Source organism: Mustela nigripes, chromosome 7 (genome assembly GCF_022355385.1).
Source record: "Mustela nigripes isolate SB6536 chromosome 7, MUSNIG.SB6536, whole genome shotgun sequence".
In the NCBI taxonomy this organism is placed as follows: domain Eukaryota; kingdom Metazoa; phylum Chordata; class Mammalia; order Carnivora; family Mustelidae; genus Mustela; species Mustela nigripes.
The window spans coordinates 82,885,743-83,029,921 of NC_081563.1; the positions used below are offsets into that span (position 1 = coordinate 82,885,743).

Sequence of the window (144,179 nt, forward strand, 5' to 3'; positions counted from 1 at the left end):
TGGCCTCTGGCCGCGCTCCAAGCTCACCCAGGCTGTGACCGGTTCAAGGTAACCCCCAGCTGAGAGCTCATTCCTCGGCTCTGTCTCTGTTGCCGGCTTCCCTGTTGTAATACCTGCAAGCTCTGCTACACTCAGACACCCCCGATCCTTCTGTGACCCTGCGGGACCTGGGGTCATGCTGACCCCGAGTGGGCTTCACCCCAGTTTAGCCTCTGGAGCAATGTGCCTCAGCAGAACAGACTTTTAAAAGTCCTGATTTTGTGCTCCGTTGCTCTGCCGCTTGCCAGGAGCCAGCCCCTTCCCCTACCATCTATCTTCCTGTCCCTTTGGATTCACTTCTCTGCCAGTCCTACCTTTCAGAAAGTGGTTGATTTTCTGTTTTTAGAATTGCTGTTCTTCTTCTCTTTGATCTCCCATTGGATTTGTAGGTGTTTGCAATGTTTAGGTAAGCTATCTAGCTGATCTCCTGCTACCTGATGTAGTCTCATCCTGCTACTTCTCCGCCATCTTGACTCCTCTCTGGAAGAGCAGGTTTTGGTGGAACAGGTGATGTTTAGAGCCAGGACTCTTGGGGGAGGTCATGGAAAGGATGTGACTGTTGGTTTCCCCTCAAGCTGGAAGTCAGAAGCTCCTCCCTGCCTCCCCTATCCTTGGAATGTGTGTCCTGCTTGCTTCCTCCACTCCCAGAGGCTGCTCCAAAGACATACACTTGAGAGAGCAATGTGGTGTTAAGACCATCTGGATGGTCTACACTACTGAACCCAGTAAAATCCTCTGTACAAACATTTAAGATTCAGCAGGCAAATGCAGAGATCTATTTGTCTTGCTGTTACCTCGCAAGTAAGTTCCCTTGCCCAGTAAGACCTACCTACCTGGGGTGGCTGCCTTTTTCTTCAGCCTCTTCCTGCCCCCAACATATGGGGGCCAGTTTCAGATAATGCCTGGGAAGCGACTGAGGAGATTGGGAACCCACAGAAACTGGATGACATCACATGAGGAATGAGTGCCCATCGAGAAGAAAAGAGGTCCAAGGAGTAAATCATGAAGTGGTGGGGAGAGGCGAGGCATGAAGGAACAGCCAGTGGGGGTTTTACAGGAAGATGAAGGAGAAGTCTCTCACCTGTGACCGAGACACCTTCAAGGGAAGGTGAAGGTGGATGACTGACACTGGCTTTAGCAAGACATGGGGGTGATCAGTGACATCGACAATAGCATAATGCCATTAGGATCTTACCTATTTATTAACAAATTGAAAGTTAAAGAAATAAGTAATGCAGTGTTCCCAACGTGGGTTCCAAGTCGATGAAGTTATTTACAAAACAACCAAGCAAACACACAAAATGAGAAAAAGAAACAGAAATGATTCTAAGTTAACTTATTTTAACTAATGCTGAATTCTCAACAGTTCTCCAGTATTTTATGAGAGAGATCCAAATTTGTCTTTTAGGGAGAGGTAAATACTTTTCTGCAGGGACATTTTATGGTGAAAATAAAACTTTTGTGCCCTGATGGCCTGTCTTCTTTCAGTCTTAGTCTCCTGGGCTTAATTTCATCTATGTTCACTGACATCTCTCAAGTTTGTTTCCTTAGCCTGAATGTGTTTGTTGAACATCAGGAGCAAGGACGTTGACTTGCTCCAGGAGCACTCTGTTGACTTGCCATCTTCAGTGTATGTCTAATAGATTTGTCAAGCTGACTATGTCCCCCACCGAGCCAGTCTTACTCCAAAATCTATTTCACCTGCAGTCTCCCCATCTCAGGGACTACTAACCCCTTCATCCAGTTGCTTGGGTCCAATATTGGAGTCACCTTTGGCCACTCTCTTTCTCTCACATCCTGATCCTAACCATCAAGAAATCTTGCCTGCAGTGCATCAACATATATCCAAATTCCAGTCCTCTCTCGCCATCTACATTGCCATCTCCCTCTCGCCTGGAGGACCACAGAGCCTCCTGAATCATTCTCCTCCTTCAGTCCTCATCCTCCTTAAGGGCATTTTCATGCCATTCCTTGGCTTGAAGTCCTCCACCAGTTTTCTTCTCACCAAGTAAGAGTCCCAAGTGCTCAAGATGACTCATGAAGCTTGATAGGCTTGGATTGCCAGACCCTTCCAACTTCCTCTTACTTTTTGGCCATTTCTATATTCTACTCAAGCACCTGGTTCCCTGTGGCTCCTCTGCTCCAGGCCGTTCTGCTCTGCTCCAGGCCGTCCACACTGCCTTGCCCCTTCTGTCTGGGCCCTCCTTCAGCTGTGTATCCAAATGTGTATCCTTCCCAGGCCCCCCTCCTGAAAATTCCATTTCTCACCCTCTCTTTCCCTCCCTAGTCTGCTTTCTTTTTCTAATTGTAACACCATCTAACATTGGTTAGATGTATCTTTTACTTCTTTCTATTGTTTATGATCTTTCTTCTCTGCCAGGAGGTAAATTCCACATGGGTGGGTATTTTCACCTGTCTTTGCTCTGTATGGTGCACTGCTGGTCCTCCGTATCTGAAGCAGTGATGGACATCTAACAGAGGCCCTCACAGTGGCAGGGTGGGTGTGGGTTCAGCATTTTGTGCTTCCAAGTCCTGTTGAGGCTGAGTTGGTAGGCAGGACCATGCTAATTATTAAAACACTGAAATAATTCCTTACTGATGAGTCTGTAACCCCTACATCAGCCCCTTCCCCCCACAGTACCCTCCACTGTACTTCCCTGGCACCCCCTTCCTCCATAATCCAGAAAACACAGGGTTAAGCCCAGCTCCTTTGTAGTAGCTGGTATCCTTGTCACTGGTCAGTGCTCATGTGATGTTGCTTCTGTCAGAAATTTCAAGCATCGCCTTCACTCTCATCTGAGAAATGACCAATAAGCTTAGCTGATTGCTTGTAATCTTGGATAGAAAAACTGAGATAAATTCAGAGAGGAAATTTACCTAAAAAGTTTTTTGGGAAAAGGACAGACCACACATTTGTTTTGGACAGCTTGTTCCTGGAATCATTCCCCACCCTGACTCTCCCTCCCACCCCCCGACTCAAAATTAACAGTACTCTCTACAGATCATTTATTTGGGGAAGTTTGGTGACAAAACACTGGCAAGACCTCCTGTGAAGATTTCTCATGGTATCCCAGAAATGAACTTAGGTCTTTTACTTCAGTACAGTGTTGCTCCTATTATATACGTGGGAAAATAAGACTTGATTTTATTTTACTATTTTACAGGAATAAATAACACTCAGTTGAAACCATAGATCTTAAATGTTGAATGAGATTTAATGATTGCATTCACTCATGTAATCACCATCCCAAACACCGTGGAAAATACTTCTTCCCAGAAAGTTGCTACCCACACTTTTCCCACCAAATTCCCACAATTTCAAACACATGCTTTCTGTTTCCCAGTAAAAGTTAATTAGGCTGTCATTGAGCTTCATAGACATGTAATATGTACTTTTCCATATTTAGGCATAATTGGGGGGGATGGGCAGTGCTTTTTTGTTTTTTATTTTGCAAGAAACTCAAAATTACTGGATGTGATCTTTTCAAGATTCATCATAGTATTATATCAGTAGTTCTTTTTTTAATGCCTTTTCTTAATCCATTCTGCTGATAGATGTTTGAATTGTTTTCTGTTTCTGGTATATGAATACAGCATTCATAAACATCCTTTTGTTAAGTGTTTCATGGACATGTGCTTTTAATTCTCTTGGGTAAATACTTAAAGTGGAATTGTGAGGTTGCAGAGCAGATGTTCCTTAACTTTTGGCTTCATTTATTGACTCCTTGAGATGTACATGCAATAAAATACACACATTTTAGGTGTAAAGTCAGCTGTGACAAATGTATACCGTATGAAACCATCATCTCAAATTCAGGTATCATCCCATCAAATTCTCTTACTCTCCTTTATAGTTAATTGACTCCCACAACCCCCTCCCATTACCTTTGCAGTTTATAAACATTATAGAATGTTAGGATTATAGAATAAACAATATAGAATGGAATCATACAGTGTTTGCTCTTTTACACCTGGCTTTTTCCACACAGCCCAGGGTTTCTGAAATCCATCTGTATTGTGTTCTTCCTTTTGTTTTTTAATTGCTGAACAGCTTTCCATCATGAGGGGAAAATAGTTGATCCATTCATGTTGTTGTTGGCCATCAAGATTCTGTGAACATTTGGGTGTGAGTCTTTTTGTGGGTATAAGTTTTGATTTTCTTTGAGTAAATCCTTAGGAGAAGAATTTCTAGCCATTACCAGAAGCTTCCAAACTGTGTTATAAAGTCATTTATGATTTTACACTCCCACCAGGGTTGTATAAGGGTTCTAGCTACACCACAGCCTTTTGTCAACATTTTGGGATTGTCAGTCTTTGTGACTGACAATAGAATCTATCAAATAGAATCTCATCCCATCAATAGAGTCTCATCAGACTATTTACATTTCTCTAAAGACTAGCAATTGTGAGCACCTTTTTTATGTGTTTGCTGGCCATCAGTATAGTTTGTGAAATCACAGTTTGAGTCTTTATGATTTTTTTAAAAATCAGGCTGTTTTGTCTTCTTCATATTGATTTGTATGAGCCATTTATAAATTATAGATACAGGTCTTCCATCAGATGTATAAATTGTATTTTGTCTGCCTGCAGTTTGGCCTATTCAAATATTAATGATGTCCTATGAAGAATAAAAGTTCTTCATTTTGGTATAGTCTAAGTTATTCAGTTTTCTTTCATGATTACTGATTTTTGTATCTAGTCTAAGAAATATTTGTCCTTGTTCAATATGAAAAATACGAAGATTTTTCACTATGTAATTTTTTACAAATATGATCCATTTTGATTTTTATTTCTGTGTATAATGTGAATGAAAGAGATGTCTTTCATCCATAAAGATAGCCTGTTTTTCTATCATCATTTGTTGAAAACTATGCTTTCCCCATAGGCTTATGTTAGTGCCTTTTTTTTTTTTTAAAGATTATTTATTTATTTATTTATTTGACAGACAGAGATCACAAGTAGGCAGAGAGGCAGGCAGAGAGAGAGGGGGAAGCAGGCTCCCTGCTGAGCAGAGAGCCTGATGTGGGACTCGATCCCAGGACCCCGAGATCATGACCTGAGCCAAAGGCAGCGGCTTAACCCACTGAGCCACCCAGGCACCCCTATGTTGGTGCTTTTATCAAAAATCAATTTTCTGTGTGGTTGAGTTTATTTCTGGACTCTTTCTTTTATGGTCCTTTGATCTCTATGTCCATCTTTATGCCAATAACACACTATTTCCATTGTTCTACCTTTATATTAAATCTTAAAGTTGTGTTATGTAAGTCCTCCAACTTCGTTCTTATTTTTGAACAATCTTTTGGTTATCCTATGCACTTGAACTCCCAGATATATTTTAGAATTCTCATAGAAATTATAGGTGCTGATTCTAATGTTGGGAAAATAAAGGCCAGACTGAGCCCAAGAGAAAGGAAGATATACATGAAGTAAATGAAGAATGACACATGTGGACTGCAGGTTATAAAATCATCATATGGAATTAGTCTTGAGGGGATATTGGTTATAATTTAGTCATTGCACATATGCAAACACTTAAGAATGCTGGCTGGTTTTCATATAGCCAGCAACTCTGTTTCTCCCTCTTCTCTGTCCTCAGTCCACAGAGTTCCTTCCGGTTTGCACAAAACCCTCTTCTCAGCCTCAGGAGTTCCCATGGGACATTCCAAGACTGACTTGGGCCTCACCTTACCATAAGAGAGAACAGTAAAGCCAGAGTTTCAAGGAAGAGATAGAAAAACATAGCTCAAAGTACATTGCTCTTGCTCAGGTTTGATACAGACCTTTCCTTTCCAAACCAAACATTTCAATCCCTAGCTGGTTGTACCAGTTCATTCAACAAACATTTCCAAGCATCTGCTTTGTCCTATGGCCCTCTGCCGGGCAAAACACTAAAATTACCTCCTCTTCTGGAGCTCATAATCTAATGGTGGAAAACAGAATACAAGCAAGAAATACAATTCATAAGTAGAAAAGATGATGGGTGCCCCAGTAAAAAGCCAGAGCTGGGTAAGAAAATAGGGAGGAAACATTGCCATTAAAATTCAGTTGATCAGATACTCAAATGAATGCTTTGACCCCAGTGTCCATGACTGCAGTATTCACAATAGTTCAAGTTAGAAGCAACCCCAATATCCATGAATGGATGGATGGATAAAGAAATTGTGATATATTCATAGGATGGATATTATTCAACCACTAAAGGAATGAAGTACTGATACATTCTTCAACATAGAAGAACCTTGAATATACTGTGCTAAATGAAAGGGGCCATACATAAAGGTACTTATTGGATGATTCCAAATATATGAAATATTCAGAAGAGGCAGATCCATAGAGGCAGAAAGCAGACTGGTGGTTTCTAGGGGCTTGGGAATGAAAGGAAGGGGGAGTAATTACTATTGGGAATGGGATTTTATTTGGAGTGATAAAAATGTTTGGAAAGTAGAAAGAGGCAGTAGATTCACAGTATTGTGAGTATACTAAATGATACTGAATTGTCACTTTCAACTGATTAATTTTATGTTATGTGAATTTAAGCTCAATAAGAAAAAAGTTACTCAGAAGCAAAAAAGGAAAGAAAGAGAAAGGGAGGGAAGAAGAAAGGGAAAGAAGAAAACAAAAGAGAGAAAGGAAGAAAGGAAGGGAAAAAAAGAAGAGAGAAAGAAAGAAAGAAAGAAAGAAAATTACATAGTCAGGGTAAGTCTTTTTGAGAAGGTACTACAGGAGCCCTGACTTCCAGGAAGTGAGGGAGTTAACCTATTGGGTAACTGGAAGAAACTGTCCAGACAGAAGGAAGAGCAAGTGTACAGTAGAAACTGCCCTTGTGTGTTCAGGGTTGGAAAGGAGGAGTCAGAAGAGTGATGGGTAGCCTCAGATTACATGGGCCCTCAGAGCTGCTCTAAGGGGGTTAGATGTGGGTGATGTGGGAAGACATTGGAGGCCTATATGATCTGACAGGTTTTAATAGGATTTCTGGAGCCTCTTTATTAGGAGCAGTCTGAACAGGGGGACTGGTGGAAGCACGGATAACTATTATAAGCTACTGTTGCAGTCGAGGTGAGAGATGATGGTGGCTAGGGAGAGGAAGATGGAGGTGGAGGTCGGTGGAAGTGTTTGCAAATAGGATTGAAGGTGAAACCTACAGGATGTCCTGGTGGATTGCAGGTCAGATGTGTGAGGAAAAGAAGAGCCAATGACTGATGGTGAATTTTGTCTTGAGCAACTTGAGGAATGGAGTTGCCCCCACTGAGTTTGAAGAAGACTATCAGAGAAGTTGCTTTTCATAGGGGTGAGGCAGGGAAGGAGCGTCGAGAGCTCCTAGAGTTTGAAGTGTGGCAAAGAAGAATCCAAAGATAAGCACTCTTCCCAAGGAACACAGTGGGTTGTGCTGTCCCTAGAGCCTTCTCCCAAGACCATCTACCACCACATGGGATCTGCCCCCCTGTCCATTGCAGGCTGCCCCCATCCATTGCAGGCTCTACAAATAACCCATCATGAGAAATGGGAGAAAAGTGACATTCAATATGCTCTCTAATGAAATGGGGAAAAGATTTCCCCTTTGCTTATTCTTGTGAGAATTACTAAGAACCTGACCCACTTGGATTCCTATATGTGCAACATGACAAAAATGTCCTTGCTTTTGACATGGCTTACAGTAAGACTAGGCCATACATGGACAGCTTTGGACTATGAGAGTACATCTTGATTTAGTTATGATACCAGGCAAGACAAATGGGAGAAGTCTTGCATGATATCTTATTAGTTATGAAATACTTGAGTGCCACAGTCCAAATGCAAATTGCTTGCTGTTACTCTGAAAATCAGGGCTTTTGGTTTTTGTTTATTTTTTGGCAGAAGTGTTAGTAAATTATAAATAGGGACATGCCAGATTTCAAAACTCTCATCCAAAATCAGAAGGAAATTATGGCTAAACTCAAAAATCAGAACAAATTTATAGCCAAATTAGGTTAGGTTAATTTTTAAAATGAAGAGTAGGTCTGAAAAATCCTTAAAAGAAGGTGTCTGCTAGAGAAATAAGCAGACATTGAAAGCTTTCTGCTTAACTCAAGAAATTTCACAAGTGCTCAAAATCACTGTTGTATTTATTAGTTTTTTGCCTTTCACATTTTGTCTCAGTTATTATGAACCATTATATGTTTATATTGGATGGTGTCATAGTAGTGAGAAACAAAAGTGGTTTAATTATTTATAAAAAGAAGCTTTTGGGAAATTAGACTAGCTTATTTTGTTTAATAACCCAGCCCACAATTTTAAGAAAGCAATCTTGACTGCTCTGTTTGTTGTTGTTGTTGTTGTTGTTTTTCTCTCCTTTTTAGTTGGTATTCAAGAGAAAAAAAAAAAAGAGCTTTGGCTTTGAGGTTCATCAAGTTTGGTTTCAACCCTAGCCACAAGTGGATGAGCTTGGTCTGATGATTTAACCATCATCTATGGGTTTTTTTTTAATCTGTAAAAGTTGAGTGATATTGATGATAAGTACTTCATTTCTTTGAGTGAAAGGACTTAATTGCTGAATAGATTATTGGATTATCTACTGTAATCATTAGATTTTATGAAATGCTTCTTCCAGGTTTCAGGATCATGTTAACATTCTAATTGAAATCTGATTTTTAACTGAGAAATCTTATATTTGAAACTAGGAAACCCATGGAAACATGGTCTAGTCTTATGAAGAAATGCCTACATTATTTTTTAAAGATTTTATTTATTTATTTGAAAGAGAAAGATATCACATGCCAGCAGAGAGGCAGGCAGAGAGAGAAAAGGGGAAGCAGGCTCCCTATTGAGCAGAGAGCCCAATGTGGGGCTCGATCCCATGACCCTGAGATCATGACCTGAGCCTAAGGCAGAGGCTTAACCCACTGAGCCACCCAGGCACCCAGAAATGCCTACATTTAATCAACCCTTTTGAAAGATAGTTTAGTGTGTAAAATAAAAGTTCATATTCAGGTATAAGAACATTCAGGTTCATATTACTTTATTTAACAAAATGTTATCCAGAGTTTAACCATGTCCTGGGCACTGTTTCTAGCTCACTTGCTCCTGATTCTGTGGTCTCAATGTGAAACTCATATGCTCTTGATAATAAGAGCTTAGACAACTAACTCAAGACTAGAGATAAGCAGACCTGGTTCCTCGAATTGACACTGAACATCTTATGGTAAATCTGTGCTGTGACAGAATTTTGTATTTCTCCCTCCCAGAGCACATGACTGATGTCTAAACTATGACTAAATTCCCAAGCAGATGAGCATGCCTGCTCAAGAACACTGCCCACTACAGTGGGGGGAATGAAAAACCTATTAGAAGAATCCTTTGTTAGCAGGAACCTCCTCTCTCTACCTTGGTCACCCAGTGGCAGTGTGACTTCATGATTAGATACTTAGCCTTTGAGACCAGCCTGTTTGGGTTCTGTCTCTTAGCAGTATGTGACTTGGCCAAGTTGTTTAACTTTTCTGGGCCTTCCTGTCCTTCTCTGTAAAATGGGTATTATAACAAGAATGCCTGCCTCCGTGGGTGTTGTGGCAATGAAGGAGTTAACACATGTAAGCCACTAGGAACTGGACCTTGGCATAGAGTGAGTTCTAGAGAAAGCTTAACTATTATCATTATATTATTGCACCAGTCTGCAATTAGTCCCTGAATTCTCTGGAGATGTGTTAAGTTTTAAAAGTGATTTGAATTTACTCATGATAGAGTTATTATAGCTATGTATAGCTCAAATCTAATTTTGCAATTTACATTCATTTTACATGGGGTCCAAGAGTTGAAGTTTATGGTCTTCCTATCAGTCCCCTTGAGGTAGCTTTCTTACTCATAGTTTCTCTCTATGCTCCTGAACTCCTTAGAAAACCTGTCCTTTTCCAGCAAAACTGATCTGAGTCTCTACAGGGACTTATATCTGAGGAGTTGAGATGCTGGGGGAATCTGGTTTTGGAAAGACTGTGTCACATTCTGGACCATAAGAAGAGTGCTTACAAACTCCGTAAAGTCTGGCTTACTCCTCATTACTTGTCTCCTCATTCGTTTTTGGAACTCTTTGTAGTTTGTCCAGCCCAAACTGGATGAGCATGCTGAGCTATAATTTGCCAAATGAAGTGTCGAAGAATATCTAGAAAGGCAGATTCAAGGCCCCAGGACTTCAAGATCACTGAGAACCTGGGGCATCTGGGTGGCTCAGTGGGTTAAGTCACTGCCTTCAGCTCAGGTCATGGTCTCTCTGCTCAGCAGGGAGCCTGCTTCCCCCTATCTCTCTGCCTGCCTCTCTGCCTACTTGTGATCTCTCTCTGCCTTTCTCAAGTAAATAAATAAAATATTTTTTAAAAAGATCACTGAGAGCTAAATGAGTAATAATATCAGGGCAATAAACAGCAAACATTATTTAGCTTAAGAAACCGCTAAAATAAGGGGAGGTGGTTTGATGACTTCACCTAGAGGGATTACTCAGTGTTGTCCTTATGTTGAAGTATTTATGTACCAAGGTCAAGAATTCTTGGTACATGACGCACCTCTATTTTTGAACCAGTCATGAACTGTGACTAAAAATCAAATTTCAGTGTGGGTGGAGTAATGAATTCCAGGATGTCTTTGAGTGTCTCCCCTTCAAAATAAAAGAGAGAGTGCGTGCACCTGAGGAGACTTTGGAGCGGGAGTCACAAGAGCTGGAAACTCTTCTTAGCTCAGCCATCGACTTGGAGATTGCTCCCTTCCATCCTTCAGGTTGGGTAAGCATCACTTACTTATCTGAAGCTTATACTAAAAACTTTTCCATACACATAATAAGAAAAGTACCAGCAGATGATGTTTAGAGGAAATGTGCTTTCTTGAAGTCTATTTAGGGTTGCTGTGTCTATTGTTCTATTAGCTAGTTTCTGTATTCATTCAATCCCTTCCCTGACTTTTTAAGGAAAAAAAAATCGAGTTAAATGATTCTCTTGGTGAAAGGAAAAAGAAAAGCATGTAAATATTTTTCACAGACCTCCGACTATTCTTAGAAAAACTGGTGAATTTTGGAAACAGGTTGAGGTGGGCACACATTTTTGAGGGTTTGGCATTGTGTCTAGGACAATTTGTTTAACTTTTCTGGGCCTTCCTGTCCTTCTCTGTAAAATGCTTAATTAAGCATTATTGATTATCGATTAATGCTTGACCTGTCCCTTCCCTATAGTTTTAGTTGCTTTGTGATGACTATTTGCACGTACACCTGCATGTGAGTCACACGTGTGTGCACACAACCCCCAGCCTGTGTGGAGAGCTGTGGTTTTTACCTTGGCATTTAGAACATTGTGTTTTCTAGGGTCTGTTGAATTTTTTTATAGTTTTAATTTGTTTCGAAAATAGAAACTAGTTTTCTTTCCTCCTAATTCAGCTTCTTCCAGTACATGGTCATCATACTATGAAACAGTACAACTATTGTAAAGCCTATGGGCCCAAAGTTTCAGTAAGAATAAATGCAATGTTTCATGTCTGAAATCCTGCTGTTAAACATATTCACACCTAATAAATACCTGTTGATTGATTAATTCTCCTGGGGGGGATTGAACAAGTAAAAATCATAACAGTAAGTATTTTGCTTATGACTTTGTATGATGTATGTTTCAGTAGAGACATTGAAACTCTATCCTGCTGTAAATCTCAAAGGGTACTTTCAACCTCCTGGGGAGACCTTCACCATCGTATGTCACGGATTCACCTTGAATAATCTCAACAATCAGTTACCAACACTTGCTCTGGATTGATAAACTGAGAATGAGACTTTGGGTCTTGGCACTTCTAACAATTCTTGTACATTTCACAGCAGCTAAATTTAGTAAGTACTGCTTTTCAACTGAAATTGTAAAATTTTAAAATTAAGTAATTCCAAAGATGTTTGCCTTGTTTTTTTTTCCTTAAAGGTTTTATTTATTTATTTGAGAGAGATGGCATGATTATAAAATTTTAAAATTAAGTAATTCCAAAAATATTTAACTTTTTTTTTTTAACATTTTATTTATTTATTTGAGAGAGTGAGAGAGACAGCACAAGCCATGGGGAATGGCAGAGGGAGAGGGAGAAGCAGACTCTCTGCTAAGCAGGGAGCCTGACGCAGGGCTCGATCCCAGGACACTGAGAGCATGAACTGAGCTGAAGGAGGAGGCTTAATGGAACCGACTAAGCCACCCAGGCACCCCATCATTTGCCCTGTTTTAAACTGCTTGCTTCTGGTTGTTTCTGGAAAATTCATTTATGCTTCACAGTCATTCTTTATCAGTAATCTATCAGGACAAATTCTTCACAACAAGTATATCATAATTTTAGTTTTACATATTTAAATACATCAAAATTTATCCTGCAGCCCACATGTAGGAGGTGCTGTAAGCGTTTGTTGTCCCATAGTATACTTCTCAGAGTGACATGTGGCTGCTTTGTCACTGGAGCAGTGTAGGAAGATTGGCTGCAAGTTAATTCACTAACCTGTGGTATGCATTAGAGCATTTCATAGAAGATCTTCATCATTTACCATCATTTACTATTCTTTCACGGTGAAAGTGTCACAGAAAATGGTCCATTTCTATATTTAATACCAGAAGGATACAGTATAAGAATATAATGTTGTTATATGGTCATTTCAGGATCCTATTTATGTTTTGTTTGTTTGCTTTTTGTATCTGCAGGCAAATCATCCTGGGGCCTGGAAGATGAGGCTTTAATTGTGAGATGTCCTAGGCAAGGAAAGTCTCGATACCCTGTGGATTGGTATTACCTGAAAACCGACGAAAGTATAACCACCCAGAAAAGAAATCGTGTGTTGGCTGCCAGGGAACGGCTTAAGTTCCTCCCTGCCAAAGTCAATGATTCTGGAATTTATACTTGCATTATCAGAAGGTATTAGCAAGGCAGTCACCATAATCTTCAGCTTGTTCCTTGTATTTGCTAATTGACGGTGTGAGCTGTCCTTCCTCTCCTTTCCTTCCTAGACCTTTGTGGGACAGCTGAATTTATCAAGTGGTTTGAATAGAAGGGTATTTCTAGGAACACCATCTGGTTGGGTTTTGGGTGATTATGAACAATTTAAAGATAGAATTGCAAGAATTTGTAATTCAATTAGGAAAAGACCTAGCTTTTGTAGTAACCAAGAAAACTGAGAGCACTCACTCACTTTGGCTAGAAGTAGGAACAAACCAGCTAAAAGACCCAGTAAGCTAGATGTTGGCCATCAAGAAGGCCTATAGTGGGAGCAAAAGGGCTGTTACCAGTGCCTTAAACCTGAGGGTATTATAGAGGGCACGGATTGCATGGAGCACTGGGTGTGGTGCAAAAACAATAAATACTGTTATGCTGAAAATAAAAAATAAATGAAAACAAAAAACAAAAAACAAAAAAACCTGAGGGGCAAGCCTAAGAGGGTTGTGTAAGAGTGTGCCTGCAGATTCTTTACTCTACGTATATATTGTTAAATGTTCTGATCTTGTGCCTGTATTTGGTATATACAATATGTCAGATGAACTACATCAAAATGTGAGATGTGATTAGTTAGGCATCTGGCTTCTGAGGTCAGAACAGTCTTCGTTTCAAATTCCTGTCTTGTCACTAGTTGGCTATGTGATGGCAGCAAGTGATTTCTCCGTCCTTCTCTTTCCTTATCTGTAAAATACATACGATAATATAGCCTACTTCAACACATCCTTATGAGAAGAAAATAATGTAATGTTAGCACCATGAATGATACACAGTAAACTCTCATTAAATACCAATTATCTTTATAAAATCCTGTTCTTGGCATGATAGCAGATCTAGTGTATAAAGAAATGGTGAGGGAGTCATTTCAGGGCTAATATAAGGGCTATGTTTTTTTTTTTTTTTAAAGATTTTATTTATTTATTTGACAGAGAGAAATTACAAGTACACTGAGAGGCAGGCAGAGAGAGAGAGAAGGAAGCAGGCTCCCTGCTGAGCAGAGAGCCCAATGCGGGACTCGATCCCAGGACCCTGAGATCATGACCTGAGCCGAAGGCAGCGGCTTAACCCACTGAGCCACCCAGGCGCCCCTAAGGGATATGTTTTATCTCAAATGCAACACAAAAAATATTTAAAACTCTAAATTTTTAAAATTAACATATAATGTATTATTTGTTTCAGGGGTACAGGTCTGTACTCCTCAGTCTTACACAACTCACAGCACTCACCGTAGCACACACCCTCCCCAGTGTCAATCACCCAGGCACCCCATCCCCCCCACCCCTCTCTTCCAGCAACCCTTGTTTATTTCCTGAGATTAAGAGTCTCTTATTGTTTATCTCCCTCTCTGCTTTTGTCTTGTTTCATTAAAACTCTAGATTTTTATAGAGGTTTTTAAATAAGAAAATAATTCCTGTACATCAGTTGTTTGAAGAAAAAAAAAGCAGTATTAAGTAAAAGCTTAGAATTGAATGAAGTCATTTCATAATGCTGAGTAACTTTTTAAATCGTTTGACTTATTTTTAGTCCGACCTCCAACAAGACTGGGTATGTAAATGTCACCATCTATAGAAAACAACCAGATTGCAATGTTCCAGATCATCTGATTTATTCAACAACATCAGGATCAGAAAAAAATTCCAAAATACATTGTCCTACAATTGATCTCTACAACTGGACAGCACCTGTTGAGTGGTTTAAGGTAAAAGGACACTTGGGGGAAATGGCTGAAAAGTACACAAAACAAGGGCAAGTAAAGAGTCACTGAACATGGAATGGAATGTTTCCTTGCAGAATTGTAAAGCTCTTCACGGACCAAGGTATCACATACACAAGACCTATGTGCTGATTGACAATGCAACTAGCAAGGACACAGGTGATTATACATGCAAATTTATGCACAATGAAAATGGAGTCAGTTATGGCGTCACAACAACCAGATCATTCATTGTGAAAGGTGAGCCTACCGAATGTAACAAAACATAATATTTAAAAAAAAAATGTGGGTGGAATCGTGCCCTTCTTGTTGATTTTCCTTAACTGCAGACTCCCTTATCTGCAAGGGATACATTCCAAAACCCCCAGTGGATGCCTGAAATAGGGGATAGTACTGACCTTATATATACTATGTGTATATATATATATATACTATGTATTTATGTATATATATATATACTATGTATTATATATATACTATGTATATATATATATACTATGTATTTTCCTGTCCATACATACCTATGATAAGGTTTAATTGAAATGCTGGATTGATATGCTGGGCACGGTAAGAGATTAGCAACTATAACTAATAATAAAATAGAATGATTACAACAAAATACCATAGTAAAAGTTACTACAGGTCTTAGCAAATTCAGCATATGATGTTTTTCTCTTTTCTTATTAAAGTTGAGAGCTTTCACCTTTTCACTTTGAGGAAGTGTTTAATGGCTTCTCTGGCTTCTCTGCATTACCAGCGTCATTACTTTTGTGCTTTGGGGACACTATTAAGTAAAAGAGGGGTTACCTGAACACAAGGAGTGGGATGCCAGGAAAGTCTGCTCATAACCAAGAAAGCTACTAAGTGGCTAATGGACATGCAGTAGAAACGGGGCAGATCTGCTAGACAAAGGGACAATTCACTCCTGGATGGGACCGAGTGGAGCACTGTGAGATTTTATCATGCTACTCAGAACAGTGAGCAATTTAAAATTTATGAGTTGTTTATTTCTGGAATTTGCAATGTAATCTTTTCGGACTGAGGTTGACCATGTATCCATGTGAAAAGTAAAACAAACGACCATACTTCATGATCCTGATATGTCTTCCGGCTTCATCTCCTCTTGCAAGTTCTCAACAACAGAGCAAAGAACTTTTCTAAATGCACTCTCAAGATTTCAGGAATTTTAGAGGGAGTTTACAATACTAATCTGAAATCAAATCTGTTCTCTCCTATAGGACTTAAACTTTCCTAAGGTGGTGTGATCTGAATGCTAACTTAATAAACTTATTTGGGGATGGCAATATAAGTGTTTGTAGAGCAAGATGAACTTTCCTTCTCCCAATTTGTTGTGAGAAGTTCTGTAAACAGAAAAAAATCTATTTAATCTCTACTGTAATTAACTGGATTAGAAATTTAGTGAGAGGTTCTGTAAGGGATGGATAGATATTGTTGGGTGGTTTTTAATTGTGAACCCAAAGTTATCAGGAGGCAATAAGAAAGCAAGAGTGTTTATTGGGGATAAAAGAATTGTAATTTGGGGTACACAGATTTGAGTAGCAACCGAGCTAGTGTCCCACTAGAAAGCAAAAGTCAGGTGATTTTAAAGCACAGAGGGAATGTGTGTAGACATTGTTTACAAAGAATTCTGATTAATATTGGCAGTAGAAAGCTAAGCTTCAATTAATACAATTGGTGACTAAGGCTATCAAAAGCAAGTCTCTTATTGTACCAGGTTGTAGCTGTTTGGGCTCAGTCTTGGAATATTTGTAGTCTCACTAGTTCAAAAGTTCATGTTTCCACCAGTGAAGGTCATGGGACCCATCTCCTTAATGGCCTCCTGGCTCCGTTTCAAACCCCCTTGACATAAGTGACACCATTCCATTTCGCCTTTCACACAATCCTGGTTTGCAGTATTTTCTATGCTATCAATGACCTCACGTAGATAATTTGATTCTAAAAAGTGTTTTTTCAAATGTTAAAGTCTATAAAAATATCTCACCACCAAGGCTCTCAAATCTATAAGGAGATTTCAGGGTTTCCTTAGCTTTACACTATCCTGAAATAAACGAGAATCCAGGGGTGTAGGAATGCAGCGGTGCTCCAGAAGATCCCCTTCACTGTCCCTAGGCACCTGTGCCACAGCAATTAGAATTTCCACAGTGGTAGAAATCTGTGACCGGAAGTGTGGACTTATGTGTTTATGGATGTCATAGAGCTTTTTAATTTTTTTTCATTCAATAAGCATTTATTAAGTATCTTATATATGCTAGTGTTTCACAGAACTTTGGAAATCTTCTTTCCTATATTGCTGTGCTTGTTCTGTAGAATTGTGGTTTTCTAGCAATTGCCAAGTTATGCAATTTATTTAATGTGTTGGACTCACATTTGTTTTAACCCTGATATTTGTAATCTCTTTGTCTTTGATTTAAGAGGAAGAAAGCGTTTCTTGGTTTCCAGTAATTATAGCCCCTCCACAAAATGAAACAAAAGAAGTGGAAATTGGTAAGAAAACTTTAAGAATGCTATAAATGGTACTTGGAGAATCCTTCCATAGGACTCTTGATCTGAATTCCCTAAGCATGGGTCAGGCAGTTACATGATGGATCTTGGGAACTGAATGAAATATCATGTGTAGAAATATTCATCTGGGTACTTACTCATCTGGGTTAATATTCGGAATACCCAGCATTTACATTTGCAATGTACTTGTAACTCATGGTGCTCTCACACATACTGTTTTATTTCATTCTTACTTCTCTCCTGGAGGTGGACATCATTCCCAATTTATGTGCGTGAATACTTAGGCTCAGGTAGGATCAATGACATGCCCAGGGTTGTGGATAATCGGTGATAGAAGGATAAGAACCCAGGCTTTCCAACTCTGCCCATCTCTGCCTTCTTTGGTTCCCTACCAGAAATGAGATACAGCTCAATGTTCTTGGTCTGTAAGAGAAGTTCCTTCATGAACTGGTTCTCACTGTGTCCTGGCTTATTTGCAGCTGTTAACCCCACGTGCTCTGTGTCCCCTCCACCCCCTCACAGTTGTGACACTGAGAAGGCAGCATTTCCATATTATTTCTTGCCTTTGTCCATGATGTTCCTTCTTCTCATCTCTCAACAGTGAATTAAATACCATTCCCCGTCACCCTCCTTACCTGCAGGTGGGCACCACCAGAGCCTCCATCCAATCTGGTCCAAGGAAAACATTTTCTTATACAGGGTGGCAGTCCTGCTCCCTAGGTGACTTTTCCCTCTGTATTCACATGTAATTTGTCAGTCTTTCGATAGACTAGAGTACTTTGTATTTTAATCATTTGGGTGTGCCATTGTCGCCATCTGAGACACTCTGCATTCCTCATCCATCTGCACACTTCTTGACCCAGAACCAAGGGCTCAGGAAGGGATGGCTAAATAAATGCATGTCCCCAGGTGGGCGGCAGCCCTCATGCTTTCAGCTCAGGGCAGAGGAAGCGTCCAGTAAAAGGAGAAGTAATAAAGGAGAGTTCCCTTGAAGGATTCAGTACTGGGATTGTAGTTGGGTCCAGCAAAACACAGTTTTACCAACAAAGGGGCTTCCAGAGAGATGAAGAGAATTTGGTAGAATGAGAAAGATGTGGAAGAAGGAAGTTACAAAGAAATTCCAGTTTAGAGTAAAAAGAAGTCCCTCCTTATAAAGTGGGATTGATGAAGCCAGAGTTATTTACCTGTGGAGTTTACACAGCAGGTGAGGGGAGAGAGGGAGCTGAGCTTCCTCCCAACTGTGAATGAAGGGTGTGGAGGCAAGACGAGGGTCTGATGTAGGGAGGAGGGTGTTAATGATAAGGAAGGTGAATGGAATCAGTTCCCGGCACAACCTAAGTATTCAATGACTTTTTTCACATTGAATGAACTACTACTGGCAGAACTGATTTTTTTTTTTTTAAGATTTTATTTGTTTATTTGACAGACAGAGATCACAAGTAGGCAGAGAGGCAGGCAGAGAGAGAGAGAGGAGGAAGCAGGCTCCCTGCTGAGCAGAGAGCCCGATGTGGGACTCGATCCCAGGACCCTGAGATCATGACCTGAGCCGAAGGCAGCAGCTTAACCCACTGAGCCACCCAGGTGCCCAGAACTGATTTTTATTGTTGAATTTCTTCGCTTCTCATCCAGGAAAACCAGCAAGCATACTCTGCTCTGCTTGCTTTGGGAAAGGATCTCAGTTCATGGCTGGCGTCCGATGGAAGGTGAACAGAACCACAGTTCAGAACTTTGGTGAAGCAAGAATTCAAGAGGAACAGGAGCAAAATCAAAGGTATTTTTTAATATTGAGCCTGACACATCCCCTTTTCCTCCCACACAATTTGCAACAGCGAAGTAAGTACTGAACGTAACATGTCGCCTTTTTAGTTCTAGCAATGAGCTGACTTGTCAGAACACAACTTTGAGAATAGATGATGTGAGAGAGGAGGACCTGTCGCTGCGGTATGACTGTCTGGCTCAGAGTCTGCATGGCTGGATACGGCACACCGTGAGACTAAAGAGGAAAAGGCCAAGTAAGGAGTGTTCCTGAGACTTTGGTCACCCGAGTTCGCTGCATCAACTGTAAGCTGAAATCATTTGCTTAGAGAACAATGTGTTGGAGTGTGGTTCCAGGGCGCGTCTCTCACGACAATGGACATGGCCCACCTCATAGAATGTGCTTCTCCTATAAAGAACACTGACCTTTGTAGTATGGTTTCCCTGGTTGCTTCTCTACAGCTTTTCTCCCCCTTCCTCCTCCTTCTCCCACCCTTTCTCCTCTCCCTCCTACCTCCTGCTCCATTCTTTCCCCTCCTCCCCTCCCCTTGCCACCCTCTTCCTCCTTTGTCTCCACCCCTCCTCCCTCTCCTCCCCTTCCTCTTCCTCTTCCTTCCCCCCCCCCCCCCCCCCCTTCCCCCTTTCCTTCCCCCCCCCCCCCACCCTTACCTTCTCATTTTGGTTCCTCTTTAACATGCAGCTGCTTCCTTGGCCATCCTTCTGCTTTCATTAGCTCGCTCTGTCTCACTATATATGAAAGAACACACTAACAGCAAATGTGAATATGTTCTGTGTTACCTTTCATGACTTTTATGGCACGTTATAAACATGTTCCCTTCTATAAATTTTTTTTGGGTCCTAAAGAGTGCACATTTTGTTAGTGAGGCTGGCAAAGTAGATGAAAAGATGAAGTATGTAATTACTGCCCATTCCAGGAAGAAGATCTTAAGACACTACTTTGTAATAAGACATCATGTGCCATTATTGTTAAACTTTATAAAATAGTAAATCTATCTATTTATTTATTTATTTATTTTCTACTTGCAAAACCTAAAGTATTTACTCTCTGGTCACTTCCAGAAAAAGCGTGTGATCCCTTACATCCTTTCTCTTTTTAAAAGAAAAACATTTATGCTCTAATGCTATATTCTCTTATTTCCTGTAGCTGTACAGCCAACCTTGATTTTGGGTAGAGTAAGTCTTCCAATTTTATTCTTCATCAAGATTGTCTTGGCTGTTCTTTGACCTTTGTATTGCCACATAAATTCTCTTCAGATATATTTAGATTATAAACATGCTTTGCTACAAGTTACATAGAAAGTTTTATAGCTTATTTTATAATTACTTAATGTATAATAGAAATCGATCCATGATAGTAAATGTTCTTCTACACCATGATTTTTAATGGCTTCATAGTATCCCATTACACAGAGAAACCATCATTTACTTCACCAAATACATTTTTGAGCTAATTGTCTTTCTTTTTCTGTTTGTTTTTGTTTTGTTTTGTTTTGTTTTTTAGGGGTTCAATGTATTTAAACTAAAAAAAGAAAACACAACATGTTCACCTATTTCTCCCATCCCCACCTCTGCCCCTGGTAATTACCAATCTCGGTGTAGGTGAAACTCACGGGACGTCTGGTAGCTCAGCTCATTTCTTTACTGTATTTCTTATTCAACAAGCAATTCAGGTACCACCTTTTATGAGGAGCCTTCCTTGGCCACCAGGTTGGGGTCTATATTCCTTCCTGGTGTTCTTGTAGGGCCCTGTCTCTATGTCTACACGCCTCACACTTAACAAAAATCTGTTTGAGAGTCTGCTGAACATGACTCTAAGCTTCATGAGGGCAAGACGGCATCTTACTCATCTTCATGTCCTCCATCTGTAGTGCAACGCCTCTGGTACCTATAGCATGTACTCTACAACAATTCGTTGAATAAATAAATGAACGCATACCAAAGGTATCAAGGAAAATGATTTTTGTACATTTCCACTGCTTTAGTTATAAGGCTTAATTATTCAACAAAACAACAGCTTACATTTATGTTTGTTAGGATAGATAAATTTCCCAGTAACTTGGAAAGGCCAGATTGTTTAATAACTTCTCAATAGTTTTATCTGAATCTACTGTGCCTTTAATGACTTCATTATAATCTGATGCAATAAGATATAAGTATAACAAAAACAGGAAACTGACTTTCCTTCAGTAGATTCAGACACTATATATAATCTTTTAAAGTTAAATGGAGAGAATGATCCGTCTGGGGTATAGGTAACAAGGTACATTGTCTGTAAAGAATCTGAAACAGTTATAAGACCATCTAAGAGTCATTGTGCTTTTTTTTTTTAAGATTTTATTTATTTATTTGAAAGAGAGAGAATGAGTGAGAGAGAGCACAAGTGGGGGGAAGGGGCAGAGAGAGAGAGAGAGAGAGAGAGAGAGAGATACCCCTGCTGAGCAAGGAGTGTGACAGGGGACTTGATACAGGGCTCAACTCTAGGGCCTCTGGCTCAGCCCCAGGATCCTGGGATCAGGACCTGAGCTGAAGGCAGATGCTTAACTGACTGACAGCTGGGCACCTCAAACTCACTGTGCTTTTAATCATCACCTTACTCAGACAACGCTAACCAATGTTAGTGATGACACACTTGTCCTCTGGGGGACAGATTGCTTCTTCCTCCCCTCCCTTGGTATGTCATTGCGTGCAGTGATGTCAGCAAAAATAGTTTTACAAACATTTCCTTCCGAGCACCTGTCAACTTTCTCCCTTGTTTGCATTTCCAGGCAAAGACATCTTGTTTGTCAGAAGAAGCATTGAATCCAGTATAAATGGGGAGAAAAATATGGTATTTTTACACTTGTCACTCCATGCACAACTACATGGAAATTATTTAATGTGTTTGTCACATAGTCAAAGGGAGATTTAAGTCCTCAGTTTATACCCCTAAGTGGGACATAGCCCAGATTAATTTGAATAACCACACAGAGGCACAAAAAATTGGGGGTAATAGATAAGCAGACCACCAAGTTCATGTGGTTAAATCTCTGTCTGAGATGGTGCTTGGAAGTTTTGCTTTAATTTAGACTCAAATCACCAATTTGTAAAACAAACAGAATCATGACATTGAGTGCTGTCGAGTTCCATGGGTTGCCAGGTTTCTACCGGTAATAATGGAATCACCCCAGGACATATGGACCATGTCACCATGTAGTATCAGGGCGGTAGCTGGCACAGTGGATCTTCAAGGAGAGGGCGAGCTGTGCCCTTCCCCCCAGAACTGCCATTGTCTCGATATCCCCATGACTTGTTTACTACGTTGTCACTCTATGAATGTTCTCCGATGACCTGTGTATTGGAATTGTCTTCATGTTACATGTACTTGGTGACTTTTTCCCTTCTAGTTTATTTGTATGAGTTACCCTTCCCCTGTTTTTCTTCAAATTAACGTGGTTACACTCTGTTTCGACAACTGTGAACATTAAACAAAAACTGTTGCTATGGCAGTTTAATCGTCACAATGAATTCCTTTATTTCCCATCATAAAATAAATTACAACATTGTCTCAAATTTCAACAACAAAAACTTAAAAAGTTTATGTTCCTTGATGTGATTAAATAAATATTTGACACTCCTAATCATAGTAGTACACATTTATTCATTGTTTCCTTTGGGCCTCTCTGATTATTTCCCATCTCATTTCTTATTTATTTGATCAATAACCCAGGAGGAAGAGACTGCTACTATCACCCAGTTTTGCTGATGAGGAAACAAGAGGAGGTTAAAAAACTTGAGGAATTGAGTTAGAGCCAGGACTCAAGCTTAGGCAGTGTTTTCCTGTTTATAAACACTTTCAAAAATATTTAGTGTTTACTCACCACATACGGAGTTGTTTACACAGGTGTAAAGTCATTAACAGAAAGATACTGAACTTCAACTTTCTTTACTGTCTCAGATTAACTTCTCTCCTCCCAGTGGAAGTGGCCACACACATGCCCAGTTACTTCATCTCGATCTCCCCAAGAAATGGACGTTCCCAGAGGGTATCCAGATAGGACTTTTAGAGAGAGTGACCTGAAGGGGAATCCTGTTGAAGTGCTTTCCTTAGGGCATATTTATCGTTTAAACTGATGACAGTACAGATAGTAAGCTCTCTGCCAATTTTCAGCAACACGCCTCCTCCACCACCGTGCTCCCCTGCTTCCCCGTGTTGAATCTCTTTGCTTAGCCATTCTTGATTTCACAGTTCTGGATCCTCAGGGTGCTGATGAACAATGGGAGGAATCTGTGAATATGGATAAATGATTTTCTAGGGCAAGACTGGAGCCCCATGCTTTGAGATTTTAGACAAAAAAGGCAGGGAGGGTGTTACAAGATACAAATCTCCTTTGAGATTGTTCTAATGGTCATCTTTAAGTGACTATTTGTAAGAGGAGAGTTAATTCTAAAGAGAGAAGTAAATATAAAACAGCCAAAATATACCATTAATGAGTACAGCGCTTGTTTACAATTTGTACGTATCTCTTCCAAGTCTTTGAAATCGGGAACCATCTCATGTATACACTTTGTGCAACAGTGAGTATGAGATGCAGTGCAGTGATGAGAAAATTAAGGGTTGTGTTTAGAACCTAGCACCCCAGGAATATGACTTCCCCATCAATTATGCGTTAGAGACTTACATGGCCCCTGTCTCTTCCCTGCTTTCTTATGCAGTAAGACCCCAAGACCTTTTGATTCATCCTCCTTAATGCCCCAACCCCAGATGTATCTGTTCTTTTCTCATTATTACACAGGTCAGAACCCTCCTTATGTTTCACCACAAGTATTGCAGAAACTTCCCGTCCATTTTCTTCTAAGTAATTATGGTCTCTTCCCACAGAGACAAATCTTCCCCTACCTTCAGATTAATCCTGCTTGTCAACCGCTTACATTGTTAACACCCAACTCAACACTCATCAGTGGCTCCCATGACCTTCCCGAATAAAGGCAAAATGCCTGAACGGGAGCCCCAAGTTTGGTCAGAACCGAGCCCTGACACACATTTCTTGTTGTTTCTTCCACTACTTCCCCATGCTGGATTACTCCGGTTCCTCAGAACACACCACATCTCTGCCCTTGGGCTCACAGCAGCTCCTCTTGTCAGGAGTGCCTTTTTCTTGTTTCCTGGTTCTCCAAAACTTCTCTCCCCCTGCAGGAAGCCTCCATTACCCACTCCAGCCTGGAGGGAGCACTCCTAAAAACCTCTGCCAGCTCCAATGACACATTTACCTCCTATCTTAGTTAAGTTTACATTTGGGGCCGCATCTTGTATGCTTCGAGAAGCCCCTACCGTGCCTAGCTTGCTGTCTTGCCTAGGGGAGGCACTCAGTAAAGGTTCACTTACTGATTTGTAACACAGCCATGCAAATGCTGGGGAGGCATCTCCTGTATGAATTTCTCATCTTCCCAGTGGAGTTCTGTTTATTTTACCTTGTTCTAGGAATATTAATGATCATTTTTGTCCTCCCCTTATCTTCTGAATAGATGACAAGCAAAGCACCTACTATATCCTGGCGGGATTTAGCACCTTGTTAATGCTGATCAATGTCATGGCCATAATGCTGAAAGTGTTCTGGATTGAGGTTAATCTGCTCTGGAGAGACCTAGCTAGACCTTACAAATCAAGGAATGGTAAGTGGCAAGTTCCACATTTTTCTTCAAAGAAAAGGATGCATGCTGGCTGTTGGTGGTACATTTGTTGATCTCTTAAGAGCTATGGTACTAAACCCAGATTTTGCTGGCTAACATATTGTTAGCAGATCTCTCTCTTTTTTTCTTTTTCCTCAGTCCACTCGGAGGCCAGTCTCTGTCCTTTTTTGCTGCTCCTTATGGTTCTGAGATACATCTCAACAGCTCAAATCTCCTCCCCCAATAGGCTTGCTGTTCCTGCTAAATCAAGAACAGAAACAGCCCAAGGCCAGAAAAGTTTAATCATTTTGGAAAATGTGTATTGGAAAACTTCATGGAATTCAAAACATTAACTAAAGTGTTCCTGCTTCCCAGATGTGAACAGCTTAGACAGAGCCATCAGAAGGCAGGTGTATTTTACCAGAAAGCCCACTCCTTACAGAGCCCTACCTGGGTGCACAAGTATACACCTGAAAGAATACATTTATGCTTGCTGAATCAGACAACATTCTCTCCTTTGGAGGCAGATATACTCTATATTTTCCATATGGCCCACTCAACTAGGGCTAATTATTTGATTTGTGGGAAATATAGATCCCTTAAAAAAAATTCTCCTTTCGCATTTTCATTTCCTAGGTTAGGGGGAAACAACAGCTAAAACTGAGATCTACTCCAAAAACAGAAGATCCCTTATACATGACAGATATTTATCAATAAGTTATTAATTAAATTTGACAATATGGTGTGTGCTAAACTTGCCTCTCTACCTTTCAGTCTGAGGCAGTAAAGGGAGAAAATTTGCAGATTAAGATTGGTTTTCTGATGACACTTTGCAGTAGTGGGTTGTGGTCACCATCTCTGGATTCTAGAATATTTTGGGGGATGGGATACACGCACCGATAACAATAAAATTCAGGGGAGAATGTCTAGGAAGAGTCAAATGGGAATTTCCAGAGCCAAAAAATAAAGTTGTACTTCTTGTTCTCATTTTCAGATGGAAAGATCTACGATGCTTATGTTATCTATCCGCGGAACTATAAAAATAGTCCCGAGAGGGCCAATGCCGTGGGCCACTTTGTTCACCAGATTCTGCCTGAAGTTCTTGAAAATAAATGTGGCTATAACTTATGCATTTATGGGAGAGATCTGCTACCGGGAGAAGGTAAAGCTATCAACACACATCAGGGACAGAAAGTCACGTTTATCAGAAGGCCAAGGATAGGTGGTCTTATCCCTGTGTTGGATAAGGAAATACAATCATTATTCCAGGCCTCAAGACCAGAGTTTTTAAATATTTCTCCAGAAGAAAGAGATATTATTCTTTGCTTGTCCTTCCCCCATAGCCGACCTGATCATGAGGTCTTCATAAGAGTATCAGTGATGTGAGGATACTGCTATGTGGATTTAGCAAGACATGGCCCCTACTTGACTTCCCATGTCCACTGTTAGGATAACTGACATACATCTTAATTCTCTCTAGAAGAGCTGAAAGAAGACTCAAAAAACGAAAAACAAAAAAACAAAAACCAACCAACAACAACAAAGAAATGTGTTCTCATACCTAGAGGCATTGACTGAAATATTTGCAAGGATTCAGAAAGTCTTCGTGCTTTCCCCTGTATCGGAGAAACATTTGCAAATGTGTATTCTCACCTCATCCACTAGAGCTGTCTTCTGTTTCTTAGTCGATTCCATGTACCTTCCACAGTTTGTCACAATTCTGGCCTTTCAGTAGCTTTTCTCCCTCTATATTTATGTCAAGTACCCATGAGCCCTCCTTAAAGTTCTTCTCGAATTTCTCAGAGACCAGGAAGTGTTTGGAATGTTCCTGAGGCAGGAGCATCACTGAGGGTAAGTCCAATAAAGTGAATGCTTAGTAGACTGTGAATTTAAACTGGCATTTCCACTGCAAAAAGGGATTCAAACATCTGTAGATGTAAAGGAACACCCAGCAGGTGAATCCACTTCATCCGGAAATATTTGGGCAATGTTAATCCCTCCACAATGGTGTGGGTAACTTTGTAAAATGAATGATTCAGGAAAACGGAATCCCAGTTTTCTCTAGAAGCCTTCTTCCTCCAGCTCTCCCGCTGGCTACTCATTCCAGTAGAAAGAAATGAGCCACGGTGCTCAAATGCTCTTTTCATGCTACACATCTGCTCAAGAAGCTGTAGGAACCCCAGCTGTTTGTGACGTCACACCACCTGCCACATCTGGCTGCAAACCCTTCATTGTTTTTGTCTCAGATCCATCCACCTCCTTTCTAGTTCTACCTCTCTCCAGCCCAGTGTGAACACCAGCGCGCTGAGCCTCAAGCTTGTGTGGCCTGCATCGTGCTGTTTTTCACCTGGGAATGTTCCCACCCCCTCTCCCTCAAGCATGTCCTCTGAACCTTACTTTAACCTAAGGAAGGTCAGATATAACAAAACAACACCAAACTTCACTTGTCCCTTTGGAAAAGTTCATGACTGCATCAGTGGTATTTCTTCCCATGCTAGTTACCTTCTGGAGCTTTGCCCTGTCAAATCTACTCTGCACCCTGCTCCATCCAGTGGCCCCGGGGAGGTGGGGGAGGAGCTGGTCATTATGGAATCTATCAGGCCCCTGCCCTCTGCTCCCTGCTGGGTTCAGATGGAAGCAGAAGTACAGAGGCAGGCATCAGGTAAGGTTGCCAGGGGAGCTGGGCTCTTCTCTCCCAGAACATGGGCTCCTGTTAGCTACCTTTATACACCTTAGCTTTCATAATTGCTTTTTCCCCTTCACACCCGGAGGAGTGTAATGCCTCCCTGGCTATTTCCCGTGCTGGGGTTCCGAGGCATCTCTCATTGATTTCTCTTGGCTCTGTCCACATCTTTTATAAATTCTCCTCTCATTAATCTCTCTTAAGTCAGTCCTTTTGAGTGTGCTGAGTTTTCTGTTAGGATCCTGACCGACATGAAGTCTCTCTGGTGCTATTCAACATTTATTTCCCTAGTTCACACTACATGGGTTGGCAGTCTTTTGGCTGTCCTGCTCTAAGAAATTCTTGAGTGGTTTCGTTCATGGTTGCATTTCTTTGATTTCTCTGGTCCCTCCTTGCAGGGAGAGCTGAGTATTTTACATGTGCTTTCTAAGTCTGCCCAAAAGTTTCCTGCCATCACCATGGAGCTGATGCTGTATAAACTCTAAATTGATAAGGGGATCTGGTCTTCCTTAAGATCTTTCTAGTCTGAGTCAAATCACCTTCTCAAACAGAGACATTGGGGAGTGACGTGAATCCAGGACTCCCTTAGAGATTTTAATCAGTTCAGAGGAGCAACAGTCCCTAAGAGTGAAAGTACTAAGCCCTGGTAAAACACATAAGCTACTATTCTAAGAAGATAATACATAGCTAATGAACTTGAATTCTAATTCTCCCACTAAACATCTCTACCTGCCATGTAACTCCAAGGATTCATTTTAGTTAGAACTGACCTACCTGAGAAGGAAGAGGGGCTTGGGACTGATGTGCTCACAGTCGAACATAATAGGTTGTCCCTTCAAGCACATTCCCCCTTACCTGAATGAAGAACTGATTGGTGTCAGAATCCCATAACAGATTAAAACCATAACTTTTTTTTTTTTTTTTTTTTTTTTAAAGTCCAGAACATTCATGATCAAAGCATTAGATTTCAAAACGCAGGAGCAGGAAATGTGATCCGGGGCTTTTATTCTTAGATGCAGCCACTGCCGTGGAGAACAACATACGAAAGAGCCGGCGGCAGATTTTTATCCTGACTCCTGATCTGGTCCACAGCAGGGAGTTTGCATACGAGCAGGAGATCGCCCTACACAGCGCCCTCATCCAGAATGACTCCAAGGTGATCCTGATAGAAATGGAGGCTCTGAGCAAGCCCGGTGGACTGCAGTTTGAGGAGCTTCAGGAGTCCCTCCGGCACCTCGTGGAAGTGCAGGGTACCATCAAGTGGAGGCAAGACCACATGGCTGACAAACGGTCTCTGAATTCCAAATTCTGGAAGCACGTCAGGTACCGCATGCCTGTGCCCAACCGACCCCCAGGGAAGACACCCAGTTTGGCTTCCCTGAGTGCCCAGGAGCAATAGTGCTGGCTTTGGTGTGCTAGTAAGGCACCCAGCTTCCACTGACCTGAACTCCTCCTCCTGGATGACCACACTGGACCAGACACTGGAGCACGGGCAGGAGGAGTGGTGATGTCTAGAGGAGGCTGGTCTCTGATTTCATCTACCAACTTGACTCCCATTTTCCTGATTCTGGGGGGATGCAAAACACCCAGAAATTTCTTTTCTCGACCCCTCTCTCTTCAGCCCACTTTTCCTGCCTTTTCTCCCTTTACTGATCTTTCTTCATGTGGCCTAGTATTTTTTCATTATGCTTTTTTCCCTCTTTCTCTCTCTTTCCTGTTCTCCTTCTCCTTATTCCTTGTCAATACTCCACATTTTAAACTTCAAGCTGGACGTGTTAGAGCTAAATGTTCATGCAACCTTGAAGAACACTCAGATTTCCACAAGCAGAACAGTAACAGTCCTTCTTATTCCCAACCAGACCAGAATTTATTCTATTTTATTTGACTGGATGCTGGGTTTTTTCATTTCGATGTTGTCGATGTTATTGGAGGGGCTTACCTGGTTGCCATTATAATCAAATTTTTGCTGCTCTAAAATTTCTTTCAGAGATTTTCATTCTCTTTAGAAATATTTTTTTCAGGTTCCTGGGTGGTTCACTTGGTTGAACATCTGTCTTCGGCTCAGGTCATGATCCCAGGGTCCTGGGATCGAGTCCTGCATGGGGCTCTCTGCTCAGCTGGGAGTCTGCTTCTCCCTCTCTCTCTCTGTGATCTCTCTCACTTTCACTCTCTCTGTCAAATAAATGAATAACATCTTTAAAAGAGAGAGAGAGAGAAATTTTTTTCTCCCTCTAAAAGTTACAGAAGAACAGAAAATATGAAAGAGGAAAAGAGCAAAAATTATCCATAAATCCATTATCCTAAGATAATGACTCTTAAACATTGTGGTAAATTTGTTTTCGAAAAAAATTTGAATTTGTGCTGAAACATACCATTTATGTAGTGAGATCATACAGTGTGTAGTTTTTTGGTTTTAAGATTATTTATTTATTTATTTGACAGACAGAGATCACAAGTAGGTGGAGAGGCAGGCAGAGAGAAAGGAAGGGAAGCAGGCTCCCTGCTGAGCAGAGACCTGATGTGGGGCTTGATCCCAGGACCCTGGGATCATGACCTGAGCCGAAGGCAAAGGCTTTAACCCACTGAGCCACCCAGGTGCCTCCAGTGTGTAGTTTTTATATTTTTTCTTATTTTACATCATGAGAAAAACATTTTGACATGTCACTTAAATTTTAATATTTTAAATATTAATAGAATTCTATTTCATGGTTGTGCCATAGCTGATGTACCTCTTATTTATTGTTGTATATTTGAGTTGTGTTGAATGAAACAGCCATAATAATAAGTAATTCTGCAATGGCCATGTCAGTATATCTTATATTTCCCAGTTATGATCTTTTTTTAATTTAAGAAATTGGTTTGTTGCAACATTTCTATGAAATCTGTAGGGCATTTTGGCAAAACCATTTAGCAAAAGTGAAGATAAGAATACCACTGCCATTAATTCCCTAAAGGAGTTCACATGCCCTCAGTGCCAGCAGTGTCTTCTCAGGCTGGGAGTCTTGTGAGAGCTCAGATTTCACAAGTGGGTGGAGATCTTAGCCTTAGCTGAGCTTTTTTTTTTTTTTTTAAATAAAGAAACAGATTTATTTTTAAAAAAATATTTTATTTATTTATTTGACAAAGAGAGAGACAGTGAGAGAGAGACAGAGCATACAACCAGGGGGAGTGGCAGGGGGAGAAGCAGGCTTCCCACCAAGCAGGGAGCCAGACGTGAGTTTCGATCTCAGAACCCTGGGATCATGGCTTGAGCTGAATGCAGCTGCCTAACAACTAAGTCACCCAGGTGCCCCCCCACTGAGCTTCTTTAAAAAGTGTATATTGGGGGTATTTTTTAAAAAAGATTTTATTTATTTATTTGACAGAGAGAGAAAAAGAGAGAGAGTGAGCACAAGGCAGAGGGAGAGGGAGAAACAGGCTCCCAGCTGAGCAGGGAGCCTGAAGTGGGGCTCAATCCCAGGACCCTGGAATCATGACCTGAATAGAAGGCAGATACTTAACCAACTGAGCCACCCTTGCCCCTCTGATTTGGGGCTTAACTGCAAAAGAAAACTGCACGCCAGCCCCTCGACAGGGAGTGTAATTTTGAACTGTCATTCAATGCCTGAGAAGAAATTGTATTTCTGGAAGATTGCCTAAAGGATCTGGAGTTACCCATCCCTTTATATACCATATAACCTGAATCTATACTCCCTGGATTAAGGTTGCCAGATAAAACACAAGACATTAGTTGAATTCAAAGAATGAAATTTCATCTGAAATTCACATTTAGCTGGGACTCTTGCGTTTTTATTTGCTAAATCTGGCTGTCCTACTCTGGTTAGTTATTGTGCTTTTATATGGTGATATTTGATTTTACGGAACTGCTAAAACATCTAGTCTGTGGGAAGGATGCCGTCTAGTTGACTGGTTAACATCACTTAATATGGAATCAACAAGCCATCCTCTGCTATCAGCCGGCTTTGTGACTATGAGTAATACCATCAGGAAGAGATGTGCCTTTCATCTTGCTTCCCCACTGACCAAGACTGACAGAACTGTTTTTGATATGTGGACATAAATAATTTTACAACTGAAAAAAAATAATTTTACAACTGATTTTATTTTCCTCTTCAGTTAGCTACTTGGACACACAGAGCCCAACTTGGCCTCTTTCTACAGCAAGTACATAGAATATAACAAGCAAGTTATAATAATCTCTTCCTTGTTTTTTTAATGTTTTATTTTTGAATGTATTTTAACTGTCTATATTGTAAGCTGCTTTGTAATTTAACACTTACATTTTTCTGAATGTGCGCTGAGTATCTCTTTGACAGGGGCAGGGAGAGGAAAGGCTGTGGAGGCGTACGCAGGGTCATTGGGCTTGCTCCTTATTAACCTTATGGGGTTTGAATCCATTGAGGAAGCCCAGAGGGATGAGGGAAAGACTTCACAGAACCCAGAGAGGGCTGGCTCCAGGGCAAACTCTGACGTCGCTGAGCTCTTTCTTCCCAAACCTACACACCACCTCCCAAGTCACCTGAGCTTCAGTTTCTGCAACTAAATCATGGGAGGATGGAGGAGAAGAGCTCGGAGGGCTTTCTCAGCTCCAAGAGGCTGATTCCAAGCGCATGCTCACAGAGCAGCTGCAGAACCGCCAGAAGTCTGGCTTCTCAGGCCAGCACACCACCAAACTCTCCTGGTTTCTTCCTCTGTGTGGTGACAGTAACAGATGCTTCGCCTACCACACAAGGTAATGTGAATGGAATGAATTCAGCCAAAACCAGTGGGGTGTCTACTATAGGATCCTAATAAAAATTCTGGTGAATTATAAAAACACAACAAATTTCCCTTTCTCAGATCAAATTTCCATGTGATAAAATGCAGATTGATGAGTCTTGACAATCACACATACCTATGTAGTTGCCATCTCAAATCAGGTAGAAATATTTCCATCAGGGGCACCTGGGTGGCTCAGTCAGTTAAGCGTCTGAGTCTAGATTTTGGCTCAGGCCATGATCTCCTGGGTCATGAGATCAGGCCCCAATGTCAGGCTCCTCAGTCAGTGCGGAGTCTGCTTGAGATTCGCCCCCCCACCCCTGCCCCGACTTGTATCCTTTCTTTTTCTCTCTCTTTCAAATAGAGGGATAAATAATGACTCTTTTTAAAAAGAAGTATTTCTATCACCTCCCAGGGAAGTTCCATCCTGCCATTTTCCAGGCAATCCCTCTCCTTCCTTGGAGGCAAACAATGCTCCAATTTCTATCTCCATGGATTAGTTTTGTCAGATCTTAAAATTTCTATCAATAAAGTCAGATGGACAGCTCTGGGACTCCCTGCTTCCACACAACGTAAAATTTTGGAAATGTATCCGTGGTTTGCATGTGTCCATACTTCTTTCCTCTGAGTTGTATTCCGTTGTGTGGCTGGACACAGTTTAACCTCTCCCTTGGTGATGGATGTATGGGTTGTTTCACGTGGTACCTCTCATGACTATGGAGACTGTGGACATTCTTGGAGACATGTGTTCTTACTTCTCTTGGCTCAATACCAAGGAGTGGTCTCTTTTAGAAAACTGTCAAACTGACAAACTAATTGTACCACTGTACGTTTCCTCCAGTTAAGTATGAGACCGTTCTTGTTCTCCCTCCTCACTGATGACTGGGACTGTCAGGTTTCTTTGAATTTTAGTTATTTCAGTAAGTGTTAAAAGAATCTTATTGTGGTTTTAATTTGCAGTTGTCTGACGATTAATGATGTTGAACTTTTTCATGCTCTTATTCACCAGGAAGATTCATGTATCACTCAGTGAAAGTAGAATCTTCTATACATTTAAAGATTGTGTTGCATCTCTTCATGTTGTTGATGTGTGAACATTTTTTATATATTCTGGATATGGATTCCTTTTCAGATAGGTATAAGGTGAAAATTTTCCCAGGTTTACCTTCTTACCTCTTCATTTTTTAATGGTATCATTGATTAGCAGACATTTTCAATTTGGTAACAATCAATTGGTCCTTTTTTTAAAAGATTTTGTTTATTTCTTTGACAGAGACAGGGACAGCAAGAGAGGGAATACAAGCAAGGGGAGTGGGAGAGGGAGAAGCAGGCTTCACACGGAGCGGGAAGCCTGATGTGGGGACCCCGGGATCATGACCTGAGCCGAAGGCAGATGCCCAACGACTGAGCCATCCAGGTGCCCCACAATTGGTCAATTTTTCTTATATGCTTAGTGTTTTCTGTGTTTTAGCTAAGTGTTGTTTTGTTTGTTTGGTTGGTTTAACCTCGAGGTCTGGAGATATTTCTTCATGTATCTTTACGAAATATTCCAGTTTCCAGCTTTTCTATTTAAGTCTATGGTCTACTGTGAGTTGATATTCGCATACAGAATGAGGTAAGGGTCAACGTTCATTTTTTTTTTCCCCTATAGAGATGCCCAATTGTTTCAGCAACACTTGTGGAAGACTTTTCTTTCTCTATTGAACTGACATGGTGCTCTGGTCAAAAATCATTAGGCTGTATATGTGTGGGTCTATTATTCTACTTTCTATTAATTTTCATTTATATGCTCATGCAAATATCACACCGCCAAGATTAGTATTTCCTTATTGTAAGTCTTCAAGTCAGGGTAAGTTCTCTAACTTTGTTCTTTATGCCCAACATTGTTCTGATTGTTCCAGATCATTTGCGTTTTCATGTATATTTTAAAACCAGTTTCTCAATTCCTTTGAAAATTCCTCCCGGGATTTGGATTGCATGAAATATAGGACTCTATAACCTAAAGAGTCTTAAAATATATAGACTCTATGAACTCCACAGTTTGTGCAGAATAAATATCTTAACAATGAATCTTCCAATCCATGGTATATCCCTCCATTTTTATGTCTTTCATGTCTCTTAGCAGTATTTTGTTGATTTTGTGGTAGACATTTTGTACATATTTTACGAGATTTATACTTTGATATTTGATTTTTTATGGTATTGTAAATGGTATTTTTAACAAATTTCATTTTTCAAATTTCCATTACCAGCATATAGAATTATAATTGATTTTTGTATATTGAATTTTTATTCCACAAACTTGCTAAACTCATTTATGACTTCCAGCAGCTCTTTAGTAAGTTTTGAAGGGCGAGCTACATAAAATTATGCCATCTATCAGAAAGAGTAGTTTTATCTTTTCCTTTGCAATCCGTGTGCCTTCTATTTTTATTTCTTTACTTTTCACAAAAAGACATCGTTATCTTGTTCTCCACTTTATCAGATTAGGAATGTTCCTTTTGGTTTTCAGTATTCCAAGTGTTGTTAATGAAGGAAAAGCTGTTGAATTTTGTCAGATGCTTGTTCTTATTGCATTATTGGGATAATTGTATGATCTTTCTCTTTTATTTTGTGATGAACTATTTTGACTGAAGAGAAGGGATGAAAATCACTATCTCATTAAACCCTCTCATTGTCAGCCATTCTTCGGTTTTGTTGGAAAGATCCTACTACAGACCAATCTAAAAATTTTGAAACACGTTTTCTCGTTTTGCCTTCTTTTCTTCTAAACAGTTAAAAAATCTCAGTTGAACACTTCTGCTCCCTCTCTATGACTTCCTGAAAGAGATGCCCCCCCCCGCCCCCCAAGCCTAAACAGAAGTCCTCAGCACAGATCTGAGACTTGAGTGCCTCAGAGAATGGTCTCCTCCTTACTTTGGATGACCCCAGGGAGCCTTCCTGTGTTTGGGGGCCTCTTCCTTGGCCTCCTTCCCCTTAACCACAGGTGGTGCCCCTCTGCCCAGTGAAGGCTGTTTCCTCCCCAACCTGACTCTGGTGCAATTCTCTCGGCGGCCTGTAGGGTGCGCAAGGAGCAGCCCCGAGCGTCCCGGGGCTCTACAGGTCCGGTGGACACCGCCCACCGCCCGGGAGCTCCCGAAACTCGCCGCCCGCTGCTGGGACCACAGCAGATCTCGGCGCAAGGGCGAGGCGTGGGATTTTCCGGCTTCGTGCAGTAGCGCCCGCGATCAAGCGGCTCCCGGAACTCAAAGGCGGGGCGCCCAGTGGAGTCCATATACCCGGTACGCTCCAAGGGGCGCCCCAGACTAGGAGCACCCCAGAGCCAAAGCATCCGGAACCGGGCGTACCCCCCGCCCCCACCTAGGAAAACCGCGAACTGGGAGGATTCCCAGCCCCGATCCTCACTGGGAGGAATCCCCGACGAGGAGCATCTCTGATAGGAGCATCCCAGACCCGGGACACTCCGCGGTATAGAACAGCGCCCCACCTCGCACTGCGGACACGGAACTGCGTCCCACCACAGCCTCCGCGGCTGCCAGACGCCTTTTCTTTCCTCTTACTCTCTTCCTTTTTTTTTCTTTTTTTCTTTTTTTCCTTTCTTTCCCCAACCTTCTCTAGTTGCCTTACATCTTTAATCACACTTGTGGCTCCTCTCGTTCCTTTCCTGTTTCCCAGTCCCAGTAGCTAGGGAGGCAGCGCACCGCAGTTTCTCACCTGCTTCTGGAAACCCTGCCTCCGCCGTCGCGACCAGAGTGCAGGAGGGACGGCCGCCCCCGCCGCGGCCTCGCGGAACTCGGCTCTGAAGGTAAGGAGCCGCGCCCCGCCGCCAGCCGCACCCCCTTCCCACTGCCCTCTTCCTCCAGCCCGCCAAGGAAGGGGCAAGAGGCGCCCCAGCCTCGGGGCAGGGCTTAAAAAACAAGATCCGTTAATAACGAGTGCCGTTATTTGTACAGATCTTCCTCCACTTCTTCTTCTTTTTTTTTTTTTTAAAGATTTTATTTATTTATTTGACAGACAGAGATCACAAGTAGGCACAGAGGCTGGCAGAGAGGAGGAAGCAGGCTCCCCGCAGAGCAGAGAGCCCGATGTGGGGCTCGATCCCAGGACCTGAGATCATGACCCGAGCCGAAGGCAGCAGCTTAACCCACTGAGCCACCCAGGCGCCCCAATGGTAGTTCTGAAAAACCCCGCTGAAGCTGGGAATAGCCTGTCACTGGAACATGCATTTAATACATCTAACCTCCTGAACAACACTCTTAGACCAGCTTACCTTGAAGGTGCTCAGAACACTTCCATCAGCCTACAGTTGGGCAAAGCCTCTAACACGACATCTAATTCATAATAAGGCGTCAATAATAATTGAATAGCTTGTTTAATTGGTGGAATAGTACACTGAAAGGGAGAAACAGAATGGTTGCTTGGGTACAGAGTGGTTGTAAGTGTATCTCTTGTTTACCCTCATGATCCCCATGGGGACTAGGAGTTGCAGCTGATGGGGATCATAGAGCATATCACTAGCCTGGGGAAAAAATCCAAATTCAAAATCCAAATATGGTTTCCACTGAATGTGTATCTCTTTTGCACCATCACACAATCAAAAAAACCTAAGTAGAGCCATCATATGTAGGGGCTGTGTATATATATATGTATACATGCAGATATGTATATACATTAGTATAGTTTTAAATATTGAGTAGATGCGTTTTATATATATATATATATATATATACACACACACACACACACTCAATATGTCTTGAATAGTAACTTATTGTTAAAAATATATACTTCTGATATATTAAATTTACTTTTAGGTATACAAATAAGTCCCCTAGATTATTGTCTACCATGGTTGCATATTAGAATCACCTGGAGGATTTTTATCAGTCAGGATGCTTAGACTGTACCTCAGCTGTCTGACTGGGGACCAACATGTTGTGGTGGTGGTGGTGGTGGTGGTTGTTATTGTTATTTAAGTTCCAGGGGGCGATGAGTGCCCTAGCCTTCATATCAGTTGTTACAATGTATTTTCTGAGATGTCATGATATTAGAAGTATTTCAAAGGTAAGATTAGGCAGGTGTTACAGAGGATCAAATGATCACCTAAGACACCAAACAGTTTATACTTGATGAATTGAATGCATTCATCAATTTAGCAAATAATAAACAAACATAAAGTATGTCAGTTGGGGACACGTGCGATGAATGGAAAAACAAAGCACAGAGGAAGAGGAGAGAGTGGTGTGTGCACGCATGCTTGGGCATGCACACGTGTTTGCACACACACGCATGCACAGTGCACGTATTTGCTCCCAAGCGGTCATGCTGTTAGATCTCCGTAGAGCGCTTGCAGACAACCTGTACGTGATTAACTATACTGTCAGCACACTGTAAAGGAATGGCAGGACTCTTTAATTACAGAGAAGGAATTAGTAGCTCTTTGAGAAAAACAAGTTGAGTTAGACCTAGCTTCATACCAAACAAGAAAATTGTTGATGGGTAAAACAGTTCTAATGTAAAAAAACAAAAAACAAAAATCCCTAAGCCATAAAAATGAAGAAAGTATACCTTGAGTATGCATCTGACCACTGAGGGGAAAGGAATGTTCAACAATGGAAAAATAATGGAAAAGTCACAAAGGAAATCATGGTGGGCTTGACTTTGTAAATGTAGTCTCCCAGATGTGAAAACAGAAAAGGAAGAATTTGAAAGTAAACTCAACAAATTAAAACAAAACAAAACACTAAAACATCTAAGAACTGGACCAAAGGCATAAAAAGATATTTCATACACACAGGAATAAAATAGCTAAAAACTATATGCTTAATATTCTCCCATATTTATATCAGCAGAATGCAGGTTTAAGAAAACCATGAGACATCATTACCAATTTGAAGAGTGAATTACATTTAAAGAATGAGGATGCCCAATGCTTATATGGGTGTGCTAGATGTATATTATCTTCCACAACTGAGGAGTATGAATTATTACATTTCTGGAATGCAGTTTGGTAGTAAGTGTTTATCATGCTTAAAATGTATTCTCTATCCTATAAACTGTATTGCCATTGTCATAACACCAAGAAAATAATTAAAAAGGTAGATAAGTAACTAACATTGAAGTGATATTTATGACACATGGATACTTTGCGACAGTAATTCATGAAACCTTCACATCACTTCGGGGAGGAGGTATTGTTATTCTCTTTCCTCGATAAAGAAGCTGAAGAGCAGGGAGGATAAGTGATTTGTCCAAAGTTATTCAGCTGGGAAAGAATAGGATGAGGATTCAAATCCAGCTAGTCTGGCGCCAGAGACTGTGCTCCCAAACCTCATCTGTACCGCCTAACACAGAAAGATAATCATAGGGATTATTTTGTAATAAAACATATCATAAATTATAATAGACACATACTGAGGGATATATGTAGCAATTAAGAATGATATTAACAAAGAGATTTTTGTGACACAGCAAAGTGATCATTGATTAAGTAGAAAATGCAGGATATGAACATTTTTTAACATCTTAATTATTTGAAAATCATGCAGAAAAAGTACAATGAAGCACGTTAAAGTATTATGCATATTGAGATCATTTTCTTCTTTTCAATCTTCATTTTATAATGTCCTATATTGGGCAATATACTACTTTAGAAATCAAAAACAATTTTTTAAAAAGAAAGAGAAAGAAAAGAAAGAAAAAAATTTAAAAATTATGGAAAGGCAAAAAAATAAATCAATGTAAAACACAACACTACCCCCCCAAATTCCTTCATGCAAGAAATTTAATATTTATAATCTTCTATGTATGTCTTATTAATAGTAGGATATCTATGACATTTCTTAGAACAGCTTTTCTTTTGGAAATGAGTTCTATTATTTAATATCTTTATCTTTTAAATCTATAATAAGTACATTAAAATTTATGTATCTACACACACAGAACAGTGCCAATATCAGCTAATTTGGGATCATAACATGTTTCATATTGAAACTCAGAGGTAACTCATCAGAATACTAAATTATTTCATAGAAACTTTATCTCTCAGCAGACCTTAAAAATTAACAGAAACCCAAACCAAGAAGAAAACACAGTGCCCTTTACAAGGCTGTGTCAACCTTAACCAGAGGAAACAATACTTTTCTTTCTATCTGAGGCAAGAGAATGGATAGTTAATAATAAATGTCTGTATGTGTGTGGGGGTGAGGGGTTGATTTCAAACCATAGAACCATAGAGATCTAATTTGGTTTTGAACAGTTTGTGCTTTCCATATGTAGTTAACTCTTTGTCTTTACTTTATTGGTTGTTATTTCTTGGAAATTACAGCAGATGCTTTGTTATTCATTAAGATTTAGTTTAAGTTTACTTAAGTTTATGGTTACATTAAGTTTACTGATATTGGCACTGTTCTGATGTAAATAATTTGACCCCTTAGCCACTAAACTTCATCCAGGAATTGGGCATTAACAGTCTTCCCCCCATCCCCCTCCTCCTCCTCCTCCTTTTTTAAATATGGGAGGTGAGTGGCAGTTGGTAACAGAATTATCTGGGACTGAGAGGTTACCAGGCATTCAGAAAGCTTTTTGTTACTTAGCTCATCTAATGACTCAATAATTTTGATGATAGGCCTTCTTCTCATCTCCATTTTGGTAGTGAGCAGATAAGGTAGATTTTATTACATTTGGTAATGAGAAGATAGGACCAATAATTTTGGTGATAGACCTTCTTCCTCATCTCCATTTTGGTAATGAGTAGATAAGATCTGAGACTTTAAGTAACTTGTCTAAGGTTACACCAGTAGTCAAGGCTCAAGCTGGAAAGCTGACCCAGGTTTGTGTGCCCCAGGAAGCAAGCTCTTCTGTCCACCCAGTGGAGTTTGGTGTGTACTGTGCAAGGATCATGGGATTGCTTATGCAATATTCACACTAGTGTCAGAGACCCAATGCCCCCTTCCTCCGTTCTACTCTCTAAATCTGTAATTCATAGGATAAAAGATGGATTGAGTAGGATTGAAATTCAACACATATTTGAGTTCATGGAGATTAGGCATTTGGAGTGTAGGAAACTCCTGTTTTGTCTCCCCATTTCCCTCAAATAAACACACACCCATACACCTATTCCTGTGTAGCAAGTATTAATGCTTATTCTGTGCTAGGCATTGTTCTGGACTCTGGTGATATATTAATGAACAAAATAGACTCAGTTCCTAACTTATAAAGAACTTAGTTCTGAAGAAGGGAGTTGGATATTTAAAAACCGAAGCCACAAGTGACACCTGGGTGGCTCAGTCGGTTGAGCTGCTGCCCATGGCTCAGGTCATGATCCCAGGATCCTGGGATTGAGTACTGCATTGGGCTCCTTGCTCAGCAGGGAGCCCACTTCTCTCTCTGCCTCTGCCTGCCACTCTGCCTGCTTGTGCTCTCCTTCTCCGTCTCCCTGACAAATAAATAAATAAATAAATAAATAAATAAATAAATAAAATTGTTTAAAAAAATTCAAGCCACAGATGAAGATTATGATGAGCATTTTGGTATGATGAGAGAAAAAAGGACACACACACAGACACACACATCTGTACATGGGCAGACCTGCCATACATATCTCAGTATACCGCAGACATTCTATTCATAGAGCAGTAGATTTTCTGGAAATATTTTTGTTCTCACCTTTGACCTTTGAGGTAAGGTTTAGTAGACCAGGCTCAAAATACAGCAGACTCACTTGTATTAGAAAATTGCACACACAGGAATTTTTTTCTGGATGCTGAAGTTCATTACCTTGAAATTTTATGAATTCTATGTGGCTGAAAGTTCTGAGAATACTTGGTGAGTATATAAAGAGATATGAAAACTTACTTCACTGATTTTTAAAAAAAAAGTCTGTGCGCCAGATTTTTAAAAATCTCCTTCATGATACAGGTGTATGTTTGTTTGCAAATTTTGGCTGAACCTATCTTATTCTGTTCTCCAGAGAAACCACTAGAAGCAGAATCCTCAAATGCATCGTATAGAACTACTCTTGACATTTCTGATGTTTATGTTTACAAGCACCTCAGGTAAGTAAACATAATCATTCATAAGCATACTTAATGGGTAGTCTAGAGGGAATATCAAGGTTTCACTTCTGTATGTGGAGGTGGCTGTTGAGGATGCTGAATTTATTAAAATTAGTGGTTTTACATTTTACTGTGAAAGTTGTCAACCCTTTGATGTCCCTGGCATAGAGAACAAAAGGTTCATAGGAATGAAATCAAGTAAAGAATCCTATGGGTTTAATGAAAAGGAAAAGATTTAGTTCTCTGAGTTTATGCAGAGAGAGTAGGATTGTATCTGGAAACGAATTACTTTGGTCTGAGATGAAAATCTGCTTTATGTTATTTAAAACTGAAGAGTTCACAGCGATCTTTATTATTGATTTTTAGAAAGTTCTTTTTCTTTTTCTTCCAACATGAAGACCAAGACTCATCTCATTATTTAGGTAGTGAAGACAGTGAGTGGTAAATATTCCAGTTAGAAAGAGTACATAAGGAAGACTGCATAGACTGGGAAAAGCAAGTAGGATTTATATCAGGTGGCAGGTACAAGTTAAAACTGATTAGCAGTAGCCTCTGCCTTCGGCTCAGGTCGTGATCCCAGGGTCCTGGGATCGAGCCCCGCGTCGGGCTCTCTGTGCCTCGGGGAGCCTGCTTCCTCCAGTCTCTCTCTCTCTGCCTGCCTCTCTGCCTACTTGTGATTTCTCTCTGTCAAATAAATAAAATCTTAAAAAAAAGACTGATTAGCAGTGATGGCTTGGAGACTTTTATCAAGAAAGGTTCTGTGGGTTCATCAGAATTCTTTGGAGAAAAGATTCATGACTGATTAGCACAGTTCTCCTTATGCTTTGGAGGACTAGGTGGCAACACAAATACTGATTTGACTTGTTCTGTTATATAGGAGGGGGTGACACATGAGCCCATATCCCCTACTTTGAGAATTATTGCTGAAGAGATAGGGAATTTAAGTTATTGATACTTTCAAATAATTCCAGTCCCATATTTACTTAAGTGGGTCCATTTTTGTTGAGATCCAGATAATGCAATACTACCCAGATGTAAAAGGAAGGAGGTAGATGTGCTCCTCTTGATGCCAGATGACTAATGTGTTACGAACCGCAGAGTGAAAAAGCAAGATGCAAGAAAATGTGCACCTTGAGTACCTTGTTCCATAGACATGCACTAATAACCTTGCTCCCAAGTTATGATGACACATGTTTCAGGTTCAAAAATAGTCACAGCCAATTCTATAAGGCTACTAAGGTCCCAGCTCTTTGTCCTTTTAGGTGTCTGAAGAGCACCTTTCATAAAGGGTTGACTCTGGACAAATATGACAATATTCCACATGAGGATTAATTTAACCAAGTAGAAGTTGAATGACAATATCCCATATATGGTTCAAACTCTAGACATTTCCAAATGTACCCATCCTTCCACAGGGTCTAGGTTGTTGACCTGTTGGATTCTTGCTCTCTGTTCATGTAGGAATGGGAGGAGCTGCTCTGGACAGTCCATACATTTTGAACACCATTCATTTTTTTTTTCAACCAAAAACCATTTCTAATCTACAAAGCCGACAGTGTGAAGCTGAAGATTAGGTAGCGGAAGCTGTTAGCTGCTAGGGGAGCATGAACTTTTAATCTCCTACCATCTACCCCTGGAGAATATGTCAGCCAGGTTAGGTTTCTGCAAATGATAGATCCTCCCTCAAAGAAATGGTGGATGTGTCTATCACAACACAAGCACAGGTTGTTATAGAAGTATTTGGGGTTTTATAAGTGTGACCAAAACCTAGAAATAACCCATACGTTCAACACCCATAGAATGGATAAATTGTCAAATATGAACACGATTGGATGTACTACCTATGAGGAAAGCACAAATCAGTGCTTCATGCAGCAACATGGATGTCTATTGGAGACATTATGAGTATAGACTGTAGGATCTGTGTCCTTTGTTTTATGGATATCACATCCCTGAAACAGGAAAATAAGTGAAATTGGTTTTGACTTGCTATCCTTTTGGATATCAAATAAAACTAACACCAACACTTACACATGTATCACACCTTCTGTGTTGAAGTAGTGAAATGTAAGATGGAGTTTCTATAACAACCACCAAACTCAAGATCGGTATACATTAACACTTGTACTTTGAGGTAAATTTGACATCCATGTTTTCAAAGAATGCTTCTACCATTTGAGCCACTTCCTCTTGACATTGTGGTTAACAACATTGAGTTAAAACCAGACCGTTGCTTTGAGAAATAGACCCTAACTGGAGAGGAGGCATTTTCTCCATGCCTTCAGAGAAATGCTCTACTTAATTTAAGGATTCTCATTCTCAAAATTCAGTTAAAGGGCACAGTGGGTGGGAAAGTAAATTGATGGCAGCCACTGCAGAAAACTCTATGGAGGTTCCTCAAAAAATTACAAATAGACCATACGATTCAGTAATTTCACTTCTGAGTATTTATCTAAAGGAAACAAAAACACTAATTTGAAAAGATACATGCATCCCTATGTTGACTGCAGTGTTGGCTATCTATCCATTGATAGATGAATGGATGAAGACAGTGGTGGATATATATATGTGTATATATATATATATATACACACACATACACTAAAATATTATTCAACCACAAAAAAGAGTAAGATCTTGCCATTTGGGACAACATGGATGGACCTAAAGTGTATTATGCTGAGTGAAATAAGTCAGAAAGAGAAAGACAAATAGCATATAATTTTGCTTATATGTGGAACCTAAAAAATAAATGAATACACCAATGAGCAAATGCAGACTCTTTAAAATACAGAGAAGCAATTGGTGGTTGCCAGAAGGGAGGCATGGGAGAGTAAAATACATAAAGGAGATTAAGAAGTAAATCTTCCAGTTATTATAATAAAATAAATAAATCATGGGGGTGAAAATTATAGCATAAGCAGTATAGACAATAATTTTGTAATAACATTGTATGTGATAAAGGATGACGACATTGAATGATGGTTAACACCAAGTAAAGTATAGAATTGTTGAATCAATATATTGTACACCTGAAACTAATAACACTGGATGTTATTTATACTTGAATCCAATAAAAGGGCATGCTGGAGCCGCTGGAGAACAGGATATGGAAAGGGTCCATGAGGGCTTTGAACTATCGGAAGTTCAAAACAAGGGGAATGATGACTCTCTTAGCCGAAAGGATCAGATAACCTGCCAGAGTACCTGGGTTGGTTGAGAAAGAGGGAGGGAGGGAGAGGGAAAGCTTGCAAGAGCACTCAAGGAGGGAATTAACAGATACCCAGACTGGGAGTGATACTGTATTAATCACTTCTTGATGATTCATGTGGGAACTTGGAGAGATAATGGGCTCACTCACACTCTGAGCTACACAGGAGCCCCTTAACTGTCCCCTGGGTTGCCCAGGGAATGGTCAGGTAAACTGATTAAAGGTACATTTCTGGTGAGCCAGGTGAGGAACTCTGAGGCCTCTAGATTTCTTGTTTTGATTTCCGTGGAGATGTCCCAGCTAGCGAAATTTTTTGGGGGGTGGGTGTGGCAACACTGTGACCTCTGTGGCTTTCCTTAGGAGGAAGCTGTCATGTATAACATTTTCTTTGAAAAGCTTTCATTGTATTCATCTGTCTTCTTGCTCTGGTAAGTTAGGTTTTGGTGATGCCCTGTTTGAAAAAAGTTGTTGGAAATTTTGTCTTCATTTATGCCCTGAGAGTGTCCTCGTGTTGGAAAGATTGACCTGTCTCTTAGTGTTGGAAAGATTGACCCTAAAATGAGAACTCACAAGACTGAGATATTGGGGTTGCTCAGGACTTTCTTACTCACCTGGCTTATTTGGCTCATCCATTAGGAAAAAAAACATTCACCTTTTGTCATTCTCGGTTTTTTTCCTTCTACTTTGCTAATTTTATGAAGAAACCTGTACTTTACGCTTTAACATCACCGCAGTCAGAGGAGAGCCTTTCTATCTGAAATATTGCTCATTAGCACCTGAGCCCAAGAATGAAACAGCCGCCGTAAGATGGTACAAGAGTAGTGGATCCCACGGGCGCATTGAGCTAAACTCAAGCAGTTTTCCCAGAATTTCTCTGTATGATCATGTTTTGGAGTTTTGGCCAGTGGAACTGGAGGACAGTGGATCTTACTTTTTCCATATGGGGTGAGTATAGCTTCTTTTTGTGTCAGCATTGTTCATCACACTCTTGGGCTTAGCTCAGCAAATCAGATATACAACAATCCGAGAGGATAATCTGTGCATTTACTCTCCCCTGCCCTTCCTACACCATGCAATAAATACTTTGTTATGGAAAAATCAAGTTAAATATTTGCCCTTGTGTTTATCTGCTTAGTGATCTTTGTGAAAGAGGACCTTAATATTTCTTTTAGGGGATTCTTACCAAAGATAAGTGGGTGCCAAATGAAATTCACTTTAAAATTCAGCTGCTCCTATGGTGTAGAGTCACTGGTCAGATGGGATCAGTGAAGACTCCTTAATGACCATGCGATGAGGGGGGGCAACGTCAGCTTCCCAGGTGGTGTCCTCAGGCTCGGGCTCGGGGTCAGAAGGGGTGTAGACTCATCTCGAGCCAGTTTTCCAGGGTTTGTTGGGTATCTGGTGGAAGTGTGAGTGAAGGATGTGTGAGCCTTACAGCCCATCACAGACCTACAGCCAGGGGCAGTGAGAAAGAAGAGCACAGAAAAGGCTTTGCATGACCTTCATGGGACAAACCTCTGTAGTCTATGCCAGGACGCTCATAATCAAGAGTCCAGGAATCATCAGTTCTATGAAATTAGAAAAACCAACTGAATGTTTCAGTGACTATCACTGAATTAGGTTTTCTCTATACTTTCTTTGGTAGGCTGGGAAGGAGCAACTGGGACAAGCAATGTTCTGTTGATGGATTATTGGTTTTGATTATAGAGATCAGAGGCTAAGATCTAAGATCTGATCTGGTGAAAGAGAGCTCAGGGCCAACTGAGGGAGTGGTGGTGGTGTGCTCTTGGGTGTAGTAGATTTCTGGGTTAGGTCCCGATCGTTATCAACGGTGGTGTTGGGAGCAGAGTGAGGCATCCTGGTGAAACCTTGTTATCACTTGCATGGTTTTGCACAAAATGAGGTCATTTAGGTTTGTTTCTATACATAGGAACCTCCAGGAGTCAGAAAGAAATTCAAGAACTCTTTTTCTGTTGTTTGTTTTGACCTATTATAAATTTTATGTGTTCCCTGAAGAGGGACGATTCTAGAAGTAGGTCACAGCTGGGTGTTTTTGCACTAAGGTAGAATGAATACTCACAAATGGGGTTAAAAAAAATCTCCATAGCTTGATTGAATAAAGGTATGATTTAAATGGAAGAAGTACCCTGGACAGGGCAGGAAGAACGCATTGAGGGGAAGAAGAGCCAGTTATCCACAGAGGACGCTTGGAGACAGATAGGGACAAAAGCCATTAACTGTCTCTCTGATAGGGAGGGTGAAGAACATAGCCTGGGTTAGGAAGGCAAAGTGGAAGCATCAACTTAGAAACAGGCTGTTGGAGAAGTGTGGAGATCTAGGAAGATGATCTGACAGGGCAGGAAAAGCAAGGTGGCTCAGTGGCTGTGGTGATGAACTTTGAAAGATGTTAGAGGCTGAGCAATAATGTGAGACTAAAGTGATGGACTGAGGAGAGCCTTGACAGTGATTTTGAAAATCAATGGGTGGGGGGTGAGGGGGCGTGACATGCGGGTGGCTGAGTCTGTTGAGCTGAGCATCTGCCTTTGGCTCCAGTCATGATCTTGGGGTCCTGGGATTGAGCCCCTCATCAGGCTCCCTGCAGCAGGGAGTCTGCTTTGCCCTCTCCCCTAGCTTGTGGTCACTCTCTCTCTTAAATAAATACATAAAGCTTTTTAAAAAAGAAAGAAAAAGAGAAAATCAATGGGAACCTACACAGGTTGTTTTGGATGCATAGGGGCATTGAAGATGGGGATTTCTTTAAATTTGGGACACCTGTGTGTGTGTGTGTGCACATGTGTGCATGTGTGCACAGATTTAGGTGAGTAAGTCTTTTTAATTTCACATGGAATCTGTCGAAGACCAGATTCCAACCCTGGAATCCCTCCCTGAGAACCATAATCCTTTTGTTTTTTGGGAATCTTCAGCTAATAATCAAAGGTCCCTGAAGACTGATATGTGAATTGTGAAGTCAGATCAAATTTAAGAAGGAAATCCACCAAGAAGGGAGGGGATGCAGGAGAGAGGGGGGTTTTTGATGCTTGAGGGAAGGGCATGGAGATAGAGAGAAAAGCACATGCAGAAGTCTCACAGTCACGTTCTAGATTGGCTTAGTAAGGGGCCTCCCAAGAATGCTAGAGCTTTACAAATCCCCTCTTGTGTGGCACAAGTGGCTCCTGTGACGAGGAATGGATGGCCTTGTAAGGTAACAGGAATGGTTACAGCTTTGGGGCAGTTGGCCTCAGCATCACACTGGCCTTCAAGCTCCCTGAGCAAGGACGGTCGGTGTCCCCTTGTTTCCTCATTTCCAGTGCGGTGGCTGGAACATGGAGGCATTCTGCCAGTCAGTACTTACTGGGTGTTAGGAATTGGGGACTGCAGAGGTAGAGAACAATATGGCCCAATAAGTTGGAAATATGCATATACTCTCTTCCTCAGAAGCAAAAGGACAGAAAGATTTAGAAATACATCTCTGTCCAGCTCAGCAGGGCTGAAGTTGGGAAAACATTAGACACATTTGAGAAGAAGATAATGTCAATGGGATTCTGAATCCTTTCCAAGGGCAGGGTAGCTCTATTATATTCCATGGCCTTTGACCTACTGCTTTTAACTTTTGGGACAGCTTGTCAGTGCACTCATAGCTTCCCGCCCAGCCAGCATCTGCCTTTGGCTCCAAAGTATAGTATTGGGAGTATGTGAGAGTATAGTATTGGGCAGTGCAGGCCTGGCCTTTAGTGCCAAACCGAATTGTTTTGCATCTTGACCTTGCTGCTGACTGGTGTGGGAACTTGGGCCAGGTACTCAGCTTTAAGTGAAGTTTAGCTTTCTTATTTCACATAAGAGAAATCATCATCCCCTTTGCACATGCACAGTACATTGCCTAGAGCTCAGTGAGTGCTAGTCTTCCTTCCATGCTCCTGCAGACCTAGAGGGGGACTATAAGGGCCTGTGGTACACAGAGGACAACTTAACACATGTCTATTGTATTTAGTATGGGGATCTATATGTCATATATGCAGTTTCAACAAACTTCACGTTGCAAACATTTCCTTGTTTAGAAGTTCCTTTTTAAAAACTGTGTTAAAGTGGTTTCATCTTCCAGATTACTAATTTCTAATCAGAAGGAACAACATCAATGAAATCTACTCAAACTAATGTTTACTTAGTAGAATGCTAATATAGCTATGCAGTCACTCCAGACTTGGCTTTAATCAACAGTAAGAGAAGAGGATTGGAAGAAACCACCCAGAGAAATATAAAACCCAGTGCATTTATACAGACTTCCAGAAAACAAGTTTAGGAGTCTGTTTGTGGACCTCATCAACCCACTGCTACTGTCCCATCCTGAGTTGAGAATCTTTGGACTTGTCCATCTCCAAAGATCATTGAAGTTTTAGACATTTCTGTTCAGACACCCATAATATATGCTCTGCATAGGGTGAGTGTGTTTGTGTGTGTGGAACTGCTCGGGTTTTTCTCTTTCACCGCCCTTTAGCCTTGCTACACTGAACCAAAATGGGACACAGCAGGGTCTGGGCATCAGTGAATGAGCCTCTTAATATGAAAATAAGGTGGGTGGACTGGTTACTAAAAGGTCGTATTTGCAAAGTCTCTGTACTAATCATAAAATATCTTTAAACCTTTATTTCATAGAAATAATACACGTGAATGGAAATTAAATGTCATTGGAAAAAGTAAACACAGATGTTTTGCTGAAAAACTACTAATTAGTAAACCTGTGGAAGTTCAGAAATCTTTGCGAGTCAAATGTATAAATACACACTATGAAAAACTGGCCAACAGAACATCACTGTATAAGGTAGCACTTTTAAAATATTTTAACTTAAGGGGCAACTAGGTGGCTCAGTGGTTTAAGTGTATACTCTTGATTTCAGCCCAAGTCATGATCTCAAGGTCATGAGATTGAGCCCAACGTCAGGCTCCGGGCTCAGCCCAGAGTCTTCTTGGGATTCTCCTTTCCCTTTGCCCCACCCCACCACGGTCTCCCTCTCTCTCTCTCTCTTAAACAAATAAGTCTTTAAAAAATATTTTAACTTGGGGCGCCTGGGTGGCTCAGTGGGTTAAGCCTCTGCCTTCGGCTCAGGTCATGATCTCAGGGTCCTGGGATCGAGCCCCGCATCGTGCTCTCTGTTTAGCGGGGAGCCTGCTTCTCTCTCTCTCTCTCTCTCTCTCTCTCTGCCCGCCTCTCTGTCTACTTGTGATCTCTCTCTGTCAAATAAATAAATAAAATCTTTTAAAAAATATTTTAACTTAAGACTTGAGGAAAAAAAAGACAAAAATCCAAAATGAGAAGAGGATTGGAAGCAAGGTGTAATAAATATACAAAAATGTTCAATTCCTTATTAAGAAAAGAAATGGGAAAAAAACTACTAAAAATTACAGAAACTGTGCATGTCAAATTTCACAGTGCATGGTGGTGGTTGAAAAGGGGTTTTGAACTAGCTCCCCAGAGAGTTGTTTAATAATGTGGAGCAAAAGCTGTAAATGTACTCATAGCCATCTGAGCAAGGTGCTCCCCACAGGGTTGCTCAGATGAGCTCCTGCCCCATGGTATGTGTTCAGGAAATGGGAACAGCTTCCTCATCCTTGCCCCTCCTTCATTTTCCTTCTCTTTTGATAATTTCTAAGAATGCTAGCTTATGGATTTTCATTTTCTTCTGCCACATATATTTAAAGTTTTACATTCTATTGTATATGTACTTTTTTTCTAAACATACGAGTTCCTTTTATAAAAATGGAAGATGGAAAAATGCACAGTGAAGAGAGCAGAGCTCACTCAGAATTCCACCAGCCAGAGACTTTGGGATGTGTGTGTGTGTGTGTGTGTGTGAACAACTATTTTTTAAAAGTGGTAATTATAAAATACTTTTTAAAATAAAAATTGTATTTTTAATGGCTTATATTTTTCCTCTAGTCATTAAAAATTATACAGTAATTATTCCCCTACATCTTTAAACATCCTTCCAAATATGGGATTCTGTTGTTTCTCACACTTGTGTTTAACTGTTCCCCTGGTATTAGGCATTTGTTAGTTTCCTACTTTTCACTATTATTTACAAGGCTAAAATAAATATCATTCTCATAAGTCTTAGGGTGTATGTATGATTTTATTCTTCAATCTCATCCCTAAAGTAGAATTATTGGCTCAAAGGCTATGAGTACATTTACAGCTTTTGCTCCACATTATTAAACAACTCTCTGGGGAGCTAGTTCAAAACCCCTTTTCAACCACCACCATGCACTGTGAAATTTGACATGCACAGTTTCTGTAATTTTTAGTAGTTTTTTTCCCATTTCTTTTCTTAATAAGGAATTGAACATTTTTGTATATTTATTACACCTTAGTATTACTTCTTTTGTGGATTATCTATTTTCTTCAGCTGGTGTACCTTTTACTTGAATTGTAAGAGCTCTTTTAGACAATACTATGGAGATTATATATACATTCACAAATATATCATATATAAACTTATATATGCATATATAATTAATTTACATACATAACGTACATACATGCAGACATCCAACACAAATTATATTATTTCTCTAGAAGAACAAACTGGACAAATGTAACTCTGTTACAGAAATTTTAAAGAATTCTATGGGAGAATGAACCAGAGAGAAGCCCTTCAGAGAGTTGAAGCTACAGATGATTTCCTAGAAAACTTTGTTCGCATATTTTGGTTCACCACTGTTTACTAGAGATTTTTGAAGGAGAGCTCTTAGCCAAAAGTTTTTTAAGTGTCTGAGTCAGTCCTGAGTTGACTTGACTCTATTTCCTGTCAAAAGTGCAAATATTCGACGGTACATATAAATTTGTGAGTTTCAGTGTACTAGGTTTCATGATATCTCAACATGTGGATATTTAAATTTAGAAAATAGATCTATTGAGGATATTTCTAGCTAGATGATTAAAAACAGGGTTCAGTATTCTCAGCCTATTTACAGATCATGGCCTACCTGAGGGGAGGAGGGCAAGGAAGCTAAATCAGAAAACAAATGATTGGAAATAAAAGTGAAGAGTCTTTGATATTTTAAAGTGCCTTATTAAAAAGCCTTTGGGGTCATAAAAGTTTGCCATACATAGAAACAATTTGCTGAAGTGAGAACACATGTGAATGCTTCACAGACCCATGCTAAGCACCCTCTGGGTCTAGCCCCAGTTGCTGCCAGCTTTGGTACCTTCAAGAGAGGTCTGTGGGCAGTACATTGTCCTTGTTTGCTGTTTTCAGAAACGGTATAGCATAGTCAAATTAGCAGTTTAGTTTCCATATTCCATATCTGGATCTTAGATCGCTTCAGAACCTCTTCTATGGGTGGCTGATGGCTAGATTGAAGAAGGTGGCTATTTTACCATTCTTTCTTGTGACCTCTGTGGAAATTTGTGATGGAGAGACATGTTTGTGTGTGCCTATGGATTTGAATATTCTTGATAAATTTCTAATCAGTCCTCTGACTTCTGGTGGAAGACATGAAGGGGGTGGGTGGTCTTCTAAGTACTCAGGTATGTGTGTAATTCTGCTCCCACCCCCAGGACGGGTAGTCCTGAGTATATGGACTTAGACTAAAAGTGTTACAAAAGTTTACATCCAAGCAGGGTTGGTTTTTTTTTGTTGTAATGCACGCGCGTTCTCTCTCTCTCTCCTCCTTTACCTCCATCCTTCCTCCTGTCTCCCTCTCCCTTTCTCTTTCCCCTTTCCACCCTTTGTGTGTAAAAGAGAGAGATGAAAAGAAAATGACAGGAGCAGCTACAGCACCCCCCCTATATTCTGTTTCCCAACATGTATTAATAACAATGATAATAACAGATATGGGATCATTGTTGCCACAGAAGCAATCCCAAAGCACTGGGACTTTGACTCAGAAATTGCCAGTTTTCATTCTGTTTCCCCTTTTTAATAAAAATCTTTTAAAAATTTGAATCAATGTTATATGATACTGCTTTTACTTAAAATATTTTAACTTGATTTTTCTTCTTCTTTTTTTATAAAACAGAACTGTCAAGAGATAGAGAACAATAAAAACGCAGTTTTACAGAAGAATGCAGAGTTTGAAGATCAAGGATATTACACTTGTGTGTATTTCATTCCTCATAATGGAAAACTATTTCATGTCACCAAAACCTTCAATATAACCATAGTTGGAGGTAAGAGAAATTTGAGAATCAGAAAGAAACAAACGCATCTTTGTAAAACTGAGTTTTCTTTGTCATGTAGCACAGGAATCCAGAGGCAACTTACTTGGAGTTGTGACCACATCACTAGCTCAAATATAAGGGTCAAATCACTGGGGCATCATTTACTGCACTGGAAAGATTTTTTTTTTTTTTTGGCTTGGTGGGGTCGGTGGTAGTAAATGACCTTTATATATATGAGCTTCCCATGAGCCAATGCTCTTATTTCATGGAGGAATTTGCGGAATCTCTCGTGGTTTAGGATATGTTTTTGCCCAACAGATATTAATCAAAGTGTCTATATTCAATAAACTGTACTGAGCCTCCAGGTAAAGGAGGCAGGGAAATAGGAAATGAAGAGGAATTTGATTACATGTAAGAGTGCCCTCACTTATGAAACCAGATTCATCTGTGAGGTGTTAAGGATGCAGAGAGAGTCAAAGGAAGATCAGAGTCAGGGGACTCTGAGCTGAGTTTAGAGGTTGACCATGACAGGTGGGCAGGAGGACCTGCTGAGGACAGTGTGCTCTGGGTTTTCAATGGTACACTTCAAGTTTTAGTGGATGGTATACCGTCTTAAAGATACCCTTTTATAGCACCTCTCCCTCAAGGTTCCTACTGACATTCCTGGGGGGGAAGGTAGGGGGGGGCAAAAGACAGATCTAGAAGAAGATAAGCAATAGCAATTTTCCATAAAACCACCCCTTTGTCCTTGAGTCAACTCATGTCCATCAGTATTCTCAAGACTTGACAGTTCCTTCTTTGGAGGCATCCAGATCCTCCTGTCTCCCTGTCGGTATTCCAGGCTTGCCCAGAGAGTCTGAATCCCAGAAGAATCAAACCTGACTCGTCTGGAGTTTCAACTTTGCGAGTTTCATCCTCCAGATTTACCCACCCACTCCCAATCCGTTCTCTACCCTTCATTCTGTAACACCACACTTCCTAACCAGGGTGCTGGTTCAGGAGAGCTCCCCAGTCTCGCATAACTCCTTGTGCACAGGCCTTGTGTTTGCTGAGCACCAGTAAGTCCCAGGAGTTTGCTGAGCACCAGTAATGACTGCTCTGTACATGACTTGTAAATGCCCGAGAAGCACCAGCTGTACTAAAAGGTAGAGTCTAAGTCATGAAGAAAGTTGCCAGTACTGATCATTGGACTAAGAAGAACTTGACAACACAGCAGGTTCAATGTGTGCTCTCAGTGTTCTGCAGTTACAAGCTGCCCTCATTTTTCTATGACAGCATTCAGAAGGAAGCTGAGGCAGACAGAATTGGGTTCCTCTAGTCAGGGTCAGAAGTCATTCAGGAATAGAAGCAGAGCTGAGCCCAGAGGTGTGGACACCCCCCCCCCCCCAGGGCCAGCCAGCACTGAGGCAAAGGAGGCATCCAGAACACAAAATTGAAAGGGTGCTCCCCTGAGTGCCTTAGCAGGAAGGGTTGACACCTGAGAATGAGTGCTTTGCCTACCTCAAGGAGTAGAGACCCTGTCCCCAGTACACCTGTCTGAGGAGTTGAGGGGGCAGGGGGGCAACTGGAGGAATAAAGACAGAGCAGAAAGGCAGTTCCCTGAGACTTGACATCTAAGTCCTGCAGGTGGGTTTGTCCGCCAGGATGAACATCTTCCTCTGGCTTTTAGTTGCCGAAACTACAGATTTGAGCTGAGGGAAACCCAATTCAGGATGTTTTCTCCCATTACGTTAGCTTTGAGTAGATGGAAATGCAAATGACAAACACTGTTAGCCGCAACCATTAGTTACTGAAAATATGACAGAAGTGTAAAGTGATGATTATTAGAATCTTTGTTACATGGGGTAACATTATGTTCCTGCAAATACTTGTCTTAGAGGAGCTCAGTGCAATGCTGACACATTCCTCTTTTCTTCTTTCACTTTTAGATCGCAGCAAAATAACTCCTGTTCTTCTTGGACCAAAGCTGAACTATGTGAAGGTGGAGTTAGGTATATTTTGACATACATATAGTCTGCATTTTGGAATGGGGGTATCACTGAGTCTTCCAAGGCTAAATCTGACTCATGATCACTCCAATTGTGTGTGCCTCACGCATGCCAGGTTTAGTGAAGAACATTACAAAGGGAAGAAAAGCCTGTCATTGTTTGAATGTTGCCATCTTTTGGCTGATGAAAATGAACAGTCTGTTGAAAACATGATAGAACCGTTTGTGGTTTTTAGATAGGGTTTTGGTCGCCCTGAGGTGGCTTTTCTCTAATAGTCTTTACGGTCACTTTTAAATATGAAACCGTGAGAGAATGCTTTGGAGGAATGATTCAGACTTGTTCTGTGGTCTGAACATTTGATTGATGAATCAATGGACTTTGAATCATTGGACTTAGTTGACTGTACATTTAAGATTTGTCTAGACAGGGCTTAATGAAATCAATGTGTCCAGGTGTGTAATTCCTTCCAAAAAGGAAAGAAGGAAGGTAAAGAAGAAATTCCCATATGCTAAACCATGTTTTTTTTTCTCTTCTTTTTTTTATTATTATTATTTTTTAATAAACATGTATTTTTATCCCCGGGGGTACAGGTCTGTGAATCGCCAGGTTTACACACTTCACAGCACTCACCAAAGCACATACCCTCCCCAATGTCCACAACCCCACCCCCCTTCTCCCAACCCCCCTCCGCCCAGCAACCCTCAGTTTGTTTTGTATGATTAAGAGTCACTTATGGTTTGTCTTCCTCCCAATCCCATCTTGTTTCATTGATTCTTCTCCTACCCACTTAAGCCCCCATGTTGCATCACCACTTCCTCATATCAGGGAGATCATATGATAGTTGTTTTTCTCTGCTTGACTTATTTCGCTAAGCATGATACGTTCTAGTTCCATCCATGTTGTCGCAAATGGCAAGATTTCATTTCTTTTGATGGCTGCATAGTATTCCATTGTGTATATATACCACATCTTCTTGATCCATTCATCTGTTGTTGGACATCTAGGTTCTTTCCATAGTTTGGCTATTGTGGACATTGCTGCTATAAACATTCAGGTGCACATGCCCCTTTGGACCACTACGTTTGTATCTTTAGGGTAAATACCCAGTAGTGCAATTGCTGGGTCATAGGGCAGTTCTATTTTCAACATTTTGAGGAACCTCCATGCTGTTTTCCAGAGTGGCTGCACCAGCTTGCATTCCCACCAACAGTGGAGGAGGGTTCCCCTTTCTCCGCATCCTTGCCAGCATCTGTCATTTCCTGACTTGTTGATTTTAGCCATTCTGACTGGTGTGAGGTGATATCTCATTGTGGTATTGATTTGCATTTCCCTGATGCCGAGTGATATGGAGCACTTTTTCATGTGTCTGTTGGCCATGTGGATGTCTTCTTTGCAGAAATGTCTGTTCATGTCCTCTAACCATTTCTTGATTGGATTATTTGTTCTTTGGGTGTTTAGTTTGCTAAGTTCTTTATAGATTTTTGACACTAGTCCTTTATCTGATATGTCGTTTGCAAATATCTTCTCCCATTCTGTCAGTTGTCTTTTGATTTTGTTAACTGTTTCCTTTGCTGTGCAAAAGCTTTTGATCTTGATGAAATCCCAATAGTTCATTTTTGCCCTTGCTTCCCTTGCCTTTGGCGTTGTTCCTAGGAAGATGTTGCTGCAGCTGAGGTCGAAGAGGTTGCTGCCTGTGTTCTCCTCAGGGATTTTGATGGATTCCTTTCGCACATTGAGGTCCTTTATCCATTTTGAGTCTATTTTCGTGTGTGGTGTAAGGAAATGGTCCAATTTCATTTTTCTGCATGTGGCTGTCCAATTTTCCCAACACCATTTATTGAAGAGGCTGTCTTTTTTCCATTGGACATTCTTTCCTGCTTTGTCAAAGATTAGTTGACCATAGAGTTGAGGGTCTATTTCTGGGCTCTCTATTCTGTTCCATTGATCTATGTGTCTGTTTTTGTGCCAGTACCATGCTGTCTTGATGATGACAGCTTTGTAATAGAGCTTGAAGTCCGGAATTGTGATGCCACCAACGTTGGCTTTCTTTTTCAATATCCCTTTGGCTATTCGAGGTCTTTTCTGGTTCCATATAAATTTTAGAATTATTTGTTCCATTTCTTTGAAAAAGATGGATGGTACTTTGATAAGAATTGCATTAAATGTGTAGATTGCTTTAGGTAGCATGGACACTTTCACAATATTTATTCTTCCAATCCAGGAGCATGGAACATTTTTCCATTTCTTTGTGTCTTCCTCAATTTCTTTCATGAGTACTTTATAGTTTTCTGAGTATAGAGTCTGTGCCTCTTTGGTTAGGTTTATTCCTAGGTATCTTATGGTTTGGGGTGCAATTGTAAATGGGATTGAGTCCTTAGTTTCTCTTTCTTCTGTCTTGTTGTTGGTGTAGAGAAATGCAACTGATTTCTGTGCATTGATTTTATATCCTGACACTTTACTGAACTCCTGGACAAGTTTTAGCAGTTTTGGAGTGGAGTCTTTTGGGTTTTCCACATATAGTATCATATCATCTGCGAAGAGTGATAATTTGACTTCTTCTTTGCCGATTTGGATGCCTTTAATTTCCTTTTGTTGTCTGATTGCTGAGGCTAGGACTTCTAGTACTATGTTGAATAGCAGTGGTGATAATAGACATCCCTGCCATGTTCCTGACTTTAGCGGAAAAGCTTTCAGTTTTTCTCCATTGAGAATGATATTTGCGGTGGGTTTTTCATAGATGGCTTTGATGATATTGAGGTATGTGCCCTCTATCCCTACACTTTGAAGAGTTTTGATTAGGAAAGGGTGCTGTACTTTGTCAAATGCTTTATCAGCATCTATTGAGAGTATCATATGGCTCTTGTTCTTTCTTTTATTGATGTGTTGTATCACATTGAATGATTTGCGGAAGTTGAACCAACCATGCAGCCCTGGAATAAATCCCACTTGGTCGTGGTGAATAATCCTTTTAATGTATTGTTGAATCCTATTGGCTAGTATTTTGGTAAGAATTTTCACATCTGTGTTCATCAAGGATATTGGTCTATAGCTCTCTTTTTTGATGGGATCCTTGTCTGGTTTGGGGATCAAGGTGATTCTGGCCTCATAAAATGAATTTGGAAGTTTTCCTTCCATTTCTATTTTTTGGAACAGTTTCAGGAGAATAGGAATTAGCTCTTCTTTAAATGTTTGGTAGAATTCCCCTGGGAAACCGTCTGGCCCTGGGCTTTTGTTTGTTTGGAGATTTTAATGACTGTTTCAATCTCCTTACTGGTTATGGGTCTGTTCAGGCTTTCTACTTCTTCCTGGTTCAGTTGTGGTAGTTTATATATCTCTAGGAATGCATCCATTTCTTCCAGACTGTCAAATTTGTTGGCGTAGAGTTGCTCATAGTATGTTCTTATAATAGTTTGTATTTCTTTGGTGTTAGTTGTGATCTCACCTCTTTCCTTCATGATTTTATTTATTTGGTTCCTTTCTCTTTTCTTTTTGATAAGTCTGGCGAAGGGTTTATCAATTTTATTAATTTATTGTTTTTTGGTTTCTATTTCATTGATTTCTGCTCTGATCTTGATGATTTCTCTTCTCCTGCTGGGCTTAGGGTTTCTTTCTTGTTCTTTCTCCAGCTCCTTTAGGTGGAGGGTTAGGTTGTGTACCTGAGACCTTTCTTGTTTCTTGAGAAAGGCTTGTACCGCTATATATTTTCCTCTCAGGACTGCCTTTGTTGTGTCCCACAGATTTTTTAACTGTTGTATTTTCATTATCATTTGTTTCCATGATTTTTTTCAATTCTTCTTTAACTTCCCAGTTGACCCATTCATTCTTTAGAAGGATGCTGTTTAGTCTCCATGTATTTGGGCTCTTTCCAAACTTCCTATTGTGGTTGAGTTCTAGCTTCAGAGCATTGTGGTCTGAAAATATGCAGGGAATGATCCCAATCTTTTGATACCGGTTGAGTCCTGCTTTAGAACCGAGGGTGTGATCTATTCTGGAGAATGTTCCATGTGCACTAGAGAAGAATGTGTATTCTGTTGCTTTGGGATGAAATGTTCTGAATATATCTGTGATGTCCATCTAGTCCAGTGTGTCGTTTAAGGCCTTTATTTCCTTGCTGACCTTTTGCTTGGATGATCTGTCCATTTCAGTGAGGGGAGTGTTAAAGTACCCTACTATTATTGTATTATTGTATTATTGTATTGTATTATTATTGTATTATTGTTGATGTGTTTCTTTGATTTTGTTATTAATTGGTTTATATAGTTGGCTGCTCCCCCGTTGGGGGCATAGATATTTGAAATTGTTAGATCTTCTTGTTGAGTATGATATAATGTCCTTCCTCATCTCTTATTATAGTCTTTTGCTTAAAATCTAATTGATCTGATATAAGGATTGCCACTCCTGCTTTCTACTGATGTCCATTAGCATGGTAAATTCTTTTCCACCCCCTCACTTTAAATCTGGAGGTGTCTTCGGGCTTAAAATGAGTTTCTTGTAGGCAACATATAGATGGGTTTTGTTTTTTTATCCATTCTGATACCCTGCGTCTTTTGATTGGGGCATTTAGCCCATTAACATTCAGGGTAACTATTGAGAGATATGAATTTAGTGCCATTGTATTGCCTGTAAGGTGACTGTTACTGTATATTGTCTATGTTCCTTACTGATCTACCACTTGTAGGCTCTCTCTTTGCTTAGAGGACCCCTTTCAATATTTCCTGTAGAGCTGGTTTGGTGTTTTCAAATTCTTTCAGTTTTTGTTTGTCCTGGAAGCTTTTAATCTCTCCTTCTATTTTCAATGACAGCCTAGCTGGATATAGTATTCTTGGCCTCATGGTTTTCTCGTTTAGTGCTCTGAAAATATCATGCCAGCTCTTTCTGGCCTGCCAGGTCTCTGTGGATAAGTCAGCTGCCAATCTAATATTTTTACCATTGTATGTTACAGACCTCTTTTCCCGGCTGCTTTCAGGATTTTCTCTTTGTCACTAAGACTTGTAAATTTTACAATAAGGTGACGGGGTGAGGGCCTATTCTTATTGATTTTGAGGGGCGTTCTCTGAACCTCCTGAATTTTGATGCTCATTTCCTTTGCCATATTGGGGAAATTCTCCCCAATAATTCTCTCCAGTATACCTTCTGCTCCCCTCTCTCTTTCTTCTTCTTCTGGAATCCCAATTATTCTAATGTTGTTTTGTCTTATGGTGTCACTTATCTCTCGAATTCTCCCCTTGTGGCCCAGTAGCTGTTTTTCCCTCTTTTGCTCAGCTTCTTTATTTTCTGTCATTTGGTCTTCTATATCACTAATTCTTTCTTCTGCCTCATTTATCCTAGCAGTGAGAGCCTCCATTTTTGTTTGCACCTCATTAATAGCTTTTTTGATTTCAACTTGGTTAGATTTTAGTTCTTTTATTTCTCCAGAAAGGGCTTTTATGTCTCCCGAGAGGGTTTCTCTAATATCTTACATGTCTTTTTCAAGTCCGCCTAGAACCTTGAGAATTGTCACTCTGAACTCTAGATCTGACATATTACCAATGTCTGTATTGATTAGGTCCCTAGCCTTCGGTACTGTCTCTTGTTCTTTTTTTTTGTGGTGAATTTTACCACCTTGTCATTTTGTCCAGATAAGAGTATATGAAAGAGCAAGAAAAATAGTAAAAGTGTGGTAACAACCCCAGGAAAATATGGTTTAACCAAATCAGAAGAGATCCCAAATCGTGAGGGGGGAGAAAGGGGATAAAAAGAGGTCCAAAAAGAATGAAAGAAAAAAAAAGAAAAAAAGAAAAAAAAAGAAAAGAATTTAAAAAAGGAAAACGAATAAAGAAAAATATAAAAAGGAAAAAATATATATTAGATATACTAGTTAAAAAACGTTAAAAAAGAAAAGGGTAAAAGTTTAAAAAATATTAGCAGAAGAAGAGAAAAAAATGAAAAAGAACAAAATTAGATTAACTGTAAGACTAAAAAGTCACAGGGGAAAAAAAAAAGAAAAAAAAAATCACAGGGAGAACGCCATGAGTTCCGTGCTTTGCTTTCTCCTCCTCTGGAATTCTGCTGCTCTCCTTGGTATTGAAACCGCACTCCTTGGTAGGTGAACTTGGTCTTGGCTGGATTTCTTGTTGATCTTCTGGGGGAGGGGCCTGTTGTAGTGATTCTCAAGTGTTTTTGCCCTAGGTGGAACTGCACCGCCCTTACCAGGGGCCTGGCTGAATAATCCGCTCGGCTTCGCTTTCAGGAGCTTTTGTTCCCTGAGCGCTTTCTGTAGAGTTCCGGAGGACGGGAATACAAATGGCGGCCTCCTGGTCTCCGGCCCAGACGAGCCGAGAGCCCGGTGGCCGCACTCCTCAGTGCGCCCTCAGAGAACAGCGCCCAGTTACTCCCGTCCACCTGACCTCTGGCCGCGCTCCGAGCTCACGGAGCCTGGGACTGGTTCAAGGTAACCCCGAGCTGTGAGCTTACTCTCGGCTCTGTCTCTGCAGCTGGCTTTCCCGTTCCATTATGCGCAAGCTCTGCGACACTCAGATACCCCCGATCCTTCTGTGACCCTGCGGGACCTGAGGCCACGCTGACCCCGCGTGGGCTTCACTTCTCTGCTGGTCCTACCTTTCAGAAAGTGGTTGTTTTTCTGTTTCCAGAATTGCTGTTCTTCTTCTCTTCGATCTGCCGATGGATTTTCAGGTGTTTGCAATCTTTAGATAAGCTATTTAGCTGATATCCGGATAGCTGATGTAGTCTCAGCCTGCTACTTCTCCGCCATCTTGACTCCTCTCTCCTAAACCATGTTTTGTATAAGGTGATTGAAATATATTCTTGAATTACATCCTCCAAACAACTCCAAGTGGTATTATTCCCATCTGGTGGATTAAATGACCAAAGCCCAGAAGGGTTCAGTATTTTATCTAAAGTTAAATCAGTAAAAAGTGGCAAAGCTGGGATTCAAGTTGCTGTTAACTATTTCCTAAGCTCACATTTTAGGACCAACACCTGCCACAATCGTTTGTGGGACTGGATCTGCCCAGCGTCGCTTGGATAGTTTGCCATTTTCAACTGTGGTTTGCCTGCTTTTTATTGATTTCCAAACTTAGCTCTATTATTTCTTCTAGTTTTGGGTTTAATTTGCACCTCATTTTTGGGGACAGAATTAGATTTAGTTAATCTCTCTTGTAGCACATGCATTTTAAGCCCCAAAGTTCCCTCTAATCATGACTTGAGCTGTTTTCAAGAAATACACGTATGCCGTATTTTCATTACTATTTGGTTCAAACATTTAAAAAAAAAAACTTCCCTTTTGATTTCTTCTTTATTCTATTGATTATTTGTAGTTCTTACTTTCCAGATCTTTGGAGGATTTTCTAGTTGTTTTGTTGTTGTGGTTGATATTGATATCGATATCCAGTTAAGTTCCATTCTGGTCCCAGATTAGACACTGTATCATTTCAGTTATGAAGTTTGTTGTAACTTGCTTCAGGACCAGAATGTGGTGTGTCTTGATGGATGTTCCAAATGCATGTAAAACAAATAGGCATTCTGCAGGTTTTGGTTTTATCATTCCGTAAATATCACTTATGTGAAGTTAGCCAATGGTATTGTTCAGATCATCTCTCTATATATATTTTTTAAAAGATTTTATTTATTTATTTATTTACTAATTTGACAGACGGAAATCACAAGTAGGCAGAGAGGCAGGCAGAGAGAAAGGGAGAAGCAGGTTTTCCGCTGAGCAGAGAGCCCAATGTGGGGCTCCATTCCAGGACCCTGGGATCATGACCTGAGCTGAAGGCAGAAGTTTTAACCCACTGAGCCACCCAAGCGCCCCCAGATCATCTATATTTTAACCAAGTTTTGTGTGTTTTTTTTTCTGTTACCAAGAGATGTTAACATCTCCAACTACGATGATCAATTTATCTCTGTATCTTTTAGTTCCATGAATCTTTTCTTTGTATATGCTGAGGTTACCTTATGGGCACATACAAATTGATGCCCGTTGAATTGATACTTCATCATTATAAGATTTCTCTCTTTATCTATCATGCTTCTTTCCTGAGTGCCTACTTTCTCGGATAATAGACATATCAGTTTTCTTTTGTTTGATGTTGGCAGGCTCTATCTTTATTACATCCTTTTGCTTTTAACATTTTTTTGTAAATCAAATGCACATTAAATGTGTTTCACATAAACAGCATATAATTGGATCTTTTTTTGAAACCCAGTCTATATAGTGTGTCATCCATTTACATTTCATGAATTACCCATGGAGGTGGTGTGCAACCTCTCCTCTCGCTACCTATGTTTTAGTTATCTTATGTGTCCTTCCTTCCTGCTGTTCCTCCCTTCCTTTTGGATTCATAAAGTATTTTTCTTTCCTTTATTTAATCTGCTCTGTTTTCTTTTTATTTATACTTTATTATCCTTCCTTAGTAGGTCTAGAGATTACAGTGTGTATCCTTGTCTGACTGCAACAGACAGACGTAATCTCAGCACATTTATAACTTCACAGCATGTGAGGACCTTGCAAACGGTTCATTGCATTTGTCCCTCCTGTCTCCCGTTACGCTCTTACATATTTCTCTCCAGCATATGTGCTAAAACTCATAATAGATCAGCACTAATAGTGCTTTAAGTAATCCTCAGTCTTTTATATTTACGCAAATATTTGTATTTCCTTTTGACCTCATTTGTTCCTGTAGTTCCTTGCTTTCCTCTGGGATAATTTTTTAGGATTCTGAAAACTTCCTTTGGGATTTCTCCAAGTGTGGTTATGTGGGGGTGGGGGAGGGGCATGGGACCTCAGTCCTGTGTTTCTTGTACATCACTTCCTCCATGGGGAACTTTCTCTTCTAAGTCTTATGAGACTGCAGGAGAAACCGCTCAGCCTTTGCAGCCTCCCCAGCAGGCATCCTACAAGCCCATGTGACTGTTAGAATTTCCACTAGGCTCTCTTTTCTCTATGTGATTCCCTCCACACTGTACAAACCAAAACAAATTTCTCCCAAGAATAAGATGGCTGGCTATCTCAGCTCCCCGGAGAAGGGCTTTTTCCTGACTGCGTTTCCAGCTATTCTGTTTCTCTTTGTTTTCTCTGCACGCGGGGGTCTTTAATTTTTAGCTAATTTCATTTTTTTTACATGTGATTTATCCATTTTGTTTTTCTAGAAATTGCCATGGGAGTGTTGATCTGACACTCCCCCCTAAATTATATGTTGAAAAGAAAGTCCACTGGCTACTATCATTTTTAATAATTGATGTAAACATAAACATTTGAAAAGAAACCAATTCATATTTTGGTGGTGACTTATAATTGCTACTGATTTCTCTGCTTTATAATATTTTTAAAATTTATTTTTTATTTTTTTCAGTGTTCCAGGATTCATTTTTTATGCACCACACCCAGTGCTCCATGCAATACGTGCCTTTCATAATACCCACCACTAGGCTCACCCAACCCCCCACCCCTGCCCCTCCAAAGCCCTCAGTTTGTTTCTCAGAGTCCACAGTCTCTCATAGTTCATCTCCTCCTCCAATTTCCCCCAGCTCACTTCTCCTTTCCAACTCCCAATGTCCTTCATGTTATTTGTTATGCTCCACAAGTAAGTGAAACCATGTGATAATTGACTCTCTCTGCTTGACTTATTTAACTCAGCATAATCTCCTCTAGTCCCACACATGTTGATACAGAAGTTGGGTTTTCATTCTTTCTGATGGAGGCATAATATTCCATTGTATATATGGGCCACATCTTTATCCATTCGTCTGTTGAAGGTCATCTTGGCTCTTTCCACACTTTGATGATGCTGGCCATTGCTGCTATGAACATTAGAGTACAGTTGGCCTTTATTTTCACTACATCTGTATCATTTTTAAAAATTTAAAAACAAGGCATAGCTGTTCTGTTTCTGGAATGTAGCACTGTATTAGCTTTATATATTAAGTTAACATATATAGATTATATTCATTTTAAACTTTTGGGAAATCTGAGTTTCTAAGATCAGAACATTGGTTGTCACCTTTCACATAGGAAAAGATGTAAAACTCAACTGCTCTGCTTTGGCAAATGAAAAGGATGCTTTTTATTGGAATGTGTGGGAAGAAAATGGAAAGGAACCTAATGTACATGAAGAGAACGTAACAAGAATTAGGTATGTATATGTGATGTATTATTTATCACTACATATACAAATCACATTGTGTTGTAGATACATGATATAAAAACATCAGCATGCTGGGCAACTGGGCTCTTTCCATAGTTTGGCTATTGTGGACATTGCTGCATAAATATTGGGGTGCAGGGCTCCTTTGAATCAGTATGTTTGAAACCCTTTGGGTAAATACCTGTAGTGCAATTGCAAAGGCGAAAAGCAAACACAAAACCCAGAATCCTGAAGGGCTGATTGGATATTTGAGGTATGTTTACATTTTAATTATAATTTACATATTCTATACTTTCACCATGCTCTAGGTTGATAGATTATGCAGAAATCTAATGCCAATATCTAAGCTAGAAAAAGAAGTTCAGTGAGGCTGTTTCACATCAGCTTACAAAAGTAGCTTTTGGTCGGTCAGGATATGTTGGGGATGGGGATTTTACTTAAGCATCTGATAAAGTTAATAATCATATAAGAGACTCCAAACTTGTCAGATGTAAGTTTTGTCTCAAGGAAACGCTAATGTCCCCATCACCTACACTGTGGCATTCATTGTTGGCAGATTGACATCGAACATAGTTATTACTGTAACATTTTGCTGTCAAGAGTCCATTAACGGAAATTAGAAACACAGTAAGAACAGATAAAAAAAATTAAAAAAAAATAAACCAAGAGGGCATTGTTAGATATAAATATCTAGGAGGTAGCTTTGGTTCAAACAGTTTCAAATTGTTGTGTATTAGTACTTCCATTGCCTCTGTTCCTCCAGGAAGGAATGGTCACTCTTTTTTTTTTTTTAAGATTTTATTTATTTATTTGACAGACAGAGATCACAAGTAGGCAGAGAGGCAGGCAGAGAGAGAGAGAGGGAAGCAGGCTCCCCGCTGAGCAGAGAGCCTGATGTGAGGCTCGATCCCAAGACCCTGGGATCATGACCTGAGCCGAAGGCAGAGGCTTTAACCCAACCCACTGAGCCACCCAGGTGCCCCAGGAATGGTCACTCTTATTCAAACAAAACATGCTCAGTCTGTGGTCATTTAAGTGTTTCTGAATGACTTCAGGTCATTACTCTACTTAATAATGTATTGATACACTCAGGTTTTAGTGAGTAGTGATCCCAAGGTGTCTGTCACCTTGGCTGCCATCTTGAGGTTTTTTTCCCTGCCTTTTACACTTCAGAATTTTCTTTGTCATCATGCCAGCAGCTCTCAATTCTTGCTGACACTTGTCGGTGAGTTCCTAACAGTATCAGGTGTGTGGCCTCGCCCAACAGCAGATGTGTAAACATCAGTCCTGCTGAACAGCACGGACACCTTGCCATTGTGTCTTCTCTTCAGCCTCGGACCCTCACTGGAGTTCTGCGGTCCCCCTTCTAGTGATCTATCGCTAATCTTTGGAGGGATAGAAGACCAACTCACCAAACTATTTGAATGGAGCTTAAGCTAAGCTAGGGGAGCCAGGTAGTCTTTCTTTAGAGTTAGGTGATGAGCTTTATTCTGCCACTGGCCTTTTGTGCCTTACTTTCGGGGTCTTTCACTAATGTTGGATAGTTGATATTCCTGGATTGGTGACTTCTGCACCGAAGTATGTTCTAACCTGTGTTTGAGACAGTTGAAGGCTAAGGTGGGTTCTGTGTCCCATGTACTGGAAACACCTGCTGCTATGGGGGTGGCAGGTGAGTGAGCCACCCGGGGTGGGCTTTCCCAAGTTGTCACTGGCAGAGAAGCAGATATCATGAGCTGTTACCTTGCATCAATGACAGCACAATGTGGATCTTTTGAGAAGAGAAAGACAGCTTGCTACTGGTGTTTGCCTAAGTCATTTTCTGACACTTCCTGAAAGCTTAATTGGTATTTCTCACATGCCTGTGGGTGCATCTGAGAATAGCGTCATTCTTTTTTATTTTTTTAAAAGATTTATTTATATGAGAGAGAGAGAGAGAGAGCATGCAAGGAGGGGGAAGGGCAGACGGAAAGGGAAGGAATCTCAAGCAGGCTCCACACTAAGCTCAGAGCCCGACACAAGGCTCTATCCCAGGACCATGAGATCATGACCTGAGCCAAAATCAAGAGGCAGACGCTTAACTGTCTGAGCCACCCAGGTGCCCCAAATAGTGTCATTCTTAAGTTTATTTTCAATGCTGAACAAAATAAAAGTGATCTTTAGGATCACATGGAGAAATTTGATAGGAATCTGTATTTATGCCAAACCATTTGCCACCTTGTCACAATCCATGGAGACCCCCCTGTGGGAGGAACGCTAAGTGGTTATGAGAAGAGAAAGAGGGGAAATAGTTGAGAGACTATTTTCTTGTGTTTTCAACTCAGCATCATTACCTTATAGCATATTCATTCTGGACAGAGCACGGCGTCATTCCCTAGGTGGTCGCAGGAGGGCTGTTTCTGTCTACCCTGAAACTCTCTGGAGGAGTCAAGGTTCATGGTTGCCCACACCCTGAGTCCCCATCAGAAAAGGAAGGTTCCATGGAGCCAATAGATCCATTGCTTTTGAGTATTTTCACATGAGAACTCCACTCTCATGGGTAATGTTGCTGGCAACGACCAAAGCCTATCACAGAATTTTTCCTCTTTTACAGGACTCCAGATGGCAAATTGTATGCATCAAGAATATTGAGAATTGAGAATATTAATGAAAAAAATCTAAACTTTTCATATAATTGTTCTGTGGCCAGCGAGGGAGGCACAGACATTATAAGCTTTGTCTTGTTGAAAAAAGGTATGGGAAAGTTTTGTCGTGGAAGCTTGTGGAAGCTTGGAATGTTGCGGCTGAGAGACCCCTTGAAGATTGCCACTCTCTCCTTTTACACCCCAGGAAGCAAGCTCCCAAGAGATGAAATAGTCAACCTTTTGTCACAGGCATTTATGCTAACCTGGGGCTAAGTCCCCTGCTGCAGTCCCCTGTGCATTGATTGTGTGAAGAGAATAAAAACGCTATTCTTTTGCCCTCAATCATATTGCAGACCCAGGTAGAAACCAGAGGCCTGAACAGGGACCCAGAAGCAGACTGGAGGCAGAGATGCGTGGGAGAAGACGCAGGCAATGGGAGGCCAGCTTGTAGCTCAGCATAGGGTGAGGCCAATGATAATGATTGTACTATTGCCTCCAGCCTACCTTAGCTGGGCACAGGGCACAGGGGACCCTTGGGTGTGGTCATTCATTCAACAAAGATTGACCAAGGCCTCTCTTCCTTGGACCTGGCGGGTGGACAATTATTGGATTGCATCAGTGGACTTCTAAACTTTTGCACTGCCTGACTGATGGAGCATTCCAGAGCCATCCCCCTCTGTCCTCTACCAATACAGTACAACCCAGGGCCATTGGCCCAGTAGCTGCTCAAAAGTGGCTTCATACTATGGTGAAGACACTAAGAGTTAAGGGCATCAGTGACTTTCCCTGGGACACAGAGTAAGTGATAGCGCCAGGTGGGGAGCCCAGATGACCTCAGTTCAGCATCTGCTCTCTCAAAACTATGCAGTTCCATTTACATTTGCAATATACTAGCTAAGACGTTGGTTTGGGTCCCTCTGCATTTCACCCTGGTATCTTACCATCCTAGAGACTCGCCTTCCCCAGGTGGGGATAGGCTATATCACAATTATTTCAGTTCAGGTTTTTATTCTTTAAAAAACCAGAGTGGAACGATTAGTACTCTGGACCAAAGGCCCGCATGTGGACAAAGTTGATGGGACGTATCAGAAAGACACCTGGATTCATGTTCAGTGTAAAAACTGACAACTGTGCTGTGATGTTGGAGGACACTGGTAAACTGTCTTTCACTAGTTATTCTTGTTTTCTTTTTCTTTCTAGAAGGTATGGTTGACATCCCAGGCTACGTCTTCACCAGAGGAATGATCGTAGCTGTTCTGATCTCAGTGGTGGTTGTGTGCCTAGTAATTATGGGCGTCATTTATAGAGTTGACCTGGCCCTATTTTATAGACATTTCATGGGAAAAGATGAAACATTAACAGGTAACAGATATCGTAATACTGGGATTTCTTATCTTATGGCTTCATTAAAAAACCAAATAAAGATACATTAATCTTCCTTTCATTTTGATTATATTGTTATCTTACTGTGTGGGAGAGGTTTTCCACAGGAAAGACTGGTTTGAACAGATCATCCATCATGAACGTTGTCTCATATCTTTTTTTGTGCTAACTTGTATGTTGCCAAAAATAATTTGCCAAGCAATTGTTAGTTGTTTGATATATGTATGTCATGTCCTCCCAAATGCCCTATGAGATGCTTGTGCCTAGGGACTGTCATTATTCACATTTGATCTGGACACCTTATATAATGTGCACATTCAATAAACTTCATTAAATAGAATTGAATTGTATTGTAGTTCATTATTTTAACCTGACAAAGGAGGCAGCCTTATGTATCTGTAAGAACCCTGAACTAGAAGCCAAATGACCTGGGTTCTGGCTTCCTAGATTTGTTTTTCTCTATGGCTGTTTCTATCTGAGGACTCTATTTTTCAATCTGATTTCTCTATTTTTAAAGGTAATTTGAAGAAGTCCTCAAGTTATAAGATAATTACTGCATTGTGTCAACTATACTTAAGTAAAAAAAGATAATTCCTGAATTGAAACAAATCAGTCTAATCCATTGCACTTGCTGTGTGTGTGTGTGTGTGTGTGTGTGTGTGTGTGTGTGTGTGTGTAGGACACAGTTCAAAACACAGAAAGTCTAAGAGTAGAAAATCACCTGTTAGCCTTTCCCATGTCTCTGTTTCTCACATCATCTGTCACTGATAGTATATATATCTAAATAAATATGGATATGGGATCAAATTCTACTCCTGTGCTAAAAACAAATCTTGGCCAATCATGTACACTCTTCTGAACTTCTTTGTTTTGCTATGCCTTGGATGCCCTTCCATAACAGTTTATAAAGCCTCCTGTTAGAGTCATACAGTGTTTTATATCTGAAGATGTATCCCTGTTTGTTTGGTCACCTTTTGAGTTATTCACAACCTTTTGTTATTACAGAAATGATGTGACAGAGAGTTTTGAAGAGTCATTCTTTCATCTGTGTGCAGTGTAATTGAAGGGAAAACTTCCCAAAGTGGAATTGCTGGCGATATTGAAGGGTAGATACAGTTGTTCATTGGATAGGCATAGCCAATTTGACCTCCCTTCTATTGTACTCCTACCACCTTCAAAGAATGGGGGTTACTTTTTCTGCATGGCCTTACCCACAACCTTTTGGCTATGTGCCAATCTGATAGGTAAAGTTATATCTCCGTATAGTTTTCATTTGTATTTCACTTACTATGCAAGAGTGTAATTTTTCATTTTTTTAAGGTTCATTTTTATTTACATTCTCAAAGTACTCATTCATATCCTTTGACACTTTTCTATTGTTTTTTTCCCTCTTGTTTATTTCTAAGAGCTATTTATATTTTAAGGAGGTTAACTAACTATTATCTACATTATGAAGGTAGTAGAAAGTATAGACAAAAATCTTGGCCTTTTTTCCCTCTTGTTTATTTCTAAGAGCTATTTATGTTTTAAGGAGGTTAACTAACTATTGTCTATACTATGAAATGAAAATATTGTTCTCAGATTGTAATTTGTCTTTTGATTTTGCTTATATTAGTGTAATATGTGGAAGATTTTTTATTATTCTTAAAGTATAATTGACACAGCGTTATATTAGTTTCAAGTACACATTTTTATCATTATGGAAGATTTTTTTTAATGTACTCAAGTTTATCCTTTTATGGTTTCTAGATTTGTGGTCACAAGTAGAAAGATCTTGACCACAAGTTACGAAAGAAGTCTCATGTTGTTCCTGTGGGATTTTTCTAGATTCATGATTCACATTTACAGCTTTTAGTTAATCATATCAAATTAACAAAGCCAATTAATTAAGCTTTGAGCTTAATTATGTGTATGCAATTTTGGGGATGAAGAGAAACACTATAACTGAGAGATCTATTTTTGGTACCTTTTTGAACAGGTTTCTACTTGCATGGACCTGAACATATCTCAAAATGGGCATTCACTAATATCTTTCTGATCTTCAACGAAGATTTTTTTTCCCCCTCTCTGTTGTGTTTGACCCAATTCACAGATAATTTTTTTCAGTTCACACTTCCTGCTTCCCAGCATGGCAGTGCATAGAAACATTTACAGATGGGCTCTACATCAGCTCTATTTCAAGTGTGACCTGTGACAGTGATCAGTTGTGAAAAAGCCAGAAATAGAGACATAAGTATAAAAACCAAAACTTTCATAGCAATTTGATATTGCTGCTATATCCAAGAATGTTTTCAGTATGAGTTTTTGAAGGACTGGAAATGAAAGAAACCAAACCACCCAAATCAGTCAAACTCCATGAAAGCATGGTCATTCACCCAACACAGTTTGAGAAGCATTCGTCTGACTCCTTAAAGCCCCAAATATAGATTCACATGAGGGTTTTGTTTATACAGAACCCAAAATAATTATTATTAATTTCGGAATACCTTATCTTAAACACTTCACTTTGTCAGTTATCAGAGCCAGCAAGTCATTCAATTACGTGGGTTTAAATTAAATTGTAATATCTATTATAAGATTTGCTAAACCAAAAAGAGAATTGCTTGAAATTGGGCATTTCAAAGCAATCAATAGTGGAAAAGCCATTTTTCATCTTTCATGGGTAAGAGTAAAGCTGTACTCCAACCCCTGTACCATCTAATCAATTATCATGGGGCAGGGATAGACCATTCCCCTCCCACTTCCCCTTCTTCCTCTACCAATCTCAGTTAGCATCAATTGCGTCATTTAGGACCTGACTCAAAATTTCATTTTTTCAGGAAGCAGGTCCCCTAAAGATCACTTTTTAGTCTCTGACCACATTGATTCTGTTTGTTTTGCCTGTTTTGTTACACTGCCTCGTACTGCTAATGTGTTATTTGCAAACTTTTTCAAATTCTTGCATTTGCTTGCTTTGTTTTCTGAGATAGTTTGGATGAAGGTAGAAGAAGGGCGTGTATATAATTTTGTGGTCTCCCAGTTAGTACGGTGGTCTTTGTTATTTAGGTAACACTTTCATCTTGACTTTGTCCCATTAACCTTCTGAACATTGCTTTATGATTATCAGGAATTTAATAGGAACCAATGTTATTATCCATGAAAATCTTTCAATAGACCAGAAATTTTCATATTGGCATCTAGGACCATATTTACTTTTAAATATCGCAGCATGTTTGTGATAGCCCTGTGTTTGAATCACCTCTATTGTTTCTTCCTGCTTGCCAGTGTAAACGCTCTGCTTTGTTTCTGTCTTCACTTTCCAGTGGGTCATTTTGAGTATAGACATATTAAGATGCTGGTAGGATTAGGTAATAAGAGAAAGCCGAAGTGAGATTTGCTTTCCATTCCTGGAACAAGGACATAGCTGGGCTCCTTGGCCTTTTGTTGCCTTTAAATGACTTTAATTCCTGGATTTATATCTTGTATTTCTCTCCATCACTCTATGGTGTCATACAGTGAGAATCTTAATCTACATGCTTAAAAAATAATTTGCTAATTGGTTGCTTGATTAGCATTTGAGGTTCATGGAGGCTATTTTTTTGTGTGTCTTTAATAATAATTGAATTTATTTCTTGTTTTTGACAACTTAAAAAAATCAGAGAGAGAATAATGCCTAAAAAGAATCATAGAACCAAAAAATATTTGATGAATTTTATGAGTTACCTAGTTTAAACACGTTTGTTTTGTTTTTTAATTGGTTTTCTGGCAAAAAAATATTTTCTATATTCTTTTTTTGAATGGCTTCATTGAGCTCTAACTGATGTACAAGGAACTGCACATATTTAATGGGTACAATTTAATGAGTTTGGACATGAGGATACTCTAAATTTTTTCCTTTATGATGGTTCCTCTCCCATTTTTCACAACTTTCACTCAAATTTTATTTGCACTGTAATTAAAAGAGTAAACCTTATTTCCTAGATGGAAAAGCATACGATGCTTTTGTGTCTTACCTGAAAGAATGTGGACCCGAGAATGGAGAGGAGCACACCTTTGCTGTGGAGATTCTGCCCGAGGTGTTGGAGAAACACTTTGGGTATAAGTTATGCATATTTGAAAGGGATGTGGTACCTGGAGGAGGTAAGAAAGTAATACCAGATAGAAAACCAGTGGGAAGATTTTAAAAGCTGAATAGTGTAGCCTTATGAAAGGCAATCCTGTTTTGCTTAAAAACAAAGGAATAAACACGATCCTATAAACCAGAAATAATCAGCTAAATCAGTATAATATTTTATACAACAGGATCGGTTCCTGACTTAACACGTGACCCTCTGGACTATACACATCATTCATTCTTACCAGAAAATACTCGTTCTTTATTAGGTTGGCACTGGTGTGAAAATTATAGTAGCGGATAGGAGAGTTGGAAAAGAATAAATAAAGGGCGATTGGTGATTCATGTCAGATTTTAGTTATGCAGTTCAGTTTTTTTTATTAGTATCTGAATACAAATGACGATAAAACATATATTGAAGCAAATTCCAGCTCGAAGCCAAGAAATTAAGTCACATGTCTGTATTTTCTCTGAGGTCTTCCAGAGCAAGTATTGGAAATCTGGTGTCAGAATACTTTGGTGCTGATGCATTACCAAGGATGCAGTATAAGCATTTCTATTGCCACCATCACCCAGTCAGCCAACGTATACTCGTGGCAAACTCTGAGCTGGGTGGGCACTGAAGACATGGCAGTAAATAAGACATAGCTGTGTTTTTCCCCCTCCCAGATTACAACCGAGAAAGGGAAGATACGACCAATTAGAAGGAGAAAACATACTATTTTTTTTAAAGATTTTATTTATTTACTTGGCAGACAGAGATCACAAGTAGGCAGAGAGAGGGGGAAGCAGGCTCCCTACTGAGCAGACAGCCCGATGCAGGGCTCCATCCCAGGACCCTGGGATCATGACCTGAGCCAAAGGCAGAGGCTTTAACCCACTGAGCCACCCAGGTGCCCCTACTTTTTAATAAATAGATAGGTAGATGGATAGATAGATAGATAAAATAGATTTGTTCTTAGTTTTCAAATGAAAATAAAGACTGTATGTATATTTAATTATAAAGAGCTTGGGTCAAAACCTCTATTGGAGAAGAGGTAGAGATCTAGCCCAGAAGTTGACAATCACCCATGGGTCAAATCCAGGCTATCAGCCTTGTTAAAACATAGCAAAGAGCTGTTCGTGTGTGGTCTGCAAGGTGCCTTTGAGCTAGATAGCAGAGATGGGTAATATAAAACCAGAAATAGTCACTCCCTGGCCCTTTACAGAAAGTTTGTCAACATCTGGTCCAGAAGCATGGTGGGATATATATATTTTTATCTTTAAATTCAGATTTCAGTGTTCCTCCCTATCTGCCAAGATGTGAGATAGCATCACAGGACTCCAGAAGGCAGACCGCCTAGGTCCTGATTCTAATTCTAGAATTTGCTGACTATTGGACTCTGGTCTGGTTGCTTAACCATTCTGTACTTCGGCTTCTTCATTGGTAAAATGGTGGTGATAACGACATTGTCTTCGTAGGGTCATTGTGATGCTGTAGTGAGTTGATACACATAAAACATCTAGAAGAGTAAGCACCAAGTGTTCATTATTGCTGTTACTTGGATGATTGTTTTTAACAGTGTATAAAAGTTGAGAATAAGTGATTTGTCTTGAAAAACTTATTAGTGAAGTAGAGTTAAATAATACAAAATTAGATCTTCATCTCCTGTCTGCCTTTTTAGTTCTCTTTAACTACTATGCCACATCTTGCATTTTCAGCTGTTGTTGATGAAATCCACTCATTGATAGAAAAAAGTCGAAGACTGATCATTGTCCTAAGTAAAAGCTACATGTCTAATGAAGTCAGGTATGAACTTGAAAGCGGACTCCATGAAGCGCTGGTAGAAAGGAAAATTAAAGTCATCTTAATTGAGTTTACACCTGTGAGAGACTTCATGTTCTTCCCCCAGTCACTACAGCTTTTGAAATCTCACCGAGTTCTGAAGTGGAATGCTGATAAACCTCCATCGTATAACTCAAGGTTCTGGAAAAATCTTCTTTATCTGATGCCTGCAAAAACGGTCAAGCCCTATGGAGCTGAGTCTGAAGTCCTACCTGTTCTTTCACGGTCCTGAGCTTTAGGAAAGCTGAACATACGAAAGAACTGTTGATGCTCTGGGCCCAGAGTGGATGGGCCTGTTTTTAACAAAGGCCCTATTAAAAATGTTTACCTCTCTGAAAATCCTTCTTACGGTTCGAAGATGATAGTCGTCATTAGGTTGCCAAGGATAAGACTGAACACTGAGCTGCGCTCATGTGCTCCTGGAGGAACCTGGAATTCCAAAGCAATGCATCTCCTCTTTCTCCCTCCTCCATAACTGGCTATAGGTGCTCGTTCTCAATTCATGTTCAGCAACTGTGAGGCAGAGCATGAAGCAGAATACCTTAGGCTCTTATAAAAAGGGCCTGTCTCTATGTTTTTGTTTTTGTTTTTGTTTTTTAATTTCTTTTCAGCGTGAGAGTATTCATTGTTTTTTGCACCACACCCAGTGTTCCATGCAATCCGTGCCCTCTCTAATACCCACCACCTGGCACCCTAACCTCCTACCCCCGCCCCTTCAAAACCCTCAGATTGTTTTTCAGAGTCCATAGTCTCTCATGGTTCACCTCCCCTTCCAATTTCCCCCAACTCCCTTCTCTCTAACTCCCCATGTTCTCCATGCTATTTGTTATGCTCCACAAATAGGTGAAACCATATGATAATTGACTCTCTTTGCTTGACTTATTTCACTCAGCATAATCTCTTCCAGTCCTGTCTCTATGTTTTTAATGCTAATGCTTGAATTAAATGATTGTAAGCATTTTCTGGGATCCAGTAGGTGACATAATAGCAGGAATGGTGCCTTCACTCTCCAGTGCAGCCTATAGCTAAGCATCTGGGATAGTGCCTGAGACATGGCAGAGAGCTGGTGGGGCTATGTGCACTGGAGACCCAGGTGTGACAGGGCCTTAGCCTCAGGACATGTTTAATGTGTCCTGGCCACAGTTGCAGACCCACTATTATCAGAACCCCCTGAAGCACTGCTCAGGGCTTGCTTATTTGGGTCTGTTTGGAGAGAATGTCCCCAGACTGTTTTATCTTTCATGAGAGGCACACATTTGAATTAAGATAATTCTCTGGGTTTTTCAAAATGGTCTAAAACATTTGTTGATTTAACAAGAATGTTTATAGACCTGATGTCAGATCATATCTTCCATATTAGCCAATAGTCAGTATTATACATTAGCCACAGCAAAATAGGATAGTTACTGGTTTGATTTGTTAAAAAAAAAAAGGTGGAGGCAGCATGGCATGGGGTTGAGCATGAGCTATGGAGTCAAGACACTTGAGCTCAAATCCTGGGCTTGCTACTCACTTTGGGGAAGCCTGGAACCTTTTGAACCAATCTGCTCCTCCATTTCCTCATCTTTAAAATTAAAATTTATAGTAACAGTACCTACTTCACAGGGGAACTAAATGAATAGATACAAATAAAGTACTTACAACAGTTTTTGTCACCGACTAAATAATCTACATGTGGCTATTACTGCTGTTATTTTAATTGTTAGTATTGTTTTTATTAATTGTTAGATGACTTATTTAGTAGTGAACTAAGATAGAAGGCAGAGAGCAGAGAAGGAAAAGAGATCTGGAAGGAAGGCAGTTTTGACTTGAGGACATTTGTATATAGAGAGAAACATGTCATTAGGGCGGAAGATATTTCTCCATTAGATGCATGAAACTTTTGACTTTGGCAGTCATGTATGTGTCTGTCACCCTAAGGTGAGTCCAGCACTCTAGGCCTTCTTGGTGGGTTCAGCAGTCATGGCTGCCCAAATCACTGAGTGAGTGACAAATAGCCATCTTACACAGAAAGAAAAGGTTTAGTAAATCTGGAAGCGTGGATAGAATGTAGGGGTGCAGAGTAAATGATCCAGAGAGTTTTAAAGCAGAGATGGTTAAAAACAGCTGTAGTAGATATTGCTGAAAATTAACAAATTGAGATTTTACTAGATTTTTGGTGTGAGAAACTGATTTACTTTTGTAGAGCTTAAAATTTTGTGTGCTAATTAGGTAGCTAAAAAAAGGTAAAAGAATTTGATTACTAACTGAATGTTTTATGTGTGAAAACATATGGTCTAGAGAAATGTTATTTGCTATCATCAGTGTCTCTAAAACAAAGACTGATTTTGCTCTTCTCTTTTATTGTGTGTGCTGTTAAATACATTAAGTATATTTTGTATTGTGTGTTAAATACATATAATAAATATATGCTTTAGAAGACAGTAATAGGGGCACATAGGTGGCTCAGTGGGTTAGAGCCTCTGCCTTTGGCTCGGGTCATGATCCCAGGGTCCTTGATCCCAGGACTCTGCTCAGCGGGGAGCCTGCTCCCAGCTCTCTGTCTGCCTGCCTCTCTGCCTACTTATGATCTCTCTCTGTCAAATAAGTAAATAAAATCTTTGAAAAAATAAAAAAAATAAAAGACAGTAATAAACCATTAGTCTAGTGGTCTTAATTTTGGAATGCCTTTTGATAACCTTTTTTACTCAGGTGAAGATTCCACTTTCCCATTCTCTATATTCCCACCTATTTTAATAAGATACAGGTCATCCAAAATGGACTCCTACATCTATCTTCTTCTGCCTTTTTAAATGTCAAATTAAATTGTACCTACGTTCTTTGTTGTACCTTCCTTCCCGAGCAAAAGGAGAATTCCCTTCTCCAAAGCTATGAAGACACTCAATACACAGCACGAGTATTAGCTCTGCACATGCCAGTTAATTCATGTGCATATTTTTAAGTTTAAGTGCAAACACTTTCAACTAGAACAAATAAACAACTATTATTAATAGAATTATGTCATTCTTTTCTGGGGATACAGGTGTCCTTAAACTATGGGGGCCATTTCAGAGAATCCATCAACAGCCAGCCAGTACATCTCTATTATGTACTGGAAACATTTATTAAAATAAAGTTATATCCCCTTAAAGCAAAGAGAGAGCTTATTCGCCCCATAGTCCAAACCCAGGAGGCTGAAATGGGTAAGTACAGGGAGTTGGCCCAGGTCACACCACTGGCTAGTGTGGCAGCTGGGGGCAGAGAGAGGTGTTGTCTCTTCTCTTTGGAGTTGCCTGTTGGGACAGTGAGTCTTTTTTTTTTTTAAATTAACATATAATGTATTATGTGCTTCAGGGGTACAGGTCTGTGGATCATAAGTCTTACACTAGTCACAGCACACACCATAGCACATACCCTCCCCAGTGTCCATCACCCAACCACCCCATCCCTTCCCTCCCCTCCAGCAGCCCTCAGTTTGTTTCCTGAGATTAAGAGTCTCTTATGGTTTGTCTCCTTCCCTGGTCCCACCATGTTTCATTTTTTTCCCCTCCCTGCCCTCCATAACCCCCAACCTGCCTCTCAAATTCTTCATATCAGAGAAAGCATGTGAATTTGTCTTTCCCTGATAGAATTATTTTGCTTACCATAATGCCCTCAGTTTCAATCCACATCATTGCAAATGGCAAGATTTTCATTTTTTGATGGTTGCATAATATTCTATCACACACACACACACACACACACACACACACACACACACACCCCGCTTCTTCTTTATCCATTCATCTGTTGATGGACATCTAGATTCTTTCTGTAGTTTGGTTATTGTAAACATTGCTGTTATAAATGTGCCCCTTCAGATCACTACATTTGTATCTTTAGGGTAAATACCCAATAGTGCAATTTCTGGGTCATAGGTAGCTCTAATTTCAACTTTTTGAGGAACCTCCATACTGTTTTCCCGAGTGGCTGCATCAGCTTGCATTCCCACCAGCAGTGTAGGGGGATTCCCCTTTCTCTGCATCCTTGCTAACACCTATCATTTCCTGACTGGTTAATTTTAGCCATTCTGACTAAGGTGTGTGAGGTGGCATCTCACTGTGGTTTTGATTTGTATTTCCCTGGTGCAGAGTGATGTGGAGCACTTTTTCATGTGTCTGTTGGCCATCTGGATGTCTTCTTTGCAAAAATGTCTGTTCATGTCTTCTGCCCATTTCTTGATTGGATTCTTTGTTCTTTGGGTTTTGAGTTTGATGAGTTCTTTATAGATTTTGGATACTAGCTCTTTATCTGTTATGTCATTTGCAAATATCTTCTCCCATTCTGTGCATTGTCAGTCTTCTGTATCACTAATTCTTCTGCCTCATTTATCCTAGCAGTAAGAGCCTCCATTTTTTATTTCATCTCATTAATAGCTTTTTTGATTTCAGCTTGATTATATTTTTGCTCTTTTAGTTCTCCAGAAAGGGATTCTTTAGTATCTTCCATGCTTTTTTTGAGCCCAGCAAGCACCTTGATAATCATTCTGAACTAATCTAATCATTCTGAATCATTCTGATAATCATTCTGAACTCAAGTTTGGACATCTTACTAATGTCCATATTGATTAGGTCCCTAGCCATAGGTACTGCCTGTTGTTCTTTTTTTTTTTTTTTTTTTTTGAAGTGAGTTTTTTTGCCTTGTCATTTTATCCAGATAAGAACTGATGACTGACATAACAAAATACTAAAAGAGTTGCAGTGATCCCAGTAAAATATACACTAACCAAATCAAAAGAGATATGAAATCAGGGGGAGGAGAAAAAAGAAAAAAAATTTAAAAAAATATATATATATTAGACTGGTGAACAGAAACACACTTGATTTTGGGTGTGTTTTGGTCTGTTAGAAGAAACTCCCTCCCAGAATTTTAAAGAAAGAAAAACATATATATATATATATATACATATTACCCATACACACACACACACACACACACATATATATATATATATATATATATATATAGAGAGAGAGAGAGAGAGAGAGAGTATATATATGGGTAAACCCAATGAAGAGATAGAATATGATTATAAAGATGAAAATTTAAAAAGGAGTTGATAAGAAGTTGGTTGAAAAAGAAAAAAAGAGGAAAGAATGTGATCAGGTTGGAGACTAGTACAAAGCCATGCACTAGATTTAGGGTGTATTTTAATCTGTTAGAAGAAACTGTATCCCAAAATTTTAAAGAAAGAAAAACCTATACATATACAAAAAATAAGGTTAAATACAATGAAGGGATAGAATATGACTATAACAATGAAAATTTTAAAAAGATTTTTAAAAGGGTACTGATAAGATAGTTTTAAAAGGTTAAAATACAAAAGAAGAAAAATTGAAAAAAAATAGAATAAGAAAAAAAATAAAATTGAACAATATTTAAGTTTAAAAGACTAAAGAATCATGGAAAAATAGCCATGAATTCTATGTGTTGCTTTTCCCTAACTCTGGAGTTCCATGGTTTTCATTGATCAGTGAACTTGGTCTTGGCTGGATGTTCTTGCTGATCTTCTGGGGGAGGGGGCCTGTAGCAGTGATTCTCAAATGTCTTTGCCGGAGGAAGACTTGCACTGCCCTTGCCAGGGGCCAGGCTAAGTAATCTGCTTGGGTTCACACTAGGAGCTTTTGTTCCCGGAATGGTTTCCGTACAGCTTTGGAGAAGGGAAATGAAACTGGCAGTCTCCCAGTCTCTGGCCCAGAGGAGCCAAGAGCTCTGGGCCCACTGCTCAGTGCACCCTCAGAGAAAAAGGGGTCAATCCTTCCTGTCTCCTTGGCCTCCAGCTGCTCTCCAAGCTCACCCGACCTGTGACTGAATGTTTCTGTCTCTGGCGCACAGCCCATTTGGAGTCTCCAAACCCAGCAGATTCCTTCAGTGTGCTCCCATGCCACTCCTCCTAGAGGAGGAAGGTGAGTCTCCCCAGATCTGCCTCTTGTGGGGTCCCTACTTGAAGAGCAGTGGTCTGACTCTGCCTTGGATCATGGTTTAAGGTAACCCTGACCTGAGAACCCACTCCTCAGCTCTATCCCTACAGCTGATTTCCCTGTCTGGTACCTGGCAGCTCTGTCACACTCAGACACTCCTGGTCTTCTTGTGAATCTGAGGGTCCTGAGACCAATCTGTTCCTGTGAGGGCTCCACACAACTCCTTCCCCCCTCCCCCACCCCAGCCTGCCTAGCCTCTGGAGCGACATCCCTCAGTGGAGCAGACTTCTGAAAGTTTTGATATTGTGCTCCGCTGCTCTCTCACTTGCCAGGAGCCGGCCCCTACCCCAGTGGTCTATCTTCCCGTGTATCACCTCAGATTCACTTCTCTGCATGTCCTATCTTCCAGAAAGTTCTTGCTTTTCTGTTCCTAGAATCGCTGCTCTTCTTCTCTTCTATCTCCTATTGAGTTTGTGGGTGTTCAGAATGGCTTGATAACTATCTAGCTGAACTCCTGGGACCTGGGGATATTTAAGTATTTGACTCCTCTGTCATCTTGCTCCTCCAGTTGTTGAAAGCCTTTGGACAGTGAGTTTTTTTGAAACAAGTTTTTAGAGGGTGATGGTACTTTCCTGGGGTTGGGGCACCTTATACAAAGGGGGTCTAGGGCAAAGCCTGCACAGTAGAAGCATGGCTACTTAGGAACTAGCTCAGAGGAGGATGAAAGAGTATAAAGGATCTTCAGCCTTTCTTCTAGGCTACTAGGATAAGGATAAAGGAGGGAAATGGCACTCAGTCCTATGTAGGATGAAAGTGTACACTTGACTAGAGCATGTCTGCTGTGGCATCTGCCAAAATACAGGGAGTTAGACCTCTGACAGGTACTAGGAGCTCACACTGTGTTGATGCTGATGGTTGGCCAGGATGGTCAGTGAGGCACAGAGAGGAGGAGCTTCCCTGCAGTTATCAACATACTTGTCTAAAGCAGAGACAATGGCAAAGCCAGTTTCCAAGACCAAGTCAAATTGTAGCTTTAAATTCTAGGAGGAAATAGTGAAGTGAAGCTCCGAGGGAGGAGACCCAGTGTCTGGGGAAAGCCATCTTTTTGAGCAGAAGGTACTCTGAGAAGTGGGTTTAGGAGTAACATAGGGCTCTTCAAAGGGCGAGAAAGCCACAGATCTAACAGGAAATGGTGTGTGTGTGTGTGTGTGTGTGTACACGTGTGTGTGCTGTGGGCAGGGTACATGGTCCTTCCTGCATGCTTCACCAGTAATGATCACAGTCCAGGCTGGGGGCTCTGAGACCAACATGTATATTTCTGTGTGAGGCTTGTGACAACAAGGTTTTATCTCTCGAGTCCATCTTGTGGTTTCTCATACACACCCCATGATTGTGATTTATGTTATCGCCATTTATACATCAAGGCATACAACTTGATGGGTGTGCTTAATAATCAACGGTGAACATGTTAAGAATAGAGTTCCAGATTGGTTTTGGGAATCCTAGGGATCCTCATGATGCCATTGGGACCATCCTGGGCAGTGAGGTAGAGTGAGGGGGAATATGGGAACTGAGTTCATTCTTCTCCCCAGTGCTCATTCCTTCCAGATATCTCAACTAGACAAACACTGCTTTTATCCATTTTTATGTTGAGGTTCCACATAGTCACTTTATTAAAAAAAAATACCTCTGAATAGGTCATGTTTAGATGTAATGAACATAAATCCATTCTAGCTAGTTTAAACAGAAACGGTTCTAGAATTGTTCAGAGAGGGAGAGAAACAGACCCTAGACTAACCTTCCAAGAATATCTTCCAAAGTCATGAAAAAAAACTGGGCTGTCAAAGGAGCTGCTTCTCCTGCCACAAACAAGAAGAAATCTGCTCAATCAGGATGTTCTTGCTGTAGTTACCAGCTCCTGAATTAGTCTGGAGTTGAAGTAGTGGGAAAAACCTATACTGTGGAATTGTCCAGGACTGAAAAAGCCTATTGCTTCTAGTACCTGGGTCTACCAGGACCAACATTATTAATTTGCTTTATCTCACAATAAACCTAATAGCCTCAGAATAATTTATAATACTAACACAGCTATCCATATTTTGTTTATTTAAAAAATTCAAGATTTGGGGGGAGGTACTATTTTATACCTTGAGAATATCCCATTAGGATATAATAAAGACAAGTTCTTGTGTTCTGGAGTCATTGAAAATTATTTTTCTTGATGTAGTTTTGTCAACTTAATAAATAGTTCAATTTCTTTGATTTCGATTTTTAAGGGTTGCTTCTTGAAATTTTGTTTGGTTTTATAATAATGCAAGATAGTTACAGCCTTCTAGAGCAAATCTATAAAATAAGGTACATGCAGAAAAATCCAGCTTCTATTCCTCTCCCTGCTGCTTGTTTTCTCCCTCCCATATAGGGAGGCAAACCTTTCTAAAAATGATGTCAATATGTCCTTCATTTTTTAATATAGATAAAGATACATATATATCTAAATCCCTTCACTTCTCAAAGATAAAAGATAGCATAATATATACAATTTTTCCTGCCTTGTTTCCCCATTTCATAATATATTCCAGAGATCATTGCCTATTTGCATGTGGTGCTATTTCTCCTTCTTTCTTGGAGATACATGTGAAGTTTTACCACAGTTTATTCAATAATCTCAGTTCCAGTCTTTTGCAATCTTAGATTATGTTGTAAAGAATAGCCTTATGAATACATATTCTCACATTTTTGCCAGAATATTTTGGGGGATAGATTGCTGGAAGTAGGATCTCTGCATCAGAGGATAATACATATGGACTTTGGCTTAATATTGCCTTTTCATAGGGATTGTCCTTTTGAATTCCCATTAGCAATTCCCATTAGCAAGTCACAAAGTCAATCCAGATTTAAGGACATGGAAAATAGACTCTACTTCTGGACATGTAAAGCAGAATGCACATCATGGAGCAGAGGAATTGAGGGCAGCCATTTTGGGGATGCTATCCCCTCTCTACCTATACCAGGACCATTTCCTTTCTCCATATGGTACTTCTCCATAAAGTACTTACATTAGCTTTTGCCAAGTTTTCTCTAAAGATAATGATCTTGTTCATCTCTATCACCCATTAGAACCCTGCAATGTAGTTGCAAATATTTGTGTTCCCAATCTATATTTCTACTTTACTATTGGTATTTACCCATTTACTGACTATAGAGAAATGTATGCTTTCTTCCAATATTTGTATATATTCACTTTTAAAAATTAAAATCTTAAATTCATTTGAAATTGGTTTTGGTGTGCAGTGCAAGGAATGGATATACTGCAACATATTCTACATAGCCGTCCAGCTAGCACAACACTGTTTTCTAAAAATACCATCTTTTACCCACTGATGTAACTTCCATTAAACTTTCATATGCCATCAGATCTGTTCCTAGACCATCTAGTCTTTTCTATTGGTCGGTCAACTTTCTATTTATGCAATAATACCACATTGTTTTAATTATAGATATTTAAAACTATATTTCAATATCTTATAATGCCTATGTCCCTTGCTGCACCCCAAAGCTCCTATTTTTCTGATTTTCTGATATTTCTCACATGTTTTTTCTTCCTAATGAACTTAACAATTAGCATGCTTAATTCCGAAGAAAAACCTGATAGCATTTTATTGGGTTCACATTAGACTTTTTAAGTTAACATAGGGAGGACTGATTTTTTTTTTTTTGAGGTTGTTTCTACCTAACCAAGAACATAGAATGTCTTTCTCCTTGTTTAAATATGTATTTGATTCTTTCTGGAGTGTTTGATAGTTTTTCTCTTAAAGATTTTGGCTACTTCATGTTAAATTCTCTACAGATAATCATATCTTCTCCAAAAAGAGATGTGCAATTACATATAATTAATTAGAGATAAGTAATTAAGGCACTGGAACTGGAAGGGAATTCCAATGCTTCTAATTTCTTTTTCTTGTTTAATTGCATTGGCAATTTATCCCTAGTGAAATAGAATTCATTCATCCAATAGTAATATATGTTTCAGTTATTTATGACTGGCTAACGAACTATCCTAAAACTTAGTTGCTTAAACATAACATTTTATTATTATTACTCACAGTTATGCAGTCTGGATGGGCTCAGCTGGACCATTTCCTTTCTCCATATGGTGTCTGTTGGGACTGGAACATTCAATATGTTCTTTACTCATGTGTCTGAAGCTGGAATGGTTGAAACAACTATAGTCTGACTAGACTTCTCTCTCTCTCCCTTTTCCTGTCTCTCCCTTCTTCCCTCCTTGTTTTTACAAACTGGCCAACTTGGGCTTCCTTATAGAAAATGATTTTAAGATATTTGGAATTCTTATATTGTTCCCGACTTCCAAAAGAGAGGAAGTAAAAGCTGAAGATCTTTCAAAGACTGGTTCAGAGCTGGCACATTGTCACTTCTACTGCATTCTATTGGTCAAACCAAGTCACAAAGTCAATCCAGATTTAAGGACAGGGAAAATAGACTCTACTTCTGGACATGTAAAGCAGAATGCACATCATGGAGCAGAGGAATTGAGGGCAGCCATTTTGGGGATGCTATCCCCTCTCTGCCTATACCAGGATAGCCCATCTCCTGCAAACCTATGCAAATAATATTAAAGTGATCAAATTCATTATCAAAGTCTGCATTAGGATATGTGAAACTTCAGAAGGGCTGTTTCCACACTCTGATTCACTCAAATCTAATTCAATTCATCAGTTATTGAATACCTATCATAAACAACACCTTATGTTTAGACTTCTCCTTCCATCCTACCCATGTTTCTCCCCGGCTCCCAGGTCTGCTGCCTTTCTTCTTGCACTGTGCTGCTCCCACAGGACACTGTGAGCCCGGGACTTCCCATTCCTATTATTTTTATGACCTCTCTTGGAATAGATCTGAAAAAAGCAGTCATATCCTCTTTGAATCCCAGACAGATTTATGATTAGTGGCAGATATCTTTAAGGGTCCACTTCTGGCTATAATTGCCAATTCCCTCTTCTACCATTCTAACCTCACCTCAGGTAAACACTTCTTTTGTCTTCATCTCAAAGTGAACTTGGTCTTCACCTGTGTTTTTTGTTCTCCTCTATTTATGTGTAGAGATAGTCCGGGAGCTCTGATGCACTCACATGAATCAGCCTTATCTTTGCCAGAATATGAGCTTCTTGAGGGAAGGTGATATCAAGATTTACCCAGTATGCTTTCTGGGCAGCACTCTTTTGGACTTGTGTGGTCTCAGGGTCCTTATGAGGTGATTTTAGTTGTTCTATCAAAGGAATGGTGGCACTCTTAATTATATTTTATATTTTGAAGTTTTCTCTATTAATAAATAGGTACAAAAAAACCTGGGTGATTTTAGATTTTAAATTTTATTTCCCTTTCTGTCGATAAATTATTCCTGTATATAAACAGTGTGGGAGAGAGATTGTTTTCCTCTTCCAGAATTAAAATTGGTCATAAGAAAGGCTTAAGCTTGTATCTTAAGGGTTACACTTTCAGAGGTTAGTTTTACAAAACAAAAAAGAAAAAAAAAAGAAGTTGAGAAATTGAGTGCTAATATTCTTTACAGGAAATTCCTGTAAAGGAAACAGGCTTACTGATTCTTTCAACTAAACCTAACCACAAACCTTATCTCGTTGAGGTGGTTGGTCACAGAAGAGTTTTCAATGCTTCATCTTTAGGACATTTCCTTCTATTGATAACAGTTCATTGGATTTTTCTCTGTGTGCCAAAGTTTTGACAAAGACAATGGTCATTTGCAAATTAACAAATGTTTTCTTTTTTCCTCCAGGTATATATAGAGATATATAATAGAACTCTGAAAATGGATATTCTCTCATGTTCTTCAGATAGAAAAGCTGGCAGTTACTGAAATAAAGACTCAGAGTTCCTTCTTCTTTTTTTATGTCTTAAGAACAGGTGATAAATGTAAGAATTGTTTTTACTAGATCTCTTAACCAGAAAATGTAAGTTGAGAAAAGAGCTTAAATAATTTTCAAAGTGAATTTCTAACACAATTCCTTTTCATGAAATTTTTTAAAGCTTTTTCAAGTTTTTAAAAAATATTTTATTTATTTACTTGACAGAGGGAGAGAGAGAGAGAGGGAGAGGCCAAGCAGAGGGTGTGGCCGGCAGAGGGAGAGGGAGAGTGGGACTCCACCCTACAACCTTGGGATCCTGACCTGAGACAAAGGTGGACACCTAACCAACCCAGTGAACCACCCAGGCACCTCTCATGAAATTTTTAAATAACAAATGTGTTGTCTGAGAAAATTTGTACCTCCCTTTATATAGAGTTTTCACTTTATATAAACCATGACAGTTATCAAAAAACCGAGGTATACTGATTTGACCATCTTGTGGGTTTTGGCTAAGTGTAGAAGGGCTCTAGATGTTTGCCAAATTCTAATGTTTGTCTCGATGTGATCATAAGCTCAAGTGAGTGAGAGCAGGGACGATACAGTAGATTTTCTGTATTTCCCAGACAAAGAAGTATAAAGCTAACATGGACCATGTGAAAATCGTAACAATATTACTTGAATCAAACACTCACTATTACACTAGAACAAATCTCTATGTGTACCTGTATTCTCTGTGTGTAGTCACTGCTGATTTTATGGGCAGTTATAAAGTAGGGTCTTTAAAAAATATGTTATTTATTTATTTGAGAGAGAGAGAGAGCATGAGTATGGGGGGAAGGGAGAGGCAGAGGGAGAAACAGACTCCATGATGAGCTGGAAGCCCAACTCTGGGCTCGATCCCAGGACCTGGGATCATGACCTGAGCTGAAGGTAGATAGATGCCTAACTGGCTGAGTCACCCAGGGTTCCCCTAAAGTAGTTTGTCTTTTACAGTAATATTTCCATTCTTAAATCTCTATTGATACCTGCCTTCTCCATCATTTTCTTCTCTTTTGCCTTATGCCATCAAAAACTTTGGTCAGCAAAAATTTTAGTTCACTGTTAACTTAAGATAGTTGAAGGTATAGCTTTGACCAGTGGAGGTGAGGAATCATTAACCTCTGAGAAAAGAATTGTGGCTCTCAAAAAGCAAGTATGAAAATGTTTTCATGTTGCTCTGTTGGGCTCTTGTCTCCTTCTGTGAGGAGGTATCATGTGGTGATGAGAAAATCAGAGGCTATGAGACCCTCTAAATCTGGACATATATTCTTTTTATACTTACCAGATGTGTGATTATCATTAATAGTGGGGTCCACTGTTTCAAACAGTGTGAGGTTTGGTTGCCCATTAGTAAAATAAGAAAGACAATCATCTTCCCATGTGTGATCAGAAAATAAATGAGAGCAGTGCACTATGTTCAGGGACACCTGCCCATGGTTTTAACTCCCCTCAAGAGAGACTCTACAGACTGTTTTGGATTAAGTTGTCCTTACTCAACAAACCATATACTATGTATCTTACGTGCTTCCTTATGATTCTGAAAGCATTTTGTTGATGGTGGAATGAGAGTCATCACCTAGATGTTAAATAGTCCTAAATAGGTAGATGTGGACGAACAAATTACATAGTGTGTTATCCCATATAAATGGGGTTTCCAGAATATGTTTGTCCTTGTGTTGTTCAGTTGCCAACTGTGCTGACAACCGCTCTTATAACTCAGCATGGACTCACCTCTCTAGGCTCTATTCTTGTCTCTGAGTGGGGCTTCCCAAGGATGCTTCTTGGATCATAGAAACCCCTGTTGATAACATAGACTCCAGGGTTCTCTGCAAGAATCGGATTCAATATGATTTGGAGAGCCCAGAAATCTGCATTTTTTAATCAGTGTTCCAGGTGACTATTGTAATCAGGAAAATTTGAGAAATGATGTCCCAGAGACAGTTATAGTCTAGAAACAGCTCCAGGCAGCCTGACGTCCTAGGCAGCAGATGCATGCGTCATGGAGAACTTCTGTTGGGTCAATGTTGGGATGGAAATTCCTGGGGTCTGAAGGCTGCTGGGGATGGTAACCAATTTGCTATAGGCTTGACATTCAAACATGGAATCACAAAATGTTAGAGCTGAGATGATCTTAGCAATCATGTTCTCATGGTTTCCAAGCCAAGGAAATTAAAAAAAAAAAAAAAAAGACACGTTTCCTAGTTTAAACACCAGAAGTTCAGATTCCCTAGGTCTGAGGTGAAGGAATACTGATACAACCCAAAGAATTCATTTTGCAGATGAGAAAACTGAACTACAGAGAAAGGTTAAGTGTCTTAACTGGAGTCACACAGCAAGTTACTGTTCAAACCTAGATGATATGCATTTCTTCCGACCCTTCCTGAAGTGTTTTGCATTTATCTGGAGAAGAGAATTGATTGTGACCCATACATAAAGCTTTGTCCTAGGATTTGGAGCTACGATTTCTGAAACAAGATCCCTGCTCTTAAGGAGCTCCCAGTCTCGTGGAGAACACAGCATATGCGATAACAATCATACTGTGGTGAGGGTAAACTAAGAACAAGATGTTACTCAGGCCTTGTTGTTAGCCAGACACTATTCCTGGAGAGAGCATGCAGGCTAGAAAAGACAGACCCAGCTCCTACTGGCATGAAGTTTCAATTCTTGTTGGGGCAGAAGTTTTTAAAACAATGTATTTTGAGACCATAATGTGAGCTACACACGGTCATATAAGGTGAATAACAAGATGGCTGCCGGCTGATGCAGTGGTGAGAAGGGAAGGATGGACTTCATTATTCCAATGGCCAGACAAGGTCTCTGTGGAGAAGAAATGCAATGTAAGACATGAAAAAGCTGAACCAAGCCCTACAGTGTTTTGCAAATGGTGGCTGGAATGGATATTTTTTAAAAATATTTATTTATTTGTTTTAGAGAGAGGGAGAGAGGGAGAAAGAATGAGAGAGCTTCTGCAAGTGAGCAGGGGGAGAGGCCGAAGAAGAGGGAGAGACAGAATCCTCAAACAGATTCCCCACTGTGCGTGGAGTCCAATGTGGAGTTTGATCCCAGGACCCTGAGATCATGACCTGAGCTGAAGTCAGACGCTTAACAGACTCAGCCACCCAGGCACCTTGGAATGAATTGTTTATCTCATGTGCAGTGCAGCTGTTGAATTCTGCAACATGGAAATGGCATGCTCAGGTTTGCTCTTTAGGAAGCTGCTTCTAGAGGTTGGGGATGGAGAGATTATTCTTTGAAGCAAAGAATTTGAGACCACATCTCAAAAGGCAGTAGCTGATCCTGCCTTGTTCCTCGACCATAGTCCTTATAAGAAGAGCCATCATTTGTCACCAGTGGGGATAAACAACGCAGAGACTCCCGTCCCCAGACCTGGCTCTCTTCAAGGTGCTCCACCATCCTATGAAGCCACTCCTCTCCCAGGCATCCTCTCCTCTCAACAGGTCAGCCACCACTACGCTGGTCCCCACCTGGGTAAACTGGTCAGGATAGACCTTCCTACCCTGCATGGCCCCGCACCTCCTGTCCAAGCCTGATCTCTCTGTGCTTTTAGGCAGTCTATCTTTTCCTACTTCCTCACTCTCACTTGTACTTGACCTGCCAACCTGCTCGCTCATTCCCCTTACAGCTGAATGGTGTCTAAGCTCTGCCCTTGTCAATAAATGCTCAAATTCTGCCTCTGACTTCCCTGCACAGTGTAGCCTGTGGACTACATTGCTTGTCTCCACTCGTCACGCTACTTCCTTTTCTTGCGCTGCTCTCTGTCAGCTCACCCCGACCCCGACACAAGCTGATCTGATCTATTGGAGCCAAACACAGAAGACACTTCTCAGTCCTTTTCATGCCAACTCTATAGCTTCTGACACTGACATCCCATTTTGCCTCCGGACTCTCTCTGTGCTTAGTACTAGGATAGTCTCCATGTTCCATTTCTTTTCTTCTTTTTGGGTTTATTCTTCTTCATTTTAGCCTTGGCTCTGACCCACCTTCCCAGTCTCCTGTTCTTCCATGAAATCTATCTGCCCTCTCCTTGCAGCTTACAGGTGCTCCTGGCTTGAACTCTGACCCCAAGAAGCATTTCTGAGTCACTTGGCTTCCTTTGCAATGCTCCAACTGGGTCCCCAAAGATGCCTCAAGTTCAGTGTTTCTGTTAGAGAACCATTACTTGGGGCACTTGGTGGCTCAGTCAGTTAAATGTCTGCCTTCAGCTCAGGTCTTAATCCCTGAGTCCTGGAATCGAGTCCTTTGGCTCAGGTCATGATCCTGGGATCCTGAGGTGGAGTCCCATATCAGGCTTCTTGCTCCATGCGGAGCCTGCTTCTCCCTCTGCTTGTCACTCCCCTTGCTTGTGCACTCCCTTGCTCTCTCACTCTGGCAAATAAGTAAAATATTTTTAAAAATTTTATATTTAGAGATACATTACTTATTAATAAAAATTATAGATGTTAAAATTGATCTTTCCTGCATCTGAAGATGTTAGAGATATGGGGTGTATGTGTGTGTGTGTGTGTTGGAAACTGGTCAGAAATGAAGAATTTATAAGATGAGGAAAGCCCAGTATGTATTTATGAGAAAAAAATGGAGATGCCTGGAAAGAAATGTTCTGGGAAGGGGGGGGGGGGGTGGAGGCAGTCATCACAGGAAGGACCTGTGAAGGCAGGGAGGGGTGAGGAAAGGAACTTGCTTGGCAGGGTAGATATGGAAAAAAGAGAGATCGATTTTTTCAGCTTCTAAAGAATGTGGGTATCGTGGGAAGGTTTTTAAAAGGCCAAATGATATTTCATGTAACTTTTCTTTCTTTTTCCCCCTTTCCTTTCTTTCCTTCTTTTTTTCTCCTTTTCTTCCTTCCTTCCTTCCCTCTTTATTTTTTCTTTTATGTCATCACTGTATTTGTTTCTGTCTTGCAACCTCCCGTAATTGCTTACTTGCAAGTTTGTGTTGACAAAGACTCTTCCTGACCAAATTTTAGTCAGGCTCCTCTGAGACCTCTTCCCACTAGACCTCGAACCCCACCCTAGTTTTACGTCTGGCCTTACTAGCCTAGTCTTAGCAAAGCATCCTGCTAAGTCATCCTCCTACCCTCAATTTCTAAGCCCTTGACTCACCTTGAGCAAGAACTCTGTTAGGTTAGTTTAGTAAGAATCCTTCTACTTTGATGTTTCCTTAGTAACTCAGCCCCTGACCCCCTCACCTTGTTCCTTGCCTATATCCTCCCTTGTTCTTGTTGTCCTCTGAGTTGAGCTTGATTCCTCTTTCCTATTGTAATAGTCTTGAATAATAGTCTTTCTCATTATTTCAATAAGTGTCAGAATAATTTTTTATTTAACAATGTTCTTCACGTTGTGACAGATGTTTGAGGACAGATGCTTGAGGACTGTTTATTTTGTCCCGCACTACCCCCACTTTAAAGAGCCCGAGACAGCATGGGAGTGTTTCAGGTGGAATTCTTCGGTAAAGCTTAGGGGTAAGTCTTCTTATTCCCATAACCCTAAGAGTAACACACAGAGTAATACAGAATACTTTTTATGTTAGTGATAGTAGCTCAGGACTCTAGAAGGACAGATGAAGTAGTCGTATAACAAAATTACTTTTATTTTCTGCTCAAGACAACATTAAACAATAACCAAATATTACACACTATACTTGATTTTCCAAATTCACATGCTGAAATTCTAACCTTTAAAGATGATACCACTAATGATGGTATTAGTAGGTGGGGTCTTTGGAAGTTACTTAGGTCATAAGGGTAAAGCCTTCATGAATAGAATTAGTGTTTTTATAAAACAGACTCTAGAGAGATCTCCAGTGACTTCTACCACATGAGGACACAGTGAAAAGGCACCATATGCTGAATAGAGGGACTTCAGCAGAATACAACCATGTTGGTGACTTAAACTTGGACTTCCCAGCCTCCAGAACTGTGAGCAATAAATTTCCATTGTGCATAAACCACCCACCATGTGGTATTCTGGTCTAGCTGCCCAAATGGACTAAGACTCCCATCTCTCATCTGTTATCTCTCATCTCTTATTAATGGTTTGAAAATTCCAATGGCCACCCTATCAGTCAGGGGGACAAAAGTGCCATGAACACAGGCCAGGTTCTCATTCTCTCTCTTCTGGTGATCTTGTTCCTCACTTTTTCTATTTCAGAGGTTTGTTTTGCTCCCCGCCCAAACCCAGCCTCCCTTTCACTTTAAAGAGCCTAAGTCAGTATCGGAGTGTTTTAGGGAAAATTTTAGATAAAGTTCCTTATTCCTACAACCAACCCCAAGAGTGTTACACAGAGTATAATGTAGTATTGCTATCCAGTGACAACTTTTCCTTTCTTATCTGGGGAATGGAGAGTCTATTCTCTAACGGTTAATACAGATAGTAAAGTAAATAAAACAGACATGCGGACATTCTCAAATCTTACACATACAAGCTATAGCATAGGCTTCCAGAACTATGAAGATTCTGACATTTTTAATCAACTCGGGTCACGTTTTCAGGAAAAGTTTCATTTAACTCATAGAAATAGTCATGTTAGGTGATAATGTTAAGGAAGAAAGAAAAAAAGAAAAAGAAAAAAAGAAGTCCTTGAAGAAATGGCACCAAAAGAACACACAGGGTCCAAGTGGTTACCATGAGCTTGAGACATTCTCCCTCCTTTAGAAGTATCAGAAATGACACATGCAGAGACTGCCAACACCATTGTGGGCATGGGAAGGTGCATTTGGGTAGGACCCGCCCCTTTCAAGGCTTCCTGTGTGACTTGCATTTTGCTCACTGGTTCTAATTTCTTCATTTCTCACTTCTTGACTTCCAGAAATGAAGAGGGTTCTCAGGGAGGAGCTCTGAAACGCAACGTTCCACAGCCTGGCAACAAAGCAAATTCATCGAAGTGATGACAGGACCCGGGGAGAATGATGCTTTATTTGGGCTGGTTATTTCTTTGGCTTGTCACAGGAGAGAGAATTAAAGAAATGACTACTTCAGGTAGGGTTTTCACTTTTCATGTTAACACTGTGAGTCTTGTGGTCAAGGTTTGAAGTGTCAGGTAATCTGATATATCAACAGCTTGACCTGTTAACACAGAGAATTTCCTTCCTACTGTTGAGATGGGTGCAGGAAGAGAGAAATGACAGGGGCGAGGGGGACAGCTTTCAGCAGATGCCACGCATCAGTGAGGAGCCCAGTTGTGATAGTGCAGTGTTCGGAGGGAGCAGCTGAAGAGGAATGAGGGACAGTTTGGTCATCTTTAAAAGGCAATTGCTGTGCTACTGGCCAGCTCAAGTTCACCGGGAGGGAGTCAGAGGATGACGTTCTAAATGGAAGCAGGGAAGAAGACAAACAAAGGAGCCTAATTCTTCATGAAATCTTGGACTCTTTCTAAATGTCAGTTAGAGTTTGATTGTTTTCCCCTCCAGTTTTGTTGAGATATAAGGGACAGACAGCATGGCACAAAGTTAAGATACACAGCAAAATGATTTGACTTACATGTAGAGTGAGAGGATTACCACGTTAAGTTTAGTTAATATCCTTTATGTCTTATAGCTACCAAAAAAAGATAGAGAAAAAAAAAAGAAGCTTTCTTGTTTTTTAAACATGATGAGAACCCTTAGAACCCACTTTCTTAACAACCCTCAGATCTATAAGACAGGAGTGTTAACTAGAGTCCTTGTGTTCTCCAGTACGTTCCCAGTACTGCTGTATCTTATAACTGGAAGTTTGTGCCTTTTTGATCACCTCATCCAATTTCCCCACTCCCCAGCCAGCCTCAGGTAACCACAAATCTGATCTCTTTTTTTTTAAATTTGTTTTACTTTTTCATGGTTAGACATTGAAAATAATATTAGATAACATTGAAAATAATATTAGATAATTTTATTTGTTCAGTTTGTTCGGTTTCTTTTGTTATTTTTTTAAATGTTACTAAATTTCACTTCATTTTATTTGTATATATTTACTTATTTTTATTATGTTTATAAGTTTGGTTTTTGTTCTGTTTTGGTTTTGTTTTGAGACTCCACGTGTAAATGATATCATATGGTATCTGTCTCTCTGACTTATTTCACTTAGTATAATGCCCTCAAGGTCCATCCATGTCATTGCAAATGACAGGATTTCCTCTTTTTTTATGGCTGAATAATATGTGTGTGTGTGTGTGTGTATGTCCAGCTTCGTTATTCATTCATCTGTTGAACAGTCTATTTCCATATCTTGATTATTAATCAATTTATAAACCCAACAGTACCCAAGGGTTCCCTTTTCCTCACCCCCTTGCCAGCATTTCTTACTTCTTCCTTTTTTTCAGTAAGCCATCCTGCCAGGTGCGAGGTGATATTTCACTGTGGTTTTGATTTGCAGTTCCCTAATGATCAGTGATGTTGAGCACATTTTTATGTACCTGCTGGTCAATTATATATGTTCTTATGAAAAATGCTTATTCAGGGTCATTGCCCATTTTCAAGTGGTTTATTCTGGGGGTTTTGTTTGTTCATTCTTGTTTGTTGGTTTTGCTTTTGAGTTGTATGTGTTCTTGGTGTATTTTGGATGTTAATCAGATATATTTTATTAGATAGAGCTTTGAAGATTTTTTTCCTATTCTGTAGGTCATCTTTACATTTTGTTGATCATTTCTTTTGCTGTGCAGAAGCTTTTTAGTTTGATGTAGTTCTACTTACTAATTTTTTTAAAAGATTTTATTTATTTATTTATTTATTTATTTATTTATTTATTTATTTCAGAGAGATAGAGAGATTGTGAGCAGTGGGGAGGACAGAAGGACAAACAGACTCCCTGCTGAGTGGGGAGCCTGATGTGGGGCTCCATTCCAGACCCCTGAGAACAAGACCTGACCTGAAGGTCAGGTCTTAATGCTTAATGGACTGGGCCACCCAGTCGCCTGATACTTTATTTTTTTATCTGGTTGCTTGTGCTATAGATGTCATGTCCAAAAACTCATTGCCAAGGGCCAGTCTCATCTCCTAATGCATCTCTCTGTTGCTTGGTTCCTTGTGGCTTTCAGATTGCTTCACCAAGAACCTGCTTTGGGAATATTCCTCAACGAGGGAGCAATTTATCTTATTTTGTAACTTAACAGAGTCACAGACATGCCACTCATCCCACAGAAGTCAACTCTCACCAACCCAAGGTTCTGAAAAGTTGCCCTGGAGTGGTTACAAGGACCTGTCTGATGTCCAGTGGTATCTACAACCTCAAAATGGAGATTCACCATGGGAAATAATGAACAACTCTGCTCACGTCATTGAAAAGGGCATCCTACACTTTTTGACCATGGAAATACATAATCCTGGATCATATATCTGTAGGCCCAGGATTAGGTATGTCCCAAATACATTCTTATATGAAAACACTCCCCAGTCCTACATTATCTGGATATAACATTTATGTTCATAGACCTTATTACCTCTCCTAGGAGCCCTTGTTGTGTCAAGATCATCTTAGAAGTTAAGCCCAAGACAAAACTACCCTGTATACCACAAAACTCTGTATCACATGAGCAATACCTTCTTCTTGGTAGCACTGCCCGTATTCATTGTCCCAGCCTCAACTGCCAAAGTGACGCACAAAGTCCAGAGGTGACCTGGTACCAGGTAAGAATGACTTCTCCAAAACTCATGTGAGAGTATGTTTTTTATGGTAACATCTCTATAGATGCTTTATAGAAATGTAGGTTTGTGAATCTGAGGTCTAGAGCTTCGCAAACACTTGTGCCTACAGAGAAGACCTGACCTTCTTCAAGAAAGTTGTCTTTCTCCTAGGGAGCCATTGAGTGTGATAGTGCAAGTAGGAGAGCTGCCTTTTGCTCAGAGCCAGCAAAATTTCTAAAATTTGAGCACATTATTCGTGAGGGAAGACATAAACTTGCAAACATCCACTAAGGCAGAAGACCAGTTGAATTCATTTCTAGTGTTTTTGGAAAACAATGGGCACTTTTAGGGGGAAGGCAGACACCAATAAGTGAGGTCCAGAGGGTTTCTGAACAAAATAGGAGATGAGTGCTTTCCAAAGAGAGCATATCTAAGACGACAGTTATGGCAAATATAGGTGGCCCAGGTGACAGGTGTCTTGCACAGGTGAGGGGGGCAGGGAGGACAGAAAGGCATTATAAAGAGGAAAGGGGGTGAGGGCAAGGAAGAGGCAATGTTCCTAATGATTTTGAGTTATGAACCACATGTGAGTCAGCTTTATAACAAAGACCACTTCATGTTGCCATGGCGTCTTACAGTTTTTACACATGCTAACAGATAGATAAATGCAGCATAAGCATGTCCTTCAACCTAACCCCATGGTAGTTGACCCCTGGGCAGTGGAAAAAAGGATAGAATTTACATTGCCTCCTACATTTGGAATCATTGTTGGAATTTCAATACTCTGCTGTGAAAAGTCACCTAAAGTATTAAATATGACTTCAAATCTTGTTTGTTAAATATAAAAATATCATTTTAAATTGCCACTGAAAGGGTCACACAAGGGACCCATGTTTATCTGGTGGCTCTATGCACCCCAAGACTCAGCAATCAGAGAGTCGTGTGTGTACAAGCAATGTGGTGTGAGAAGCTACTTCCTCACTCGATTCCACTGACACAATGGGTAGATAGGCATTATGATGTTCACTATAGAAATAAGCATACAGGGCACCTGGGTGGCTCAGTTGGTTAAACATCTGTCTTCAGCTCAGGTCATGATCCCAGGGTCCTGGGATCGAGCCCCACATCAGGTTCCCTGCTCAGTGGGGAGCCTGATTCTCCCTCTCCCTCTGCTTCTTCCCCTGCCTTGTGTTCTCTCTCTCTCTCTGTCAAATAAATCAATGAAATTTTTTTTAAAAAAAGAAATAAGTACACAGAGAGAACAAGTGATGTGATGTGTTGTAGGTCTCACATTTGTATTTTAAAGGGCTCACTAAAATTCCAACTTAAGTAACGCATTAATTTCATAACCTTTAAAATGAGGTTAGCCAGAAGAGGCCATGATTATGTTCATTATTTTCAGTTCTCTCTTTTTTTTTAACCAAAGATTTCACTTATTTATTTGACAGAGAGACAGAAAGAAAGAGAGAGTGTGTATAGGAGGGGAGGAGTGGCAGGTAGAGGGAGAGGGAGAAGCAGGCTCTCCACTCAGCAGGGAACCAACTTAGAGCTCCATCCCAAGACCCTGAGATCATGACCTGAGCCAAAGGCAGCCGCTTAACCAACTGAGCCAGCCGGGTGCCCCTATTTTCAGTTCTCTTAAGAACAAAACTCCCCTGAGTTCAAAAGTATTTGTGGTCTGGGATGACAGATATTTGCTACGTCAATGTAGGCTATTCCTAGGCCAGTAAAGCAGACTTGCCCCCAGTCATTTCAGATCCAAATGCATTTATATTTTCAAGGATTGTACCCCTAAAATGAAGGCTGTTTTCACTCAGGGAAACAGAAGCCACACAATAGTTGTCAGCTTTTTGCATATATTGCTCTTATAAAAGAAACCCTAACAGGGTATGACATTCACAGAAGGAAGCTTTATTTCACATACTTGAGGTCTTGTCGGGATGTGTTTAGCAGTAAATAGGCATCTGTCTTAAGAGTGGGCAAACGATGGCTCTTAATCATTGTATGTTCTGATGCAGATTTGGATAAGTCATCATTCAAGTTAGGTTTCCCAGTTGCATGTATGTGTGTGTGTGCCTACGTGCACCTGCGTGCACACGTACACACACACATGTGCACAGACACGCATACGTAAGTGTGTGCAGTAGCCTGATATGTCCCAGACCTCGCAGAAAGAGTGTATCACTAGAGGTGGTGACATTGGGCAGCAAATAATACACAATGCACCTTTCCTTCATGCTGAACCCCCAGTCCTCCGGTGGTGGGTAGGTCACACCTAAGCCATCTCAGGAGAGATTGCGGATACTAACACTGACTCAGCAGATGTAAACATGGTGCTATTGAATTCAGATGAAACTCCTGACCGGGGATGCCTCTGCCAGATGTATAGGATATCCCACTGAAATAAATCAACAGGCTTGAGGCTCTGGGGGCTTTCAGATTTTTAATAGACACGTCAAAAAATTTAGGCTTGGCAATTAAAAAAAAATATGTATTTTTAAAGATTGTATTTATTTAACAGAGAGACAGCGAGAGAGGGAACACAAGCAGGGGGTGTGGAGAAGGAGAAGCAGGCTTCCCGCTGAGTGGGGAGCCCAATGCTGGGCTCTATCCCAGGACCCTGGAATCATGACCTGAGCTGAAGGTAGACGCTTAACAACTGAGCCACCCAGTTGGGATTGGGGATTCTTAACTGAAATATTAAATGACCACAAAGTCAGAGTTAAAGTGAATTATCTGTTCTTTACTTCAAGAACATTTTCACCGTATTTGCTACTTTCTAAAAATATAATAAAAAATAGTCTACACAGATTTCATCTTAAATAAATGAAAATTGCATTTAATGAGAGGGCATTTTACGTTCTTTAAGCAAAGCTATGACATGGGCAAAATCATAAAGGGCAGCCAGAGAAGTTCTTCCGCAATGGCACTGACACACAAATGTCAGCGACCCTGCTGTCTTTTTGTAATTCAGATGTGTGCCCCAAGCAACCTTTCCATTGGTGGTTTAGGACACTCTCGCTCATATGCCACACTCACTGGCCACAATGCTGATGTGGCTGCTGCTTCATCTCTGAGCCCTGTGTTCGATGGAATGTACGCACTCAGACTCGCTGCTTTTCCTTCTCATTTCTTTTTGGCCTACTTTTCTCAGAGCCACGAGTACTCCTGGCATTTTGTGAGCCTTAGTGACCCAGGGAACCAATGGGTTGGCGAGACTGGTTATGGTTAGACCAAAGATCAATGTGATTCCGAGTAGGGAAGAAGTAGAGATCATTTTGATTTGATTTCTGAAAAGTATTTTCAAGGTCAGTATAGTAGCCCATTCAGTTGTTCTCACCGAGCAATTTCAGAGTGCTCAAAATCCTGCACAACTTCCTAACATCTGTTCAGTGCTATAAGCCACATGTTGCCTAGCCAATAGTGAAAACAGAGAAACAATTTTCTTCCTTGCCTTGAGCAGCATATCGATGCCATCTACAATTGCATGAGCTTTGGGACAGCTCCATAATGTGGTCAATTCATTTTTAGTTGGCAGGTAGGGGACTTTTGTTTTGTTTTGTTTTTTATTTTTCACAAGAACTGTGATCGAGCCAATTCATTTTTATGCTAACATAGTAGAATTTGTAACCCACATTCACGATTTTACATTTATTCTAATTAAATTGATTTGTTGGTTTTAGCTCACCATTCTGCATATCCATTGGAATTTTTTAAAATTAATTTATTTATTTTCAGCATAACAGTATACATTATTTTTTCACCACACCCAGTGTTCCATGCAATCCGTGCCCCCTATAATACCCACCACCTGGTACCCCAACCTCCCACCCCCCCGCCACTTCAAACCCCTCAGATTGTTTTTCAGAGTCCATAGTCTCTCATGATTCACCTCCCCTTCCAATTTACCCCAACTCCCTTCTCCTCTCTAACACCCCTTGTCCTCCATGCTATTTGTTATGCTCCACAAATAAGTGAAACCATATGATAATTGACTCTCTCTGCTCGATTTATTTCACTCAGCATAATCTCTTCGAGTCCCATCCATGTTGCTACAAAAGTTGGGTATTCATCCTTTCTGATGGAGGCATAATACTCCATAGTGTATATGGACCACATCTTCCTTATCCATTCGTCCGTTGAAGGGCATCTTGGTTCTTTCCATAGTTTGGCGACCGTGGCCATTGCTGCTATAAACATTAGGGTACAGATGGCCCTTCTTTTCACAACATCTGTATCTTTGGGGTAAATATTCAGGAGTACAATGGCAGGGTCATAGGGAAGTTCTATTTTTAATTTCTTGAGGAATCTCCACACTGTTCTCCAAAGAGGCTGCACCAACTTGCATTCCCACCAACAGTGTAAGAGGGCGGATCAGCTAGAGTCAATAGCTGATCTGACTGGTTGTTCAGTGCTGTTCAGTATTTTTGGTAAGACCTATCATGCCTGCCTCTCATCCTCAAGTCACACGAGTCTGAGAATGATGGCTTAGTATGGTGGGTTTCAAAATAAATTCTAATGGATAAGAGGGTTCTCCTTTCTTACCCATTGGAATTTATTTTGAAACCCACCATGGATAAGAGGGTTCCACTTTCTTATCCATTGGAATTTATTTTGAAACCCACCATACTAAGCCATCATTCTCATTCTTGTGTGACTTGAGGATGAGAGGCAGGCATGATAGGTCTTAGCAAAAATACTGAACAGCACTGAACAACCAGTCAGATCAGTTTTTGACTCTAGCTGATCCCACGGTCCCTTAATCTACAACTTGGGAAGTATTACTGTTCAGGTAACTTAAAAAGGGCACCCAGATGTTGACTCATTCAGCCTATGTGTATCTATTTTATTTAACAAAGACCTCATCAACGTATTTTCCAAATGATTCACTACAGTGAAGATGGAACATCTCCTCTATTCCTATATTCTTCTGAGCCCCTGGTGTATTCATTTTATCATATAGAAAAAAATGACAAGACTAGCATGAATGTTGGTAATGGACAAGCTGGCTGATAGTCACCAACTTTTCCTTTTTGAGAACTCATAAGCTATCTTTCCAATAATCCATTCAAGACTTTGGCTAGAGATGAACATCTAGCTCATTGGTGTATACTTTTCATAATGTACCCTTTTCCACTTAGAAGATAAATATGAGTACAAAATTTACATACAATTAGAATGTGGTCAGTGGATGATTAGGGCAGGAGACTAAAGCTGCAGGAGAAGGCAGATGGGTTACAGAAAACAAAAGCACAAGGGACACATGAATGGTGAGTGGCTCAACATAGTGGGAGCAGAGAGGTGTACTTAGGGTAGGGGCTGAAAAAAAAGGCTGTAGGTTGATTATGTGGTATGGTTATTGGGGGTCCCTCTTGGTGTGATTGAAGTTTAAGAACATGAATCCTGATCCAGGGAACTAGCTTTGGGGACAGAAAAGAGTTGGCGGATGTTAGTGATATCTTCAAGGAATAAAATACAAAATGAAATACTTTGGGGGACATAAAAGAGATGACTCATGTTTTGGGTCTTTATGGCCCAAATATTCACAACATTAACAAGTTGAGACAGTAGAAATGAATTCAATGAAGGATGCAAAGAGCTCACATAGATCTGGACGTACTGAGTCATTAAAACAGACATGGGAATGTCAAGTCCATAAGGGAGGGTAGGGCTAAAGATGCCCAGGCCTGGAGTCATCCCAGAACATATAGCAAAATCCCTAGGAGGAGCTCCATTGTGTTGTCCAATGGTGGGGAGAACCACTCCCATAGAATAACACTGTGTGTATTGTCCTCCCTGGGGTGGCTGCACTGCCTAGTAGTATTGGAGCTTGATGACAGTAGAGGGTAACATTTCAATAACTGCTCCACCTAGAATACATTTTCTGTGTTCTTCTTGCTTCACACATTCATTTAAAGTCCGGTTTTAGTGTCTTCCTCTTTTCTGCATGCCTCCGTTCTAAGACTTACTGACATTCTTCATACAGGTTCATATTGAGATGTTCCTCCTTCCATATTTTGTTCAAGACTGTTTCACAGCTGAGCAAAACAGCCCCATTACCATCTCTCTTTCCTACTGGAATCATTTGCGATCCTCTTACCAGAATGGGTTCCCCATCATTCTTGACACAAATGCCTCTCCCTTAACTGTTTTCTTTGATGTTTCCTTTTAGTTCCATCTCATCAAGTCTTAAGAATACATATGAAGTCATACCTCTTTAATTTTTATTTTTTAAGATTTTATTCATTTATTTAAGAGAGATAGAGGCCACAAGCAGGGGTGGGAGAAAAGCAGACTCCCTGCTGAGCAGGGGGCCTGACTCAGTCCCAGGACCTTGAGATCACAAGCTGAGCCAAAGGCCGATGCTAAAGCAACTGAGCCGCCTAGGTCCCCCCATACTTACCTTTTTATGGAAAAGAAAAAAATCAGATGTTTTGACCCATTCCCCACTGTGGTTAGCTGAGGTCTCAATCATGACTCCGCATCCGCTCCCCCATTACTTTCTTGGGTGATTTATGACACACCTCTTCTCCAATTGTCACTCATTCTATGTGATTGTTGTGTTTTCTAGAGTTTTATCTCTGAATATCACTCCAGGCTCTGACCCTTCTTTTGAAGGGGTCCCTGACCCTTGAGATCAGCTGATCTGTATTTAACATTGTCTGCTCCCCTTGTTTGTTTTCTTTTACTTCCTGCCTGCAGCTGCCCCTCTCTGACCCATTCTGACGCTCAGGCTCTTTGCCAACTTACTGGAAGTCCCTTCTTGGGCCACAGAAACCACACTGGAGACTTGGAGTAGGGGAATCCCTGCTCCTATGAGTTAGCATGAGAAGTGGAAGGGATTTTCCTCAATGAGAACATGAAACTCAAGAGTCAGAAAAATTCACATTGAACCCTGGTCCTCTCAGTTGCTAGCTCTGGGATACAGAGCAATATATGAACTCCAAAACTTCAGTTTCCTTCTAGATATGTGCAGTCCAAGTCAGAGAATACTTTGAGTGAATCACATTAGAAAGAATTTTATAATCTTTGTAGGTAAGAGATACTTATTATTTTGTTATTTGTGTTTATTATCTCTGCTTTGGACTGCTGTGATGAGAGATACAGTCTGGGGGCTATTTGTTGGAGACTGGAAGCCCATGTGCTACATGGAAGTTAGGGGCTACAGAATTATTGGTATAGTGCAATTCAACCTTGCAACAGATATTCATCGAGCCCTTACTATGTTTTAGCTCCTAGAGATAAAAAAGTGATTACATGACTCTTAAGCTTCAAGACCTTTCAATTATACATACTTTAGTCACTCAGCATTTACAAAGAGCTTACTCATGCTGGCCTGCTTGCCATATACTAGAGACATAAAGACCAAATCCATCTACATACAATCAGCCTCTTCACCGTGGCTTTATTGCCTATAGCCATACTCCATTTCAGATGTTTCCAGAATGGCACTTACCTTCAATGGAGTGATTCCTGCATATTCCTCAAGGCTCTGATTAGCCTGGAGGGAGCATCCCTGCTTCTTGTTAACTGAGCCAGGGCTGCCCAAGTGCTTCATACTCTGGCTTACTCTTTGGGGTCTGCCGAGCGCTCTCCCCATCTCAGAAGGCAGTCACAACTCCACATCCTCTGATGAGAGGGATCTATGTTCATTCCTGCCAATGTGTCCAGGAGCAGCTCTGTGTCTTGGCACAAAGGCTCTCTCTACACTGATGTAGAAAGAGGTAACTGTCCACAGAAATTACGACCAGAGGGCTATGAGCAATCGTGGAGGTCTGGGAGCATGTAGGGACTGGTTCTGCTGGGAGCATGCCTAGTCACTCCCTCCGCGAGAGTTACCTCTTGAGTTAGAGTTAAAGACTGAGCTGCAGCTTACCCAGTAGTGAGGAAAGTGGTTGGAGAGATGTATGGACACATGAATGGAGAAAGAACATGGTTATTGGGGCACCTGGGTGGCTCAGTGGGTTAAAGTTTCTGCCTTCAGCTCAGGTCACGATCTCAGGGTCCTGAGATCAAGCACCACATCAGGTTCTCTGCTCAGTGGGGAGCCTGCTTCCTCCTCTCTCTCTGCCTGCCTCTCTGCCTACTTGTGATCTCTGTCAAATAAATAAATAAAATCTTTTAAAAAGTACATGGTTATTTAGGAAATGGCTAGTAGGTGGAAAGGCAGTAGCAAGAAATGAGAGCAGGAAGGCATGGTAAGTTCAGATGCGGGAGAACTTCAGACCTTAGAAGAGCATCCCTGATGGATATGCTAAATAAGGGAAAGAAATGTTCATAACTGTTTGGGTCCTTCATGAGTTCTTTGTTTCTCACTCATCAATTATTCTTTGTCATATCTGTATACACCTGTTTAGTTATTTACTTAATACTTTTAATTTAAATTTCACCTTTTATGAGTTAAATCTATTTAGAGAAGAAACTTTATATTAGCCCCATACACACACAAATAAACTATTGTCAGTTTCCATAAATATAAATACACACAGTTTAAAAAAAAATCATCGAGGTATCAACTCCTTAAAGCACTATGAGTTTTCTAGAATATTCTCAGAGGCCTGAAGTCATGCTTTGGGAAATACTAGGCTAAGTAAGTTTGTGTATCAGTCGGCTTTGATGCCTCCATCTCAATGGATAAGGTAATCGTATTTAAAAATGCCTATTGGGGCACCTGGGTGGCTCAGCCTTTAAGCAGCTGCCTTCGGCTCAGGTCATGATCTCAGGGTTCTGGGATCGAGGCCCGCATCAGGCTCCCTGCTCAGCAGGAAGCCTGCTTCTTTCTCTCCTGCTCCCCCTACTTGTTCCCTCTCTCTCTGTGTCTCTCTCTGTCAAATAAATAAATAAAATCTTTTAAAAAATAAAATAAAAATGCCTCTCATGAGCCAATGAGAATCTTACAAGTATAGCTTCTGAACAGAAGCTCTTCATAGCTTAGGTGATGCTCTCATTTGTGAATTTTTTCTATTGTTGTGACTAATATTAATAACAATTATTTGGCTAAAGAAGGTTATTTATTTTTCTCGTCCCTTGGATTAGAATGGAAAGCTACTCCCTGAAGAAAGGAGCAACTCAATCCTGGTGGATGAAGTTTACGAAGAACAGGAAGGCACATATGTATGTGATTACACGGAGTCGGTTAACACAAGTTCACGAACAGTCAGAGCTGTTGTTCAAGTGACAACCATCGGTAAGAGAGATTTTCATATCAAGATCTGGGATTTGAAACCCCATTACCCAATTAAAGTAAATTCCTTTGGCTTAGTCATGGTTTCCTTTTTTGAAAAAAAAAATTATAATCCTATACTGGTAGTCATAGGAAGCCTTAAATGCACGAAAACATTAATTTTCTCATTAACCTAGATTCCATCCCCCAGGAAAGGCTTAGTCCTGGATCACATTCAAATTGTCACAAGTTGGGTCACCAAGGGAGTGAGTCCAGAGAGAAGAGGGCCTCGAATGGAGGCCGGGAGGATTGCAATACTTGGAGGGGTTGGGAAGAAGGGTGGGATTCCTAGAGGAGCTAGAGCAGGGGTGTGAGCACTGAGGGAAACTGCTTCAGGGCGAGCGACTAAAGTATCTCCGGGCAGAGGGAGTGAAGCTGTGTCTCGGTGCTGATGTTCAAGAACTCATCGTAGGGTCTGGGAAGAGGGCAGTCATTATTTACATAAGTGACTGGGGACTGGTGGAAGGATGGGGAGAAGAGCTGTAAAGGAAGTAAAATTGATGACCTGGGAGAGAGATCATTTCAAGGTTCAAGACTTTTTGTAGGGAAGAGGCCTAGAGAGTCAACAGCACAGCAGAGAGCAAGGAAGAAAACTGATATGCATGAGAACCACACAGAAAGTGGAGCCCCCAAACACACTGCAAAGTGAGCAGAGAGGCAGAAGGTCAATGCGAGAGTAGGGAAGCAGGGAAGCAAAAGACGAGAGGGTTCCAAGAGATGGTGCCCAGCAGTGCCCAAGGGTACTGGGAAATAAAACTGAAGAAAAACTCCGTTGTGACCAATGGAATTAGGTGCCAGGAGGTCACTGGGGTCTTGAGCCAAAGCAGTATCTGTAGAGTGATGGGGGCAGGCATTGAACTCCACCGGAAGTGAAAGAATGATGAGCATAGAGAAGGAGAATGAATGCAGCAGGGAAATGAGGTAAAGGGATTTTTCTCTGTTTTAAGATAGAGAGACTGGGGCGCCTGGGTGGCTCAGTGGGTGAAAGCCTCTGCCTTCAGCTCAGGTCATGATCTCAGGGTCCTGGGATCGAGCCCCATGTCAGGCTCTCTGCTCAGCAGGGTGCCTGCTTCCCTTCCTCTCTCTGCCTGCCTCTCTGCCTACTTGTGATCTCTCTCTGTCAAATAAATAAACAAAATCTTTAAAAAAAAAAAAAGTTTAAGATAGACTGAGCATGGATAAATGCCAATGGGAAGAAGTGGTGGGAGAGGAGGAGGAGGAGAGAGAGAGAGAGAGAGAGAGAGAATAGGGCAAATATACGAGGGAGAGCTGGAATCTTTGAGGGAAAAAGTCCCTGAGAAGTAAGAGGACAATGTTTGAGCAGAGGTGATGAGTTTTCCTTTATCAGGAGATAGGACGTAGTCAAGAGGATGTTTGACCATGGCGCTCTATTTGACAGTTTGGGGCAGGAAGTTGAGGGATAAATGAGTAATGCGGGGCCAGACTCACCTTTATTTTGAAGTAAATCACGAACTGGGTGATGGAGGGGGTGGAGTCCAGGCTGGCTGACGTGGGCATTTTCTCAGGTGTGTCCTTCTTCTGAATTACTCAGCCAGATGGTGCTAAAAAGTAATCTTGTAGGAGAAGACAGGAATGGGGGCTCAGGTCTGCAATGGTTGAGCAGGACTGGTGTGGAAGAAAATGCACCTTTTGCTAACACCTGCGGACTGATGTCATGGTCATTTTTGGAGACTCCTTTTTTTTCTAAAGATTTTATTAATTTACTTGACAGACAGAGATCACAAGTAGGCAGAGAGGCAGGCAGAGAGAGGGAGGGAGCAGGCTCCCCTAGGAGTAGAGAACCAGATTCAGGGCTCGATCCCAGGACTCTGGGATCATGACCTGAGCCGAAGGCAGAGGCTTTAACCCACTGAGCCACCCAGGCGCCCCTGAGGACTGTTTTTCACGTGGAAACCTAAGTCCCTAGCCTTATAGAATATGACTCGAAATTGAAGAGGGAGCCCCAAAGCATTGAGATCAAAGTACCCCTTTGTATGCATATCTTCAGCGAGCAGGCTTTCAGATTTCCCAGTGCACATAATAATTTCTATTTTCCTCTTTTAGTGAAAGACACTAGTCACAAACCAGATATTCTGGATCCCATCAAGGACACGCTGGAAGTAGAACTTGGTAAGGTGGGTTGTGTTATCGCCATTGAATGACACTGTGCTTCTAGGAGCAGGTCTAAGTGTGGTATAAGGAAAAGAGTCTCGGGATTTTTTTTTTTCAAGATTTTATTTATTTATTTGACAGAGAGAGTTCACAGTAGACAGATAGGCAGGCAGAGAGAGAGAGAGGGAAGCAGGCTCCCTGCTGAGCAGAGATCCCGATGCGGGACTCGATCCCAGGAACCTGAGATCATGACCTGAGCTGAAGGCAGCGGCTTAACCCACTGAGCCACCCAGGCGCCCTCGGGATTTTTTAAAAAGATTTTATTTGTCAGAGAAAAAGGGAGAAAGACAACACAAGCTGGGGGAGTGTCAGGCAGAGAAGGAGAGGGAAAAGCAGGCTCCCCACTGAGGAAGAAGCCCATGGCGGGACTCGATCCCAGAACCCTGGGATCATGAGCTGAGCTAAAGGCAGACGTTTTACTGAATGAGTCACCCAAGCATCCTGAGGCTTGATATTTGAAATAGAACAGAATTGAGTATGAATCTTGGCTCAGCAAATGGCTACTTTTGTGACCTTACGGAGTTACTTATTCTTTCTAAGCTTCAGATTTTAAATCTGTAAAAAGAAGAAAACTGACCTCATCTGGATGAATCAAGAAATATAGGCTAATGTATCTTAAGTGGCTGGTGCAGTGGACATGATCAATAGGTTTTAGATTCTTCCTTACTCATCCCAGAAGCAGGTGTTACATATATTATTAGGTCCATTGGTGAGTCTGTAAGTTTAACCAATTTACCAACTTGAATAGCATGAATCTTTACAAACAGGGTGTTTGATGTGGCCTTTAAGATAATTATAGAGGAACGCTACATCCCCTCATATTCCCAATTAGCGTCTTCTTTTGGGTAGAGGGCTAAGTGACTTTCCTATTGGTCTCTTTGTATTTTATCAACTTCAATAACATCTACATTTTCGCACACAGTAAAATAAGAACTGCTCAATTTAAAACCAAGTACTGGCTATTCCAATAAAATAAGCGCTCTTTTAAATGCTAAAATATTTATAATTATAAATGGCAAAATAGGTACTATGGTAAAAGACCGCTAGATGGCAGTATCAGTGTGTCCTGATTATGGAAATGGAATTTGCAAAACCAGCAGCATCACAAGAATGCAAGGAAGGAGGAAAGAAAAAAAAAAATTAATAATTCAAAAATAGCCAAGCTACATATGGTTCCAGTGAATTTTGAAGAATTACAGGGCATGGGGGGGGGACATTATTAAGATGCAAAGATGATTTTTTTTTTTAAGGTGAAAATTTGGGTTTGAGGCAGAATGTATCTGGATAGCCCTTACGGAAAAAATGGCTAGAAAGAGGATAATGTAATAATACGCATCCCTACCTTAGTGCATTGTTCAGGAAATTGATGGATATCTAAATAATTTCTTCTTTAAACACATTAGTATAACCTCACAATTTTATTTTATTTTATTTTTAATTTATTTGACAGAGATCACAAGTAGGCAGAGAGGCAGGCAGAGAGAGGGGTAAGCAGGCTCCCTGCTCAGCAGAGAGCCCGATGCCAGGCTCTATCCCAGGACCCTGAGATCATGACCTGAGCAGAAGGCAGAGGCTTTAACCCACTGAGCCACCCAGGTGCCCCTCACAATTTTAATTTAATATGCAAATACTGGTCTGCAGTAAAATGTTCTTTGTTGACACACCTCGTACTGAACAGCAGCAGCGTTAGAAGAACAGGCTGGTCCCTGAGGGGACTCCTCATTTTCCCCGTGTCTATCCTCCAACCACATCAGAATTCTTAGTGCTATGACCATATAGCTGCAAGTTTGAGATACAAGTATTGCCCATTCTTGTTTGTTTCCAGATGAGAAACAGCTAGGTTTGGTTGCCCCTGGCACGCCTGATTTTTACCTACAAACATGACTGCAGTCATGAATGATCTTGAGGTGGAGTGTTCCTCCTGAGGACAAAGCGTTCTCACGGACTTCCTATTTTTTGCGTCACCTTCATTTTCAGGAAAGCCTTTAACTCTTAACTGCACGGCACGATTTGGCTACCAAAAGGACTTTATGCCTGTAATAAAATGGTACATTAAAGATTCTGACCGGGAGTGGGAAGTCCCAACATCTGAGGAGATCAGGTAAGAAGGAAATTAGCAGACTATTATTATTTCTAAACCATACTAAATGTTTTCACCTTTGGAAACCTTAAAAATGCTGGAGGGATGGGGCGCTGGGGGATGGACGCTGGGGAGGGTATGTGCTATGGTGAGTGCTGTGAATTGTGTAAGACTGATGATTCACAGACCTGTACCCCTGAAACAAATATAACATTAACTGTTAATAAAAATAAATGTAGACCCAGAGGTGAGCCGGCAGGCCGAGTTGACAGTGTGGCCACTAGCGCCCACTAGTGGTGAATAGAAAAGCATGGAAATGCAAGTTCAGGTTCATTTTATTTTATTATTTTTAAAAATTTTTAAGAAGACTTTTATTTATTTATTTATTTGACACACACACACACACACAGAGAGTGATCACAAGCAGGCAGAGAAGCAGGTAGAGAGAGAGGGGGAAGCAGGCTCCCTGCTGAGCAGAGAGCCTGATGTAGGACCCAGGACCCTGAGATCATGGCCTGAGCTGAAGGCAGAGGCTTAACCCCCTGAACCACCCAGGTACCCCCAGGTTCATTTTAAACAGCAGTTTATGATAAGCCATAAAATATCTAAGCTTTGTGAATATTTGTAAACCTCAGTTTGTAGCAACAGTTTGATGCAGCTTTACACATCAGGCTGACAAGCAGACAGGCATACCCACCCAGGCTGCCTGAATAGAAGTAACACGTCCAGCCAATGGGAAAGAATGCTGCCCTCCCCTTACCCCATTTCCCCAGAGCCTTCCATTTAGAGTAGTGGTGGGTTCAGGCATCCAAATCTTCAGTTATTAACAGTCTGTGATGTATCTGGAGGAAAACGCACAATAATGGGTCTGACCAAAAAGATGTGAAGCGAGGAACAGTTGAAGCAATCCAAATGGAAAAGAGGATTAAGAGATGGGATATCTGTCTTGTAGTCCTTACGTTTTATGGAAACTAGACTTAGTTTGTTGCTCTCTGGAGCACAGAACCCCGATTAGTGGACAGAATTTACTGGGAAGACAGTTTGGCTTAATAGAAAGAAGAACTCTAGCTATTCAGAGCTATCCAGCACCTCATGAAGCTGAACTCTGGTCCCTGGAAGGATTCAGTGTTTGGATCTAATCAGTCAGGACTGTCACTAAAAAAGAGTCTCTTGTTTTTCCAAAATCTGTTCCCAAGTAATAGTCTACTCATTAAGCACTTCCTTCTGATTCTTAAAACATTTCAGTGAACAAATGTAATATTTTGAAAAGTACATGTTACTACAAAAAGTAAAGAACAAATTTTGATAACAATAACAGAATTTAGCAAGAACTTCTAAGACAAGAGAAGTTACAAAAGCGCTCAGGTTCGAATATCTGTTTCTCACCTATTGGCAATGTGACCTTTGACCCCTGCAAGACTCCATTCCACCACCTGTAATCTATGGACACTTATGTCCACTTTCCAAGATCCTGGTAGGGAGCTGATATAGTAGAGGTGACATGCTCGCCTGACCAGTAGGAAGCATTCAGTGAATATGAGTTGGTATTGCAGGGTCCAAGCAACACAGCCTAAAAACCCCATCCATATAAACAGTATCCCTTCATGTAAAGACAGACTATAGATTGGCAACTTTAGAGAACTCAGACTGTGAATAAATACTGAGACTTACAACTTCCTGGATGGGGCAGAATGGCATTAGGCCCAGGACTCAGGCTGCCACTTGCAAGCAGAGTGACCTTAAACTGTCATCTACCTACTGTTAGTGTTGGTGACCAAGTCAGGTGCCCAAGTTGGGGGTGTTCATACTCTTACCTCATGGGGGCTCCTGTGAGGTGAGGCATGAAGGAGACTCAATAGTCCACATTCAGTGTTCAAAAGAGTGAGCACAGATACATGATAAACCCCTGGTGGAAGTGAATGAATAGTCATTTTTATTCTTAAAGTATTTTTACTGTCTGTTTTCTTTCTCTAAAAATTTTTATTTATTTATTTATTTAATATTTTATTTATTTGTTTGTTTGTTTATTTATTTATTTATTTATTTGACAGAAAGGCAGAGAGAGATCACAAGTAGGCAGAAAGGCAGGGGGAAGCCGGATCCCTGCTGAGCAGAGAGCCCAACGCAGGGCTCCATCCCAGGACCCTGAGATCATGACCTGAGCCTAAGGCAGAGGCTTAACCCACTGAGCCGCCAAGCACCCCTTTACTGTCTGTTTTCAAGGGAAATGCTTAGAGTAATAAAGGTCAGATGAGGCCTGCCAAAAATTAAATCCTGGTATAAATGCATAAAATGATGCCTAGCAAATTCAATAATCACAAAATGATACCCCGTGATCAGATGGTCAGTCTTATGTTCTTTGGGCATCTCCCTTTACTCTTTGATCCCCTAGCTCTTCTGAAAGCCAAACTGTTTGGCAGCTAATATAAATGCCAAATATTGCAAAAGGTGGTCAGTTTGTGCTACTGAATGAGTAGGGTGTTCATCCTTCTTTCCTAGTGTAAAATCTACCAAAAAGGATAAAGTCATTGCCCGCGTTATCCACTTCAAAGAAGTTACCCAGAGGGAGCTTCGCAGGAAGCTTATTTGCTTTGCCCAGAACTCCATCGGGAACACTACCCAGTCCCTCCAACTGAAAGAAAAGCAAGCAGGTAAGCCTGGAAGGTTGCCACACCATGCACACAACTGCTTTTATCTGAGAGGAGAGGAATTTTCCTAAAGAATTGTAATGATGATGACAGCAATTATACTTGCCAGTCGCCACTCTGCACTTCACTTGTATGAAGTGATACTTTGTACCATTTGATACTTTGACCAAGGACACATCACTAGTAAGTTTCAAATCAGTGATCTGGAACTGGTCGTCTTAACCAATACCCTATGTATGGGAGCTCTGTTAAAAAAAAAAAAAAAAAAAACCTGTCATTCATTCATTCACTTACTCATTTATTCAGTCTACAAATACCTAATAGGTACCATGCAAGGACCTAGCCCCCTGTTAGGGTTTTCTTTTCCTGCCTTCTCAATTCAGAGAACATGATGATCGGGTATTGGAGTCACCCTGCTTATTGCTCCGGGTGGCACATGTAACATCACAGATCACTCCAGCCTTTTAAAGGTGGAGTGGAAATTCCTGGTAGAAAATAGTTTTGAAATTTCTTTAAGAAGACACTCAATGATAAGCTTGATATCATTCATTCAATTAATAAATTAATTAATACATGAATAAATGTAAGTTTTGAATGCTACTGAGGCTTACAGGAGATGTAATTTGTGCTTGGCCATAGTGGATGCTCCGTAATGGGGTTCAAGCTAGGAGAGGGGTGTGGAAGGTCTGATGTGTTAGGTATGGTGGAGGGTATGAAATGTAGCCAAGCCATGCATAGCTCCTCGCCTCAGGAAGTTTAGACTTTACTGGTGATGACAGTGCATGAAAATAATTTATAATATGCAATGACAGGATGTAAATGGGTTGTGGGGAAGTTTATAGGAGAAAAGTAACTAAAAGTGGCCATGATCAGTTTCCCTGGCCACCCCAATCAGGAATGGCCCATTCCTGTGAATTGTCTCCGATTCATTGCAAGACGGTGCCCTTGAGATGTAATTGTACATGTTTCCAGCTTCAAGAGGATGCTTCCAAGAGAAGTGATTTTGATCAAATAATAGCATCAGAAAAGGTGCTGGGTGGGCATAGCATTGGTTAGAATGTGGTCTTGTCCCAGGAAAGCTGTCTCTGCATTTGCTCATGGCTGCCATGTTTCCCCCAGTGGTGTTCCTATACATCCTGCTTGGCACCGTCATGGCCCTGGCAGGCATGCTGACGGCAGCTGCTCTGCTCTACATGTACTGGATTGAAATAGTCCTGCTGTACCGAACCTACCAGAACAAGGATGAGACCCTCGGGGGTAAGGTGACCCCCAACTTGCTTCTAAATTTTCCTCTCTGAACTTAGAGGGAGAAACTCAAGAAATGGATGTTCCCTGGTAGAGAAAGTCCTGTCACTCAGCCTTTGAGACCTTCTTCCACGTCTGGTGGCTTCAGACCTGGGAGAGCTGGGAGCAGGTGGAGGCACAACTTCTTCTCAGTCCATTTACCAGGAATCTTGCTGACCAGCGATGCTATTGTAGATAGAGCATGTTGGGCTCGAAAATAATCTCTCTGCTCACCAACCTAATGCAATATGACATATGACCCAACATCCCCATGCCTTAGTTTCCTCTCCTGTACAATGGGATTGTAGTCACCATTTTGTAGTGAATGCTCTGAGCACTCACTGAGTTAAGACATAATAATCATTTAGAAGAGCATCTAACACATAGTAAACATTCACTAGAAGCTAACTGTTATTGTCTCTTGAGTACTGAGCACATGCCAGTCAGGTGTATTGGTGGCTTGAGCTGTCACAGTGATTCTGCAAGCCTGGCACAGGGACATGAAGTCATGGGCCCAAAACTGAACTGCAGGCATGGTGCTAGAATTGGAGATTTGGACCCAGGCGATTTGGTTGAGAGCCCCCATTAACTATTACCTTGATTAGCCTCATCTATAAAATGAGGGGCTTTGAAGATGGTGGCAATGTTCAAGAAGTATGAAAGTCTATAAAATCCAAGTACTATTACAATGAATGCACACTTCCCCAGGAGAAGGGATCATAGTACTTATTAGAATAGAAGAGCTTGCTTCAGTGTTTTTCTAGCCCCAGAGGTCCCTAAGATCAGAAGATTTGCAGTTTTAGTGAATGATTCTCTTGCTTGGAAAGGGCAGGATGCCTTCTGCTGGATTCCCAGGCTAATTACTTCCCATGTCAGCGCTTGCCCCACACTGAGATGCAGTGAGGAGCTGTCAGATCTATAGGAAAAGGACAAGTGATGGGATGCATCAATTGTTCCTTTCTTTGGACCAATTATTCATTCAAGAAATCCTTAAGCCAAGAGTGTTTTTTGAGAATTATTTCTTTATGAGATTGACGCGCTACCTACTGCACTAACGAGGCACCTGAAAATTATTTCTTTAAATTGGTTCTTTAGCTTTTACGAGTTGAGCAAGTTATTTAACCAATGTCTTAGTCATTGACTAATCCCTGTGTGTGAAAGGCTGCAATAAGAACGCCCTGGTGGACGGTTTTCAAGGTTGCATGATATCAGGTATATAAAGTGCTTGGTGTCCAGCTCACAGTAGGCTCGAAGGATAAATATCCTTTTCCCCTGCTTTCCAGATGGGAAATCATATTTACACTTACACTTTTTTTTTTTTTTACTAAAATGATATTTATCTTAAGATTCTAGAGCTTGTACAAAAGAGCCAATCAATCACTAACCTTTTAAATTTGTCCTTTCTCGTTTCACTTTGCACAGACAGTAACCTATTGAGGAGGCAGAACCCGGTTTTAAGGCACGGTTATTCATTGCCCTTCTGTGGCCAATCTAGTTTTACAGCAAAATGGCTGTTTCCTTAGAAGTTAATGCTGGATACCCCAAATTTTAGAGACACATAGATGGGCGAAGTTGCAAAGGACCTATGCAAGGTCCAATACTCCCATTCGTTAACTTCATTTCCAAAGAAATTTAATGTTTTCAGATTACAGAAAAATCCAAGCCTGCTGGAGTTTCACAGGGATATGGAAGGAACAGAGGTGAATAGGGCGTGTCACACATTTAAATGACACAGCCCTTCCCTGCTGGCCATGCCCCATCCATATCCCCCCCCCCACCCCCCAACTGCCTGGCAGTGAGGAACTTTGCAGATGAGCCTCCTGGGCCTCCATTCTTCAGCATTCTTCAGCATCCCCCTTTCTTGTGTCCTGGACCTCGCCCTGCCTTCTTTCTCTACTGCTGGCATTTCCATCCACTAGGGGTTCTCCTTATGTCCTGTTCAGCAATAGCATCAGCCCCCAGTAGCATCAGCCCCCCACCCCCTCACCCCGGGCTATCATTTGCTACTATAACATTTCTATTTGCCAGTCATTGTGCAAAGGACTAGAATATGACGCAATTATGTCCAGATGCCGATGCCCAAGAGTGAACTTTAGAGATTTTCTCCCTCTCTTGGTTGGTTAGTTACATAGCACATCCCAGTACTCAACGTGCATTTGTCATAATCTGCCCAACAGAGGCACATGAGACTTTACAGATACCCTGAAACGAGTTTTGTAAATATGATTTCCCATCTGGAAAGCAGGGGAAAAGGATATTTATCCTTCGAGCCTACTGTGAGCTGGACACCAAGCACTTTATATATCATGCAACCTTGAAAACCGTCCACCAGGGCGATCTTATTGCAGCCTTTCACACACAGGGATTCTAAAATAGGTGCTTGTGCTGTTGGCTCTGTCCTCTGCAAAGTGCTGGGTCTTGGCAGTGCTTTGCTCGCTGGATGTTACCATGCTTTGACAGAACAGTCTTTGATGTGTAACTCCTGAGACAGCAACAGTGCAGTGCAAAGAAAACTCAGAGGAACCTCCGAGTATGTGTGATTTAATCAATAAGCCACAGTTGTTTGATCTGACCTCAGTGAAAAGGCGGGAGTGCGTCATAAATTAGAATTCAAATCCGGTCGGATAATCGACACCACTCAGCAGTGTGATTCTGAAACGGACACAGCTGATGCTTTTTATTGTGACATCAATTCAGTAAGGAAGGCGAAACTTAACTTTTGCCCATATAAAGTAGGATACAAAGCCCGTGTAGAGATACCACGATAGTGAGGCATAGGTAAATGGTTGACTTTTTTTTTTAATTGTTTTTCTTCCTCAGATAAAAAGGTATTTGATGCTTTTGTATCTTATGCAAAATGGAGCTCTTTTGGGAGTGAGGTCACTTCCTCTCTGAGCGAGGAATACCTGGCTCTGAATCTGTTCCCTGAAGTTCTGGAAAACAAATATGGATACAATTTGTGTTTGCTCGAAAGAGATGTGGCCCCAGGAGGAGGTAGGTTCTGTGTGCCAAGAGAAGATCTAGAACAAAATGGACAGTTGAAAACAAGTGCTCTGTGGGCTTTCCTGTCATTCCTTCTGTTGGGATATACCTCTTCTGGAAAGTACCATGAGCTTAGAATAGGTTGGGCCACAGCGCAGGAGAACATGTATTGCAGAGATGTGTTCTGTTGCCCCACCCCCAAAATAAATAAATAAATCCATCTTTGGAAAAAATGACTGGGCCCTAGGGAGGCCTTCCTGAACAGATAGAGTTCCTGCCTCCTCTGTAGGATGTCATCTCTGTTATCCTAAATAAGTGGTCCCCCTGCTTTGTAAGACTACTGGCCACAACCCTCAGCACTGGGTAAGACACTGGCCACTCATTAGATGTGCAGATCTCACTCCGTACCTCCCTTCCTCTTCCCGAGACATCCCGCCAGGGAGCCTGGGTCATCCCATGCCCCCCTGTTATCCCAGCCTGCCTTGTGCCAACAAGCTCTGCTCCTAGAGGAATTGAGTGTTTGAGGACATCGAACACAAAGAGAGGCATGTAAATCTGAGTCACCTGAGACCAGAATGTATCTTCAACTGTCAGCAGAGCTAATACTGAAAAGGGGGCATAGAAAACCATGCTTGCTTTTCTCCTTCCCCAAGAGGGCCTTTGGAAGGAACCCTCTGGGTAGATCTGGGAGATTCAGAGATTCGGGGTTATGGAGACTCCAGGTTTAGCGATAACAGTTTCTTGAACTCTATTTCTAGTGTATGCGGAAGACATTGTGAACGTGATTAAGAAAAGTAGAAGAGGAATATTTATCTTGAGCCCCAGCTATGTCAGTGGACCCAGTGTCTTTGAACTACAAGCCGCAGTGAATCTGGCCTTGGATGATCAAACACTGAAACTAATTTTAATTAAGTTCTGTTCTTTCCAAGAGCCAGAGTCTCTACCTCATCTTGTGAAAAGAGCTCTCCGCGTTTTGCCCACAGTCACTTGGAGAAACTTAAAATCAGTCCCTCCCAATTCCAGGTTCTGGACTCAGATACGCTACCATATGCCAGTGAAAAACTCGGAAGGATTCAGGTGGAACCATCTTAGAAGTATCCCTGAATTTTTTCACTGGAAATGACTCAGTGAAACAGAAACCACTGGGAGGAGCTCCCAGCCTAGGAAATGGTGAAGCAGACCTTGAGCCATCTCCTCCCGGTCTCTGGTGAGTAGAGATGTGGATGGACAGAACACTCATGGACAGAACACACAGCACGGATCAGCTCATAGAAGATGGGAAGTGTTTTGTGACTCTGAGCAAGCCTGGCAGGCCTGGGAATAACCCTGAAGCTCTGGATAGTGCCTCCGATAGCCTCTGGACAGAGGGCGAGTACATTCTCCAGATGCTTGCACACATTCAGCACACAATGCCCCTCAGACTTTCCAAGCGGTCTGAGCTGAATTGGCAGATATAGTCACTTTTGCTTTGTGTTTATCGGCTACCAGGCCTGCTATTTGTTATATATATATATATATATATATATATATATATATATATACACACATTTATATCTATTTGGAATCAAATAAATATTATTTTATTCGAAGTGACTGATTTAAACTTTGCCTAAAGCTTTTCTGTTAAAAAAAAAAAAAAGTTCTTACTCCACATTCACCTACTGACTCTGGAGCAAAGAAAGTAAGTGGGAAAGGCAGAAACCGGGGGGGGGGGGGGGCGGGTGCAGATGGGGCCACCATCAGTTACTACTCTGTCCTTGAGGGAAGTGCACCCTCTGAGCAGAGGAAATAGAGGAAGGAGCGCTTCCTGTGATGGGCAAGGGGGGTAGTCTTATGCTGGACACAAGGCCAGGGGAGCAGCTGCTCCTTGTCCCGCTGGCCATTGGGCAGGGCATGAAGAACACCACCTTACTCCGGTCCACTGGAAATGGAGACCAAGCAGGTCATCATGACTGGGCCAATGAGGAGACAAGGAACAGCTTAGCACTTACAAGGTAGAAAGGCAATGACAAGAGTTAGCAGCCAAGGTACAAGTCTGGGAAGTGTATACTTTGTTTAAAAGACAACAAGGATGGAGCTTGGATAGAACTTTGGTCTGAGCCGCTTGCCATTGAGGCTCCATTCCTTGCATGTGCTTCCTGACCTACTGATCTCAGCTGAGTCCTGAGTAACAGGGCAATATGCCAGTAATTTTCCTGACCACCAAGGCGGATCTCATTCTCGTAAATTCATTTTCCTTAGGAGAGTTCAAACTATAGTCACAACAGTGTTTTGCTCCCAGAGGACTATAAAATCTTCACCCTCTGCCATCCCTGTCTGAATGGAATGATTCGTCTAAGCAATGAAGACAAGCAATTTCTGGGCTCATTCAAATGTAATATGTCACATTCCCTGGTCCGAACGCCAGCCAAGTTCAGAATGGTGAAAAGGCATCATTGTCTGGCTACTGCTTGGAGCCTGTATGAAATGCTCTTGAGTGGTTTTTCCACAGAGGCTCCCACATCAGAAAAACCACTGCGGCTTTGGCATCAAGCGACATCCTTGTTGGGAATTTCAGTGATGAAGTTAAAGATGAGTTAAAAGGTATAAATTATTCCTGGAGGAAGTTTCTTGTGGGAAGGCTCATTGTAGGGTCTCAGTGGGGAAAGTATCCACACTGTCATTGTGCCCTTGTGCTATGGTGATGGCCAGCATCCCTGCTTTCCCTGCCAGCTGCTCACTGAGCTCTAAGACTCAGAAACCTCTTTGGGCCAGTTGACCCAGGTTTATTTTATTTGAAAATAAATTTTGCTAAAACTTATCAATCCAGTGGCACACAGTTTTTTCTTAGCATAACAGAAGCTCACACTGAGCCTCAGGTATGTACATACTCAGAAAAGACCAAGGGAGGGACTACCTAAGCCAACATTTTACAGAATATACTCTTTCTAGGTTGGTGGAGACATTGAAAATGACAAATCAACCTTAGGGACAAAGGTTGATTTACACTTCTTACATGCAAATCAACCAAAAAATAAAGTAGGCAACTGAGACAAATATACTATGTATAGGAGATGAATGGTAATTAAACAATTGAACTCAGTGGAATACAATGAGAAAAAAGCATAACTTCCCCACTTCATTTTCTAGATAAGGTGACCATATGTTCAGTTCCTAGTTTATACCTGTTGTCCCTCTATAATAATCTCACTCTGAAAAGGTGCCCTAGTTTAGATGATGGTCATTTTGCCTCTAATGTACGCTGAAGAGTACTCCTTACTAACCCTGGATGTTACCTCGGGCAAATCTCACAGCCATCCTGGCATCTTCTGGGGTTTAATACCTACATTTTCTATCTCTGTTATTTCCAGATTGCAGTTCTAGGTAAGATGGAGTAAGTACACACCACCCTATCTCTCCCATTCATAGCAGCTATAAAATATGGATCACATGCTTAGAAAGTCAGTTTCAGGATTTTTGAGAGGTAAATCAAGGCAGAATGATTGGAGAGGACTAGAATTCAAAGTTTCATGATTTTATTTTCCTCTGATATCCCTTGGCTTGGACTCAGCGCAGTCTGAAACCCAGAAGTGGATGTTGGTAACGACAGAGGGGTCCAGAAGTAGCCCCCTCATTTCACTGTGAAGATTGGGAAAGGAGTTTCCTAACATTCTTGTATTTTTTTTCCTTTCTATGTTCTTTTACTTCCTGGCCCCTATGCAATTCTACAAAAGCAGAGGTAAGAGGACCTTCATTTCTGTGGAAGGGGAATTGTCCCCTTTGTTGCAAGAAGCTGTGGTCCCCAGAGAGTGTGGCAAACATCTTTTGATTTTTCTTTTTGGTCTCTCTGTCCTCTTACCATTTAGGTGTGGAGATAGAAGCAGTTGAAGAAATGCACTATAGGGTATATAAACACCAACACTCTAGCCAGAGAACTGCAAAAAAAGAGGTTAAGAGGCCTCTAGAATCAGAAAGTGCCTTGAGGATTGAAGACAGAAAGGAACCCGGAAAAACAAAACATGAGGTTGCTTGCAAACACCTGGGTTCAGCCTTAAGCATGTACATATGTGCAGATCTGGCCCAAAATAGAATACTATAATATTGAGAATTCTACAGAACAGGCCACTTCCAGAGTTCCAGACTGACCGCTGAAAAGTGTATATATATATAGTAAGTCTGAGTAGAACTGAAAGACAGTGAAATAGAACTGATATTGAAACCACAAGACTGGTTAGAAATTGGGGTGTGAATCCAACTAGGTCAAATACTTGCTAAACAAAAATAACATTCTACATAGGATTTCAACAAGACCCAAATCTGCATAACAAGATACTTAAAATGTTCAGGATATAATCCACTGAAAGCAAAGAATTATATCTTCTAATTATATCTTCTAAGTTTTCCAACATAGGTAGATACAATATATAGGTTAATACAACATAAAGGAGGAGGGTATGAGGGTATGGGAACTTATATGGTGGTAAGGCATCTACATATCCCTTGAAGTGATAAAATACTGATTCTAAGTAGAAAGTGAAACATAAATATGTTATAACATAAGTATGTTATATATAATGCCTTGGGCAATTGCTAAAACAAAGGAAAAAAAAAAGCTTGAATGAAAATAGAATAATGAAGTTATTTAAATAACCCAAAAGAGGGAAGGAAAAGAAAGGGATTAAAAAAACTGAGAAAGCAAACAGAAATCAAGTAATAAAATGGTAGGGGCGCCTAAGTGGCTCAATCAGTTAAGTGACTGCCTTCAGCTCAGGTCATGATCCCAGGGTCCTGGGATCGAGGCTCATATCAGGCTCTCTGCTCAGGAGGGAAGTCTGCTTCTCGCCCTCTCCCTGGTCATGTTCTCTCTCATTCACTCTCCCTCTTTCAAATAGATAAAGTCTTCTTTAAAAATTTGAGAGATAAAAGTAACAAAATGGTAGACATAAATCTAAACATATCAATGATTATATTAAATGCAAAATGTATAAACATAGCTAGTAAAAGGCCAACATTATTAGAACACATTCTTTAAAAAATGACCCGACTGTATTCCCTCTACAATAAACATCTTAGATATAATGATATAGGTAGGCTGAAAGTAAAAGTTAGATATAAATATATTATATAATCATTAACTAAAGGAAAGTTGGAGTGCCTATATTAATATCAGCTTAAGTAGACTTCAGAGCAAAGAAAATTACTGGATAAAGACAATATCATATGAGGATTAAAAGGATAAATTTTCTAAAGAGATATAACAATCTTAATAACATAAACATGTATGTACCTAACAACAGAGATTCAAGCTAAAATAAAGTAAAAACTAACAACTAAAAGAAGAAATACATAAATCCTCACTTGCACTAGGACACTTTAATAGTCTCCTCTCAGGTATTGATAAAACTAGTAAACAGAACTTAGGCAAGAACAAAGTACTGACCAATTACCATTTCATTAGTAATTTCTAAATCTAGTTGACAATTATAGCAGAACACCTGACAACAGCAGAATACATATTATTTTGATATACACATAGGACATTTTCCATGATAGGCCATATCTTAAGTCATAAAGCAAAAATTACCAAAAATTAAAAAATTACATAAAATATGTTCTCTGTAATAAATTTAAATTAGAAATTAATAAGAAAGTGATAGGAAAAAAAAAACTCAAAACACTTGGAAATTAAACAACATATTTCTAAATAATTCCTAGCTGCAACAGGATGTCTCAAGGGCAATTAAATGTATTTTGAATTGAAGGAAAATGTAACATATCAAAATTTGCAGGATTCGGCCAAAGTTGTGCTTAGCAGAAAATTTAAAGTATTAAGATCTTATATTAGAAAAGGAAAATAGGGGGAGGAGCAAGATGGCAAAGGAATAGGAAACCAAATATCCTTGGGTCCCAGGAGCTTAGCTAGATAGTTATCAAACCATTCCGAACACCTACAAACTGAACAGGAGACTGAAGAGCAGCAATTCTAGGAACAGAAAAGCAACCACTTTCTGGAAGGCAGGACATGCGGAGAAGTAATTCTGAGGCCATGGGAAGATAAACCACAGGGGGAGGGGCTGGTTTCTGGCAAGTGGTAGCACAGTGGGGCACAAAATTGGAACATTTAGAAATCTGCTCCATTGAGGGACCTCCCTCCAGAGGCTAAGCCAGGTGTGGGGGAGGTGAAGCCCTTACGGGGACAGTGTGGTCTCAGGATCTGCAGGGTCACAGAATGGGAGGTACCTGAGTGTGGCAGAGCCCCCAGGCATTGGAGTGGTGAAGCCGGTGGCAGAGACTGAGCCAAGCAGTGAGCTGTCAACTTAGGGTTACTTTAAACTGTCATCCAAGGCACAGTCTGGCCACTGCTCTTCAAGCAGGGACCCCACAAGTAGCAGATCTGGGGAGACTCACCTTCCTCCTCCTCTTGGAGGAGCAGCATGTTAGGAATCTACTGGGTTTGGAGACTCCAAATGGGGCTGTGTGCCAGAGATAGAAATACTCAGTTACAGGCCAGGTGAGATCAGCGTGCAGCCAGAGACCAAGGAGACGGGAGCAACTGACTGCTTTTTTATGAGAATGCACTGAGGAGTGGGGCCCTGAGCTCCACCGGGCTGGAGATTAGGAAGCCACCATTTTCATTCCCATCCTCCAAAGCCCTATGGAAAGCATTCAGGGAACAAAAGCTATGAGCATGAACCCAAGCAGATTACTTAGTATGGCCTCTGGCAAAGACATTTGAGAATCACTGCAAACAGGCCCTTCCCGGAGAAGATCAGCAAGAACATCCAGCCAAGACCAAGTTCACCTATCAGTGAGAACTAGGAAACTCCAGAGTTAGGGGAAAGCACCACATAAAAATCCCTACGATTGATTCTTTAGTCTTTCAAAGTTAAAGATTTTTAAATTTTATTTTTTTCTTACTCTATTTTTTAAAATTTTTCCTCTTTCTTAATTTAAGCTTTTTAAAACTATTTTATCAATACCTTTTTTAAAAATCTTCTTAATTTTTCATTGTGTATAGTCATATTTTATCCTTTAATCATGTTTAATCTTATTTTTTTGTATACATAAAGGTTTTTCTTTCTTTAAAATTTTGGGATACAGTTTCTTCTAACAGATCAAAATGTACCCTAAATCTAGCACGTACCTTTCTTCTGCTCTCCAGCCTAGTCACATTTTTTTGTTCTCTTTCTTTTTCCTTTTTCAACCAACTTCTTAATAATTCCTTTTTAAAAAATCTTTTAATTTTCATTTTTACAGTCATATTCCATCCCTTCATTAGGTTTACCCTTATTTTTGTATATATCAGTTTTTCTTTCTTTAAAATTTTGGGAGGCATTTTCTTCTAGCAGACCAAAATATATCCAAAATCAATATGTGTGGCTCTGTTCTATCCACCAGTCTAATATATACATTTTTTTCTTTTTTTTTTCCTCCTTTCTTCTCCCACTGATTTCTTCTCTCTTCTGATTTAGTTAGTGTATATTTTTCTGGGGTCTTTGCTAACCTCATAGTATTTATTCTCTCATTCATCAATTCTTATCTAGATAAAATGACAGGGCAAAAAAACTCACTTCAAAAAAAAAAAAAAAAAAAAAAAGAACAAGAGGCACTACCGATGGCTAGGGACCTTAATCAATACAGACATTAGTAAGATGTCAAAACCATAGTTCAGAATGACAATTATCAAGGTGCTAGCTGGGCTCAAAAAAAGCATGGAAGATACAGGAGAAACCCTTTCTGTGGAAATAAAATCCCTTTCTGAAGAATTAAAAGAACTAAAATCTAGCCAAGTTGAAATCAAAAAAGCTATTAATGAAGTGCAATAAGAAATGGAGGCTCTTACTGCTAGGATAAATGAGGCAGAAGAAAGAATTAATGATATAGAAAAACAAATGATGGAAAATAAAGAAGCTGAGAAAAGAAAGATAAACAACTCTTAGACCACAAGGGGAGAATTCAAGAGATAAGTTATATCATAAGATGAAACAATATTAGAATAACTGGGATCCCAGAAGAGGAAGAATGGGGAGGGAAAAATGTAGATTTGAGCTAATTGTAGCATAGAATTTCCCTAATTTGGCAAAGGGAACAAGCATCAAAATCCAGGAGGCACAGGGACCCCCTCTCAAAATCAATAAAAATATGTCAACACCTCATCATCTAATAGTAAAACTTACAAGTCTCAGTGACAAAGAGAAAATTCTAAAAGCAGCTTGGGACGAAGGTCGTAACACACAATGGTAGAAATATTAGATTGGCAGCAGACCTATCTATAGAGGCCTGGCAGGCCAGAAAGGATGGCATGATATATTCAGAGGACTAAAGGAGAAAAATATACAGCCAAGAATACTATATCCAGCTATGCTGTCATTGAAGGAGAGATAAAAAGCTTCCAGGACAAACAAAAACTAAAACAATTTGCATACACCAAACCAGCCCTACAGGAAATATTGAAAGGAGCAAAGAGAGAGCCTAAAAGTAACAGACCAGAAATGAACAGAGACAATATACAGTAACAGTCTCCTTATAGATGATTCAGTGGCACTAAATTCATATCTTTCAATAGTTACTCTAAATGTAAATGGACTAAACGTCCCAATCAGAAGACACAGGATAAAATTTTAAAAACTATCCATTTTATCAGAATGGATTAAAAAAAAAAAACCATCGATATGCTGTCTGCAAGAAACTCATTTCAGATCCAAAGACACCTCCAGATTTAAAGTGAGGATGTGGAAAACAATTTACCATGCTAATGGACATCAAAAGAAACCTGGGGTGGCAATCCTTATATCAGATAAATTAGGTTTTAAGCCAAAGACTATAATAAGAGATGAGGAAGGACACTATACCATACTTAAAGTGTCTGTGTAACAAGAAGATCTAACAATTTTAAATATCTATGCCCCTAATATTGGAGCAGCTAATTATATAAACCAATTAATAATAAAATCAAAGAAATACATCAACAATAATACAATAATAGTAGGGACTTTAACACCCCCTCACTGAAATGGACAGATCATCTAAGCAAAAGATCAACAAGGAAATAAAGAGCTTAAGTGACCCACTGGACCAGATGGACATAGCAGATATATTCAGAACATTCCATCTCCAAGCAACAGAATACACATTCTTGTCTAGTGCAATGGAACATTCTCCAGATTAGATCACAAATAATCCTAAAATTTAAATGGAACCAGAAAAGACCCCAAATAGCCAGAGGAATGTTGAAAAAGAAAGTCAAAGTTGGCATCATCACAATTCCAGACTTCAAGCTCTATTACAAACCTGTAATCATCAAGACAGTATGGTACTAGCACAAAAACAGACACATAGATCAATGGAACAGAATAGAGAGCCCAGAAATGGACCCTCAACTCTATGGTCAACTAATGTTCGACAAAGCAGGAAAGAATGTCCAATGGAAAAAGTCTCTTCAACAAATGGTGTTGGGAAAATGGGACAGCCACATGAAAAGAATGAAACTGAACCATTTCCTATATCACACACAAAAATAGACTTTAAATGGATGAAAGACCTCAATGTGAGAAAGGAATCCATCAAAATCCTTAAGGAGAACACGGGAAGCCACCTCTTCAACCTCAGCCACAGCAACTTCTTCCTAGAAACATCACCAAAGGCAAGGGAAGCAAGGGCAAAAATGAACTATTGGGATTTCATCAAGATCAAACGCTTTGGCACAGCAAAGAAAAAGTCAACAAAACTGAAATACAACTGACAGAATGGGAGAAGATATTTGGAAATGACATATCAGCCAAAGGGCTACTATCCAAAATCTATAAAGAATTTACCAAACTCAACACCCAAAGAAGAAAGAATCCAATCAAGAAATGGGCAGAAGACATGAACATATATTTCTGCAAAGAAGACTTCCAGATGGCCAATAGACACATGAAAAAGTGCTCCACATCACTCAGCACCAGGGAAATACAAATCAAAACCAGAGTGAGATACCACCTCACAGCAGTCAGAATGGCTACAATTAATAAGTCAGGATATGACAGATGTTGGTGAGGATCTGGAGAAAGGGGAACCCTCCTACACTTTTGGTGAGAATGCAAGCTGATGCAGCCATTCTGGAAAACAGTATGGAAGTTCCTCAGAAAGTTGAAAATAGAGCTACCCTACAACCCAGCAATTGCACTACTGGGTATTTACCCTAAAGATACAAATGTAGTGATCTGAAGGGGCACTGCATCCAAATGTTTATAGAAGCAATGTCTGCTATAAACATTATACAGTATGTAATACTATATAATGATATACAGTATGGATACCCAAACTACGGAAAGAACCTAGATATCTATCAAGAGATGAATGAATAAAGAAGACAAATAATATATATATATATCGCCCTCGGCGCACAAGGACGACAAGACGCCCCAGTTCGGATGCATCTTCTCTCTCTTTATTTCCGCAAGTCTACACACTTATATACGCTTACATGACCAATCAGTGAGCAGGGTACAGGAGGGAGCGAATCAGGCTGTGCACCTAAACGAACAACTTCGCTAGCAACCAATGCTGTTTACTTCCTCTTTGGGCGTTCTGCTTAGTCTCATGAGGCAATCCTAACCTGGCAACTAGCCAGGTGCCATCTTTTAATGGTGGAGGCCGCCCTGGCCAGGGGCCTGCCTCCGACATCTCCCTCTTTTTTCTTTTATGGCAGGGATCGTGCCTGTCTTAGGTTGTCAGTGGCGGGGAATATCCTTACCCGTCATCAGACTGCAGATATCAATGATCTGCGTCCTGTCTTAGGTTGGTATATTTCCCCCACCAATCTTACCCGTCGTTAACTACTGATCCAGCATACTTAGCCACACTTGGGGGGATGTTCCAGCCTCGATGGCTAACAAGGCCTGCACCATGGCTTGCTGTTGCCTATGTTGCTGTTGCCCCCAAATTTGCAGTTTCCTTACTAGCAGAATCAAGCCCACTATGAGGATTGTCATCAGACTAATTATGCTAGCCCATTGTTTCGTAAAGGTTAACACATCTTGCAATGTTTTGATTATCTCTGGGAGGGTTGCAAGCTCAACTCTGGTGTTATTTATCCTTGTTATTCCTAGTACCAGGTGCTGAGTATAGTTTTGGAATTCTGCAGACTAATTCACCCGCAAGTATTGGGAGAGCTGTCGGGAGACATTCTGTAAGTCACTCATATTAGTATAGGCTATGGGAGTTACACAAATTGCCAGGAAGGGTACTATACATCCCAGTCCCAATAGGGCCCCCCATATGTCCACTTGTTCTTGAACCAAATCCACTCTCTGGTGGACTATCAGGATTCCTGCTTGCAGATGTGCATTGATCTGAGTCTATGCTTGAAGGGCAGCTGCCGTTCCTTCTGCAAGGTGTTCACAGCTTCTGCAGTGGGTATAGTTGCAGCAAGCGAGACTGCTGCTGCCATGGCTGCTGCTGTATATATAGCCAATGCTGTCACAACGGCAGCTGTGATCCAGAATCTCTCTTCTTTCTGGATAGCACCACCGGTAACTTGTCCTCTGGAATGGAAATTGGGATAGGAAAATGGGTAGGGATACGCATAATCACAGCCAGCTTGAAGGCCGTAACATTCCAGCACTGGGAAAGATAGCAATTCTTAGTGCAATTCAACGTATCATACAGCTCGCTAGCATTTGTTATGAGGAAAAGGAACGGTGGCGAGACCCATATGGGAGTGGGCTAATAAGTAATATTATTGGGACAAGACACATTAACTGTTGTCTCAAAGGTACTAGAGTCATTTTGTTTATAAGAACAGTTGAGGAATTTGCCACCATTTAACATGGACACTGCTGAGATATCAGTACATGCTCCTAGCAAGTTACAGACCTGCCATGCATCAAAGGGAGAGGAGGGAATATGAGAGAAGAGTTAGTCACTAGTAAAGGATATAGCCATGCTTTAACCACTGCTCATAGCTCTCTGGCTTGAGTCTGCCGCAGGAGGGGTAGCGTCCCCAGAGTTATCATCAGCATCTTCAGCATCATGACTGGTGTTTGGAGGCAAGGCTGCACGCACCAGCCGCTCTGGGATCCAAATTGGAGCCTCCTTTTCCTGTGGAAAAACACATACAGACCCCCTACTCCATACTAACACTGGATCTGGTCCATTCCACTTTCCTGTGAGGATGTCCCTCTAAAGTACTAAAGGCTTAAGGGAAGCTGCAGCATCACTTGCATGTCTGTCTGCAGCTGATTTACCCCTTTTGTCCAACGTTAAAAAATTCAAAATAAAGAGAATGGTGTTGAGCTTATCTTTAGGGGACCTGAAGGTGTCCCCTATTCCCCCTTTTTATTTATAAAGCGCATTTTTTATTGTAAGATGCGCGCGCTCCACAACACCCTGTCCTTGTGGGTTATAGGGTATTCTATGTATCAAGTGAATGTCAAGTTGTTGTAGGAAGGCTTTAAAGGGTTGTGAGGTGTAGGCTGGACCATTATCTGTCTTTAATTGACGTGGCTTTCCCCATGCTGCGAAAGCCTGTAGGCAATGGGTGATAACATCTCTGGATTTTTCCCTCGTATGCACTGAGGCGAAAATTATTCCAGAGCAGGTATCTACAGAGCAGGTATCTTAACTTTCCAAATTCTGAAACATGTGTGACATCCATATGCCATATATGATTAGGTAACAAACCCTTAGGATTAACCCCCAAGGACGGTGCAGGTAGTAAGATTGTGCAATTTCTGCAGGAGACTACTATGTCCCGTGCCTGTGCTTTTGTTATGTTAAATTTGAGGCAAAGAGTTAAAGCATTCACATGGAACAGCTTGTGATAATGTCTCGCCTGTTGCACCGGGTCCTCAATGGCAAAGACAAATTCTCCTCTGGTTAAGGAGTCTGCTAAGGAGTCCCCTTTTGTCAGGGGGCCTGGTAAGGTTGTATGAGCTCGTATGTGGCCAATATAAAATGGAGCCTCCTGTCCCAAACTAATGTTTGGATTTCTTGTAATTCCTTAGAGATAGTAGACCTGGCATTAATAGAACCCACATTTTCAATGATAGAGACAGCTTGCACCACATATCTACTATCTGATAAAAGGTTGAAAGGTTCTTGATGAAACATTTGAAATGCTTTTATCACTGTGAGCAGCTTGGTTTCTTGGGGAGAGGAGCTTTGAAATAGGAAGGTCCAACTCTCTTCTGTGGTAACTATAGCTCCTACAGGTGTCCTGGCTTCTTGCAGTAATAGAAAACTCTAGGAGTACCCCTATGTTTCTATTGTTGAGCTCCCTGTAATCCTTGTAAACCTTGAGTGATAGCTGCAGCCATAACCTGCCCTTGAATAACACTGTCGTTGATATCCCTGCAAACTTTAATATATGTACTCACGTCTTTGCTTTTCCAAGGTCTGATGGCTTCTTTACACCATTATTAGCCTGCTCATAAGCCAGCTGTTTTATCAATGGCATGGCTGTCTCTACCTCCCAAATATTCGACCAGCTGTTTGCATCAGCCTCGCTACAAAATCAGCATATGCTTCATTTGGTCCTTGTATTACCTTAGACAGCTGGCCCTGTAAATTCCCACTGCCTTGAATTGTCTTCCATGCTTTAGTGGCCGCCGCGGCTATTTGCAGATACACCGCAGGGTTGTATTGTATTTGTACCTGCTTTCCCATGTACGGTCCTATTCCCATTAACATTTCTAGGTCCCACTGAGGATTTCCAGCCGCTGCATTACGGCGGGCAGTGTCCTGTGAGTATTCGTGCAGGCTGTTTTCCATACTAGATATTGCCCTCCTGACAAGGTTGCGCGGGCTAGGTTACCCCAGTCTTCAGGGACTAAGTTCATTCCCACTATGGTCTCCAACAAAGATACCATAAAGGCTGCCTGAGGGCCATACTGCATGACTGCTTGCTTTAATTGCTTAACTAGTTTAAAATCAAGAGGCTGATGATACCGCTGGTTGTTTTGGTCCTCTAAAACCGGAAAGGCAGAGGCCAGGTCATGATCTTTCCAGCTCGAAACCCTGCCACTACCGCATGTGGTGCAGCAGCTACAAGCTCCTTGGCATGCCATAGGATTATACGGCGGAGGGGCACTAGGCGTCGCTGGAGTCAACAGTTTCAACTGTTCAAACTTGGAGTGCATTTTACAGTCTAACTCCTCCCCTGACATTTCTTCTTCCTCTTCACTAGAACTACCACCTTCTGAGGCACGAGAAGACCGCTCCTCTTTCACTTCCTCCAATGCCTCTGCTCCCTCTTGTAGAGCTGATTCACATTTGGGTTTAGGCCCCACCAGGCATCCCCAGACTAAGGTCCATATTGCCAGGGTCCTGGGTGGCAAAGGCGTTTTATTGTCCTGTTTCTTCAAATCCTCCCCTAAGTGGTCCCATTGAGGTATGTTTAGCAAGCCTTCATCTAGGAACCATGGAGCCGACTTTTCCACTGTATTCAAAAAGGCCCGAGCAGTTTTTGCTTTTAGTGGAGTTCCATTGGCTTTCAGCAGGTCTTCTAAAGACCCTTCCAACCACACTTTAGATACTTCAGATCCCATTATGAACACACAGACAACAGATGCGGACGTTAAAGACTCACCGCTAAATTCCGGGGCTGCCCCGCTTCTTATTGCGGACTCGCTAAATCCCGGCTCTAAGGCCCTGCCGCTTCTTATTGCGGACTTGTACAAGATTCCCACCACTTTGATCGTGGTCCCTTCCCCGCTTACCTGCGGTTTTGATAAGAAAATCCCGGCTCTATGGCCGCCCGCTTCTTGTTGCGGTCTTGTACAAGTTTCCCACCACCTTTGTTGTGGTTTTACCCCGCTTACCTGCAGACTTCCCCCTTGCAAGGTTTTTCTATTTTTACTCCCCACTTAACCGCGGAATTCCCACTTTTGAACGTGGCCTTTACTCCCCGCTTTACTGCGGAATTCCCACTTTTGAACGTGGCTAATGTCCCTGCTTACCTGCGGACCTTTACTCTCCGCTTTCCTGTGGATTACCTTACAAGATTCCTTTATTTAGTTCCCAGGTGCTGGCGCCATTTATCGCCCTCGGCCCACAAGGATGACATGAAGCCCCCATTCGGATGCATCTTCTCTCTATTTCTGCAAGTCTACACACTTATATACGCTTACATGACCAATCAGTGAGCAGGGTACAGGAGGGGGCGAATCAGGCTGTGCACCTAAATGAACAACTTCGCTAGCAACCAATGCTGTTTACTTCCTCTTTGGGCGTTCTGCTTAGTCTCACGAGGCAATCCTAACCTGGCAACTAGGCAGGCGCCATCTTTTAATGGCGGAGGCCGCCCTGGCCAGGGGCCTGCCTCCGACATATATATATGAATACATTGCAACCATCAAGAAAACCAAAATCTTGCCATTTGGAACAAAGTAGATGGAACTAGAGGGTATTATGCTAAGCAAAAGAACTCAATCAGAGAAAGACAATATCATATGATCTCTCTGATATGAGGAATTTGAAAGGAAGGGTGGGGGTAGTGAGGGAAAGGGAAGGAAAAAATGAAACAAGATGGGACCAGTGACAAAGACAAACCATAAGAGACTGTTAATCTTAGGAAACAAACAGGGTTGCTGGGGGGTGGGGAGGGGAGGGATATAGTGGGTGGGTTATGGACACTGGGGAGGGTATGTGTTAATGTGAGTGCTGTGAATTCTGTAAGATTGATGATTCACAGACCTGTACCCCTGAAGCAAATAATACACTATATTTTTATAAAATAAAAAAATGAAAGGAATATATATCAAATTAATAATCTAAATTTCCACTTTGGCAAGAAGAGGAAGGAAATAATAAAGATAAGAGCACAAAATGATTATAATCATTATACTGAATATAGGAAAACAATTGAGAAAATTAAGAACACCAAAAGCCAGATCTTTGAAAAGATCAGTAAAACTGATAAAGCCTTAGCAACATTGATAAGAAAAAAGGAGGGAAGACAAAAATTACCAATATCAGGAATACAATAGACCCTATACATCTTAAGGGGATAAGAAGAGAATACTATGGTTAACTATATGGACATGTATAGGGAACTGAAATAAATGAATTCTTAAAAAAAAAAAAAAACCCACAAGCTATCAAAATGTATCCAAGATGAAATAAAAAATTGAATTGCACATAACTGTTAAATAAATTAAGTTTGTAACTTAAAATTTCCAAAAGCAAACCAGATGTTTTCACTGCCTAATTCTCCCAGTTAAAGATGAAAAAAACCCTCCACCCATTTTTACAATTTCTTCCAAAAAATAGAAGCTGAGGGAACATTTCCAAAGTCATTTTATATGGTCAGAATCTTCTTAATAGTAAACCAAACCAAGCATTAGAAAATTATCAACTAAAATTCTTTATGAACACTGACACAAAAATATTCAAGAAATATGAGCTGATTGAAACCAGCAATACATAACTACAATAATAAACCATAGCCAAGATTTCCAAGGTATATCTTAGATATGCAAAACTGGCTTAATATTCAAAAATCATTCAATATAACCCTATATTAACAGTCTGAAGAAGAAAATCCACATAATCATATCAACCAATACCAAAAGAGCATCTGGCAAAATTTACCAACATTCATCATAAAAATTCTCAGCAAACTTTCTCACTATAGTTAAAAACAAACAAACAGCTAGAGTTAAAACCATCCTTGATCATGACGCACTGTTTGCTTTCTCCATAAAACTGGGAAAAAAGCAAGGATGTTTGTCCTCACCACCTATTCAAGCTTGTACTGAAAGTCCTCACCAGAGCAATAATGCAAGAAAAAGAAATAAAATTCATGCATTTTTGAAAGAAATATATAAAATAGTCCTTATTCATGACTCATGATTTTCTGTGTAGAAAGAAAGCTGAAAAAAAACAAAATCCTGGGACTAATAGGTGAGTTTATTAAGAAGATCCCAAGATACAAGATTAACATGCAAAAATAAAATATATTTCTATCTCTAGAAATAAACAATTCAAAACCAAAAATTAAAAAGCATTATCATTTACAATATTTCCCTCCAAGAAAGGATTACTTAGGGACAAATCAAGGGAACATGCAGAAAATTATAAAATACTTTTGAAATAAATCAAATAATAATTAAGTGAATTGAGAGGCATAGCATGTTCATTGACATAAAAAGTCAACATATTCTCAAATCAGCAATTCTCCTCAAATTGATTTAGAAATTTAACACAATTTCAATCAATATCCGAGAAAGATTGTTTATAGATACAAGCAAACTGATTACAAAATTATATGGAAGGGCAGATTATTTAGAAAAACGAAATCAAATTGAAAAAAAAAAAAACTGGAGGAATTATACCACACCAGTTTTATGAATCGATATAAAGTGTGAATACAGTGTGATATTGGCAAAGTGACAGATCAATGGAACAGAGTCAAAAGTGCAAAAATACACCCAAATAATATGGCCTATTCATTATTGACAATGTTTCATAGGTAATTCGGTGATGAAGTACAGAGTTTTAAACAAATGGTGTTGGTAATTGGGCATACATATGCCATAAGATGAACTTTATACCCTATGCAAACATTAAATCAAAACAGACCATCTATCTAAATGTAAAACCTAAACCTCTAGAATGTTTAGAAGAAAACGTGACCTGAGATTAGGTGAAGAGTTCTTAGATCTGACACCAAAAGATGGTCTATAAGAAAAAGATTGATAAATTAGACTTTAACAAAATTGTTTGCTTTGAGAAATATGCTATTAAAAGAATGAGAAAACAAACTTTAAACTGGTAGAATATATTTGAAAAATCCATATCCACCAGAGAACTTGTATCTAGAATACATAAAAATCTCTCTAAATTCAATAATTAAAAAATGCAAACTATTCAATTAAAAAAGAAGCAAAAAACTTAGACAATTCAGTGAAAAGGCCAAATAGATGGCAAATAAGCACGTGAAAAGATGTGCAACATCATTCATTAAAAAATGCAAAATAGGGGAGGAGTCAAGATGGCAGAGAAGTAGCAGGCTGAGATTACTTCAGCTAGCCGGAGATCAGCTAGATAGCTTATCTAAAGATTGCAAACACCTGAAAATCCATCGGCAGATCGAAGAGAAGAAGAACAGCAATTCTGGAAACAGAAAAACAACCACTTTCTGAAAGGTAGGACTGGCGGAGAAGTGAATCCAAAGCGACGGGTAGACAGACCCTGGGGGGAGGGGCCGGCTCCCGGAAAGCGGCAGAACAACGGCGCACAAAATCAGGACTTTTAAGTCTGTTCCGCTGGGGGACATCGCTCCAGAGGCTAAACCAGGGTGAAGCCCACGCGGGGTCAGCGTGGCCTCAGGTCCAGCAGGGTCACAGAAGGATCGGGGGTGTCTGAGTGTCGCAGAGCTTACGCATATTGGAACGGGAAAGCAGGCTACAGAGACAGAGCCGACAGTAAGCTCACAGCTCGGGGTTACCTTGAACTGGTCGCAGGCTCGGTGAGCTCGGAGCGCGGCCGGAGGTCAGGGAGACGGGAGTAACTGGGCACTGTTCTCTGAGGGCGCACTGAGGAGTGCGGCCCTGGGCTCTCAGCTCCTTCAGGCCGGAGACCAGGAGGCCACAATTTGTATTCCCGTCCTCCAGAACTCTACGGAAAGCGCTAGGGAACAAAAGCTCCTGAAAGCAAACCCAAGCAGATTACTCAGCCTGGCCCCTGGTAAGGGCGGTGCAATTCCGCCTGGGGCAAAAACACTTGAGAATCACTACAACAGGCCCCTCCCCCAGAAGATCAACAAGAAATCCAGCCAAGACCAAGTTCACCTACCAAGGAGTGCGGTTTCAATACCAAGGAGAGCAGCAGAATTCCAGAGGAGGAGAAAGCAAAGCACGGAACTCATGGCTTTTTCACTGTGATTTTTTTTTTAGTCTTGCAGTTAATTTAATTTTTTTCTTTTTCATTTTTTGTTTTTTTTCTCTACTTCTGGTAAATTTTTTTTAACTTTTACCTTTTTTTAACGTTTTTTAACTAGTTTATCCAATATATATATTTTTTCTTTTTTATATTTTTCTTATTTGTTTTCTTTTTTTTAATTCTTTTCTTTTTTTTCTTTTTTTTTTCTTTATTCCTTTTTGAACCTCTTTCTATCCCCTTTCTCCCCCCTCACGATTTGGGATCTCTTCTAATTTGGTTAAAGCATATTTTCCTGGGGTTGTTGCCACCCTTTTAGTATTTTACTTGCTCTTTCATATACTCTTATCTGGACAAAATGACAAGATGGAAAAATTCAACACAAAAAAGAAGAACAAGAGGCAGTACTGAAGGCTAGGGACCTAATCAATACAGACATTGGTAATATGTCAGATCTAGAGTTCAGAATGACAATTCTCAAGGTTCTAGCCGGGCTCAAAAAAGGCATGGAAGATATTAGAGAAACCCTCTCGGGAGATATAAAAGCCCTTTCTGGAGAAATAAAAGAACTAAAATCTAACCAAGTTGAAATCAAAAAAGCTATTAATGAGGTGCAATCAAAAATGGAGGCTCTCACTGCTAGGATAAATGAGGCAGAAGAAAGAATTAGTGATATAGAAGACCAAATGACAGAAAATAAAGAAGCTGAGCAAAAGAGGGACAAACAGCTACTGGACCACGAGGGGAGAATTCGAGAGATAAGTGACACCATAAGACAAAACAACATTAGAATAATTGGGATTCCAGAAGAAGAAGAAAGAGCGAGGGGAGCAGAAGGTATACTGGAGAGAATTATTGGGGAGAATTTCCCCAATATGGCAAAGGGAACGAGCATCAAAATTCAGGAGGTTCAGAGAATGCCCCTCAAAATCAATAAGAATAGGCCCACACCCCGTCACCTAGTAGTAAAATTTACAAGTCTCAGTGACAAAGAAAAAATCCTGAAAGCAGCCCGGGAAAAGAGGTCTGTAACATACAATGGTAAAAATATTAGATTGGCAGCTGACTTATCCACAGAGACCTGGCAGGCCAGAAAGAGCTGGCATGATATTTTCAGAGCACTAAACGAGAAAAACATGGAGCCAAGAATACTATATCCAGCTAGGCTATCATTGAAAATAGAAGGAGAGATTAAAAGCTTCCAGGACAAACAAAAACTGAAAGAATTTGCAAACACCAAACCAGCTCTATAGGAAATATTGAAAGGGGTCCTCTAAGCAAAGAGAGAGCCTACAAGTGGTAGATCAGAAAGGAACAGAGACCATATACAGTAACAGTCACCTTACAGGCAAAACAATGGCACTAAATTCATATCTTTCAATAGTTACCCTGAATGTTAATGGACTAAATGCCCCTGTCAAAAGACACAGGGTATCAGAATGGATAAAAAAACAAAACCCATCTATATGTTGTGTCCAAGAAACTCATTTTAAGCCCGAAGACACCTCCAGATTTAAAGTGAGGGGGTGGAAAAGAATTTACCATGCTAATGGACATCAGTAGAAAGCAGGAGTGGCAATCCTTATATCAGATCAATTAGATTTTAAGCCAAAGACTATAATAAGAGATGAGGAAGGACATTATATCATACTCAAAGGGTCTGTCCAACAAGAAGATCTAACAATTTTAAATATCTATGCCCCCAACGTGGGACCAGCCAACTATATAAACCAATTAATAACAAAATCAAAGAAACACATCAACAATAATACAATAATAGTAGGGCCTTTAACACTCCCCTCACTGAAATGGACAGATCATCCGAGCAAAAGGTCAGCAAGGAAATAAAGGCCTTAAATGACACACTGGACCAGATGGACATCACAGATATATTCAGAACATTTCATCCGAAAGCAACAGAATACACATTCTTCTCTAGTGCACATGGAACATTCTCCAGAATAGATCACATCCTCGGTCCTAAATCAGGACTCAACCGGTATCAAAAGATTGGGATCATTCCCTGCATATTTTCAGACCACAATGCTCTAAAGCTAGAACTCAACCACAAAAGGAAGATTGAAAAGAACCCAAATACATGGAGACTAAACAGCATCCTTCGAAAGAATGAATGGGTCAACTGGGAAATTAAAGAAGAATTGAAAAAAATCATGGAAACAAATGATAATGAAAATACAACGGTTCAAAATCTGTGGGACACAACAAAGGCAGTCCTGAGAGGAAAATATATAGCGGTACAAGCCTTTCTCAAGAAACAAGAAAGGTCTCAGGTACACAACCTAACCCAACACCTAAGTGAGCTGGAGAAAGAACAAGAAAGAAACCCTAAGCCCAGCAGGAGAAGAGAAATCATAAAGATCAGAGCAGAAATCAATGAAATAGAAACCAAAAAAACAATAGAACAAATCAACGAAACTAGGAGCTGGTTCTTTGAAAGAATTAATAAAATTGATAAACCCCTGGCCCGACTTATCAAAAAGAAAAGAGAAAGGACCCAAATAAATAAAATCATGAATAAAAGAGGAGAGATCACAACTAACACCAAAGAAATACAAACTATTATAAGAACATACTATGAGCAACTCTACGCCAATAAATTTGACAATCTGGAAGAAATGGATGCATTCCTAGAAACATATAAACTACCACAACTGAACCAGGAAGAAATAGAAAGCCTGAACAGACCCATAACCAGTAAGGAGATTGAAATAGTCATTAAAATCTCCAAACAAACAAAAGCCCAGGGCCAGACGGCTTCCCGGGGGAATTCTACCAAACATTTAAAGAACTAATTCCTATTCTCCTGAAACTATTCCAAAAAATAGAAATGGAAGGAAAACTTCCAAACTCATTTTATGATGCCAGCATCACCTTGATCCCAAAACCAGACAAGGATCCCATCAAAAAAAGAGAGCTATAGACCAATATCCTTGATGAACACAAATGCGAAAATACTCAACAAAATACTAGCCAATAGGATTCAACAGTACATTAAAAGGATTATTCACCACGACCAAGTGGGATTTATTCCAGGGCTGCAAGGTTGGTTCAACATCCGCAAATCAGTCAATGTGATACAACACATCAATAAAAGAAAGAACAAGAACCATATGATACTCTCAATAGATGCTGAAAAAGCATTTTACAAAGTACAGCATCCCTTCCTGATCAAAACTCTTCAACGTGTAGGGATAGAGGACACATACCTCAATATCATCAAAGCCATCTATGAAAACCCCCCCGCAAATATCATTCTCAATGGAGAAAAACTGAAAGCTTTTCCGCTAAGGTCAGGAACACGACAGGGATGTCCATTATCACCACTGCTATTCAACATAGTACTAGAAGTCCTAGCCTCAGCAATCAGACAACAAAAGGAAATTAAAGACATCCAAATCGGCAAAGAAGAAGTCAAATTATCACTCTTCGCAGATGATATGATACTATATGTGGAAAACCCAAAAGACTACACTCCAAAACTGCTAGAACTTATACAGGAATTCAGTAAAGTATCAAGATATAAAATCAATGCACAGAAATCAGTTGCATTTCTCTACACCAACAGCAAGACAGAAGAAAGAGAAATTAAGGAGTCCATCCCATTTATAATTGCACCCACAACCATAAGATACCTAGGAATAAACCTAACCAAAGAGACACAGACTCTCTACTCAGAAAACTATAAAGTACTCATGAAAGAACTTGAGGAAGACACAAAGAAATGGAAAAATGTTCCATGCTCCTGGATTGGAAGAATAAATATTGTGAAAATGTCTATGCTACCTAAAGCAATCTACACATTTAATGCAATTCCTATCAAAGTACCATCCATCTTTTTCAAAGAAATGGAACAAATAATGCTAAAATTTATATGGAACCAGAAAAGACCTCGAATAGCTAAAGGGATATTGAAAAAGAAAGCCAACGTTGGTGGCATCACAATCCCGGACTTCAAGCTCTATTACAAAGCTGTCATCATCAAGACAGCATGGTACTGGCACAAAAACAGACACATAGATCAATGGAACAGAATAGAGAGCCCAGAAATAGACCCTCAAATCTATGGTCAACTAATCTTCGACAAAGCAGGAAAGAATGTCCAATGGAAAAAAGACAGCCTTTTCAATAAATGGTGCTGGGAAAATTGGACAGCCACATGCAGAAAAATGAAATTGGACCATTTCCTTACACCACACACAAAAATAGACTCAAAATGGATGAAGGACCTCAATGTACGAAAGGAATCCATCAAAATCCTTGAGGAGAACACGGGCAGCAACCTCTTCGACCTCTGCCGCAGCAACATCTTCCTAGGAACAACGCAAAAGGCAAGGGAAGCAAGGGAAAAAATGAACTACTGGGATTTCATCAAGATCAAAAGCTTTTGCACAGCAAAGGAAACAGTTAACAAAATCAAAAGACAACTGACAGAATGGGAGAAGATATTTGCAAACGACATATCAGATAAAGGACTAGTGTCCAGAATCTATAAAGAACTTAGCAAACTCAACACCCAAAGAACAAATAATCCAATCAAGAAATGGGCAGAAGACATGAACAGACATTTCTGCAAAGAAGACATCCAGATGGCCAACAGACACATGAAAAAGTGCTCCATATCACTCGGCATCAGGGAAATACAAATCAAAACCACAATGAGATATCACCTCACACCAGTCAGAATGGCTAAAATCAACAAGTCAGGAAATGACAGATGCTGGCAAGGATGCGGAGAAAGGGGAACCCTCCTACACTGTTGGTGGGAATGCAAGCTGGTGCAGCCACTCTGGAAAACAGCATGGAGGTTCCTCAAAATGTTGAAAATAGAACTGCCCTATGACCCAGCAATTGCACTATTGGGTATTTACCCTAAAGATACAACATAGTGATCCAAAGGGGCACGTGCACCTGAATGTTTATAGCAGCAATGTCCACAATAGCCAAACTATGGAAAGAACCTAGATGTCCAACAACAGATGAATGGATCAAGAAGATGTGGTATATATACACAATGGAATACTATGCAGCCATCAAAAGAAATGAGATCTTGCCATTTGCAACAACATGGATGGAACTAGAGCGTATCATGCTTAGCGAAATAAGTCAAGCAGAGAAAGACAACTATCATATGATCTCCCTGATATGAGGAAGTGGTGATGCAACATGGGGGCTTAAGTGGGTAGGAGAAGAATCAATGAAACAAGATGGGATTGGGAGGGAGACAAACCATAAGTGACTCTTAATCTCACAAAACAAACACTGGGTTGCTGGGGGGAGGGGGTTTGGGAGAAGGGGGTGGTATTATGGACATTGGGGAGGGTATGTGCTTTGGTGAGTGCTGTGAAGTGTGTAAACCTGGTGATTCACAGACCTGTACCCCTGGGGATAAAAATATATGTTTATAAAAAATAAAAAATTTACAAAAAATACTCATACTCAATCAAAAAAAATGCAAAATAAAATGACAAACTAAAATGGCCCCAAAACAAAACAAAACAAAACAAAACAACAACAAACAGTAAAAAAAAGGAAGAAGGAAAGACTAAATAAATCTGACAATACCAAATGTGGGTGATGACGCGGAGCAACCGGAACTCTCGTGTGCTCCTCGGGGGAATGAAAAATGGCGGTCACTCTGCAAAAAGCTTAACAATCCCTTATAAAGTGAAATATCCACTTAACTACATGCCCCAGAAATGCCATTCTTAGAAAATCTACCCCAGAGAAATAAAAACTTACGTTCACACGCACACAAAATCCTGCTCCTGGATGTTTATATTAGTTCTATTCATCACCATCAATATCTGGAAAAAACTCAATGACCTTCAACTACTGTATTAGTTTGAGTCCAATCTGAAGACAGAAACCACACGGCAATTTTAAAAGGCAAATTTTAATATAAAGAATTATTTGGCTGTAAGAGAGTATCTTTAAAGCCATGAATAGAACTCTAGTGTATCTTAGGGCCAAAACAGGGTGGGAAGACAAACTTGGAAGGGAGCCCTCCTCCAATCTGGGTCTCAGATGTTCTTTGAGAAGGTGTGCTACTACACAGGGAATGGCGAAGTTCTCTTGGTTGCCTATGTCAGAGCTCCCCACAGTCTCTGGAAGGTAGTAAATAGCCCTCTGGGATCAGGACACGGCTGGGGGAAATGAGGTCTTGAACACAGAGTGTCCCCATTGAGGGAGCTTCAGGGAACAAAGCTTTGGTGTGCAGGAGATTCGCAGCTGATGTGGGGAGTGCACCGGGGCAGGTGGAGTGCCACCGTGGGCATGAGGCTTGGAGCGCTGTGTTCATGGCAGGAGGCTGTGGGGAGGTGGCCACGTGACTCAGGCCAGGAAACTGAGAGACTGCTTACTCTGGGTGAATGGCTGGCTTGCGTAGGGCCGGACAGACGTCTCACATACCCATACTGCCAAGTGCTGTTGCAGCACCAGCAAGAAAAACAACAATCCGGGGCTGGAACCAGGAGGACCCTCCTGCAATGCCCCTCCAGCTCCCTCTACTGACGGAGTTTAATATTGTGCTCACTGCAAGGGGTAAGTGCTGTGAAATTCTTAGTCCGTTACGCGGCGCAGGTGCTGAATGGTAAACTTGGGACTGACAGGTAATAAAGTGATAACCTGGCACAGGCCAAATCAATAAGTAAAGAGTTGCACATGCAAAAAATTAAATACTTCTCAACCAAAGAGAAGAGTTCACTAGTGAGACGCAGTATCTTGGCTGAATCTCAAAGCATAATGCTGAGTGGAGGGGAAAAAACTAATCTCAAAAAGAAAACCTTTTTTCATTGTTATGACGTGTTTAAAAAGTCAAAACTGTGGACCAGGAGAGATCTGTGGTTTCCAGGGGTTAGAGGTGAAGGACGGTGTGACATAGGGACATAGGAAGAGAGAGAGACTTGTTGTCTTGGTGGCTATGTGAACCTGTGTGTGTGTTGCCCCTCACATGGCTGTATCTTACTGATTCTTAGTTTTATTTCATTCTATTCTACTACCTTAATTTTATTATATTTAATTATAAAACAAAAAGTTTAAGTCAAGTCCCATCTAATATCAAAACTTTAATTTTGAATCCTGCTCAAACTTCTCCCCTTAGTTTAGACCCAACCTGTGTGTCCATGGACCAGCAATGGGACAGGGGAATTATATCTACTCTTCTGTCCTTTTTCTGCATCCTTCTGTCTCCTTCTCCCTTTCTCCTCATTGGATTTAAAGGGAGGAGGGAGTAGGAGAGGCGGACAGATCTTAACCCAGATGTTGTTTTTTGAAATTCTCTGCCAATGGAGTGCTCTTTCTTCTACCTAATGCCAAAGCACTAGCTCCTTCCAAGCGAGGCATTCTGGTGAATTTGAGGACAAGATATGCAGTGTGGTGACTATAGTCAACCAGAAAAGCCCCATGGAACAACCTCTCCTCCCCTGCAGCCCCACTGGGACCCTCACTGCTTGGGAAGCACCTGCAGCAGGTTGATGCCTTCTCTGGATCTCCTCATCTCCTGCCCTGTGCATTGAAGCCTCTAACAGCCTATTCTCTCAGTGTGATTCCCGTGACTCCTGAGGAGTCAGATGCCCACTTTCTCCACCCCTGCAGTCGTCCCAGCTGACCTCCCACTGCCAGTGACATCCTGCTCAGGCACCCATCCGATCTTTGAATCCCAAAGGAGAAATGTCATATTCTCCCAAGATTTTTCTTTTTAACCCTTGTACATCCAAACTTCAAGGATGCTCTGGGAATGATAATTCTTCAGCTCCACCCACCTTCAGCCCGGGGTGGGGCGGGACATATCAAGGGTCAGCAGACAAGCCCCAGGTCTCGGTTGTTCTTAGAGCTTTCTCCCTGATAGTAGGGCTGAAGTGCTTCTCCTCTTAGTTGCTAGGGGTTGCGCTGCCCTCAGCAAGTCCTGCAGAGCTTTTGTCTAACCTCTGTGTATGGACCAGGAAGACACGTATCACTCACAGTCCTTAAATGTGTGATGTTTACCAAAATGCAAAGTCAACCAGAAAAGCCCCATGGAACATCTCGTTGCACCCACGCTGAGGAAGTTTGGGGCCCTGTTCAAAACCAGTTACACAAAGGCAAGTTTCTGACCATAATTTTGCACATTTAAATACCACACAGCAGCTCTTCTTAGCTTTCTAATCTGTTCCTTTTGTGTCTATAAGTTTTCCGCCAGCCTCTTCAGCTCTGAGTGGGTTATCGAGCAGGTTGCCCTTACTGACATACCTGCAGGAGATGGCTTTACTCTCCTCCAACCCCTGCCTTACCACCTCCCACAGAGTCTCCTTCACAACCCTGCTCCCAGCCCACGGGAAGTTATTTACAAATTACCCTCCAGCTGTGGATGGAGGGTCACTTACAGAATTGCTCCTTGAGTCTAATTAAAGCTAACTTCAGAGTGTGGTCGACGTTGCTATGTGTTCTCCAAGATCATTTTGTCTTTTCCAACATACAGGATGGCCACTTGTCCGGCCTCCTTTGTAGCTGGATGAGGACCTGTGACAGATTTTTTCTAGAAGATAAATGGAAATGGTACGTGATTTCTAACAGAGGCAAATAAGAGCAGGAATAATGTTCCCCCACTCTCCCTGCCAGGATTGTGACCTTGAAGTCCACATGCCTGGGTTGGCATTGCTGTGTGATTAAGAAGGGCTTCCCAACCCACACTGAGCCGTAATGTGAGCGGGACATACACTTGTTATGTTGAGCCACTGAAGTTCCGGGATTATTGACTACTGTGGCTGACTAATAGAAGACAAAAACTTTTCTGTTCTCCTTCTTAAGTCCTTGCCTTAGGGTTTGCCATTTGAAACTGTTATGGTTTTCAGTGTTAAAGAAAACAATACTAAAGCAGTTATTTTTTGGTAGGGAGAGTTGTGATTTCCT

The 144,179-nt window shown here is 40.7% G+C and overlaps 3 protein-coding genes across 4 annotated transcripts; all 3 read left to right on the forward strand.

The window, feature by feature from the left end:
- Positions 1 to 10,612: 10,612 nt before the first annotated feature.
- Positions 10,613 to 34,832, forward strand: IL1RL1 (interleukin 1 receptor like 1). Of its 2 annotated transcripts, none has more exons than XM_059406349.1 (11): positions 10,613 to 10,781; positions 11,659 to 11,866; positions 12,711 to 12,921; positions 14,521 to 14,695; positions 14,788 to 14,950; positions 17,144 to 17,215; positions 18,863 to 19,004; positions 19,100 to 19,245; positions 24,512 to 24,658; positions 25,650 to 25,817; positions 28,352 to 34,832. In XM_059406349.1, exons 2-11 carry the CDS (start codon positions 11,806 to 11,808, stop codon positions 28,735 to 28,737), a joined length of 1,671 nt encoding a protein of 556 aa, XP_059262332.1. In that variant the 5' UTR covers positions 10,613 to 10,781; positions 11,659 to 11,805; the 3' UTR covers positions 28,738 to 34,832. The 2 variants fall into 2 exon arrangements, with proteins under 2 accessions (XP_059262332.1, XP_059262333.1); XM_059406350.1 differs by having other exon boundaries at positions 10,614 to 10,781; positions 11,698 to 11,866.
- Positions 34,833 to 35,816: 984 nt separating this feature from the next.
- IL18R1 (interleukin 18 receptor 1) lies at positions 35,817 to 77,202 on the forward strand. The gene is made up of 11 exons (XM_059406351.1): positions 35,817 to 35,901; positions 41,068 to 41,152; positions 45,065 to 45,308; positions 49,014 to 49,179; positions 52,377 to 52,527; positions 54,447 to 54,509; positions 64,516 to 64,636; positions 67,239 to 67,378; positions 68,470 to 68,631; positions 72,613 to 72,771; positions 74,447 to 77,202. The coding sequence occupies exons 2-11, from the start codon at positions 41,095 to 41,097 to the stop codon at positions 74,800 to 74,802; spliced, it is 1,620 nt and encodes a 539-aa protein (XP_059262334.1). The 5' UTR covers positions 35,817 to 35,901; positions 41,068 to 41,094; the 3' UTR covers positions 74,803 to 77,202.
- A 16,055-nt stretch (positions 77,203 to 93,257) lies between these two features.
- Positions 93,258 to 117,917, forward strand: IL18RAP (interleukin 18 receptor accessory protein). The gene is made up of 10 exons (XM_059407860.1): positions 93,258 to 93,422; positions 95,455 to 95,770; positions 95,866 to 96,043; positions 105,077 to 105,227; positions 107,328 to 107,393; positions 109,413 to 109,536; positions 112,015 to 112,166; positions 113,283 to 113,420; positions 116,268 to 116,441; positions 117,188 to 117,917. The coding sequence occupies exons 1-10, from the start codon at positions 93,350 to 93,352 to the stop codon at positions 117,550 to 117,552; spliced, it is 1,737 nt and encodes a 578-aa protein (XP_059263843.1). The 5' UTR covers positions 93,258 to 93,349; the 3' UTR covers positions 117,553 to 117,917.
- Positions 117,918 to 144,179: the final 26,262 nt, after the last annotated feature.

Coding starts and splice junctions, on each gene's coding strand:
- IL18RAP (XM_059407860.1), top strand. CDS start 93,350: ATGATGCTTTATTTGGGCTGGTTATTTCTTTGGCTTGTCACAGGAGAG. Junction 93,423..95,454: donor TAAAGAAATGACTACTTCAG/GTAGGGTTTTCA, acceptor TGTGGCTTTCAG/ATTGCTTCACCAAGAACCTG. Junction 113,421..116,267: donor CAAGGATGAGACCCTCGGGG/GTAAGGTGACCC, acceptor TTTCTTCCTCAG/ATAAAAAGGTATTTGATGCT.
- IL18R1 (XM_059406351.1), top strand. CDS start 41,095: ATGCATCGTATAGAACTACTCTTGACATTTCTGATGTTTATGTTTACA. Junction 45,309..49,013: donor TCTTACTTTTTCCATATGGG/GTGAGTATAGCT, acceptor TTTATTTCATAG/AAATAATACACGTGAATGGA. Junction 52,528..54,446: donor CAATATAACCATAGTTGGAG/GTAAGAGAAATT, acceptor TTTCACTTTTAG/ATCGCAGCAAAATAACTCCT.
- IL1RL1 (XM_059406349.1), top strand. CDS start 11,806: ATGAGACTTTGGGTCTTGGCACTTCTAACAATTCTTGTACATTTCACA. Junction 14,951..17,143: donor CAGATCATTCATTGTGAAAG/GTGAGCCTACCG, acceptor CTTTGATTTAAG/AGGAAGAAAGCGTTTCTTGG. Junction 25,818..28,351: donor AGATCTGCTACCGGGAGAAG/GTAAAGCTATCA, acceptor TTTTATTCTTAG/ATGCAGCCACTGCCGTGGAG.